This window comes from Taudactylus pleione, unplaced genomic scaffold, assembly GCF_031769625.1.
Source record: "Taudactylus pleione unplaced genomic scaffold, aTauple2 ptg000518l, whole genome shotgun sequence".
Taxonomy (NCBI): Eukaryota; Metazoa; Chordata; class Amphibia; order Anura; family Myobatrachidae; genus Taudactylus; species Taudactylus pleione.
This window is the reverse complement of record NW_028284920.1, coordinates 3,587,870-3,732,048: the sequence shown is the minus strand read 5'-3', so window position 1 is coordinate 3,732,048 and position 144,179 is coordinate 3,587,870. Positions and strand designations below refer to the sequence as shown.

Here is a 144,179-nt window from a genome sequence, read left to right as displayed (position 1 = left end):
GCACAAGGAATGATGCGGCCGAATAATGCTGACGCATGTCTAAAAACGTCACTGAAGGTCCAAATCGGTCTGCTACATTGAGAAAAAACAATGAGTACAGAGCAACCAAGTACTAGCCAACAGGCACCATGCAAGTGTTTTTATTTTTGATGGGAAAATGCATATGTTTAACATTACATTTTAAAACATTTTACTAAAAAATTTTTTTAACATTTTAAAAAAAAGGTGAGAAGGATGCCATGGAAGAGGCTGCTGGCCCTAGTAGTCAAACTAGGGCCAAAAAAAAAGGCAGCCACAATTCACAAGGAAGGAGATGGAGGTTTTGGTGCAAATGTGCAATGACAACCTAGCACAGGCACCAAGGAATATGGGTGCAACCCAGAGATGGAAACTGTGGGACGACATAGCCAGTGCTGTCAATGGTGTGGGTGAGTTTGAACGTTCAACCCGGGAGGTCAAACGCCTGTACGTAAAAACTACATTTTAGTAAAAAGTGTTTACAGGTCAAAATACTGCAGGAATAATGCCAAATTTTAAACCAACAGATGGAGCGACTTCAAATATCGGCTTAAACAAAAACTGGCTGATAGGGCTAGGCATGCAGGGGGGACAGGTGGGGGTCCCACCCCTGTGTCACTTGAGCTCACAGATTTGGAGGAGCTGGCCCAGGGGTTTGTGCAGGATGAGGAGGTGTTTGGCATGTCGAACATGGTTAACAACTCAGAAATGTGTTTTTGACAATATCTAGATTATAATTTTACTCTTTTCTCTTTTTTCTCACAGACACAGGCGGATGAGTCTGCTCCAGAGTTGAGCTTTGGCCGCAGAATTTCTTCTGGCTCTGCAGGGGAGGAAGCAGTAGATCCGGCTGGGGACCCTGTGGCAGACAGTCCAGGGCATTCCCCCTCGCAGGCAGTGGCCCTCCTCACTGATCTCAATGTTAAAACGGATCAGCAGACCGAGATTCTGCCGAGGATGGACGCCAATCTGCTACGGGTGGCGTACGCCCTGGAGCAAAGTGCTGCGGCCAACGTGACCATTGCTAAGGCCCTGGCAGAAAATACTGGGGCCAACATGCGAATAGCAAATGCCCTGGAGCAGCTCGTTCACCAGCACATGTTGGGGCCAGCCTCCCTTCCTGCCAGAACATCAGGAACCTCCACCTCTGGCACAACAACAGCCATCCCTCCAAATGTGCCTACCCCTATGCCTAGTCCAGAGGCCACAACATCTGCCTCTGGCCAGCCCAGCCGAAGAACTTCCCGGACCCGTTCAGGCTCCCTCCAACCCCCGGCCAAACGGCCTAAAAGGCGATGACAGCACTGGTTAATTTCCCCACAATCCATCTCTGTGTTTGCCCCATATTCTGGCATGCCAAAAATCTCCCTCTCCTTTCTTGTGAATTGTTTTTATTTGTTTTATTTGTGTTCAAATGCCACTTATTTTGTTGGGGTGTGGCCAAAATGATTTCTACATTTTGTTCCCTGAAAAAAAATATGTTTACTTTAAAAAAAACTTTAAACCCAGAAAATAAAAAAAAACATAAACGTTGGAACCAAATTTGCCAAATTCTATTGTTGATTTATTTACAAACTGGTTAAAAGATAATCCCTCTAACAAACTTGCAAACAATACAACGGAAATAGAAATATTTAATATTTTTTGGTCAAAAAAAGGGTTAAAAACAATTTATGAGTTTTTATTAACAATTATCCAAAAACAAAAGGACGATTGTTTTCTTGGTCAAAAAAAAAAATTGAAAAAAACCAAACATGCGTACAATATTGTTTGCATTAAAAATAAACACTTAAGCTGCATACACACACAACGATTTAGTTAATGAACAATTTTAGTAAATTATTTTCTCCCTTGAAAAAATGAAGTAAAATCGTTTACTACAGTTGTTCATTTACTAAATGTAATGAACGATTTTTTAGAACTACAAATGATTTTTGCATATTAACTTACTGAAAATCGTTCAGTTGACAAGTCTGACTGAACTACAAACTACAAACTACAAACTACAAATGTGAACGCGCATGAACGAAAATCGTTCATCGTTTGACTTAGAAAGTGAACGATTTTTACAAACGATTATCGTTAAACTATATCGTTTAACGATAATCGTTCAAAAAATCGTTGTGTGTGTATGCACCTTTACAAATATGCCAAAAGCACACAAAAAACAAAAAAAATTGTTAGCTAATTGATTGTATGCCCCAGAAATTAGCAGCTGAGTAGTTCACCTGCGTTCGGTTTTTAGCTACTAAAAAAGGTCTATTTGCTAAACACCTTACAAGCTGTTTAGCTATTTAAAGTTAATTGTTTTCGTTGCCTCACTTGATTAATCGCAACACCATCGATGAGTCCAGGGAAGAACGAGGAGACCATCGTCATTGCGGTAGACTATACCAGACCAGAAGCTGAGCGAGCAGTCTTAATGGAAATTGGATCACACAGTGACGTGTAGAAAATAGCGTCCATATTGGACGTTCGCACAAGATAATACATGTACGCCCAAAAAACGCCTTGCCACGCCTGCATTTTCTCATCTCCACCCCCGTATACCACCCATAAACGGAACATTCTGTCAATCAAATGACATAGGTCACTTCCTGTTCGCTGTGTATATGAGAGAACGAAAAATGCCCGCAATGATCCGGCCGCACATGCGCAATGAGAACCGGACGCATGCGTGGTTTAAAACAATCGAATGTTTACGAGCGAATGGCTGATAGCGTCCGGCTGTGAATGAGGTCCTCAGTTCTTCAGATCACATCTGACTGGACTATTGGAAGAGAGTATTGGTTATGCTGGCTGCTCCAAATTTGTCAGGCCCTTAGTGCGGGGCAGTACAGTATTCCTGAAACTGATTTATGTACACAATAAAACAAGAAAGACGGAAGTAAGATAAGATGTAAAATATGTGAGTGATGAGTCTTATTTGCAGGAAAAATATTCCTTTTCACACCACTTCTTCTTACAGCTTAGCTGTGATATATATCCTGTCATTGAGAGTGATGTGAGTATATGACAATAGGTGGACAGCCGTAGAACATGTAAAATGAATTCATACATCTCTTCAGCCTGATTTAGATAAAGTAATGGCCGATTCTCAACAGAACAAGAAAATAGATACAAGAAAAAAAACACTTGTTCAATGGCATTTATAAAGAAAGCTATGCAATTGCAGTGACAGCAAAGCCCTAGCATGATAAATGGAGCGACTTGTTATGTAAACCTATTGTAAGAAGTGAGCAGCTATTATACTCTTCTATTAAGAAGGAATATCTCTTTAGTCTAAAGGCCAGAGGGACATAAGTAAATGCATTTTGGACGATATAATTGACTCCTCTGCTACTGGTTTGCCATTATGCTGTATTGAAAGAGAACAGTTATTTTAAAATGAAAATGCTAAGAGAACGTTTTAATGTATATTTCATCTATAGGAATGGTATTTCATTATAATTGTTTTTATCCAGCATAAAATGCTTGGAATAATAATGTGTAAGTCAGAGCAATAAATATGCCTCTGCTCAGTGTTCGACTGGGGCATTACATATCCACTAGGGAAGCCAGTGATAGTGGTCCATGTGGTAGCTAAGCAGAGGCGTGCAGCTGGAAGGGACATGTTCAGTATACAGAGGAGGTGTGATGATCCAACACAGTACGAAACTGGAATTTAGGTAGTGGCGTTACACATACATTAAATACAGCTATAGATAACATATTTAAACAATATGATTTCATTTATTTCAATACAGATGGATATGAAATTACTGTGTACTGTAAAACAGTGGCATATCTAGGGGGGGGTCGATCAGGGCTCGTGCCCTGGGTGCCATCGGACCAGCAACGCAGGGGGGAAGGGGGCTGGTCAGTGTAGTACTGGTCAGTGTACTTCTCCGTTTTTTAACTTGCCCTGGGCTCCAGATACCCTAGTTATGCCACTGCTGTAAGCATGTATTCTGTGCATATTATTCAGCAAAGAAATTAAATTTAGTTGAAATATGGCATCTTTTTCAACTAGAGATGAGCGGGTTCGGTTCTCCGAGAACCGGACCCATCCGAACTTCATGATACGAGGCGAGATCCGAGTTCAGCTCGGGGTTTCCCGCATGATTTGGATATGAAAACGAGGCAAAATGCCATCCTTCCACTGTCGGATTCTCGCGGGTTTTGGATTCTATAAAGTGTGTGTGTGTGTGTGCTACGTTGTTACTAGTCAGTAACTAGTTATGCTATAATTGTTCGGTGACACTGCCGGCCAGACCGCAGTTTATCACATCCACATATTTGTGACTCTACGGATGGTCTGTCCGCACTCCGCTGCTCCGCAGGGGTGCTTTGTTCTCCATAAAGAGTTGCTGTGTTGTTCATCAAGAGGCTGCTGCCTCGTCCAGGGGTGCTTTTCCCCAGTGTAAAAAAATAAAAGTGAAAAAAATTATCATTCTTCAATGTGGGTTAGCAACTTAGCTGCGCTGTTATTGTTCGGTGACACTGCTTGCCAGACTGCAGTTTATCATCCACGTATTGTGACACTATAAGTTGTAGCGCAGTGTTATTCTTATTTATAAAAAATATTGTGACACAGTAAGTGGTAGCGCAGTGTTTTACTCAAAAAGTCTTGTGACACTATAAGTGGTAGAAAAGTGTAATATTCAACTTTTCACTTCTTTCCTCAATCGTGAATAAATGATTAATCTACACAGACCACAACAAAGTGTAAATAACATGTTTAATATATCAAACATAATGACATCACTAAGCAAAAACAAATGAATTACTGAGATATAGGCGCTAAATACCAAGGGATTATGGATATAAACAATGATAAGAATGATTATTTAACTTTTTTTTTTTTAAATAAAATTATACCAATCCTTCCTGTGGATAGTTCCATTAATGTCTCATTGGCGAGTCCTCATAGTGCCAGACGGAGGAGGATATGGTAGGAAAAAGAGGAAAATAAAAAAAAAGCAGTCCAGGAGGTAAAACGGGGTGAATCCTTCTACCAACGCGTTTCAACCCAAAGGTCTTTTTCAAGGCATCCCTTGAAAAAGAGATGGGATGCCTTGAATAAAACCTTTGGGTTGAAACGCGTTGGAGAAGGATTCACCCCCTGTTTTACCTCCTAGACTGCTTTTAACACTTCTAAGGACCAATAGGTTCTCTCTGACCAATCCGGAGTTATTGTTCCTGCTGTGTTTTTAAAGCCGGATGGGATGGTTTCCATTTTTATTTATTTTGTTGGAATAAATTGAATACTTTATATATCTACACCATGATGGTCTTGCCCTGGTTTTTCAAATATTCCTTTAAAAGAGGGATTATCGGATGGTCGATGTGAGTATGGTACGCAGATCCATAAAGATACCTTTATAAGAATTTCTCCACCTACTTTATTAGTAAGTAGGGTACGTCCCTTTTCAAGCTCTAAATGTGATATAGGAACCATATTCTCCTTATAATTATGAAAATTGGAAAGTGTATCACAGGAACTACACATTGTTCTTTTTTTTCTTTCCCTTTTTTTCCTACCATATCCTCCACCGTCTTGCACTATGAAGACTTGCCAATGAGACATTAATGGAACTATCCACAGGAAGGATTGGTATCATTTTATTTAAAAAAAATGTGTTAAACAATCATTGTTATCATTGTTTATATCAATTATCCATTGGTATTTAGTGCCTACATCTGAGTATTTCATTTGTTTTTGCTACATGGTCTCTGGTGTATGGTGACACCTGAAAGTGCTTGTTGAATTAGGCTGTTTTGAGTTGCGCTTGCTGTATGGATTTACTTAGTTTTATAATGACATCACTGTAAGTGGCAGCGCAGTGTGTTATTCTTTTCTTATTCATAAAAAATATTTTGGCACTGTAAGTGGTAGCGCAGTGTGTTATTCTTTTCTTATTCATAAAAAATCTTGTGACACTGTAAGTGGTAGCGAAGTGTGTTATTCTTTTCTTATTCATAAAAGATATTGTGACACTGTAAATCATTGATACTGCAGTGTAATATTTAAAATTGATGTGTGTGCTGTACCCCACTTCATTCGTCTTTATTGATTTGGAGAACGATCAGTTGTGAGGAGAGCAGGAACCACATACTAGTGCTGGAGCTGCTGCCAGTGCCACCAGTCATGATGACACTAGTCCATCTACATCATCTACTAAAGCCGATGCCCAAGGGCATACAGGGCTTAAATCAGGGCAACTAAAATCAATAACCAATCTTTAACAGTGGCAAAGAAAAAACATCAAAGGGAAAGTTAGCTGCAGAAAGACATTAAATTGGCAATATGCCTTTCACCACACAAAGTGGCAAGGAAAGGCTAAGGTCTTGGTCTTTATTTATAATTGGTGGTTCTGCCTCCTGTGATGATGTAAGCACAAGTGAACATGCTGACATAGAAATCGAGGATGCTTCTATGGTAGTGCACCAGGATGAGCAGGATATTTGTGTAGCTGACACTAATAAGGATTTTGATGATGAGGATGTTGTTTGTGTAAATCAGGCACCAGTGGATGAAACAGTTGTTGCCCATGATAAGGAAAAGCCCATTGTCATGCCTGAGCACAAGACAAAAATATCCACTTCTTATGTGTGGAATTATTTCTACCCAAATCCAGACAACAATTGTCAAGCCATTGTGTACCCTTTTCAATGTCAGAGTAAGTAGAGGTAGGAACCTTAACCATCTAGGATCCTCCTCCCTGTTACGTCATCTGCAGCGCATCCATCCAAAAAGTTTTTTCAAAATTCTGAACTATGGCTAAAATAGTACCAACAAGCAGTCCAGCATCAGCTAGCTCCCTTCTCTCTGCTAGATCCAAGCACCTGCCATCTTCACCACGAACACCTTCATCAACAATATCAATCATGAAGTGATTGGTTTGTTTGGGCCCCCACAAAACAAGCTACCAGTTGACAGCTCGCATTGCTGGCAATGATCTCTACATGCACAAATTGGCTTTACAGAGGCAAAATGTTGTCACCATCATCATCCAATTCCTCACCCTTATCAGTGTGTACATCATCTTCACACAATATTAATTCATCCCCACTGGAATCCACCATTACAGATACCTCTGTAATGTTTGGATGTAATTGGCATAGAATTTGGAGTTAATTTTGATGGACATTAACTTTTTCACACTTTGAGGAAGTAGCCTCCTACGCAGATTGCTGACAAGGTTCCTGGCTGTGCTAAAAACTCTTTCTGAGTACACACTGGAGTGTGGGCAGCTTGCAAAACCAGTTTGTGCAATGGCCTCCAAATTGCCCTTTTTTCCTGCCAGTAGTCAAACGTACTGTCTGACATGCCTATTTGGATGCTATTATTAAAAAATTTAAAATAGTCCTCAACCATTGGTGACTGTATCAGATGGAGTCATAGCAGAGGTCTCATTAATTGTAGGCAATTCTTTTAGGCCCGACTATATGTCAAGACTTGATTGTGTTGACTCATCTGCATCACCAGTGGGTCTTATGGGAAAGTTCATTTTTTTCTCGGCAGATACACTTGCTGGAGAAACTGAAGGAGAAGCCATCGCTGCATCACGTGCCACTTGAGCTGACAATCTGCTTACCAACAGCTCTTATCATCTTTTCAGATCTGTGTCCATTGGGAAGAAAGACACAACATATTACTTAAACCTTAAATCTTGTGTTTGCTCTGTTCAGCTTGTCCACATATCTGAATATTGGACGCACATCTAATACCAGCTTAGATGTTATGGCGTCAGTGATCGACTGTGCAAATGGGTGATTACTGTCATACTTGCTTCCCCTTGCAAAGGATTGTTTAACAGTCAATTGAGTACTGTTAGTAGTCTTCCTGGTCCCCTTCTGGGATGAAAATCCACTCCCAGAAGCAGCAGTTGGCATAGTGCTCAAGGATTCTTCTGGGGCAAGTACTGATGTAAATGGTTTAAATATTTGTGTAAATGCCTCCCCTCCTCCCTCATAAATTTTCTTTGAAATCAAAAAATGAAATTAAATTTACTACTAATCAAATCTTCCTTTCCCTGATTTCAACAACATACATACTCCAACCTCCCTCAGGCCTCTTGAATAATAAAAGCATTTGTTTCCTGAAGTGCCATGTTGAAAGTTGAACTGCCACAGCTGCTGCAATCTTTGACATGCGGTTACTGAAAGCAAAAAATGTCCAGAAAAGTTTATGGCCACAGACAGCATCTCCTGCATGCCCCTTTAATTTTAAAAAATATTCTGAACCACAAAGTTGATTTTGTGGGCAAAACATGGGACATATTGTTCAAGCAATGCAAAGGAAAGAACGCACGCACCCGTCCTCTGCAAGAATATGCTAATCAATGCATACGCACGGAGATAGCAGCACAAGATACTGACGCCCAGCCCTATATTAAGCCACCCATCTTCCTTTACTCAAAGCCTGATCAGTATGCAAGATAGTGTAAACATCGGTAACATCGAGAACCATTGACCACATTTGCATAATAGTGGTTAACCAGACCTTGCACAGGATCTTGGCAACTTCCTGTGTGCACTGAGTTTCATCACTGCGTCTGTCGCTGCACTGGCTTAATTACGGGTGCCCTTAAAATGGCATCCCAATGCACAGGCACGCCTGCGTTCACCAGACCATCCCCCATCACCACCCACAAACTGCACTTCCTGTCAATCAATATCAGAAGGGATCTGAGTGCACGCTGCGTGTAGTCTACGTACGCTTACCCGAACGCACTGGCTAGTTCAGCATAGTAACTAGCCTAGCATAATGTGTGTAGTGGTATCTGATAATAATTCCCATGTGCGGCATGAATGCAATGTGTACTGAACCTATTGTGCAAAACTTAATGCATTATTAGTTGTTGCATGAATTGCTGGATTGGTAGTCCCTACAATATGTCTGTATATGGGTGAAGTCTGACGTAGTCACTATTTGTGCGTGTTCAAGTCTGTACATAGGTCGGCCAAATGGAGCAAAGTTTGTGGCGTTTGATATGTATATTTGTTTTTTATCCTTGAATATTTTTCTTGTTTTATACCTACTGAATATTTGCAGTGGTGTGTGTATAGTACAGGGAATAGCAGGGTGCATTCACTAGGCTCAATCCTATTAGATGCAAGTAGGGTCCTGCGAGCTGTTTCTGTAGTCCTAGAGCGAGGTCCAGTGCACTGTAATGAAAAAGGTCCTTTGCCTATGCTAAACTACAACTCCGGGCAGCACGTAGGTAACCATCCTCCTCCTCCTCTCCTGGCACTGGTTGGGTAAAATGTCTGCACAGGGAGTCGCTTTTGGCTGTATGTCTTCCCAGAGCTTCCCGGTTAGCACTGTGTTAGTGTTGTGTCTGTGAGTGAGGAGACTGGGAGAGGGCAGTGATCAGGCCCGCCAAGAGCCGTGGCGGGCCTCAGTAATAGGGGGCGTGACCTAATAGCGGGAGGCGTGGCCACGCACCCTTGCCAAGAAAAAAAAAATATTTGCAGCGCCGCGAAGAGGCACTGTGCACTGGGGAGGGGGGACGCTCTGAGCCCCCTCAGCCCGGCGTAAAGCCAGGGGGGTGCGATCAGTGTGATCGCTCCCCCGCACAGGCATAGGAGACTGCAGGCATAGGAGACTGCAGCTCAGCACACACTGTGTGCTGGGCTGCTGTGAGGGGGGGCGGCGCCAGACCCGGGCCCCCGCCGGGCCCCTCAGAAAGCCCGGGCCAGGGTAATCTGTACCCGCTCCCCCCCCTTTCGGCGCCTCTGGCAGTGATGTCCGCACACATTGGCCAAACAACAAAGCAAAGACCCCTCAAGCTGTAATCAGGTATGTGGTGGGTTACTCCAGCGGCCTGTGAGGGTGTAATATTCAGTAATTTAGTGGTGCCAATATTTTATTATGTCTTGGTCCTCTCTGCCTAAAAACACTGTGGTGTCCCTGCCTGTGCTGGCGGGACTCTGATCTAGTTCTTGATTAATTAAATTATTCTATAGCATGTTATAGCTTATATTAAACTGCCATCCTGTCTGCCACTGCTGTGCCACTAAGTTTCATAGATGCGCTATATTCTTTTTTTAAACTGCCATGTGTTTGTGCCACTGCTCTGTCACTTAGTTTAGCCAGCCAGCTCGCTGCAGCCTTTGGCCAATATGGCTAAAAATTATATTGTAAGCTGTGAGGTGGTCAAAAGTGATTGGAAATTACTGGAAATGAATGTTTTTTATGTTAATAATATCCAAATGGAGAAATGCGGGGGATTTTAAAATGGGCACAAGTACCCCAGGAAGATACAACATGTTCAACATCCTTCTTGTATTTCGGCCACCAGGATCTGTCTTGTTTCCTTCTTTAATGTCAAACAACAGCTCATCAGTTCCAATAGCTCCCAGGAATTTTGACTTGGAGAGGATTGTCACTTCCTGCTCAACCTGAGATGAGTCTACAACATATGCTCTAGATAGGGCATCAGCTTTTCCACTCCGGGATCCAGGTCTATACCAGATGACAAAATCAAAACCATTTAGAAATAAACTCCATCTGGCTTGTCGAGGTGAGAGTTTCTTTGCAGACCAAACATACTCTATATTCAGGTGGTCAGTAAGCACTGTGATCGGATGTGCAGTACCTTCCAGCAAATAACTCCACTAAGTAAATTCAGCCAAAATGGCTAAAAGTTCCTTATTTCCTATATCATAATTATTTTCTGAAGTAATCATTTGTTGGGAGAAAAAGGCACATTGGTGCAACAGCATCTTTTCTCCTACTCTCTGTGAGAATATTGCCACTATTGCAAAATATGATGATACTGCATCAAGGATAAAAGGAAGTTCTGGATTGTAATATATTAATATAGGATCTGTAGTAAACTTTGTCTTAAGTTTTGAAAAAGATTTCTCAGCTTCTGGAGACCAATGGAAAGATGACCCTTTCTTGATTAATTGAGTGATTGGTGCCACAATCTTAGAGAAATCTTTAAAAAAATGTCTATAGAGATTGGCAAATCCAAAGAACCGTTGCACCTCGTTAACATTTATTGGAATTGGACAATCTACAATAGCCTGAACCTTACTAGTATCCATACTCAAACCCTGGGGTGAGATGACAGAGACCAGAAATTGAAGAGTTTGTTGAAATTCACATTTTTACAATTTAATGTATAAATGGAGTTTGCAAAGTCGGTCTAGTACTGTTCAAACATGTTGTTGAAGTTCTTCTTGTGAACTTGATAAAATTAATATGTTATCTAACTAGATAATAACAAATTAGTCAATTAAATTCCTAAAGACATTGTTCATGAAATTATGAAATGTAGCAGGTGCATTACTCAGTCCAAAAAACATCACCAAATACTGTAAAATGTTCATATTTGCTTTGAAAAGCAGTTTTCCACTCATCACTGGGTTGTACAAGGATTCAGTTCAATTCACCTTGAAGATCTAATTTGGTGAAGATCTAAGCTGACTGAAGCCTTTCCAGCAATCCAGAAATAAGTGGAAGAAGATGTTGATTCTTGATTGCAATTCTATTTAGTTCTCTATAATCAATGCATAATGAGTTATACATTTTCTTCACAAAAAAATAAAAGATGGATGTGTCTGCTGGAGATGTGGATGGACAAATACCTGTAAAGTCTTTGCTAAATTCATTCACATACAGTATTCCTTGAGAGCCTTTAATTCAGGTCCAGCTAGTGGATATTGTGGAGGTATTTTTTTCAACACTTTTGTAGAGGAATTATAAATCTCATTCACCTCTACTTGAAAGGATTCAGTATCAATCTCTGGAGCACAATTTTTATATATTCCCAGTTAGTTGATGGATTATTTGCAGCCAACCAAGGAATTCCCAATATGAGAGAAAACTGAGGGGAAGACATAAGAAGGAATGTTATAGTCTCAAGAGTTGGCTCGAACACTAGTTCCAGGGACTTGGTTTCATGTGTAACTGGTCCAAAGTTCATGGGGAACCTTCTACAGTTTCAATTAATATGGGAACCTGCTTTTCCTCTAAACTCAATTTGGTTCTTCTTAGCAAACATGATATCCATGTAATTACCATTCGCCCCAGAATCTATCATGATTGACATAGAAATCCAATATTAACTAAATTTCAATCAGATTGGAATTGAGAGGTGGTAATTGTTACTTGTCTTATTCTCAACAGTGACTGGAGAGGAAGCATGAGGGATTATTGCATTCAATTGCTGAGGAGTATCAGAAATCACACACTCCTGGTCAGATGAGTCAGCTAAGGTGGCTGTCTTCTGGGGCCTTCTGGGACAAGTTGATACCTACTGTAATGTCTAGGTTTGCCACAATAAAGACACAAGTTCTCTTGACATCTTTGCTCTTTTCTTTCACTGAGACTTTGTTTATGAAGTGTGTCAACTTGCATGGGTTCAATTTCAAATTCCATATTGGGTCTTACCTAAAATTCCCTATAATAATTTGAAGCTGTAGGTTCCCGATAATTGGAATACATCCAGGATCTCCTTTCCTGTTCAGTCTCAATTAACCAAGCATCAATGTGAATGAAGTGGTTTATAAAACTTCAAGTGCAGTAGATCCATCTGCTCAGGCCAGTTCATCTTTAATTATCTCAGACAATCCCTTTCAATAAACAGATAGCTGAGCCTCTGGATTCCATTCAGCGTCCAAGGCCCATCTTTGAACATCTGCAGTATATTCCGCTACGAAACATCTTCCCTGATATAATTTTCAGCTGTATTGCTACAATTATGGATCATCAAAGGTTTGTTGCATTGCTTTGAGAAAGTAATCAAAACTCTCTAATATAGGACTAAAAGATTCAATATAAGAAAGATGGCCATGCCAAACAACTTTAAGCAGCAAAATGATACATCAAATCTTTAATTTTTAGGGTTTTATTTATCAATCTTTTTTTTATAAAAAATATAGAATATATTTTTTTCTTACAAAACAAACAAAAGTGCCCACTGATAGCAACACACCGCGCGCTGGCCCTTGACCTACTGACTATTACTGACTGATATATCAGACACAATATCATGACCTGAAGTTACAGCACCAAATAATTTATTTTCTTTTTTTGTCACACACAACAATATTAATTATTAATTAAATGATGTTCATGCACTATAAAAAAAACCAATGATTTGCTGACTGCCTATCCACAAAACTAGCTCCGCCATTATTACCTAGGGGACTGTCACTGTAGTTGGCTTTGCCCTTCAAAGACAGTATCCCTAAACTTGACTCTCAAGCTGCATACACACATAAAGATTTTCTATCCAACCATCCAACTAGTTGATTGGTTGGAATGAAAATCTGGTAAGGTATGAAAGCAAATGACAATCAGCAATTTGCTCCCAAATGCCGGAAAATGGACAAAAACTGTTGTTTGAACAAATTGTTTAGATCAAATATTTAACAAACTTGTCTGACGACCATTTTCATCTGTTTTCTGGCATTTAGGAGCAAATTGCTGATCATCAGTTACTCCCATATGTTACCAGATTTTCATTCCAACCAATCAACTAGTTGGAAGGTTGGACAGAAAATCTTTACGTGTGTACCCAGCTTCACTGTCATTGTCACTACTAGGCTAACTGAGCTAAGCTAACTATCTAAACTAGTCTAGCCTACCCTCCTTCTCCTTAACCATGTCCTATGACTAATGACACTCACTGTGGGAGAACTTATATCTGATCCAAAATACGAGAGATCCGATGCCGGGAAGATGTTGTCGCACCTTGTTTTTGGATCCGAAAATGGTGCGAGATCTGAGCAGCAGCTCGGATCTCCTTGGATTAGGTAAGTTCGGACAGGTTCGGTTTCCAGGAAACCAAATTTGCTCATCTCTAAACAAAACAGTTAATGTTTTAAATCTGGTTTTAAATCCCAATTTGCTAGCATCTCCTACTATGTGTACATTTTAAGCTTGCCAGCAGGGCCCACTTGCTTTTTTGTCTGTCTCTCATTACCCAGTCTTGCTTTATTACTATTTTGTTCCCAATTGTAAAGCTTAACAGACTTTGCTGGCGCTATGTAAGTAACTGTTGATAAATATATACTAATATAATAAGAACGCTGCATTTGTCTGTGTGTTCCAAATTGGCACAAAAACGAAATAACTGATTTTTATGACAGCTGCATCATTTTGTAATGGAAACTCCTAGAAATAAGCTGCACTTTGTTTCATCTCAATCCATCAAGGTAAAACTGAGCAATAACAAAAACAACATTTATTGACATCATCAATGCAAGAGATAGGTGTGGCACCATGCGCGTGGGTGGGTGAATAGGATAGGCTACATAGCAGTCTGTGCACAGGGCACACAGTGACATTGGTGTGAGTGGTGGGTGAATAGGATAGGCTACATAGCAGTCTGTACACAGAGCACACAGTGACATTGGTGTGAGTGGTGGGTGAATAGGATAGGCTACATAGCAGTCTGTGCACAGGGCACACAGTGACATTGGTGTGAGTGGTGGGTGAAGGTGCAGCTATCACCAAGCTGTAAAGAGCTGCTAGTCACATGGGCCACTCCCATGACAGGGCCCCTAGGCAAAGCAATACAACTAGAACACCTCAAATAAAAAGAATGTTGGTATAAGCGATTTCATCGTGGGCATAGCAGCGGGCAAAAGCTAATAATAAACTAAATATCAAAAATTGTCCAACTGTTTAATCATTTGTACCAATTGTCATACAGATACATTTATATTTTATGTACAGTAAAATTAAAATAATGCATCCCCTAATCTAAACTGAGTACAGTCTATTAGAACTCGTAGATCCTTCTAAAGACTTGTCCAGAGTATGATGGCAGCAATAAATCGTTTATCAACTTGGTACTTTTTGTGAGTACTGGCACCTTTTTGCTCTCACAAAAAAAAAGCACTGGGAATGATTTATTAAATTAGAACTTCTGTCTGCGAAATTAATTAGATGTCCCTCTGCTGGAACTCCCACCATTACCTTTATACCACGGTGCCACCACTTGCATTCTTCAGTCTTCCAGCTGCTGAGGACCAGAGGGAGACCCTACCATTGAAGTGTCTGGGCGTAGGCACCCTGGAAGGTAGGGAGGGAGGTAGGTTGTCCCCCTGAGCAAAGTTCTTTTTTAAATTGATCAAATAAAGTATTACATATTTAAAGTTGTGAATTTATGAAAGCTCCCTTCATAAATAATTAGCTAGAAATTCTTGCACTGAATATACTTTTTTATAATATTATTCTGGGCAACCCTGGATTGCCACCTGTGAAAATGCCCTAACATACTATATACACTTTATACATTTCTGCACTTAATGCTGTTTTTAACCCAACTTTTTTTATTCTATCTTGCATCTTCATTTTTGCTTCTTTTTATGGTCAGGACAAAACAACCCAAAACTAGACAATTAATGATTAAAATCTTCAGTTAAGACTTCATAACAGTTTATATCATGACACCATTTCTGAATAAAGCCAGCTTGTAGAGCTTTTAGTTATTTGCTTTCCAGTTGCTGGAAATGACTGTTTAACACAACGGCTGGTTTGTTCCCATATTTTTGGCATAATTGTTATTTGAAACATGGCTTTAATCAAGGCAGGGTGTAGAAAAGGTAAATCAATGTCTACTTTATTTAACGCAGAATTCCTTCCTTTCTCATATGCTGTAATCTGTTTGCTTTCCAGGATGGGTGGCAAATGTTTTGCTATTTCCAGCTATCAATGTCCGAGTGGAAAATAATGTCGGAATTGTGGACTGTGAACGTTACAGCACCAACTGATTAAAATCCTTTTTGACAATGTGTTTACATCCTCCAGCACGTTTGAATGTGTTTAGTTTGTGTCATTATTTTCACTGTATGATTGGTTATATCTAGCCAACTGTAGACAACAATTAATGTGTGCGTATATAACATATAACTCTAAAAATCAAGTAGTGCTACAACAAAGAAAATTTTAAGAAACAGTCAACTGCAAAGTTTGTCCAAAATATAAAGTATTTATATCCAATAAACCTGGAGCAATAGTGAGAGTAGCCGGATACAGTATTATATTATTTCTATGCCCAACAAATATAAAAGGCAGTTGACATAAAATCAGTGTTATTGTAATTTCATACTGTATGAAACCAGCCATACAACATTGGCATAAACAATAATAATAAAAAAAAACTTAAATCTTTTCAGCTACTGGATATGGTTTTACTCATTCCCAAGTCAAAGCATTCAAGTCATGAAAGTGTACACCTCTAGCACTATAAATATAAACCAAAAAAAAGATATAAAACCATTAACAGTATAATTTATATTGCTGAAAAAAAAAAGTTAAACAGACAGGCATTTAGGGACCACGTAGAATTGAATGTATGTAAGTTTTGTGGACGTACATATCTTGCCTGTTTTTGTTCAGCACATGCTCTGAGTTCAGGCCCGCCAAGAGCCGCAGTGAACCCGGGTAATAGGGGGCATGGCCTAATCACGGGAGGCATGGCCATGCCCCCTTCGGGAAAAAAGAAAAAGATTTTCAGCGCCGCGAAGCGGTGCTGTGCGTTGGCGAGAGTGGTGCTCTGAGCCCCCTCAGCCTGGCGCAAAGCCAGGGCGGGCACAATTAGTGTGATCGCTCCCCCCCACAGGCATAGAAGAATGCTGTGGCTGCTGCACAGCAGCCACGACCAGTCTCTCACTATCTCACTGCAGCTCAGCACACGCTGTGTGTCGGGCTGCTGTGAAGGAGGGAGGGGTGGCGTTGTACCCGAGCCCCCGCCGGGCCCCTCAGGAAGCCCGGGCCCGGGTAATTTGTACCCGCTTCCCCCCCCCTCGGCGCCCCTGTCTGAGTTACCCAACTAGGGACACTGCAAAGTGAACCATAACTCAGTAGCATCTCCTCTTGCAGGAGAAAGAGCATACTGTAACTGAATGATAACAGGACGTTCTCATGTAGATGAAGTTTAGCGAGGCTCACGACAATGGCATGCCAATGAAAATGAAGGATATGCCCAGTAGAAATGTGCACAGCCCTCCGTGTTTTGGTTTCGGTTTTGGTTCTAATTCATCATCGTGTTTTGGTTTTTGTTTTGACAAAACCACCCTTGGGATTCGATTTTGGCTTTTTTTTTAATTTATAAAAACAGCTAAAATTTTGGAATTTGGACCTGTTTTTGTCCCTTTAGTATTATTCCAGTCATTTGTAGTCAATTTTGACCACCTCACAGCACCTAAAATCATGAGGGGTGGACTTAAATGCAATCTAAAACACGCCTGATCTGTTTTTTTTAAATATGAGTTTCAAATTGCAAAAAGACCCCGAGCCACTAGAAACCCCAGACTGATTCAGAACTGGGAATCGATTCAACGCAGAGCCCCTAAGTGTGGATGTGTTTGTAATTCACAAAAACCGAACTGCACATCTCTAAACCAGAGTTATGCATACACGTCAATATATCCGTTCTATATGGATGTTTTCCACCAGCATTCCTTCTGGTGCAACTGCGCACGGTTAGTGATGATGGCTATGGAAGCAAGTGTTTGGATAGGGGAGATCTGATACGATGCTATGCATGCAACTCTACTTACAGGTATATACTTATGTATTTATTTCCTTGTTTGCAAATGGCAGGGCCGGCTCCAGGGGGCAGAGCACCCTGTGCCGGCCCGTCATATGGCGCCCTCTCATCGCACGCCTAATTACCATAGACCACACCCCCTATGTGAAGTTATTTGGAGGCGTGCCCGCATGGCAAGCCTCCAAATAACGTCAGGCTGGGGGTAAAGCCCATGCAATCCATCACTCTTCCGTCAGTAAATCCGTCACTCTTCCATCAGCCCTCTTCCGTCAGTAAATGGATGCCGCATGCATGTGCGCGGCATCCATTCACACTCCGGGGGTCCGGCACCGCTGCACAGCTGTGGCGGTGGGGGTCCCCAACCTCCCAATTAGACCACCCGCGGGCCACTTCGGCCTGCAGATGGAGCAGCGGGACAGTAATATCCCGCTGAAATCGGGATGCTGGGGAAGGGTGCCGCCCTCTAGGGGTGGCGCCCTTGTGTGACCGCACTGGTTGAACACCCCTAGAGCCAGCCCTGGCAAAGGGCCATTATGGGGCAGCTATTTATTTTCTGTTCAACTCTGCACCAGCTCCAGGGTTTTTATATTATATCCTCTGCATAGGATGTCTACTTGTCCTTCTCTCTGTTCATTCTGTAAACCTTGTTTCAGATGCTGGTAACAAAATGTTATTTTTAAACCAATGCAAGATATGACTTTTGTGCTGAGCTGTACTATTGTCTTTCAAAAACTTGTCAGCCTTTAGTTTGGGATACAGTTGCTAGTTAGTGTAACTACCGCTTGTATCCTATAGTGTAATATCACAAATCTGTGCTGCATGCAGGATGGAAAATGCCTTCAACATGTACTGTGACATACTATGTAGAAGGTCATACATTACAATGTATAATAAAGTTACTATTTGCTATTCCGTCAATGCAAAAACATTTTAAAGGATAGTTTTAGGACAAATATGCTCTGATGCCAGTAAGTAGAATGAAGGGGCAGAAGCTGTAGATTGCAACTGGGGCCAGAGAGATAATGTGATCATCAGAAAGAAGTTCTAAGTAGCTCTTCAGGAGCTAAGGCAGTGGTGCACAACCTATGGTCCTGGGAGGGCGGAATACTGCAGAGATGGGAGGGGCTGAACAGAGGACCTGATTCAGACTTGCTCGCTAGATGCGTCCGCAAGGCAGGTGATCGCACAGCAAGGCATAAGCATGCCCACTATGTCTTGGCGTGCGATCGATCTGTGTATGCAGATGCCCACTAGCCTGTCTTAAGACGCCCACTTGCACACGTCATCTCCAGGAAGTGTATGCAACCATCGTTAACATCGAGTACCATCGGATGCATACGCATCGCTTGTGGTTGACCTCCACAAGCACGGCGAGCGGTTCAGTGTAAAATGAAGCCAAGTGACGTGTACTATGATGCTACCTCTTAATTATGCATGCCTCTGAAACGGCGTTAAGACATTCAGGCACGCATGCATTCACACCTCCACTCCCCCGTTTCTAACAGCCAGCCTCTGTCACCACCCACAAACGGCTTCTCCTGTCACTGATTCAGCCGGGCTGTCTATGCGCAGCGAGCGAACGCTTCCCGATCTCTCACACTGGTTTGTGCACGCGCACTGCGATGTGTACGCATGTGCACAATGCAAACATCGACAGTCTGCGTGTGAACACTTCATAGCGAGCGGGTCTGAATCAGGACCAGAGGGCCTGATTCAGAGCCGGACGCTATTTGCGCTCGCTCATTCAGAAAAAGGGGCGCTCGCTCTTTGCGGTCTGTAGACGCCTCTATGTCTGAGCGAGCGAATGAAACATGCGCTCACTATTTTGTAAAGACGCCCCCTGGCCGCTCGCATCCTACGTCATCTCCGCTATTTATTTGATTAATCTAGTACATCAAAAGGCGTCTGAACTGCTCGCTTGTGGTTGGATATTCCTACCACAATCATGCGAACAGTTCAGGCTAAGAAACAACCAAGTGACGTGGTCGATGACGCTGCTTTGTTAATTATGCACACCCTTAAAACGCCCGTTTTGACTATTTGGCACGCCTGCGTTCGGATCTCCACTCCCCGTTTTCAAGCACCTTCCCCTGTTACCACCCACAAATGCCTCATTCTGTCACTCAAATTGGCAGGCATTCGCTATTTTGCAAGCACCCAATTTCCGACCGCAATGACTGGTTCGCGCATGTGTATTACAACCCATATGCATGCGCAGTTGTGCGAACATCGCTCGGAGCGAATGAGCGGCCGCTTACAAGCGGCTCTGAATCAGGCCCTCAGCACACTATTACTGCTCATGCATATTTATACTGTACCTGCCCAGAAGATCATTAACTGCATGAAGACAAGTACAGTAAACCGGTAAATTTAAATAATATTATATTTCTGAAATACGCTGTAACATCTCCTAATTTGTGTGCTGAGTATATGTGGCTGTACATAGGGCCTGATTCAGAGATGGTTGGTCATGCAGCTGCGCTTGTAATAGCGGTTGTTGGAATATGCAAATGCTAATCTCAGCCTTCTCTTTGTGCTGGATGGAGTGAATTAGCGGCGAGACGCCCACTTTCAGGCTGTGTAGTCTGTGCATTTGCGATGGAGTTTATAAACACACCAACATCAATGCAACATCGGTCGCACCAGTAATACTTGCTGTAGCCTAGGGTCTACTCTAGCTACTCTTGTAACATACTCACCGAGTTGAAAGTTATTCCAGAGATGTCCACACTGATCTCTTCCGGCAGCGAGGTGAAGGATTGACACTAACACAGGCACGGACATGAGAAAATACTATGGGCCTGATTCAGACCCACTCGCGAGCGGCTGTCTGCTCGCAAGTGGGTCGATGTTATGGACTGAGCATGCGCACGACGGAGGGAGCTCCGTCGTGCGCATGCGCCAGACGCGACGAGCGAAGGAAAGTCCTTCGCTCGTTGTGTCCGATCAAAGGGGGCGTGCTGTCAATGTTGATTGACAGCACGCCCCCTTTGGTAGGCGTTCCGGGGGCGTGCCTCCCTGACGGGGGCGTTCCCACGGGAACGCCTCCCGTCAAAAGCCGGCCCACTGACATCACTAGTGATGTCAGTGGGAGTGATTTTGGCTCTGATAGAGCCAAAATCACTCCGGAGCTTGCGGTTGAAAACCTCAACCGCAGGCTCCGGCTCGCAATTTCAATGGTCGCGATGGTCACGACCATCGCGGCCATCAAAATGCACGCTCGTATAGCCTGTGGGTGGTGACCCATGGCTATACGAGCGTCCAGGAGGACGCTCCATTTTCATGGAGCCCGGCCCTCATTCAGAGCGTGCGCTCTGCTCAGAGCGTACGGCTCTGAATGAGGGCCTATATTCGCTAAGATTAGTTTATTTAGTTGCAATAAATTGCATAGAAAAGCAATAAATGTAAGCAATTAACTTTCCTGCTTATAACTCTGTTACAACTACAACAATAGTGATAACAACAGTTCACACATACATTCGCCAAAGCTTATTGATCAGTAACGCTTCTTTCTTGAGCTGTTAAATAAATGGGTTAACGAAATATCTTAATTCTTCTTTATGCAACAATTATAATGACTCTCATACCAGGTTGAATTAATATATAAGTCTCAGAATGTCCCTTAAGTCACTTAACCTCTGGGCAGTAACCCGTTACGTTGGTGCACAATATAAGCTAGGTAGGTTACTCACAATATCCTATTACTGAAGAAACAGTAACAACGTTCTCAATAATATTACTTCACTAAAGGATGCTATCTGCTAATGTTGTTGTGGACTTGTATGTTGCAAACCCGGGTTTGAGGATTTCTTTAGTAGTCTACAGCAGATGCTAATTATCTTTGTCTCAAAGTGGTGTCTGATGAAACTTCGGACATCAATATAATGTACTGACGGCCTGATTCAGACCTGCTCGCGAGCGCATGCCGAGACCCGGATAGCGATGGGCAAGCCATCGATATGGGTCTCGCTACAAAGGCGGCGTGCTGTCGGTGGTGAGTGCCGGGGACGTGGCTGACCAGACGGAGGTGTTCCCATGGGAACGCCTACCGTCTGGGGCCAGCCCCACTGACATCACAAGTGCCAAAAGCACTCCAGGGCTTGCAGCAATGAGACCCTACTACAAGGGTCTCGTCGCAAGCCCGATGGTCGCGATGTTCTTGACCATCGCGACCATCTTCCTGGCCGCTCGCTATAGCTGTGGGTGGTCACCCACAGCTATACGAGCAGCCAGGAGGCCTGAGTTCTATAGTATTTTTTATTGCTATAATGCAGCTTTAATATACCTTTCCTGTTTAGTAAATGGACGGGACCTGCACTCTGTTTCTAAGGTTATATGTAGTAATAGTACCTTCCCGCAGCAACAAGTTGTTTGACTATATTCACTGAAGTAGTCTGTGATGGAGCAAAAGCTATCCTGGGCTCTTATAGTAGCTGCTCTTAGATTTATGTCTCCTCAACAGAAGATACAGGACCCCCGGCCCTAACAGTTATATTTCAGTGAGGATTGGCCCTTGAGGGAAAGCTATTGGTTCTATATAACTGACAGCTTATGATTGAAGTAGTAGTGCTGGGTGGTGCTGGTTTTATTTACAGACCTCTCCTGTGGATCAGCTTAGCAGATTCAGCACCCTAGAGGATCCGGACAGCGATCCCTCCTGCAGGCTGGCCCCTGGCTGTCAGTCATCAGCTCTGGGCAGCTCCCTCCTGTATAGCTTTGGCTGCCTGTGTCCTGGCTGACACCTTCCAGCTGCAACGGGTCCACACAGCAGGCACCGGTAAGTCCCGCTCTCCGGTAAGCGCAGCACTATCCTTATGGCTGGCTTACCTCAGGCACCCTTCTCCCAGCAGCCTCTGTGGGTCCCTTATATATCAGCGGTCACTTGCGGGGACCTCTTCCCACCAACCGCACACGCCGCTCTCTCCACTGGCCCCCTCTGCTGCAGCAGCAATGTCCTGCTCCTGCGTGCCCACTGGATCCCTGTGTCCACAGTAGGCAGCGGGTTCCACTGTTTCTCCATGGGGGTGCAGTCCATATACACATCAGCTGGATATGTGTTTATAGGCACTGTATATATATACCTATCAAACAGCACATACATGTTAAACTTGTGTACATATATGAATCAACACTATATTAAAAGACAATGCATTCTATATGTCCATTACCATGTACTCCTATGAACTGGCCAATAAACTTTCAGAGGTATCACAACCTTCCACAAATCAAAAAGTAAACACAGCCTCTGAGGCATTGGACACGCCTGTAACACTCCCCTAACACGCCCAAGATGCGGCCCCTTTATGCGGTCACTCTAGGTCACCTCCCAGTTTCAACCATGATAGGTATAAGGTTTGCAAACCCAGTCCCAAGTGTTAGTGATCCGGAATGCAATGGCAAATGGCATAGGACAATTGGGACCGCACATGCACAGGAAGGGTTTCCTTGACTTTTTGTGCATGCATTGCTCACTTGCGGGAACATCGGAATACCATCCATCTCTGAACAAGACCCATAGGTCTCAGATGCTCACAATAAATAAAGTGGGCTTTGTTTACAAAGAAAAACTTATACCCCTTTTTCACCGCTGCTAGGTTAACCCAGGTCACGGCTCAGTGACCTGGGTTGGTTGAAGAAGGACCCGGGTTACAGGGCAGTGTGAACAGGTAATCCAGTTCATCCGACTTGGGTCCCATTCACTGCATAGGATGAGCCACATTCCCGGCACTTGGAGATGATGTCATCTCCAAGCGCCAGCAGAAGTACTGTAAGCCTTGGCAAAATCTCGGGTTCAGCCTGCGGTGTAAACGGGTTTCTAGCTCTTGTGACACAGCTTGAATCAGTGTCCCGGCTGGATCATGGATTTAGGTGTAAAACGGATATAAGTTACCTTCTTTTCTGTAATGCTTTTATCTTTTAAGCCAGTTCCTTAATATAATATTTTGCCTGTGTGATACAAAAATGTGGCAGATGGCCTGCAACGTATATACCTTACAAGAGGAGAATTTTTTTAAGAAATGTAGAACTAGCAATTCCAGCCCAAATATAAAAATATTTAAAAAAATCTTCATCAGGTAATTGTGATAATGCATATGCAAATAACTGCATTGCTGATTAGCATATCTGTGCCCTGAATCTGTGGGTGCGAAATCCAAAGTGAAAGTCAAAGTAAAAAATCAACACTGTTTTTTATATTCAATTGTAATTTATATTTATTTTTCTAAACAATTCTTGCCCACCTCTGAGCCATTCGGTGACCCAAGAGATATACCTTCACAATGTCAGAAAAGACCTTCTACAATTGTGAAAAGTTGGCCCAACAAAATATGAAATAAAAGAACTATAGGCCTGATTCAGACCCACTCGCGAGCGCATTGCGTTCCGGGGCTCACTACTAGACTGGGCAGCTGTCGATGCTGATTGACAGCTCACCCCGTTTTGTAGGCGGAGGGGGGGGTGGCTGCACAAACGCAGGCGTTGCCTTAGGAACGCCTGCCATTTGTGGGCGGCCCTACTGACATCATTACTGATGTCAGTAGTGGACTTCCTGCTCTATTAGAGCAGGAAGCCCACTCGGGCTTGCGGGAGCCGAGACCCTCCCGCAGGGTCTCTCCGCAAGCCCGATGGTCATGATAATTGCAACCATCGCCAGGCTGCTCGCACAAGTTGTGGGGGGTTACCCACAGCTGTGCGAGCGGCCTGGAGGCCGGAAAAAAAAATAAAAAGTACCCACTGATTCAGAGCGAGTACACACAAACAGTGTGCGCCTCTGAATCAGGCCCTATGTACGTATGAAATGTGAAGCGACCAGAAAGTGTAGCACCTTACTGTATGTATCAAGTGCAAGATACTTTTGAGTAAAATTATTTACCATAAAGACAGCTGTGTTTTGCATTGACAAAACACATGGCAGGGTGTGGACTGATTGTGTTGAATCTCTGGAGAAATTATTTATTACAGGGCAATCCAAAACTGAAATCTTTACAAGATGTTATGATGCAAAACATACCATTTATGCCCTTGTGTTTTGAAAAATTGTGAAACTTGTTTCAGAATTATTAGACTATAGAAGAAATAAATGTGATTTTTAAAACTGTTCTGCAAATTTTTGCCTCGTGCTTTTGTCTGCAAAATGTTATGTTTTATTTGTCTGATTTGGCTCTAAGAGGGAATATCCATTAATACAAAAGTTGCGGCGTTGAATACTATATTACTGGAGCAATTCAATACTGCTCTGTATGGTGACAACAACGGTGACAGTTACGCTGCTTATAGTAGTGGAGCGACTGTGGGTCTGATTCACTACAGAACGCAATTCGGCTTATACGCACACACCACAGTGGCTAATATGAGTGGTGCTATTTACGCAGCCTGACATAAGGACGCCCACTTCCCTGTACTGACATCTGTATACTAGGGCAACATAGCGAAACAATTGATAACATCGAGTAACATCGGACCCATACGTACAGTGGCCCTGATTCAGAGCCAGACGCTCAGACAGAGCGCTCGCTCTGAATCAGGGCGTCTTTTTTTTTTTTATGGAGCGGCCTCCAGGCCACTCACATTGCTGTGTGTTGCCCCCCACAGCTAATGCGAGCGGCCAGGATGATGGACCATCGGGCTTGTGACGAGACCCTTGTGGTAGGGTCTCGTGGCCGCAAGCCCCAGAGAGCATTCGGCTTAAACATTGCCGAAAGCTCTCCCACTGACATCACTTGTGATGTCAGTGGGGCCAACCCCAGATGGTAGGCGTTCTCATGGGAAAACCTCCGTCTGCCCAGCCACCCCCTCGGCCCGCCCACCAAAAGGGGGCGTGCTGTCACTCAACATCGACAGCACGCCCCCTTTGGTGCGAGACCCGGAGCGACGGATTGCCCGGGTCTGAATCAGGCCCAGAAGCCCAGACCTCACTCAGAAATTGCTAACTTTTGTGCACGCTATGAGACCTCAGGAGGCGTCTGGTATCGCAGTGGCTAAATTATACACACCCATGGCATTAAAACGCACTGCCACCCACAAACGGCACTTCCTGTCAATCACTGTCATAAGTCTGCATAGCCTCTGCGTACGCAGTTCTGACTGCAGCATCTGGCTCATGCACTGCGATGCATACGCGTGCGCAGTGCGAATTAATCGACCAATTGCGTGCGTATTAGCAACTACATTCCTTGCTGAATCAGGACCTGTATACTGCTGGTTCTGTAGCTTGTAACACCCAATCAAAATGCAGGGAGCCTGATTCAGCAAGGATCACTATTGCGATAGCGGCAGCAAGTGCTTACAAAGTTCTTCTTGCAAATGACTGCAATCGCAATGCCGCAGCAACACAACATAAAGACGCCCATTTTCCTTTACTAACATCCGTAATACCTTGCAAGTCTGCGAAAACATTGGTACCATCGAGTACCATCAGAGCCTCACACACAATTAAGACAGGTCAAACCTCACTCACAAGCTGCTAAACTTCCTGTCGGTATCTAGAGCTCAGGCTGCTTATGCCGTCATAGGGGCTTAATTATGCATGCCCTTGTAATGGCATTCAAATGTACTTGCACGCCTGCATTTCGCCAACCAGCCCCCCGTCATCACACCCAAATGGTACCTCCTGTCAATCACTCTGTGATGGGTCTGCATAGTCACAGCAATCACAGTCCCGATCGCAGTGGCTGTTTCGCGCATGCGCACTGTGATGCATACGAATGCGTAAAATGCAACAATCGACTGGGTGCATGGGTTTTTGCACTTGCGATCCTTGCTGAATCAGGCCCATAGCTATAGCGAGCATCCATGATGATGGTCACGATGGTCTTGACCATCGCGACCATCGGGCTTGCGACGGAGATCCTGCGGTAGGGTCTCGCTGCCGCAAGCCCTGGAGTGATTTTGGCTCTATCAGAGCCAAAATCACTCCCACTGACATCACTAGTGATGTCAGTGGGGCCGGCTTGAGACGGTAGGCGTTCCCATGGCAGGCACGCCCCCGGCAATCAACATCAACAGCACGCCCCCTTTGGTGCGAGACCCGGAGCGATGGTGAGCCCGTCGCTTGCCGGGTCTCGCGCATGCGCACGACGGAGCTCTCTCCGTAGTGCGCATGCGCAGTGGGGAACATCGACCCGCTTGCGAGCGTCCTGCCGCTCGCGAGCGGGTCTGAATGACCCTCTGAGTCATGTTTACCCTGCACCTCAGCAATGGTAAATCACATGTAATAGTAATCTAATACAGTGCAAACTGGCATACCAGCCAGCAGGGCCGTAGCTAGGGTAGTGCGGCCGGTGCCATCGCACAGGGCACCACAGGTCAGGGGGCGCTGTTTGGGCCTGTCAAATTTCTGTTTATTATCATTCTTTGTTGTAGCTTCCTCTTATTTCATCCGCAGCATCTCCTGGCCTCTCCTATCTCTTCCCTGGCCCTTCCCCATGAAGCCATGGCCCTTTTTTGGGTGCATTATGTCCCTTTGAAAAATGAGGGGGGCCCCAATGCTCTTTCTGGCACAGGGCACCAAAAAGTCTAGTTACGGCTCTGCCAGCCAGCATTACAGTAGGTCACTATTATACAGTAAGTAAATTATTGTTGCTGAGGTGTGGATGATTATAGTACAGCAACCCAAATATGGTAGCATAATTTTCACACAGTGTTGTGACAAGGGCCATTTTTCTGGAAGTGTGGATGGAGCCACTGGGGGTGGAGCTATAGAAAAACAATTATAAATATGATTATATATACACATATGTATATTATATAAACATAGATATAGTATTTAGAAAAGAAGGCACTCAAAAGGGTCTTTAAAATAAATTCAAATTCAAAATTTGAATTTCAAATTAAATTTTTTTTATTATTGTCACTACAACATTAAAAAATGCATAAGTGAAATTACAATGCAATACACTCACAGCACACGTAAAAGTTTAAAATAAACAGTATTAAGGGTTTAAACTAACAATTACAGAAGGAAAAAAACACCTATAACATTTCTTGGAGGGCAACAATGACAAAAGCGAGTAACATGGATAACTAGGATCAGAGATGATTTTATTGGCCTTTGCCATACTTCTCCTAGAAAAAATGTCATCCAACTTATGGAGCATACACACAGTCAGATTTGTCAGATTTGTCAGATCTGTCAGATGAATGATTGAACGATTTGAACGATTTTACCAAAGATTTGAACGATTGAACGATTTTTGACTGCATTAAAATGAATGGAATCGTCCAAGTCTGACCGCAAACACATCAGATGTCAGATATCGTTATCTGACCATCGGGAACACGCATCGTTGAAATCGTTCATCTGACAGATCTGACAGATATGTCAGATTTTCCTTCAGATATGAACGATTGAACGATTTTTTAAATGCACCATAAGGCAAGGATTGGCCGATGATTCTCTCAACAACTTTAACTACTCTATCTAGAGAGCTGCGATCAGAACACTTGGAATTCCCATACCACACCGTAACAGCATAAGTCAAAAGACTCTCGATTACATAGCGGAAAAAATTCACAAGCGTGAGCTTCATTAAACCCACTGCTCGAAGTCTTGGTAGGAAGAAAAAGCATTGCTGTGCCTTTCCAACCACAGCTAAAATGTGAGAAAACCATGATAAATCCTCAGTAAAATTAACTCCTAGAAACTTAGGAGCTCATTCAGACCCGCTAGCTAGCAAGCGGCCGCTCGTTGCAGACGATGTTCGCTAATATGCGTATGTGTGTAGTTCGCAGTGCGCGTGCGCAAACTAGTACAAGCGATCGGACTTTGCTCACTCACCCTGCAAAGACAGCCCAGTGGACTGAGTGACAGGAGAGGCCGTTTGTGGGTGGTAACAGGGGCAGGGCAGTTGGAACGGGGGAATGGAGTTGGGAACACAGGCGTGCCAGAGTGTTTTCACGCCGTTTCTGGGGCATGCATGATTAACAGGCAGTGTCATAGTACATGTCACCTGCTTGAAAAATATGCTGAAGTGCTCGCAGTGCTTGTGGTAGGGTATAGTCAACCGCAAGCGCTGCGATCAGGTCCGATGTAACCCGATGGTTGAATATACTTCCTGGAGATGACATACGCAAGTGGGCGGCTAAAGACAGGCTGGTGGGCGTCTATAAACACAAAGTGCTCGCTCGCCAAGACATATTGGGCGTGCTTATGCCTTGCCAAGCGAGCGGCTGCCTTGACGTCACTTTGCAAAATTTAAATACACTGGGAGCGAGCGGCCGCTACTAGCGAGCCTGTCTGAATAAGCTCCTTAATCCCACTAAACATCTCTACCTTCTCGCCTATCAAAAACAATGGCTGTGGGGTGGTTTTTCTAGATCTTCTGAAATCTATCACCATCTCCATAGTTTTCTTACTATTTAACAACAAATCATTATTCTCTGCCCTTGGTGTTGACATACTGTATAATTAGTGTGAATCAGTCAATATAAAGCTGTTCGCTCTCTATTAATAAACAGGAGGCTTTGTTATAAAAAAATACCATTTAATGGCTGAAAAATCAAAACACACACAAGTAATATGATGGAATATAAAAACAATTTGATACATATAAATAGCAGCATATATATATATATATATATATATATATACAATTTAGAAACAAAAATATCAATGTGATCAATTTGGGTTTTAAGCCAGATGAAAATGGCATAAGTTGGACATTGAGACTATTTGGTTACATTATTTACAGTCAGTTACCAATGCAAATTGGTTTATTTATCTGCTTTATTGGTTATAAGCCTGCCAATTGCTTATTGATCATATTGCCATGTATGTGTGTCAATTTAATTATTCTTGAACTGCAGTTCATATTACATGTTCAATAAATAATTTTTTGTATTTACGTATATTAGATTTGTGGCTTGTATAATAACACCAGCGCAGACACCTTCTCTCTCTTGTCTATTTTTGTGTGAGGGATGATTGCAGGTATCCCTCTGGTGTCAGCTGCAGGTGTTTACATTAGACAGTAATTGAACAGTTAGCGCACCATATTTTTTCTTTGATATACACAAGTCAGCACTGGAGATTATCTTGTATTGTATATCCACGAATACCACCCAGCTGTGCCAGTGGCCACAACTTAGAGCACCTGATTCTGAGTTAAATGCAAGCGGGGCTGCAGATGGATCTCGCAGATTTCAGCATGCTGCGTATGTGCCGTAGAAAGAAACCAGCAAGTGCACATGAGCTGGATCAGGCATACAAACATGGATGGAGATTGCAAGTGTGGACAGATTGATCAGACAACTCATACAGTGAAATGGGCATTTCCGGGTTGTAACTGGGTGGTTACCATGACAATGCAGGCAACTGTTCCATCTCAAGGGAGTGTCACTTCTGGGCTCAATCAATGCATTGCAAACGGTTATGGGGCGCCTGTTTCAGGCAGATCTTCTGCACCCAGCATGGGGTGGGTGCAAGTCCAGATGTTAATTTTCATGATAGATGGATAAACAGTGGGCATAATAGGCATCAACATGCAGACGCATGGATTTTCAACATACACGAGCAAATTCTCGTATTAGCATAAAGAAGTGTAACACCCACCTACGGCTTCATTGTCTCTACGCGGGGGTGATTCTATAGTTTCAGCTCACCAAAGTATCTCACCAATTGGTATTCAGTAAGCATCAATATTTATTAACAGTTAAGCTCGGTCACCAGTATAATCGGTGGTTATAGTTACAACAAATACTGTGTTACATCAATGCAATAAACAGTTGGTAGTGCACTACATGTAAATGACACCGTAAAGTATGTTTTATTTCTCTGGAACCAGGAACAGAGGGATTATCGGCTATCTGTTAAAGGAACCTGGTTAACTATTGCATAATAATAACAGTTACATATACAATAACCTTAGCGAACGTTCATCTATAGAATTTCTATATAGATTGGGACCACTAACCCACAACAACTAGATTAGAGGACCCAACCTTGGCTACAATATCATTTAGAATACCTGCTGGCCAGCTACTCATAAATCGTTGGTGCACAATTTATCTCCTTGCAAGTTATTTGTTATCTCTCTAGGGAGGTTAGCTCGGGTTGATTACTGGCAAGAAGCCTACTATCGTCTCTGCAGCCCGTGCCTATCCTTTCCTAACAGTTGGTTGGTGTAGCAAACCGCGGGTCCCTTTCAATACACTGTGTTAATTCAGACACCGTATACACTCCGGTGTTCGCTTGTCCACTCTGTGGCCAAATGTCTCTCCACGGGTTATTTATCCTTTCTTTCCTAGTAGCAGGATGGGGTGCGTGGCTATATTGAAGTATCTTAACTTCTGCGGCACCGTAATGTGTAGTGGGTTAGGGGAGCCCAATAGGGGTTTCTAGAAGTTACGGAGCGGGGAGTCCAGGGTAACAACCCCTATGCGATATCAGTCTGAGACCTATATTGTTCCCCAACTCAATATGCTCCTGGGAGGGGTTTGTAGCGTCAACTGTGCCTGATAGCTTTACTTTAACTGCAGCGCTAAACCGGTGGTCTATTGAGTGGGGCTGCAAATCAGTGCTGAGGTAAAGTGATACTTAGAGTCTGCACTTGTGGCTATTTGTAGCAAACTGTCCTCCTGCCCAGCCAAGGCTGCCTCTCACTGTATGTTTAGGGGAAATAGTGAACTACAGGTACTCTTCCACTGAGGCTGGGTATGGGTCTGTGGTCTGTCTGCTGGGTATGGGTGCATCAACACAGGGGTGAGTGATTTGTACTTTTTATTACAGACCTCTCCAGCCGGACCGCATCAGCAACTGAGAGCCTCCCCTCCTGGCACCTCCTCCTATCCTCAGCTCCGGCAACCGCCCACTGCCCGCCTCCTTGACTGGGCAAGCCCGCCTCCTGTTCCAACGTCCCCGGCGCTAGTAGCTGGCAGTAGCGGGATTAAGTACAGCCTGCCACCCACGCCTCTGCTCTGCTGCTGTCCCGATTTCGTCTGCCGCCCACCGATCTCTGCTCCAGGTAAGTGCGCAGGTCCTCCTCCCTCTCCTGTTACCCCAGTCAGCCGCTCAACCGTCATCCTCGCAGCCCCCTTTTTATATCCTCCATCCGGGCCACCACCATGCGCTGACTCCCTTCACGCTGGTCCCTCGTGGGTGAGCCGGGCGCGAGGGTGCATGAGGCTTCCCTATCTGGTACGATGGGGCTGTCAGTGCCTCGTGCATGGCCATTAGTTCCCTTTCTACATGGGGAAACCATCCACATTCCCTGGGAAATAAATTGTCCTTGGGGCGAATGCAGAGCATACACATGCCCATTTATCAGGCCCTAGTATATTCAGGCCGGTCACTGTGACCAGGCCCAGCAGTCCCAAAGCATTCCCATTATTCTACCATAACACACATAAACTATATACATGAGTACTGTCACCCCGCCAGGGCTCAACAGTGGTACTCCTGGAGCTAGGGGCACCACATTCTCCCCCACTAAATTATGTGTGTCCTCACGCAGGATATACTATACATCTGAAACTCTATTATTGATTATTATTACACAATTTCATACGGGTTCGAATACCAATTGGGCGATTACTGTTGGTAGCGTAGGGGTGGGTTCCCTCTTGTACTACGAGTGGATCGCCTGGGTTCGAATGGGGCGACGTCAGTAGGAGGTGCAGAGGTCAGATTCCCCTCAGTTCGCATGGAAGTCGCTTCCTCACGGCTGTCTTGGGCCTCCTGGCCCTGTGTCTGGAAGAGGTCATGACTGCCACAGTGAACGGGCCAAAACATGCTCATCAGCAAAGTCGTAGGAAATTCTTGTTCTTTCGCACCCGAGGTCACGGACACTTCGGTGTTTGGATCAGGTAAGTCTGTAGAGGTAACTATTAAAGGCTGATATTTTTTAAGTTGATCGTGATGGACCAGGTGACAGTTGCCCCCATTCTTTTTTTGAATCCTATACACAACTCCATTTTCCTTGGGTTTCCCAACCACTATGTATAGAACTGTTTCCCACTGATGATCTAGTTTACTTGTGCGCTGATGCTTTCTTTTCCAAACATAACACCCACTTTCAAGGGGTTCAGCCTGGGCCGAGAGGTTATAGTTCTGCTCTTGTCTTCATTGAGCCAATTGGGTTTGTTTCTTCACCAGCTCTTGAGCTGTGGTTAATCGTGTTTTATGTTCTTTGACCCATTCCTGCAGTGGCTCAGCATCTAACTGTTTTTCCAGTGAGATTTCCCACTGCACATCTGCAGGTAGTTGACCTTGTCTCCCGAATAGAAGATAGTATTGTGTAAACCCGGTGGATTGGTGAACAGTGTTGTTATAGATATATATTACTTCGGCCAGAAGGACAGGCCATTCAGCTCACTGCGGCAGCGGGATAGCACGGAGCAAATTTATGAGGGTTCGGTTCATCCTTTCGCATACTCCGTTTCCTTGAGGGTGGTAAGCGGTAGTTCATAGTTTTTCACAGCCATATAATGTGCACAGTTCTTTGAATAGGTGTGACTCAAATGCGGATCCTTGATCCGTTAGGACCTTCTCCGGGTATCCAAATGGTCGGACAAATGCCCTCCAAAAGATCTCGGCTGTAGTTTTGGCCGTAATGTCACGTACCGGTAGGACGACCGCATATTTAGTAAAGTGGTCCACCATTGTCAATGCGTATTGATAGCCGGTACGGCTCCTCTCCAACTTTACATGGTCTAGAGTGACAATCTCTAGGGGACGGCATGTCCGTATAGGGTTCAGTGGGGCTTTCTCCGAGCCCATTGGGGCTTTCTTTAGAGTGCAGGGAATGCATTGGGCACACCACAATTCAATGTCTCTACGCATGTTGGTCCAATAGAATCGCTTTCGGATGTTGTCCTCTGTTTTTTTGCATCCAAAGTGACCAGAGTCATTATGGTAGGCCTTTAGAATTGAAGCTGTAGCAGTACTAGGACTGGGTACAACGATCTGAGTGAGCTTGAAGTGGGTTTTCGAGTCGATGCTATGGCGAACTAAGAGGTGGTTTTGTATGGATAATCTTTTGCGTTGTTTCCATAGCTTTAGGAGTTCCGGTGAGGCTACTTGTCTTTCTCCTGCAGTCAGTTGATGATGACCTTCAATCAACCGCCTCAGCTGTCGAATGTGGGGGTCGTTTTTTTGCCATTCCAGCCAAGGAGCACTGGGGTGGTCATCATGGATAACCAAGTCTCTAGTTTGAATGACATTCTGTTGACTTAGACTCTGCTGGGGTGGGAATAGAGGCATCTCTACGGATTCCTCAAGATCCTCTATTTCTGCTTGCTCTCGTTGGCGTGGGATTCTGGATAAGGCATCGGTGTTGATGTTTGACTTTCCGCTTCGATATTGAATGTTAATTTGGAAATTGGCTAACCGGGAAACCCAGCGTTGTTCGAGAGCGCCCAATTGAGCCGTGGACAGATGGGCCAATGGACTACAATCAGTGTAAGCAATGAAGGGAGTAGCCAGTAAATAATTCTTACATTTTTCGGTGACTGCCCAGACCAATGCCAACAATTCTAACTTGAAAGCGCTATAGTTGGCGTCATTTCTCTCTGTACTCTTCAAGCTTCTACTGGCATAGGCAATTACTTGTTCTTTCCCTCCCTGTTTCTGGGAGAGTACCGCTCCAAGTCCGTGACTACTGGCATCTGTATACAATCAAAAGGGGTTACTATAGTCGGGGTAGGCTAGTAACGGTGCTTCAGTGAGAATGGTTTTCAACTGGTCGAAGGCTTCTTGACATGGGGGAGTCCACCTCACCGGAAGGGGACCGGTGCGGCCAGAGTTGGGCACCCCTCTCAATAATTCGTGGATCCAGGTGGCAATACTTGCGAAGTGTTTTATAAAACGCCTGTAATATCCCACGAACCCTAGGAACTGCCGCACTTCTCTGATGGTGCGGGGAGCCGGCCATTCATGTACAGCCTGAATCTTGTCAGGGTCAGGAGCAATCCCGTCCGCACTTACTATGTGTCCCAGGTACGACACCTTTGGTTTAAGGAGATGGCATTTGGAGGGATTAATTTTCAGGCCATATTTGACAAGTTGTTCAAGGACTTCTCTAAAGCTGGCCACACACTAGAACAACTTACATCCAACCAGCCAACTTGTTGATTGGTTGGAATGAAATTCTGGTAAGGAATGGGAGTAAATGATGATCAGAAATTTACTCCTAAATGCCAGAAAACAGATGAAAATGGTTGTCAGACAAGTTTGTTAAATGTTTGATTTAAACTATTTGTTTATACAACAGTTTTGGTCCATTTTTCAGTGTCTGGGAGAAAGTTGCTGATTGTATTCCTTACCAGATTTTCATGCCAACCTATCTACTAGTTGGCTGGTTGGACAGATAATCTTTAGATGTGTGGCCAGCTTAAGGTGGTTAAGATGATCCCCATACGTGCGGGAGAACACAATCACATCGTCCAAATAGAGTAGGACCATTTCGAAGTTCCGATGGCCTAAACAATGTTCCATCAACCTCTGAAACGTTCCCGGGGCATTACAGAGCCCGAATGGCATCCGTAGGAATTCAAAGAGTCCCATCGGCGTGGTGAAGGCGGTTTTTTCTTGATCTTCCGGCGCTACTGGCACCTGCCAGTAACCGCTCGTTAAGTCTAATGTGGAGAAATACTTAGCTGTCTTGAGAGCTGCTAATGACTCTTCGATCCGTGGGAGTGGGTAGGCGTCTTTATGAGTGATGTTGTTGAGCTTTCGGTAATCGACGCAAAATCGTAACTGCCCATCCTTTTTCTTCACAAGGACCATGGGGGCCGCCCATGGACTGTGGCTTTCTCTTATGACCCCGCACGTTTTCATGTCCTGCAACATTTTTCTCACGGGCTGGTACAGCACTGGGGCTAGTGGATGATGCCTTTCCTTGATTGGTGCATGGGTGCCTGTTGGAATCTGATGCCATACACAATCTACTCTTCCAAAATTTGACGGGTTAGCACTAAAGGCACGAGGAATGTCCTGTACTAGACGGAGAACACCAGATTTTTCTTCTTCCGATGTTTCTTCATCCCCAATTTGTATGGCTTTCCACCACGCTTCTTCCTTCATTTCTGGTGAACTTTCAGCGGTCACACTACACTGTTCCACAGCCAAACCTGGATGGATAATATCCTGGAATGTAACTTGGGATAATTTAGCAACTGGATGGTGGCAAAATAAACGGATGTGGTGGTTATAGGGATTTAATATTCGTATGGGTACTCGACCACCCGTGACCTTCACCAATGATCTAGCGACAACAATGTCTTCTTGGCCTGTGCTAACATTTGGTTCAAGAAAGGCCTCATAGTTGGTTCCTTGTGGTCCACACCGGGCTTTCGTCCATATCACCGTTTCTGAGTTGGGCTGCAGAACCACTGGACGCGAGTCAGCTATTTGGGCTTTTCCAATTTCTCCATCGAGCGAAGCGAATCTTTGATGTCCCTGAATAATTTTTATAGTGTGTTGCAACACTTGTCTTTCTGATGAATTTTTCCGGCACAGCTCATCTTTGAGAGCTGATATAAGCTCTTCTGGACAATTTTGGAGAATGTTCATTCCAATAATTACAGGTATGGCATTGTTGTCCTCTACGTTGGTGATGATACATCCTTGTTTGGGTAACACCGCCTTCCCGACTTTTACGTCCACCTCCCAATATCCCTGACAAGAAATTCCCAACCCATTATTGGCGATCAGTTGTAGCCAGGTCGGGGGTGGGAGAAGTTGTTGAGGCTCCCAATATTTTTGATATGTCTTGAATTGCATGGTGATCACCTGGGATCCTGTGTCGAGCATAGCCAACATTTCCACTCCGCTTAAAGTGATAGGGACCACGGGACATCTCCCCACGAATTGGGGCCACCACCGCTTAGGGGAGGGATCTAATCTGCTTGGGTTCCCCGAGGATTGTCTTCCATCCTCGGGGTGTTGAAGTTTAAAGGGTTTGCCTGGCTACAGTTGCGCTCAATGTGCCCACTTCTGTTACATCGACGGCAAATCAGCCACCCCAATGAGTCAAATTGATCCGTTGGCCGGTGCCCATTGGGGTGAGGCGGACTCCACCAATCCGACGTTGCCCTCCTCCTTTCTGGGCACCACGGAGTTTCCTTAGGTTCCGCATGGTGTCGTTGAGTAAGTTTTTTCATCTCTTGACACATTTCTGTCATTCCAGAAGCCAGCTTCTCCATCTGGCTGGTCAGATTTTGTAGGTGGTTAGGTGTAGATGATTGAGCACTTTGTACCGCCTTTTCTTTGATTCTAGTTGGGACCCCCATAGATACTTCTTGACTTATCTCCTGAAAGTCTGGCACTTCTGGAAGGATGATTTCTTCATCCCATGCCTGCCCTACGACTTTAATGACTGCTTCTTTAAGATCCAGGAATGCTTCCCTAGGCATTTGTAATCATAGAAGGCGTAGTTGGGTCCTGGTACTTTCTCCCCGGGCACCCTCAATGAATTGGTTAGTTAGAGTTTCATCTGGATTCCTCACTTCATTACCGTCCATGGACTGTATGCGTCGTAAAGCTTCCTGAAGTCCTAAAGCAAAGTTCCGAAGGGTTTCACCAACCTGCTGCTTTCGACCATAAAATTTCATTTTTAATTCTGATACAGTTTGCAGATCAAAAGTATCCATTAGTCTCTGTATGATTTGATCAATGCTTTGTCTTTCTTCATGGGGCCATGAATTGTTACAATTGGCGTCACGAACAGGAGTAGGAGGTGCAGAGGTCAGATTCCCCTCAGTTCGCATGGAAGTCGCTTCCTCATGGCTGTCTTGGGCCTCCTGGCCCTGTGTCTGGAAGAGGTCATGACAAATCCAATGGGGTGTCCCCGCACAGGTTCGAATCCTGTTCGTGACGCCAATTGTAACACCCACCTAGGGCTTCGTTGTCTCTGCGCGGGGGTGATTCTGTAGTTTCTCTGGTTCACACTGTCAACTCACCAAAGTATCACACCAATTGGTATTCAGTAAGCATCAATATTTATTAACAGTTAAGCTCAGTCACCAGTATAATCGGTGGTTATAGTTACAACAAATACTGTGTTACATCAATGCAATAAACAGTTGCTAGTGCACTACATGTAAATGACACCGTAAAGTATGTTTTATTTCTCTGGAACCAGGAACAGAGGGATTATCGGCTATCTGTTAGAGGAACCTGGTTAACTATTGCATAATAATAACAGTTACATATACAATAACCTTAGCGAACGTTCATCTATAGAATTTCTATATAGATTGGGACCACTAACCCACAACAACTAGATTAGAGGACCCAACCTTGGCTACAATATCATTTAGAATACCTGCTGGCCAGCTACTCATAAATCGTTGGTGCACAATTTATCTCCTTGCAAGTTATTTGTTATCTCTGTAGGGAGGTTAGCTCGGGTTGATTACTGGCAAGAAGCCTACTATCGTCTCTGCAGCCCGTGCCTATCCTTTCCTAACAGTTGGTTGGTGTAGCAAACCGCGGGTCCCTTTCAATACACTGTGTTAATTGAGACACCGTATACACTCCGGTGTTCGCTTGTCCACTCTGTGGCCAAATGTCTCTCCACAGGTTATTTATCCTTTCTTTCCTAGTAGCAGGATGGGGTGCGTGGCTATATTGAAGTATCTTAACTTCTGCGGCACCGTAATGTGTATGGGTTAGGGGAGCCCAATAGGGGTTTCTAGAAGTTACGGAGCAGGGAGTCCAGGGTAACAACCCCTATGCGATATCAGTCTGAGACCTTCATTGTTCCCCAACTCAATATGCTCCTGGGAGGGGTTTGCAGCATCAACTGTGCCTGATAGCTTTACTTTAACTGCAGCGCTAAACCGGTGGTCTATTGAGTGGGGCTGCAAATCAGTGCTGAGGTAAAGTGATACTTAGAGTCTGCACTTGTGGCTATTTGTAGCAAACTGTCCTCCTGCCCAGCCAAGGCTGCCTGTCACTGTATGTTTAGGGGAAATAGTGAACTACAGGTACTCTTCCGCTGAGGCTGGGTATGGGTCTGTGGTCTGTCTGCTGGGTATGGGTGCATCAACACAGGGATGAGTGATTTGTACTTTTTATTACAGACCTCTTCAGCTGGACTGCATCAGCAGCTGAGAGCCTCCCCTCCTGGCACCTCCTCCTATCCTCAGCTCCGGCAACTGCCCACTGCCCGCCTCCTCGACTGGGCAAGCTGCCTCCTGTTCCAACATCCCCGGCGCTAGTAGCTGGCAGTAGCGGGATTAAGTACAGCCTGCCACCCACGCCTCTGCTCCGCTGCTGTCCCGATTTCGTCTGCCGCCCACCGATCTCTGCTCCAGGTAAGTGCGCAGGTCCTCCTCCCTCTCCTGTTACTCCAGTCAGCCGCTCAACCGTCGTCCTCGCAGCCCCCTTTTTATATCTTCCATCCGGGCCACCACCATGCGCTGACTCCCTTCACGCTGGTCCCTCGTGGGTGAGCCGGGCGCGAGGGTGCATGAGGCTTCCCTATCTGGTACGATGGGACTGTCAGTGCCTCGTGCATGGCCATTAGTTCCCTTTCTACACGGGGAAACCATCCACATTCCCTGGGGAATAAATTGTCCTTGGGGTGAATGCAGAGCATACACATGCCCATTTATCAGGCCCTAGTATATTCAGGCCGGTCACTGTGACCAGGCCCAGCAGTCCCAAAGCATTCCCATTCTTCTACCATAACACACATAAACTATATACATGAGTACTGTCACCCCGCCAGGGCTCAACAGTGGTACTCCTGCAGCTAGGGGCACCACAGAAGCAGCTGTGCGGTAAATCCTCTTTAGATGCGTCTGACTCATCAAACCCACGGTATTTGATGCCACAGAGGTTTGTACCAGCTAACGCTCTTGTGGTCACTAATTTCTAAAACTGAGTAAGGTGTGGCCCCTGCTTGCAGTGCCAACATGTGAAACTCCATAATATTAATTCTAGATAATGCATCCGGGAAATCATAAACCCCTGGAATGTACCTTGCTTGCAAATGTTGGGATCCCTCCATCCCCTCCGGCTCTGCGCCCCCCTCCGTCATTGCATATGCATGAACTCAGTTCATGCACGCACAGTAACACTGCTGGGTCATACCCAGCAGTGTAAACTTTTGCTGCTTGTAATTAGCAGTGAAATTGTTAGTGGTAGAGCCATGCTCGGACTGGTCTGCCAGGGACCCGGGTAAATCCCCAGTGGGCTCCTGCTTTGCAGCTCCGTCCACTCCCATTGGGGGACGGGGCCCATGCAGGTACAGGCTTGGTCCATATTAGACTGATTTTGGTGGGACCAGTGATGTAACGAAGGGGATGTGTGTGTGGGACACCTTGCCTTGGGCGCCATCTAAAAAAATAGCCACCGGCTAAACAATTGAATCACCCCCTATATTTGGATTTTATGCTGTTTATGATATACTCTTATGACTATGCTGACTTTTGGCTTCTGCAAGATACATGTATTACTTACATTATATATGTATCGCTGCAGTAACTATTTGTCATGCATAGTCGTGCCTTACTGTTTATTACTATGTGTGCCTTACTGTTTATTACTATGTGGTGCCTTACTGTTTATTATTATGTGTTTTCTATTACTTGTAATGTTGGTTGTCATACCAGGTTCATAAAATATATGCATCATGCAATGTGTGTGTGGAGGGCCTTTGTATATATTTGTGGGAGTTTAGTATATGTATTGTAGATATTGATGTGCTGTTCACTGTTTCCATGGTGACCATGTTACTCTAAGTGATGATTAACTTCCGATTTTGCCGAAAGTAGATGCCACAGCCGGGTGCAGTCCGTCAACTACATGCTGGGTTTCACTATGGCTTTCACTATAAGGTGAGTGCGTTATATAGGGCCTGATCAGAGATTTACGTAAATCTGATATCTATGCAATTCTATGATGTTTAATGATCTATGCATGCACATGTGGGGATCTTGTCCTGTGACATCGCTCGCAGTGCTCCTAAAGCCACAGTATAAGTGACATGCTGCTGGCGTTTGGGGGCGGTGACAGGGAGCATTCCTAAAAACAGCGTCGTCTGAGCCCTGCTTTTTGGGCATGCTGAAGCCAGTGGCTGCGTCCTTGGATGCAGCTTCACTGGCTGCGGCAGCGTGATTTTGACGAGCATCCAGAGTAACTTGAAGTTTAATCAGATGTCCTACTGTATGTTCATGCAGTTGGTCCGATGCTGCGTTTAACATTGTTACACAATTTGTATGGTCACATCCCTACAGCCGGCTTCTGCCATTGCACTTCCCTGGTGGCCCCTTAATGCCCCAATCCAACACTGGGTAGAGCTCAGGAGACATCTGCTTTTCGGAGCAGCTATCTTGACACCAGAGCAATAAAGATTTGCTTTGGAAGTTTGGTATCCACTGCTGCAACTCATGCCAATTAGGATAACAATGTAACAGGGGGCAGATGGTGCATAATGATGCCTGCTACACCTATGTTATAGCATTTGATTTTAAGGGCTGTGAGGTCCTGATGCAGAAGTTACAGTAATTCGCTAACTAACTGCAGTGATTTATGACTTCATATGCCATTTGTGTTCCCCAAAGTGCCATTCAACAGGCTTTCTAGTGAATTAAATACACAAATGCTCTAAAGGGATCTTCTCTCAGCACTAACATTCAAGTCCCCTTCTGCAGGATTGGACCTCTGCAATCAGAGGGGGCTGATGTGTGATCCTCATCCCCGCCAGAGTGCAGAGCACAGCATCGTAGCGCAGTAAGGAAGAATTGATCTGTCCTCTGAACAGGATATTAAGCTCCCTTACATTGGGAGATATAAGTTGTGACAAGTTTAGAGGTGGATGCAGTGTGGATGTTTGCTCAGTTAAGCAATTATTTGCTACTGCTAATGCATGAAACCGCTATGGTGCATGCATACCACTGAGTGTACGCAGGGACCATTGTTGAAAACAGAGACTGGCAGGAGACACTGCGTCTGCCATAGTGTGTCACAAATGTTGATGGTGATCTCAATGGTGCGCCGATGGAAGAGTGTTTGTATCCACTGACCATGAACATTGAAAGTGGGCATCACTCTCAGGGCTTGTAATGTCCGATGTTCGCAGGTACACAAGGGGAAGGCTGAGACTAGCATTTCATGCATTAGCCTTCACCTCTGAATCAGGCCCATTGTTACCTTTTTGCCTTGCATTAAGCACAAAAAGGTTTAGAACATAGATATTATAACTCTCCCTGACTCCCTGTAGAGTCTAGCAATCTCCGTCACTGCACCTTACCCCCTGTCACAATCCGGTGAAAGTGATCCTCTGTGGAGGACGGTGAGCCGGGGGGTTCAGGTGACTATCGGAGCGACTGAGGCTAGGTCTCCTATTTGCAGCCGAACCCAGGTTTGGCAAGATCTGGCCAGAGGCGCGGAGTTTGACTCACTTGGTGGTTTTCTCCAGTGACCCCTCTAATTGGGATTTAATTTTCCGCTGCACCAAGTGAGCAGGTCGCGGCCCTCTGGACAGGTACCTGGGAATGGCAGAAGACCGGAAACTATATTAAGTTATTGCTAGAACACTGGAGATACACTGGAACACAATTAGAAATCCTGATCACCGGCTTGCATGAGATAACTGAGAAAGTACTGAGAATCACTAAGAAATCCAGGAGCTGACTAGCTCAGCAGCTCAGGGAGATGTGGACACAGGCAGGTACTGGAGTTTGCTAAATATGCAGGAAAGCACAAACATTTACTGGGGATAGCACATACAAGAGTAGACTGGACTCAAGGAATATATTGGGAATGCTAGAAATGTGGTACTGGACAAAGGCCAAATACTGGGAGAGCTAGAAATGCTGGTACTGGGCAAAATACTGGGAATAATTATATATGCAGGTGCAGATTGCACAGACAAGACATATAGAGAAGATAGGCATACACTGGGAGAGTGCTAACTGCAAGTGCAGATTTGCACTGACAAGACACAGAGCAGATTGACACAGACATGTGCTGGGAGGACCAGCTGTGAGCTAATTAATACCAGCATGTAATCTGACACTTCAGTGATACAGGGTAATAGCCACAGGAAAGCTGCAATAGAATTAGCAGCACATATACAAAGACACACAGGGAAGGGACATGAAACACTGAAGTACTTGTGAGAAAGCTAAAGTCTCAGAGTAAGGTTTAGCATGGAAGCTAATACAGGAAACTGGGAAACTGTGAGCAGGCTGAAGCAACAGTGGGAGTAACACAGGCACTTGGAATAACGAAGTTGAACAGCAACTTCCTGGAGTTCTGGAGGCAGATTTATACCCAGGGGTAGCAGATTACTGGAGCACAGCATCAGCTGACTGAAATCATGCTACCATAGGTTAGGAGTACTGTCACATGAGAGGAACTGTCATGGCGGCGCCCATGATGGGAACTCCAATCCCCAGCACACACAGCCGACCATGGAAGCTTGCAAAAAGCATCTAAGGCAGAATACTCAGCCCACATCCATCACTGCACCAGACATCTGACCGCAAGGAAGTCAGGGGAAGCCGGCAATGAGGTGAGAGAGGCCGATCCTAGGCTGAACCCTGACACCCCCATTATGTAGCTGTTATACAATTTAAAAAAAAAGAAATCAGAGATATATACATTAAATGGTATAATGAGTGCCATTCCCCTGCATTGGTCATAAGGCACACTAATTAGAGGTTTATTTATCAAGCAGTGAAAAACTTAGTGAAGTGAACCAGTGGAGAAGTTGCCCATGGCAGCCAATCAGCTCCTACCTATTATTTTATAGACTGTACTTAAGAAATGTTAATTCAAAGCTGATTGGTTGCCATGGGCAACTTCTCCACTGGTCCGCTTCACTAAGTTTTCACTGTTTGATAAATAAACCCTTAAGTGGGGCAGATGTATGAAGCTCTGAGAAGTGATAAAGTGGAGAGTGATAAACAACCAACCAATCAGCTCCCAACTGTCATTTTTCAAACTCAGCCTGTAACTTTGCAGAGCTTCATACATCTGGCCCAAAATGATCTCTATGGCTACATGCATTTTCATATAAGGTTTCTCTTGGCCACTTATATGTAACCACCTGTAAAACACAATATATGGGCAAGCCCTGAAAAGTATCAGTGTGTTTTCATCAACAAATAGATCTTACTAACTGTTTTGGGGCTTATTTGGGGCCTACCTGGGGTGTCGGAAAGAGCAACACCCCAGGCAGGAAATAGGAACTGAATAGGCTGTGACAGGAGCAGGGTGCTAGAATTAACACTATGGGCGGGATGCATGATGCATCGCACTCGCGATGCATTCCGCCAGTCATCGCATGCATGCCACCGTTGGTAATACCGGTATGCATGAAGATCCCCGCAAAGGACCGCTCTGTCAGTAAGAGCGGCCCTTTGCGATCGAGGGACATCCGGGTCTATGACCCAGAAGCCCTGCCAGCATTCTTCTGCGCATGTGCAGAAGGACGCGCGTGTAGCAGGAGGTGCTGGGAGTGATCCGATTGGATCCCTCTATCAGCACTCCATGGAAAGAAGCCCATAGGTTTCTATGGGTAATGCCATCTGGAAGATAGCGTTACCCACCACAACAGTCCCAGAGTGCATCGCATTCCGGAGCTTAGTGCATAGGATAAATGTGGTCAAACCCGCATTTTCGTGGTCTGACCACATTTCTCCCCTTCCTGCCCTTCCTGCCCTATGTGAGGGAGGGGGACAGTGTGATCTCTAAGGGGGGTGCTGTGTGAGGAGGACTGTGTGTTAGAGCAGTGTGATCTGTGAGGGGGGCAGCATGTGTGCGAGGTTATGGGAGAAGCATGTGTGTGAGGTTATGGACGCAGCATGTGTGAGGTTATGAGGGCAGCATGCATGTGAGACTGTGGGGTCAGTGAGGGGGGTGCCCAAATAAATTTTTGCCCTGGGCTTTACTTGGTCTAGAACCAGTCCTGCTCACAGTGGCTACAACATTTGCATATTTTCGCATAACAGATTTATATACAAACTCAGATAAGCTGCGTCCGCAGGTCGCAGCACCAATCCATAGTGTATCCACCTCTGAATCATCCCCACAGTCTTGTAATAAAAATAATGCATAAACATATCTTTGTTAAAGTTAAATCAGTTAACAGTCTGGATTTCTGAATTTGATAAATCAATTAAATGCTGTGTCCAATGGTCACCTAAAAGGCATGAAAAAATGAAAGTTAAGCAACTCAACAATTAATAGAGATGTGTGCAGACCCCCTGTTTTGGTTTTGGATCTAGAGTCATCTTCTTGTTTTGGTTTTGCAAAACCATCCTCATGTGTATTGGTTTTGGTTTTAGATCTGTATTTTTTTTTAAATAAAATGTATAAAAACAGCTAAACTCATGTAATGTGGGCCTGTTTTTGTTCCTACAGTATATTAACCTCAACAACATTAATTTCCACTTATTTCCAGTAAATTTTAACCATCTCACAGTTCACAATATTGTTCAATATTATCCAAGGCTGTCTGGGTGACTAAACTAAGCAACAGAACAGCGACACAAACACACGGCAGTTTAAAAGACTAAAGCACATTGCCACACAGCAGTAGTAGACAGGATGGCAGTTTAATAAACTATATGACCCCATATAAACCAAGCATGTTTTCATTATATAAGAACTAGAACAAAGGCCTGAGAGCAGTACAAGGAAATGGAGGTGAAGTATGCATGTAGTGGAAGGCAGGTAAAGGAAGGAAGAATTGATTAGTTAGTTACTGTAATTTTTCTATCATTTAAAAAAAATACAGATCCAAAACCAAAACATGTGAGAGTAGTTTTGCAAAACCAAAACATGAAGATGAATCAAAGCCAAAACCAAACCTTGGGGGTCCGCAAACATCTCGAATTAATACCCATATATGTTCAGATACACAGACTCAGCATTTACTTTTCTCCACAGATATACAGTATTATTGCACACTTAAGGGGCCTATCCATTAGATGACTTTTTGAACGATCCGACCAAAACCAGGAGGTTTTGGTCGGAACGTTCAGAAAGCCATCTAATGGATAGTTGGCAAGGACTAGCGATGCGCGTGCACGCTGGGTCCTTGCTGACCCCGACCATCTATGGAACACGAGCGTCAGGTTCCACATGTTCACAGATAAGAGGTCGGTCTCCTGCACTGAATGGCGTTCAGTGAAAGACGTTCAGTGTGGACACTGCACCCGGCGACCTGAAGGACTAAACGCTAGACGTTCAGATTTTCAGGTCGTCTAATGGGTAGGCCCCTTTACAGTAATGGCCTCATATTTGCCATTCTTTTCAATTGGTTTATTTAGCCCTTTATATCCAGGAAGCTTATCCTTATTTAATGCACCATGAGAATAATTAGGCTCATATGATTTACCAATCGAAATTCTGATATCTCTTAATTCAAAAGTCCATTGAATAAAGCATAATAAAGCTTTTTTGTATTTAAATTTTGTAGTAGGGGATCAATTGTCAGGTAAGTTCTGTAATTGGTAGCAACTCTTATCTGGTAACTGACATGTTAACTCACTAATATAATAATCCTCCTGAAGGAGGCTAACATTAGCCATTAATTGCTACAGTATTTATCAATTTATTAAGGCCTAGCATTTTGTAAAGGCAAGATTAGTTAGTGGGATAGACTCAAGCTTATTTCCAATAATATCCATTAGCATAAATAGATTTATATTTAAAGATAATGGAGAGGTTTTTATTTGTGATTTAGGTAATTTTTACCAATAATTATAATTTGTTACAACATATCGCAGCCATAAGAAATTAAGTATCATCATAATCTATCATAAATCATATGCAGGTATTGATAAAATACTGTCCATTTGGTGTGTAAACAGTAAAGAATTCAATAATGTGAACAACTTTACTTCTGGGTTCAGACCCAGACCACATCACTGCGCATATGCATGTGGAGATTACTGGGAAGGGATCCTTCAGATCCCTCCCAAAACACTTTTTGTACAGCAGCAGCTGATATACTGTAGGGAATATCTGCTGAAGTGCCTCCTTCTTAAATTCTGGATATACTGACATTTTTCAGGTATACCCCAGCTGTTTTTGGGAGATTACCTGCCAAGGTCATTTAATAAATTAGAGGGGTCTTTTAAAAAAAAAAAGTTACCTAACTGTTGGTTTTTCTACTGTCATACTCATTCCATGGACCAGCTTTGTACACTTCTGTCTTTTCCAAATGAAATCCGAATTTGATAATTGTGAGGACTGAGTGCCTGATTCAGCAAGGATTGCAACTGCGATTATGCACGCAATCGGCCGATCTGTGCATTTGTATGCATCGCAGTGTGTGTGCGTGAACTAGCCACTGCGATCAGGACTGCGATTGCAGTGACTACACAGATCCATCGCAGAGTGGCTGACAGGAAGTGTCGTTTGTGGGTGGTGACTGGGGGGGTGGTCGGCAAAATGCAGGCGTGCCGGTGCGTTCGAACGCCGTTACAGGGGTGTGCATAAATTATCCACTGCGATGCCATACACAGCTTGAGTACTCATAGCGTGAGATGAAGTTAGCAATTCCCGAGTAAGGGCAGAGCTTGTGCAAGTGTGCATGAAGCTGCGATGGTACTCGATGTTACTCACGGATGTGAGTAAAGGGAAGTGGCTGTCCTTATGTTTTGCTAAAACGTGCGGGAAATCCTCAGGTGAGGGAAAAATCCAGGGGGATGGCAAGGGAACAACTAGGTGAGTGCCAATGACTAGGTCTCACATTTGCGGCCAAACCCAGGTTTGGCTAGACCTGCCCAGAGGCACGGAGTCTAACCCACTTGGTGGTATTCACCAGTCACCCCTCCAGTCGGGATTTGGGTTTTGCTGCATCAAGTGGGCAGATCGCGGCCCTCTGGACAGGTAGACTGGAACTATCAGACCCTTTGTTTCTTTATCCGCTTGTGAAAGTACAGTAGCACACATCACTATCTGTGTGGGCTTGTTAAATCCTATCCTTGGTGCAGGAGATCCAACTGAAAATACATGGATTTCTGCACACTTGCACCTATAAATTGCCTACAATTCTGTCTACACACCAATGTAATAATCATCCATCCAATTAGCGCTCAGACACACACTGTATACAGTAGGGGTGTGCACCGGCCACTTTTCGTGTTTTCTGTTTTGGTTTTGGATCTGGATCTTTCTTCGTGTTTTGGATCTGGATTGGTTTTGCCAAAACCACCCTTCCGTGTTTTGGGTTCTGGGTTTTGTGTTTTGGATCTGTATTTTTTTTTTAAAAAAGCATAAAAACAGCTACAATCACAGAATGTGTTGATTTTTCTGCTCCTATGCTATTATTAACCTCAAAAACCTTAATTTCCACTCATGTCCAGTCTATTCTGAACACCTCACACCTCACAATAGTGTTTTTATGTCCAAAAGGTTGTACCGAGGTAGATGGATGACTATGCTAAGCGACACAAACACGTGGCCCATCTAGGAGTGATACTGTAGTGGCAGACAGGATGGCAGTTTGAAAAACTAGGCCGCAAACAGAACATAATGCAAAGAAAAAAAAGAGGCGCAAGATGGAATTGTCCTTGGGCCCTCCCACCCACCCTTATGTTGTATAAACAGGACATGCACACTTTAACAAACCAATCATTTCAGCGCCAGGGTCTGCCACACGGCTGTGGCTGAAATGATTGGTTCGTTTGGGCCCCCACAAAACAAGCTGGCAATTAATCTGTCCCTGTACAAACTGGCTCTACGGAGGCAAGATGTCGTCCTCATCCTCATCCACCGATTCCTCACCCTCTTCAGTGTTGTGTACATCCTCATCCTCACAGAGTATTAACTCGTCCCCGCTGGAATCCACCACCACAGGTCCCTCTGTATGTTCTGGAGGCTGGTCTCCCTGGAAGAGTTGATAATTCATTTTGATGAACATCATCTTCTCCACATTTTGTGGAAGCAACCTCCTACGCCTTTCGCTGACAAGGTTCCCGGCTGCACTAAACACTCTTTCGGAGTACACACTGGAGGGGGGGCAACTCAGGTAAAATAGAGCCAGTTTGTACAGGGGCCTCCAAATTGCCTCTTTTTCCTGCCAGTACAGGTACGGACTGTCTGACAAGCCTACTTGGATGCTGTCACCGATGTAATCCTTTAACAGACAGACGCACGCTTGTCGCTGCTGCTTTGAGGATGCAAGTGCGGCTACAGCCCACACAATTCACAAAGACAGAAAAAAAAAGAAGAATATTTTTATTGTTTGTGGAGCGCACTTTGAGGGTTACACCACCCTTTAACAGACAGACGCACGCTTGACGCTGCTGCTTTGAGGATGCAAGTGCGGCTACAGCCCACACAATTCACAAAGACAGAAAAAAAAGGATTTTTTTTATTGTTTGTGGAGCGCACTTTGAGGGTTACACCACCCATTAACAGACAGACGCACGCTTGTCGCTGCTGCTTTGAGGATGCAAGTGCAGCTACAGCCCACACAATTCACAAAGACAGAAAAAAAAAGAAGAATTTTTTATTTTGTTTGGAGTGCACTTTGGGGGTTACAGCACCCTTTAACGGACAAGCCAGCCAGCCCTTTACTTATGACACAGGCGCACGCAGTCGCTGAATGGCGAAAGTGGACAGAAATTTTTCGGGCCACCCAAAGCGTCTCCTGCACGCATTGTCAGATATCACAAATCCCCAGGAGAGTCTAAGTGGGGTAAGCCACTGGGCGATGATTTCCCTCAGTTTCTCTAAGAGGTTGTCGGTGGTGTGCCTCTTACTGAAACCGGTGATACACAGCGTAGCCTGCCTTGGAACGAGCTGGCGTTTCTGAGATGCTGCTACTGGTGACGCTGCTGTTGTTGCTGCGTAAGGTGATACATTTACCCAGTGGGCTGTCACAGTCATATAGTCCTTAGTCTGCCCTGTTCCACTTGTCCACATGTCCGTGGTTAAGTGGACATTGGGTACTACCGCATTTTTCAGGACACTGAGGACACTTTTTCTGACGTTTCTGTACAGTCTCGGTATTGCCTGCCTAGTGAAGTGGAATCTAGATGGGATATGGAACCGGGGACACACTACCTCCATAAATTGTCTAAATCCCACTGCACTAATGGTGGATACCGGATGCACATCTAACACCAACATAGCAGTCAAGGCCTCAGTTATACGTTTTGCTTCAGGATGACTGCTGTCGTACTTCATACTCCTCGCTAAGGACTGTTGGAGGGTCAATTGTTTAGTAAAAGTAGTGGTGTTCCTACTTCCTCTCTGGGATGACGAACAACTCCGCAGCAGCAGCAACAGCACTAGGAGGAAGTGGTTCTTGATCCTTCCCTATTTTATTTTTATCGGAGAAAGTTTGGTCCTCCATTTATGTTATATTGATATATACGTGCGGATAAGGCGCACACAAACACAATTATTTTTTACTTTTACTAGTGCACTTTGTGGGTTACACCACCCTTTAAGAAATGAGCCAGCCGGCTCTTTACTTATGGGAAATAGGCACACGCTTGGCGCTGCTCCTTTGTTGATGCACGTGCAGCTACATCCCACACAATTCACAAAGACAGAAAAAAAATAATTTTTTATTCTTTGTGGAGCGCACTTTGAGGGTTACACCACCCTTTAACAGACAGACACACGCTTGTCGCTGCTGCTTTGAGGATGCACGTACAGTGCAGACAATTCACAAACACAGAAAAAAATGTTTTATTTTTGTTGGAGTGCACTTTGGGGGTTACACCACCCTTTAACAGACAGACGCACGCTTGGCGCTGCTGCTTTGAGGATGCATGTACAGTGCAGTCAATTCACAAACACAGAAGAAAATATTTTATTTTTGTTGGAGTGCACTTTGGGGGTTACACCACCCTTTATCAAACAGATGCACACTTGGCGCTGCTGCTTTGAGGATGCAGGTGCAGCTACAGCCCACACAATTCACAAACACAGAAAATATTTTTTTATTTGGTGTGGAGTGCACTTTGGGGGTTACAGCACCCTTTAATGGTCAAGCCAGCCACCCCTTTACCTATGACACAGGCGCACGCTTGGCGCTACTTTGTTGATGCACGTGCGGCTACTGCGCACACACTTCACAAACACAGAAAAATATATTTTTTTTTGCACTTGGGGGGAGCACCCCTGATGGACAGAGCACCCCCTGGACAACACTACAGCACCCCTTTAGGACTGGGACACTGCACAGGACTTTGGAGCACCCCCTATGGACAACTGACTGCACAACACAGTCCACCCAGCCCCTATGGACTTTGGAGAAGTGGACACAGCCCCTATGGACAACAGCAGCACAGCACAACACAGCCAGCCCCTATGGACTTTGGAGGAGTGGACACAGCCCCTATGGACAACTGACTGCACAACACAGTCCAGCCAGCCCCTATGGACTTTGGAGGAGTGGACACAGCCCCTATGGACAACAGCAGCACAGCACAATACAGCCAGCCCCTATGGACTTTGGAGGAGTGGACACAGCCCCTATGGACAACAGAACCACAGCACAACACAGCCAGCCCCTATGGACTTTGGAGGAGTGGACACAGCCCCTATGGACAACAGCAGCACAGCGCAGCACAGCACAACACTACACTGCACTACACTACACTACACAGCCCAGCCAGCCCTAACTCCCACCCTCCCTCTTCACTGTCCACAGCCGAGTGAGAAAATGGCGACGACGCGGGTACCTTATATAGGATCCAAAACCCACGAGACCCAGAAGGCGTGATGATGACGATTTCAGATCCGAGTCAGGCGGGAAAAGTCGAGCCTGACTCGGATCGGCGTCGGATCGGGGGGGCTCGGGGGGTTCGGATTTCAGAAATCCAAACCCGCTCACCCCTAATATATATACATATATATTTGCCAAGAAACAAAACTTCCAGTATAGAGGGTCACTAATTAAAATGTAATATTGGTGTTGTCAGGATCCCTTGACTTATACATTAATATGGGTACAGAAATGAAATATTGCCTGTCATACTTCCTAATAGCAATATAATGAATTCTCACCATATTGTAATCTGGCAGACACCTGCTATTTTCCTGGGGGGTTCGGATTTCAGAAATCCGAACCCGCTCACCCCTAGTATACAGGCTACGATACATGTGCAGATAGTAAACATTCAATTTCTCTAGGATTTTAGAGCACTAGCGCTACAGTGTTCCCATTCAAGTATCAGGAGCTCCTGGGCACACGAGTTGTCCAGACTCGTGAGGTAAATCTTATAATTACAATTGGGTTTTGTTTCCAGCGCTAACCTGAGATGTAGATAGATGTGTATTACTCTGAGATTGTGGGTGATAAAAATAAACAAGGAGTTATACCGTAGATGTTAAAAAACATATTTAATACTAATGCTTATAATGTAAAGAAATGTTCCTGTACGGTTTACTCCTTATCCAAAAAATGAAATTAAAAATTAATAATCATAAAGCAAAAACAAATACAAAAAGAGTGTGCTCTTTAAATGGCCCAAATAAATAGTCAGTGTCCTTGTTGCACCTTGGTTGCAGGTAACATAAGTAGACTCCTTTAGAGTGTCTCTTTCTGTAAAGCATTTAGGACCTCATTCAGAGTCGGTCGTTGCGGCCGCTCGGTCGTAAGGGAAAAGGGGCCAGATATGCAAATGAAGTGCTCGCAAGTTGCGTCATTAAGATGGGATCGTTAGCTGGACGAGCGAGGGGAGGATGCGGCCGTAAGACTAAAAACACGCCCCCTTCTCGTTCGCAATTCACGTCATCTCCGGGCATATAAGGATTAATTGAGACCATCGGGAACCATCGGAGCTGGTCGTAGAGCTTAAGGTTGACCATACCCTCTCTTAAGCACTACGATCAAGTCAGTGTAAAAACCTCCCATGTCACATGTGCCATGACACTACTTAGTTAATTATGCACTCCCATAAAACGCTGTTTGCATAGTCAGGCACGCCTGCGTTCGGATCTCCACTCCCCCGTTCACAAGCACCTTCCCCTGTTACCACCCACAAACGCCTCATCCTGTCACTCAAACTAACGACCTGGCCAAGTTGAAGGACAGAGAAATTTCCGATCGCAACAGCTAGTTTGCGTACGCGCATTGCGAAACTTACACATGCGCTGTTTTGCGAACATCGCTGGGTATGACCGAGCGGCCACTTACGACCGACTCTGAATGAGGTCCTTAGTGCCTACGTAAGATAGTAAACATTGCAAGACCTGTTGTAGAATGTACTTGCATAGAACCCTGAATCAGGCCCATGTTGTCAGAAAACTATATTTGTGCTGTGTTTCTGCATTTTTGAAGTTCTGTAAATGAATCTGATGAATTTAAATAATTAATCATAACCTTTTAGGATGAGATGTGCTGTGTGTACTGTAACACCGCTCATCCAATGCGTTTCTATAAGACATTGTCTGCTGTTCTGCCACAAATACATCTAGTAGTCTTATAATGGTTCTAACGTAATTTCTCTAACACCGCAGATGGTGCTCTTACTACACTCAAAGATCACAATGTTATCCTCTTAGTACTCAGATTTACAATTAAAAATAGCAGAAAGAGTGTTTTATAACATCCTTCTGAGATTTATTTTATTAGTATTGGTGAGATTATTGTTTGTTACAATGAATTATTCACCATACAAACACATTAATGTGGGAAAATTACTTATTTGCACCTTTAAATCACCTATCTAGCTCTAATACATCACAGCGGATACAATGCTAAGAATTTGGGAAATGGGCCTCTACAGAGCTGTTAAAAATTCCTTGGACAAAGTAATCTGGGAATATACTGAGGGGTCTATTTACTAAGCAGTGTTAGGAGAAGTGAAAAGAAGAGGCGTGACCATGGTTCGGGGATGTCCCAGCAAGCTCAGCATGGCCACGTCTCCCAAGGCTGTAGAGAGTTGACGGACCATTGAACTTTTGGGGTTGTGGTCTAATGTAAGGAGGTGTGGCAGCAGTCTCCCTGGTCCCAAAGCAGCCAAACACACAGCAGCATGTGAGACACAGGATGCTGCTGCTGACTGGTAAGAGAGGGGGTGGGGGGCTGCCCAGGGTCCCTCCATCAAGCCTAGGGCCAGGTAATTAATACCTGCTCCCCTCTCGAAACCCCTGACGCCTCCACCCAACAAGTGAGGACTGGAGAGATGTGCCTGCAGCAGGGGCAACTTTAGAGAGGAGGGGGCCCATGTGCATTTCACGTCTGGGGCCCCCTCCGACTAACGCGGCTGGCCAGTCACCGAAGCATTAATAGACTCTGGGCACTAGAGTGTGCCCGGAGTCTACAGCACAAGCGCAAAACGCCCCAAAAATGGCAGCGGCGTCCATTTCTCTGGCTTTTTGTACAGCGCTGACACCCGGCGCGGGACCTCAGAGAGGTAAGTTTTAAGTAATATGGTTGAAGGGTGTGCGGTGCGGGCTTCCCCTGGACCTGGGGGCCCGAGTGCACCGCGCACCCTGCACCCATTATAGATACGCCCCTGCCCTGCAGCAGCATACTACGAAGAAAGAATAAGTCATCCATGGGCTTCAGGAGGTGACCTTCTGCCCTGCACTTAGTAGTTCACGGAACAGGGAGCCTGAAAAATTTTGTATTGGGCCCCCCTAGGTCTAGTTATGGAGACCTCGGAATGCCAGCTAAGGAGTTATGACAGGCGTCAAGATACCAATGTCTGTCATAATCCCAATGCCGGAATACAGAACACCGCGGGCCCGAGGTAAGTACGAGCGCCTGTTCTCTTAGCCGCAGAGGGTGAAGGTTTAGGGCACCTTGTGGGGACTTAGGGTTAGGCACCACCCAGGGAGGGTTAGGTGTAGGGAGCGGGGAGGGGGGGTTTGGTTTAGGCACTAACAGAGGGAGGTTAGGGTTAGGCACTAGGGGGGGAGGTTAGGGTTAGGCACCCCTAAAGGTGGGTTAGGATTAGGGGGGGAGCGGTTAGGGTTAGAGTACTTACCTCAGCCTGTCAGGATTTCAGCCTGTAGGACTCTCCTTGTCGGGATTTGAACTGGAGGCTAAACAGCAGCCGGTAAACAATCTCATTGCGTAGTTATGCCCCTGCTAGTATATTACATATGTATTAAACAAGAAATACAAGAAAAGGTACCACATACATACAGTAACAATAAAATTAAGAAACAAGAAAAGGTACCACATAAATAATACAATTTTAAATTATACTAAATTTAAAAAAAAACAACATATTAAAATACACAATTCTTATCTACATAACAATACTGGCAAGAAATGTCTTACAACTAAAATAGAATAAAGGTAACCTTTTTACAAATAGAAACACTGGGCCAAATGTAATAGGGTGAGAAGTTAGAAAATGTGAGAGAGCAAACTTTTTATTTTCCAGACTCAAATAAATCTCACGATTTAGAATCTCATTCAGATGTTTCCCCATTTTGAAGATAAAACTCGACCAAATGTGAGAGATTACTGTCACTGTCCCACTGTCTCAACTGAAAATATTTTGTTCAAGTTGGTAGTCTTCATGTTAAGGAACGGTTAGTAACAGTAGCTGGTAGAGGTTCCAACTAAAAGGATATTGATTGGTAGTGTAGAAGCACTAGATATACATTTAAAATAATATCCATTATTATAACCCCATACCGTAACTTGCTAAGAAGAATAGATGCAATCAGCATATTCAGCCATACTCTGAGTGATTTCTTTAGAAGATAAATAAAGTGCAGCTTTCGCTGAGAACAGTTAGAAGCAGATTGGTTGGTATTTTATCTCTCTCCACTATGTTTCCCTCCAAGGTTTGATACATCTCCCCTCGAGAGTGATGAGAACTATCCAGTTGCCAGCCCATAAAGTAAAATAAGGCAAAAGGGAATCAGAGAGGGGGCATTGTCTGTATGTATGTCTGTCTGTATTTAGGTGTGTGACTATGTAATTGTATACAGTATATGAATGATTTCATGTATGGATGTGTATAAGAGTGTAACTGTACAGTATGTATGTATGTATGTCTGTATGTAGGTGTGTGACTATGTAGGTGTATATATGAATGATTTCATGTATGGATGTGTATAAGAGTGTAACTGTACTGTATGTATGTATGTCTGTATGTAGGTGTGTGACTATGTAGGTGTATATATGAATGATTGCATGTATGGATGTGTATAAGAGTGTAACTGTACTGTATGTATGTATGTCTGTATGTAGGTGTGTGACTATGTAGGTGTATATATGAATGATTTCATGTATGGATGTGTATAAGAGTGTAACTGTACTGTATGTATGTATGTCTGTATGTAGGTGTGTGACTATGTAGGTGTATATATGAATGATTGCATGTATGGATGTGTATAAGAGTGTAACTGTACAGTATGTATGTATGTCTGTCTGTATTTAGGTGTGTGACTATGTAATTGTATACAGTATATGAATGATTTCATGTATGGATGTGTATAAGAGTGTAACTGTACAGTATGTATGTATGTATGTCTGTATGTAGGTGTGTGACTATGTAGGTGTATATATGAATGATTTCATGTATGGATGTGTATAAGAGTGTAACTGTACTGTATGTATGTATGTCTGTATGTAGGTGTGTGACTATGTAGGTGTATATATGAATGATTGCATGTATGGATGTGTATAAGAGTGTGACTGTACTGTATGTATGTATGTGACTATGTAGGTGTATATATGAATGATTGCATGTATGGATGTGTATAAGAGTGTGACTGTACTGTATGTATGTATGTATGGATGTGGGACTGTATGTAGGTGTCTAGATGAATGATTGCATGTATGGATGTGTATAAGAGTGTGACTGTACTATATGTATGTATGGATGTGTGACTGTATGTAGGTGTGGGACTATGTAGGTGTATATATGAATGATTGCATGTACTGTATGGATGTGTATAAGAGTGTGACTGTACTGTATCTATGTATGTATGTATGTATGCATGTGTGTGACTATGTGTATATGTGTGTAACAGTATATTTCAGTGCTTCTCAAACTCGGTCCTCAGAACCCCATTCAGTTTACATTTTCCATGTCACCTAGCAGGTGCACAGGTGTATTCATTACTGACAAATTTGAAAAGATCCACAGGTGGAGCTAGTTGCGCTGCGGAATATGTGTGCTGGTAATAAAAACAAATAAATAATTATTTCACCTGTGGTATATTTGTATGTGAATGACTGTGTGTGACAGTATGAAAATTTATTGGTGCATAACTGTATGTACAGTATGTGTATAGGTGTGTGACTGTATGCATGTATATATGTGTGTGACTGTATGTATGTATGTGTATATATGACTATGTATGCATGCATACACCACAACAATCCTGATTTTCAGGCACTGTCCCACCCATGGGCTCTAGTGTCTTGTGGGGAGGAAACGTAGGGAGGGAACGTTCTCACCTGCTGTGCGCTGGAGGCAGACCAGCTGCTGGGGAAGCGATGTACAAGTCCCCTGCATGACATGAAATGGGGGCATTAAGTGTGACCACGCCCCCTTTTCATGTACACCTCGAAGGCTTGGGCACAAAGATCTGATTCCAGTGTCCCAAATGTTCCAATATAGCCCCCTTCAGTCTTAAGTGCCTGTGGGTTAAATGTTATAGGGTGAGAGTTTAGAAATGTGAGAGTTTAGCAACAAACTCACATTGGTCGAGTTTTATCTTCAAAATGAGAAAACATCTGAATGAGAATTTAAATCGTGAGAGTTTTGAGTCTAAAAACGTGAGTTTGCATGATCTCAGATATTGGCAGAGTTTTAAAAGTGTGAGAAAACTCACATTTTCTAAACTCTCACCCTATTACATTTGGCCCTGTGTGTTTGAGTGTAAAAAGCACACGCTAGTCTGCCCGGCGTGTTTTTGTTTTTCTGACAAAACACGATTCTGAGTAAATCTCCCCCCTGATACCCACCAATCATAAGGGACATGAGGAACCTAAGGATTGCAGGAAAGAGCAAGTTACTGTACAGATTGAGTCTCCGATATCCAAAATGCTTGAGACCAGGGGTATTTTGGATAATGGAATATTCTGTATTTTGGAATATTTGCATATCATAATGAAATATCTTGGGAATGGGACCCAAATATACACACAGAGGGCCTGATTCAGACCCGGTCGCGAGCGCTGAGTGCTCGCAACCGGGTCGATGGTGGCCCACAGCACATGCGCATAACGGAGACGGCTCCTTCGTGCGCAAGACCCAGTTAGCGATGGGCACTCCGTCGCTCCGGGTCTCGCAACAAAGGGGGCGAACTGTCGATGTTGAGTCCCATGAGAACGCCTGTCGTTTGGGGGCGGCCCCACTGACATCACAAGTGATGTCAGTGGAGAGCTTCCGGGTCTGTTAGAGCCGAAAGCTCTCTGGGGCTCTCGTCGCAAGCCCGATGGTCTTGACCATCGCGACCATCATCATGGCCGCTCTTTGTAGCTGTGGGTGGTCACCCACAGCTATGCGAGCGGCCAGGAGGCCGTTCTAAAAAAAAAAAAAGCCTGGCCCTGATTCAGAGCGAGCTCTCTGTCAGATCGAGCGGCTCTGAATCAGGCCCAGAATGCATTTATGTTTTATATACACCTTATACACACAGCCTGCAAGTAATTTAATACAATATTTTCAATAATTTTGTGACTCAAACAAAGTTTGTGTACAGAAATGAAATTCAGTTATGTTCTTATACACCTTATACACACAGCCTTAAGGTAATTTTATACAATATTTTTTATCATTTTGCGCCTTAGACAAAAAGTTTGTGTACATTGGCCCTGATTCAGAGCTGGATGCTCTTTCAGAGAGCTCACCCTGAATCAGGGCGGCATTTTTTTTATGTGAGCCGGCCTCCTGGCTGCTCGCTAAGCTATGGGTGACCACCCACAGCTTTTGCAGGCGGCCAGGTGATGGTCGCGATGGTCAACCATCGGGCTTGCGACGAGACCCTTGTGGTAGGGTCTCATCGATCGCAAGCCCCAGTGAGCTTCCGGCTCTAATAGAGCTGGAAGCTCACTACTGAGGCCGCCCCAAAACGGCAGGTGTTCCTTCGGGAATGCCTCCGTTTGGCCAGCCACCCCCCCTGCCCACCTCCAAAACGGGGCAAGCTGTCAATCAAAATCGACAGCCGCCCCCTTTTGGGTGAGACCCGTAGCGACGGAGCACCCGTCGCTGGCCGGGCCTTGTGCGTGTGCACACCGGAGCCGGCTCTGGCGTGCACATGTGCAGTGAGGGACCATCGACCCGCTTGCGAGCGCTGTGCACTCGGGAGCAGGTCTGAATCAGGCCCATTGAACCATCAAAAATCAAAGGTTTCATTATCTCAGTCAAGCCAAAAAAAATTCTGTATTTCAGAATATTTGGATATGGGAGACTCAACCTGTATAAACAGACTTTTTATCACTGTAAAAAGTGGCAATATAAAATGTTACATAGCACTAAAAAGGGGTTCTTTATAATAAATAGGTATTTAAACCTTTCACCTGGACTTCTTTCTTTTAACAGAAATAAAATCAAATTACCCCCTGGCCATCTAGATAATGTGAGTTTAGACAAGCGACTATCAAAATGACATTGCAATAAAAACACAAATACAGATGTGTCCTCCATCATTGTTGTTGCAGTAGCATTAAGCAATCCTTCTAGTCGCGCCTTGTCCCGTGCGAGTTTACTCATGCAGACCGTCTTTTCGTATGTCTTTTTTGCCGCACAAGCAGGCTTTGCGGAGTAAAATGATATGCGTCATGTGTATGTTCTGTGTGCCTGCAGCTGTATAGGAAACGCTACGTTAGTGTCAGCGGCGATTTTCCACAACACGTTCCATTGTGATGATTTTACAGACTCGGCTGCACACAGAACATACACATGCCACATATCATATGTATCTGCAAAGTCTGCTTGTGCGCCTTATTCGCATCACATTGTGAATGAGACATGAAAAAGACGCCCAGCGCCGTCTGAGTCACACGGGGGCCAGCAACTCCCTATGTAACAAGACTCATAACACACAGAGGATAGACAAGGAAGGACATATCTGTAATCAATGAATACTTTTTTTAAAGTATTTTTTTGGGACGGTTTTTTATAAAATAGGGATGTACTCATAGGGGTAAATTTACTAAGAATCGAGTCTTGGAGAGTTTGCAATCTCTGGAGAGTTTGGGCTTTTTTTCCACTCTCAAATTTACTAATGTCAAATTCGGGAGAGAGATCTCCTTTGCTACCGGAAAATACTGGAGAGTTAGAAAACTCTCTTCAATTCACCATCGGCAAAACTCGAGAACCTTTTCACTAGTGATGATAGGATTCTGGAATTTACCAAGCAGAGAGTTTCTAAACTCTCATGAGATGGTAAAACTCTCCTGTAAAATAAATTCACCTGCCTGTGATCTGCGAGTTTGGCAGAAACATACACAGAGATCACTGTGATCCATATATGTTTCTGCCTGTAAATTGTGAAAAAAAGGTTAAAAGTAAAAAAAATAAAAAATTACATAGGGCCCCCCTCCTATAGACTAACCAGCCCCTCACTTGCCAGCCAGTCCTGGTTCTTAAAATTACGGGGAACAAAACGAGTAGGGTTCCACCATAATTTAAGAACCAGCACCAGGCAGCAGGGCTAGACCTGGTTTTAAATATAGGGTGACAAATTTTGTGCGAGGTACTCCCTATATTAAAACCAGCTCTGGGCCCTTTCTAGTGGGGGCGTGATGCCACAGCCAGGGGAGCCCTGTCACCGAGCAAGTCCGGGGCTGGTTAGTCTTTTGGGGGAGAGCCATATGTCATTTTGTTTTAAAACTTTTAACCGTTTTTTTTACAGGCTAGAACACAAGCAGCTTACACATATCTCACTGATATGTGCAGGCTGCTTGCTCTGGAGAATTTTGCAGAGAGAAGACACTGCAATCTCGGGTGCGTCATCTCCTGCAAAACCTGCTACTCGGGGGAGAAATCTCCTGCAAAACCTGCTACTTGGGAAAGAAATCTCGTTCTGCTTCACCATCGGCCATATCACTCTCAGCTAAACTCCCTTCTTGGTGAATTTGAGAGTCTCAGGAGCCTCAAATCACCCGAGTTTGGGTGAAGCTAATCGAGTTTAAAAAAAAGCAAACTCTCCCAGACTCGATTCTTAGAAATTTACCCCATAATGTTGACATTTACAATGTCGACATCACAATGTTGACAGTCATGAAATCGACATTGACAATGTCAATGTGTTCAAAATGTCCACATATGTAATGTCAACTTTCTGATCGGACCGCAGGGGGATGGTTAGCTGACATGGCAATAGCAATGACAGTTGAACTCTCTGGGTCCAGCAGCTGATCTGAGATGTCTTCCAGCAGATCTTCCAAACAACCCTGTCCTTGATGTGACGACATTCCTTAGCATTACCTTGTAAATAACTGTTGTACATTTGTGAGAACTACAGTAAGATGATTAAGTGGGAGGTAGGGCACGCAGCAGATCTAAAGCACAGCCCGCTATAGCTGCCATCCACATGCCACCTTCATATAAACATGTTCCAATGAAACATTGTAGCGACATGAAAAATAAACACCGTTGTGGAATGAATCATTTTTTTCTTCTCCAAACTGTTCTGAGACACTGTGCAGCTAAGGACGGGTTCTGTGGAAGCAGCAGTTCAGGAAGTCGGAGGAGGGGCGATTTAAGAGCAGCTATAGGCTTCTTTGTTGTAGAAGAGGAAAAAGCATCCACACAGATACACTCATCACATCCCAGGAGCAACTTTCCTGTCCTGTCTGAAAACTTCATCGAAAGAGAAGCTAAACCGTCTGTGCTGAGCTGTTTCCCAGGAATTACACAGAGAACCAGCCTGAACAATCATGGGACTGAAAGTATTCCTCAATTCAGTATTGACTAGGCTCCTTTTCATCCTTCATTCTGTCGTTGGAGTTTGGAGAGTTACTATTATAAAAAATGACAATATGTACTGGTTACTGGCTCTTATTAACATTCTGTCGTGCACTGAGATGGTGCTGACACTTAAACTTAAGAAAGGAAGAGGTCTTAAATGGTAAGCATATGCAGTCCTTCATGCATGATACTATTTGACATGAGAGCTGATGTATTTTTCATCTGATTTCTGCTTAAGTATTAAATGCAACTTTAAAAATACTTGTCACCACATCCACGTGGATCTGCGATGCATTATTTAGCAGTATGCCCTAGCCGCTGTCACCTGTTAAGGTTAAAGTATGAATTTAGCAGAGCTAGGGGCTTAGGTACAGATGTGTCGTCTTGTATCTTTGCCGCTGATGCAGCAAATTGCGCCACATATGCCACGAGACGGGTATGCACGCTGCATTTGCATCTGCGATCCATAGGAATGCATGGTGGGAACGCTGCTACAGCCTGGCGTACTGCTGCTCAAGTGCGCGGTAAGTTGCATGGTGCGATGTCGTCAAAGCGGCAAAGATGGAAGAGGACACATCTGTAATAGGTTACAAGCGGTAGCCACTGCGGGAACTCCTGTGAGTTTCCCGTATTTTTAAAGTGGCAATCATTTTAAAGGCAAATCAAGCTAGGTTTGCCCTTAAAATGATTGCTGCTTTAAAAATACGGGAAGACTCGCAGGAGCTTCAGCAGCGGCTGCAGCTCGCAAACTATTACATAATCCCCCTTTGCTATTGTTTTTTTACTGTGAAGCATGTAATAATGATTAAAGTACACAGTATTATAGCCCCTCCCCCCACCCCAAAAAAAAAGTATTGCTAGATTTATCTAATTGATTATTCAACTTTTGATGTTTGTCTGTCTGTCTGTTTTGTTTTGTTAGAATATACAGTATATGTGCAGGTAGAATAGCAAAGGTCAGTGTTTATGCCTAGAGAACAATTGGAAAATTGCAATGTCAATATAAAAACTGTGGGTCTGATTCATTATATATTGCAATTACGCATGGAGATGGGCAATTGTTGCTTAAAGCACAAGCGTATGCATCGCAGTGAGCATGTGCGAAGGATCCACTGCGACAGCACTGTGATCGCAAAGACCACGCAGACCCATCACAGAATGATTGACAGGAAGTGAGCATTTGGGGGTTGGTAACGGGGGAATGGTAGGAGGAACGCAGGCGTGCCTGTCTGTTTGAACGCCGCTACAGGGGTGTGCATAAATTAGCCACTGCGATGGCATACGCAGCTTGAGCACTCATTGCGTGCGACGGGGTTAGCAAATTCTGAGTAAGGTCTGACCTTGTGTAATTGTGCGTGAGCCTCCGATGTTACTTGTTGGTACCGATGTTTTTGCATTACGGATGTAAGGAGAAGAGGGCGTCTTTATGTTGAGCTGCGATGGCATTAGCTTATTTTCGCTGGGGGGGCTGCGTGCATAATCTCAGCTGCGATCGCAATAGCGATCTGTAACAAATCAGGCCCTGTATTAGCAATGGAGATAGCAATATAACACATTTTGCAGTCTCTATGAACCATGCTTCCGTCGACAATATTTCCCCAATATGCCTATTAAACAGAAACATTCCGAACTGTTCCAGGTGTTTTAATTAATTCTATTTCAAATGAAATAGTGTCATTTTCAACCATCCAGAAAATAAAACCTATTACTTCACTAGAAACCAGTAACATCAATGGGGGGCATTCATTAAGGAAGCTAAGAACCAGTAACATTAGTGGGGTGGGCATTCATTAAAGAAATGAATAAGATCTGAAAGTAACTATTGTAAATGCTTAGAGAATTTAATAATGTTTACTGAATGAGGAGTAAAAAGTGTTCTCCAATAGAAGTGGGAGTGTGATGTGATATGTTGTTCAATATTTATACAGATTGAGGGCCTGATTCAGAAAGGATTGCAACTGCGATTAAGCACACAATCGAATGATTTTTGCGATCAGCGCATACATCGCAGTGCGTGAACTGGCCACTGCGATCAGAATTGCAAAATATATAAATAGATATATTCTCTGTTATAAATTTTAATAACATATCTGCCAGAACCTGCACTTGTTTTAGCATCCTATTACATTCACTTGTCTGCAAGTATTGTATGCCACTTAGGAGACATATGCTAATATAAACACATTCATTAACCCCCAATACACAAAATTATGTTTGTTAAATCTTTATCTTTCTTTCAACTTTCCTTCAACTTCCCAAAGGAAACTAAAATATTTTTCTTTCATTCCACAAGTCACATAGAATTACCGCAGAAGGTGAGTCATGTGCTATCACCTAAATCACTTCTACACATCTCCACATTTGGTTAGACCACTACCTAATCAGAGGGAATAAAGATGCTTGGGATGGTAACACATTATCTTTTGTAATGAAACCTGTGAAATGTGTTGTTTTAATCAAAGTTACCATGTTACCATGTTCTTCTGTACTGCAGGCTATTTTATTTTTACACCTAGCCATGTGCGTTTTTTATATTGAGACCTGCATATAAAATAGAACATAAAAGTTTCAAAATTTTTGCCAAAAGGCACAACGATTGGATACATTTCACCTTGCCATACCATGCACTCTAATGTCTTCTTTATGAAATATTTTAAGAGCACATATACAGCTAAGGGGGATTTTTATGCAAAGTTACTGATATATTGTACATGAATTGAGTCAGTCATTGCAGTGTAAAACATTGTTATCCTAATTAGATTACTGCTTTCTAATGTACTGCAGATATTATTTCAGCAATGGTCTTTGATTGTTCTAATGCAGACATGGCCAAACTGTGGCTCTCCAGCTGTTGTGAAACTACGTCCCAGCATACCCTCTCACTGATCAGCTGGTAAAGCATGTTGGGACTTGTAGTTTCACAACAGCTGGAGAGCCACAGGTTGGCCAGGCCTGTTCTAGTGGATTACTCTCCCAGAATGGTCGGGAGGCTCCCGAAAATCAGGTGGCGCTTTCGGCAAGTTTCCCGGGCCAGGCTTGTGTAGAGCGGGGGCCACAATGACACGATCGCGCGATCACATCCCCGTTTTGCCCATAATGCCGTGTAATGTCCCCGGCCACACCCCCTATGCAGCATCCCGCCCCAGCTATGCCAGCCTGGCTACCCCCTACTGGAGCGGGCAGCCAAAATGTCAGAGAGTATGCTCTATAGGCCTACTGTATATTAGAAAATGAAAACCCCTTTTTTACGGGATAAATGCTACTATATTCCTGGCCATTTCAGACAGTTGTCCAAAGTGACACAAAAAACTCCCTTCATACATTGCTTCTTAAATCATACCTCCCAACATCGGGTGTGCCTGAATGGAGACCGGGGATGTTTGGCCATGTAACAAGTGGGCATGTCTGCAAATGTCATAAATGCCTACTTTTCCAGAACACCCGGGAGGCTCCTGAAAATCGGATAGCGAACCCAGTAGCCCAAAAAAGTTGCCAAGTCTCCCTGCCAGCCGCCTACCCCCGGACTCTCCAACCACACCCCCGCAGTTGGTGGGGGTGATAATGCTGTTCACAGTGAATTGCGTCATTATGGCCCTACCCCCCTGCTTCACAATGCTGGTAATCTCGGGGGCGGGGCCATGACAATGCAGCCACGCAACCATGCCCCACACTCTACCCATAGTGCTGGATAATGTCCTCGGCCATGCCCCCTATGACACGTCCCCCTCTCCCACTATGCCGACCTGGTTGTAGCTGCCGTGGAATAAGGGGCAAATGCACAATTTCTATAGGGGGGTTCCCATAGCATGCCACCAGAGTGAGCAGGACCAGCATGCAAGGGCAGGGACACTGAGAGGATGTGTGTGCGTGTGCGTGTGTGGGGGTGGGTGCACTAATTGCATGGGCCCGACTAATATCAATAATAATTATGTAGTTGGAAATGATGAAATGCTGAAACTCTAATCCAAAAATTTCACAAAGCTAATTTGAGCCAATAGCGTACGAAATGTAGAATTCTTCTAAGGAAGTTACATATTGTTTCTGTGTGCACAACATAAGCATGACATACTGTATCTGAGTACATTAATAAACCATAACACACTAGTGACAGTAAACTGCCTACATCTTTGGCCTGTTAATGAAGTCTACATGTTTGTAGGATGGATTATGTTGAAATTATAAACACTGTAGGCTATAAGTGACTCAGATGATATGTCAGACTTCCAATCGCCAGTAATATCATGCAATGAGGACACAAAACTGTAATAAAATAAAAGACCAAATGTGTAGTCTGTTTACTACAAAATTTAAACTTACCTGAGAACATCACCTCCAGGAAAATAGCATGTGTCTGTCAGATTACAATATGGTGAGAATTTATTATATTGCTATTAGGAAGTATAACAGGCAATATTTCATTTCTATACCCATATTAATGTATAAGTCAAGGGATCCTGACAACACCAATATTACATTTCAATTAGTGACCCTCTATACTGGAAGTTTTGTTTCTTGGCAAATATATATATATATATATATATAATATATATATATATATATAATCACCATAGGTCCGGCTCTCCCTGGGTATTAGATGGCTTGGCCCGGTGCCCGCGAGAAATGGATAAGTACTCGGCATGAAGTCGCGGCACTCAGGGTACTTGAAATAAAGTTTAATATGACATCTCAATAGTGCAACGTTTCTGTGCCAACAACCGGCACTGTCCTCAAGCTAAAGAACACTGGGAGTCATCTTACCTTAAGTAGCACCCGTGCAGCATGCAGACGCCCAAGCCGGAAGCAGGACCTCAAGCGCCGCCGGTCCGGGTGAGCGGTCCCGCTTCCAGCTTGGGCGTCTGCATGCTGCACGGGTGCTACTTAAGGTAAGATGACTCCCAGTGTTCTTTAGCCTGAGGACAGTGCCGGTTGTTGGCACAAAAACGTTGCACTATTGAGGTGTCATATTAAACTTTTTTTCAAGTACCCTGAGTGCCGCGACTTCATGCCCAGTATTTATATATAAATAAATATATATATATATATATATACAGTCAGGTCCATAAATATTGGGACATTGACAGAATTTTCATATTTTGGCCTCTATTCACCACCACAATGGCTTTGAAATGAAACAAACAAGTTGTGCTTTAACTGCAGACTTTCAGATTTAATTTGAGGGTAATTACATCCAAATCAGGTGAACTGTGTAGGAATTACAACGGTTTCTATATGTGCCTCCCACTTTTTAAGGGGCCAAAAGTAATGGGACAAACTAAACAATCCTAAATCTAACTTTCACTTTTTAATACTTTGTTGCAAATCCTTTGCAGGCAATAACAGCCTGAAGTCTGGAATGCATAGACATCACCAGACGCTGGGTTTCATCCCTGGTGATGCTCTGCCAGGCCTCTACTGCAAATGTCTTCAGTTTCTGCTTGTTCTTGGGGCATTTTCCCTTCAGTTTTGTCTTCATCAAGTGAAATGCATGCTCAATCGTATTCTGGTCAGGGGATTGACTTGGCCATTGCATAACATTCCACTTTTTAGCCTTAAAAAACTCTTTGGTTGCTTTTGCAGTATGCTCCGGGTCATTGTCCATCTGACTGTGAAGTGCCGTCCAATGAGTTCTGAAGCATTTGACTGAATATGAGCATATAATATTGTACGAAACACTTCAGAATTCATTCTGCTGCTTTTGTTATCAGTCACATCATCAATAAATACAAGGGAACCAGTTCCATTGGCAGCCATACATGCCCATGCCATGACACTACCACCACCATGCTTCACTGATGAGGTGGTATGTTTTGGATCATGAGCAGTTCCTTTCCTTCTCCATACTCTTCTCTTCCCAGCACTCTGGTACAAGTTGATCTTTGTCTCATCTGTCCATAGGATGTTGTTCCAGAGCTGCAATGGCTTTTTTAGATGTTGTTTGGCAAACTCTAATCTGGTCTTCCTGTTATTGAGGCTCACCAATGGTTTACATCTTGTGGTGAACCCTCTATATTCACTCTTGTGAAGTCTTCTCTTGATTGTTGAACTTTGACACATATACACCTACCTCCTGGAGAGTGTTCTTGATTTGGCCAACTGTTGTGAAGGGGTTTTTCTTCACCAGGGAAATAATTCCTCTGTCATCCACCACAGTTGTTTTCCGTGGTCTTCCGGGTCTTTTGGTTTTGCTGAGCTCTCCGGTGCATTCTTTCTTTTTAAGAATGTTCCAAACAGTTGATTTGGCCACACCTAATGTTTTTGCTAGCTCTCTGATGGGTTTGTTTTGATTTTCCAGCCAAATGATGGCTTGCTTCACTGATAGTGACAGCTCTTTGGATCTCATATTGAGAGTCGACAGCAACTGATTCCAAATGCAAATGTCACACCTTGAATCAGCTCCAGACCTTTTACCTGCTTAATTGATAATAAAATAACGAGGGAATAGCCCACACCTGTCCATGAAATAGCTTTTGAGTTGATAGTCCCATTACTTTTGGCCCCTTAAAAAGTGGGAGGCACATATAGAAAGCATTGTAATTCCTACACCGTTCACCTGATTTGGAAGTAATTGCCCTCAAATTAATCTGAAAGTCTGCAGTTAAAGCACATCTTGTTTGTTTCATTTCAAAGCCATTGTGGTGGTGAATGGAGGCCAAAATATGAAAATTCTGTCAATGTCCCAACATTTATGCACCTTATTGTATATATATATATATATATATATATTTATATATATATATATATATATATATATATATACATACACTAACCTTTCTCATCCATATCACTGTAATCTTAGTTGTGATATACTGTAGATGTAGAGCTACAAAATATTGTGTGCAGGTGGAGTAGTATTTGTTTGCAGCGAATTTTGGTCCATGGCTAATGAGCAATTTGAGAATATCTGCTATTTTGTGCCAGATCAACATATTCAAAATTTTAGTTTAGAAAATGTTAACAAAGAAAATAAAAAATTCTCCAACAAACTTGACTCCATCTGTACTTTATAGCATTTGCCTTACTCATAAATATACAGCACTAAAATGGGATTCTGGCTAAGACAAAAATTCCACACAGACTTATGCTGCCCATACATGGTGCGATATGCACCTTGTGACGTGACGGCCGATCCGATGGGCGACATATTGGGGGGTCCCCACACACAGAGCGATCCGCTGCCCGACCACCCGATATGCCAGCAACCCCCACTCGCATAGCGCTGCATGGGATCGTACATCGCATCCCCAGATCAAGTGAACATGCATCTGGGGATGCTATGTACGACCCCACAGGCTGATATCATGCCCACACACGGTACAATATAGCAGCGATATCGTACCAATCCATCGGATCGGCTTCTATATCGCACCATGTATGGGCAACTTTACAGACATATGGATTTGGAAGCAAAGACTGAGAAACTCTTCCACCTGTGTATCTTTATTCCATGAAAACAGCAATAAAACAATTTACAGTGCAAAATGGTAGCCACACGTCTTCTGGATGTACATGTGACTGGATACATCTAGGACTCTACACATATTATTTCCAAAACTACAGTATGGATCGTTCTGCATAACCTCTGTGAAATGGGGTTTGGCAGAGATGAGTAAAAGGCAGGTCTGGTTTGAAGGAATTAATTAGAAACAGAAGTTAACTGTCTCTTGTCTGGAAGGTGATGTTTTATATCTGAAATACTGTTTGCAGAAGTTGGAGACATGGGAGTAACAACCATAGGTGCAATGGGTGCAGCTGCTATGGGGCCCAGAGCTAGGGGGGCCCATCTTCCTTGTCAAAGTTACATGTGTTTTTTCACCACTGGGTGGTACATTGAGGGAATCGATACGATATACCGCTGGATGGGATGCCGGCAGTCAGAAGACCGACAGCGGCATCCCGATCTTCAAAATCTGGACAGAGCCTGGTAAGTACCCTCCCCCTCCCCCCCTAACCCTAACCATCCTTCAGTGGTGCATAACCCTAATCTCCCCCCGCTGGTGCCTAACCTCCCCCCTTCCCGCACCCTAAACCTAACCCTCCTGGAGTAGTGCCTAACCCTAACCTCTTTCCGGTGGTGCCTAACCCTAACCCCTCTACCAGTAGCATAACCCAAATCCTCCCCTAACCCTAACCCATCCTGGGGGGTCCCTAATCCAAACCCCCTCTATCTTCGGGCTAATGCTAGTATACTTAGGCAGTTTTGCAATTGCGCCCTTGCTATTATGCAAATGCAGCAGGAGGTGTGTGACACCCCCTGCTGCATGTGTGATCCCAGCACTGCGACGGAGGTTGCAGGCTGGGATCACCATCGCGACCATCGGTGGTCGATGGTCGCGATGGTGGACGGCACCGAGCCACCAGCCAGCTGAGTAAGGCTTGTGAGCCCAGGACATTGCGTCGACACAATCCCTGGTCTTGCCACTCCCGAAAAACGGGGAGGACACTCCCACGTTTCTAGGAACACCGGCCGCCCCCACCCCGCAGTGCCCCTTAAATGCCTCAGCCTGTCAATCAGCCTGTTCCTGTTCTTTGGGTCTGATTCAGCTTGGATCGCAGTTGCTAATACGCACGCAATCAGATGTTTGTTGTGTTCTGCACATGCATACGCATCGCAGTGCACGTGCACTAGCTGGCCACTGTGATCGGGACCGTTATCACAGAGGTTACGCAGACCCTTCGCAGAGTGATTGATGGGAAATGCCATTTGAGGGTGGTGACGGGGGGGTTAGGGAAGCGCAGACATGCCAATGCGTTCGCACGCCATTTCAGGGTCGTGCATAAAGTAACCACTGCCTGAGGTCTCATAGCATGCGTGACTGTTAGCAATTTCAGAGTAAGGTCAGGGCTTGTGCGTGTGTGCATATGGGTCTGATGGTACCGATTGTACCGATGGTTTCGTTATTCTGCTGAGTATTACGGATGTGCGTATGGTGAAGTGGGTGTCCTCATGAAGTGCTGAGTTTTGCATTGCGATCGCAGTGGTTTGGCTTGCTATCGCAATATTGCGAACTGTAGTGAATCAGGCCCTTTGTCATGTGTTTTAGGATATTTGAAAGTCTGCTGATGTGTGTATAAGAGTACTGGAAAGAAAGACAAAGAGAAACCTTTATCATAATAAGCACCTGGTACATATGGGTTCAGTATAATTGTATGTTCAACTACAGCATGTCGACAGGTACTTTATGTCAACATAATGGTAACATGCACTATGTGGACTTAGAACACGCTGACACTCCCATAAAGTTGACATGTTGAAATGTTGACAGCTAACTCTAAATCTTACATTGTCAATATTTTAGCCATGTAGACATGTCACATGTCAACATTTTAGCTATGTCGACAATGTAAAATGTGAAATTCTGGAGGTAGACATAATGGCTGCCTACATTGTAAGTGTAGGTATGCTCACAACATCCCCTGCATACACACAATGTAGGTAGACACATTCAATCAATAGTCATGACAATGCAGTAATGTTTAAGGAGCCAATGTCCCATACACATTGATCATTTAGGGGTAGATGTACTAAGCCTTATAGAGAGATAAAGTGGACATAGATAAAGTGCCAACCAATCGGCTCCTTTCATTTTTCAAACACAGCCTATAAAGTGACAGTTAAGCTTGGTTGGTTGATTGGCTGATTGGTTGGTGCTTTATCTCCATCCACTTTATCTCTCTCCAAGGCTTAGAACATAGGGCCCGATTCAGACCCACTCGCTAGATGCGTTTGCATGCAGCCAAAGTATGCAAATCCCACAATCGCACAGCAAGACATTAGCACGTCCACTATGTCTGGGCGTGCGATCACAGTGTGTAATTAGAATCCCACCAGCCTGTCTTAAGATGCCCAATTATACACGTCATCTCCAGGGTGTGTATGCAACAATCTGTAACATCGAGTACCATCGGTAGCATACGCAGCACTTGTGGCTTTTCTATGCCCATTCAATGGTTGACAAGCTTGTATGCAACTGCGGACAAATGGAAGTGGTGTCCACAGCTCCAATTGTTTGCTCATGTGCAAAGCTCTGACTGCTTCTGCCCATGCACACATAGCAACCATTGATGTTTTTGATGCAATGGCCAGTAGTTATCGCATCACTTGATTTGATGTCAGAAATCCGGCAACCATTTGCTGCTGGTCTACTTTGATGGCTCAGGGCAGCAATATATTGTTTTTCTTGCTGTCACAGGGAGAACGAGCTTAGCACCACCCCCTGAGGTTCCTCTAAGCCCACATCTGATTGGCCTATTTAGGTTCTTTTAACCCAAAGAAGCATGCATAGATCATAGTGATCTATACATGTTTCTTCCAGTCACGACGGCCTCAGACAGATCTATTGTTTGGGTGCTTTCAAAGTTGGTTTTGTAGTAAATTTTGAATCTATTTTCAATCCAACTGTTAGTAAATGAAGGGATCCTGTATTTGTCTATTAATTTGGTAGCAGACTTTGGGCGTTATTCATTACAGATCGCAATATTGCGTACGCACACAGTTCAACTGCCATAGTATGCTAATCCATTGTGATCCCAATGCAAACTCAGCACTACATAAGGATGCCCACTTTACAATGCACACATCCATAATACTTAGCAGAATAGCGAAACCATCAGTACAATCGAGTACCATCGCAGCCTCACGCACACTTGCACAAGCTCTGACCTTACTACTAACAACCATGCACGCTATGAGGCCACAGACTGCGTATGGCATCGCAGTGGCTAATTTATGCACGCCCCTGCAACGGCACGCCTGCGTTTCCCCGACCACCCCCCCTATCACCACCCACAAATGGTGCTTCCTGTCAATCAAGCTGTGAAGGGTCTGCATAGCCTCTGTGATCACAGTCCCGATCGCAATAGCTAGTTTGCGCATGCGCACTGTGATGCATACGCAAGCGCAGAACGCAACAATCGGCCAATTGGGAACAGAGGGCAGTGTCCGGAATGCCATTCTGATATAGCTGTCACCATACGGAGAATGTTCTGACCTCCTGCCGGTATAATGGAACATATTATATGCGGTGACGGAGAAGAGTCAATCCGGGATCACAGCTAATGTGGAGCCGCCCGGTGGAAGTCTTAGAACTGGTCCGTGCTACGTCCTGTAAGCAACGGTACCTGGTCGTGGCCACTATTCTCGGCAGTTGGAGCTCCATGAAGGGGAGAGCCGGGAAGGACAGTACTCCAGGTATCAGCTGGTGAGCGGCCGTTGAGAGGGAGCCGTACTTAAAGCTCCAGCCTCCTTAAGTTAGTCAGCGGTAAATGGTTCAAGGCCACCGTGGTGGTTGGTGAAATGGATCCGTGCAATAAATGTGAAAATTAAGCTGGCTAACGCGTTTCTCAGCCCTCGTACGTCTGGCCGTTTCCTCAGAGACACCGGGCGGCTCCACATTAGCGGTGACCCCGGATGGACTCTTCTCCGTCACCGCATTTAATATATTCCATTATACTGGCAGGAGGTCAGAACATTCTCCGTATAGTGACAGCTATATCAGAGTGACATTCCGGACACTGCCCTCTGTTCCCAAGTGAAGTTCTAACCTGGGAGTCGCATCTTACAGGTCAGCTTGTATTGTGCACAATACCACCGTTTATTAACTCATTAGTGCAACTTGCATAGTGATCAAGTTATTCACTAGTCCTTTCACCTCCATCAATTGTTAGAGGTGTATGGACATATATTCCTTGGAGCTCTATTTAGATCATTCCAATACAATTCCTTTCAAATATACTATTCAGTTTTGTTTATGTTTATGTTTTTATTGATGTCAGCAATGTCTATTACATAATATATACAGTTTATGCAATAATACAGATTCCTATGCTTTATGTTTTAAGTTTATACATTGTGACATATATGTTATACTTTTATTCCATTATTCAATATATACTAATTACCATTAAATATCAATTTGGTACATCCCATTGTGCTTTCATCTATTACTGATTTTTTTCTTGGTCTTTCCACTAGAGTGGCTAGTCACCACTCAGAGAGCAGTAGACGGATTATCAATACAATTGTTTTTCATTGTAACAACCACAGCGCCTTTCATTGTTTGTATATATTTTTTAGGATCAGGGTAAGGCTGTGGAAGGGAATGGTTAGGGTTTGGCACTAATGTAAGGATTAGGCACTAGGGGGAGGGGTTAGGGTTAGGCACTAGGGGAAGAGTTAAAGTAGGATTAGGGTTAAAAAAAAGTGTTCATCTTCACTGTGTCGACCATTTGCATGTCGACCTTTGACCCTTTCGACCTAAGTCTCTATAGACAATTTGCCTGTCGACATTTTAACCCTCTGGGAACAAAATTAGCATAACCTAATAAAGAAAGTGATTCCTTTATGGGGGCACCCTATTTTTGCTGCAAATGTATGTGGTGTTATTGTTTAGTTATAAAATTTACATTTCTTTTGCCTTTATTATAGGTTTGGGATTTTTCAGACTCATGACAATGGTTAGTCTGACAAAATAAATACATATACAAACATGAACAATAATACAGTCAACAATTTCTATTAAAGACTGCCCTTATATAAGGTACATAATATTAATGACATTACTTGTCTAGTGGTGAAAATTTTATATCAATTGTTAACTCTAATTAGGTCAGAGATCGTAGAGACAGTGGGTCTCATTCAGACCCGGTCGCAAGCGCTGAGCGCTGGCAACTGGGTCAATGTTAAGGCCCTGTGTACGCGCAGCGGCCGCACTGCGAGTGCGCAAGCCCCGGAGCGAGAGAGAAATTCTCTCGCTCCGAAGCTCACTACAAAAGCGGAGGCTGTCGATGTTGATCGACAGCTCGCCCCAACCTTAGGGTCTCGTCGCAAGCCCCGATGGTCGCGATGGTCTTGACCATCGCGACCATCAACCTGGTTGGTCGCTAAAGCTGTGGGTGGTAACCCATAGCTTAGCTAGCGACCAGGAGGCCGCACTTAAAAAAAGAAGCGGCCGCCCTCATTCAGAACGAGCGCTCGCTTCTTGCGAGTGCCTCTGAATGAGAGCCAGTATCTCTTCAATTTTCTTGGACTGAATAAAATATAGATTTAAAGTCTATGTAGTCCAAGTAATAGTTAGGTACCGTGATAAAGAAATGAAACAAAATGTCAGGTGTACAAATACATTGCGTAAATAGACAGATCTGATGTCTGTTATATAAAATGTACTGAGTGATTGGGTTTACCCCTTCCAATGTCCATCCACATCTGCTTTAGACTGTTCTTGCTAGAAGGATTCTTTTTCAGTCCAGAGACCACATTTTTTATGCATTTCTTATGTCATCTTAAATTTGCTCCATCTTCCCAATGACCAGTCCTGTCCCTGAACCTGTGGTCACCTGTGTGCTGTCAGCCAATTCTAGGTTAGCCCACTTGAGGCGGCTATTTAAGTGGCTTCTGTACCTGGACTTCATTTAACCTACTTGGCCAGGTCTCCGGCTCCTGGTTACTGGCAGCATTGTATTCCATTGTTCTTGCGACTCCCTCTGGAACCCTCCTGGCAGTCTCTTGCACTCCTATGCAGTCATCAGTTTCTGGCTTTAAAAGCTCCAGATTCTTCTGGGTCTCCTCCTCTTCTTCTGTATCCCTGTGTATTGGCTGCAGCCTGTACAGTACATTGTCTCACACTGCTCCTGCAGTTCTGCAGCTACACCTGTGCTTCAACTTCTACACGGCTCCAGCAGACCTGCAATATTTCCAGTGCAAAGTCTCTCACACTGCTCCTGCAGTCCTGCAGCTACAGTACATCTATGCTTTAAATTCTGCACTGCTCCCACAGACATGCAATATCACCAGTGCACAGCCTCACACTGCTACTTCAGTCCAACATCTATAACTGTGCTTTGTAACTTTCTCTGCTTCTGCAGTTCTCCAGTACATCATCTATCCCACTACTCCAACAGTCCTGCAACATCTCCTGTGCATTACCTGTCACCAGAGCCGCCTCTGAGGAGGGGACTGCCGGGACTCCAGTCCCGGGCCCAGACAGAGAGGGGGCCCAGGTGGCAGCAGTGAGGAATACACAAGCAGCAGGCACTGGCAGGGAGAAGGAGCATCGGCACACCATGTGCAGCGCTGCATTAGAAATATGGAGCCGGTCATCAGCCAATCACAGTTTGCTGAATGGCAGCCAATCAGGAGCAGCTGCCATTCTGCTAGCTGTGATTGGCTCGCGACTGACTCCATATTTCAAATTCCGCTGCCGCGCTGTGCCACCGCTGCTCCTACTCCATGCCAGTGCCTGCCGCCAGTGTACTCCTGGCCACTGCCACCCGGGCCCCTCTCTCAAAAAATTCATTTTTAAGAAAAAAAAAGGTATGCTGACCCTGTCCTGTGCCGCCCCCTCTAGTCCAGCCAGTCTTTTTCTGCACCCCCCAGCCCAGCCAACCTTCTCCTGCCTGTACCCTCCCCCAGTCTAGCCAGCCTTCTAGTACAGCAAGTCTGCCTTCCCTGCCCCTCCCCCAATCCAGCCAGCCTTCCCTGCACCCTGCCCCAGTCCAGCCAGCCTTCCTTGTGCCCAACCCTTAGTCCAGCTAGCCTTCCCTGTGCCTCCCTAGTCCAGTCAGCCAACCTTCCATGCAGCCCCCCAGTCCAGCCAGCCTTGTCCTGCCTGTTCCCTCCCCCAGTCCAGCCAGCCTTCTAGTACAGCAAGCCTGCCTTCCCTGCCCATCCCCCAATCCAGCCAGCCTTCCCTGCGACCTGCCCCAGTCCAGCCAGCCTTCCTTGTGCCCAACCCTTAGTCCAGCTAGCCTTCCCTGTGCCTCCCCAGTCCAGTCAGCCAACCTTCCATGCAGCCCCCCAGTCCAGCCAGCCTTCCCTGCACCCTGCCCCTAGTCCAACAAGCCTGTCTTCCCTTCCGTGCTCCAGTTCAGCCAGCCTGTCTTCCCTGCCCTGCCCCAGTCTAGCCAGCCTTCCCTGCACCACCCCTAGTCCAGCTTGCCTGCCCTGCCACTTGCCCAGTCCAGCCAGCATTCCCTGTGCCCCCCTAGTCCAGCTTGCTTACCCTGCCCCTCATCCAGTCCAGCTGGCCTTCCCTGCCCTTTGCTCCCCCTAGTCCAACCAGCCTTCCATAACAACTGCCCCTACAGCCCAAACTTTTAGAATTTTTACACTGGTTTATGCACCAATTGATGCTCCACCCCCGAAATAGTTTCCACAGCTCTGCCCACCTCTGCCGCATACCACCGGTGCTGAGGAGGGATCCTACCTATTTTGTCAGTACCACGCCCCACAATATCTGATGGCATCGGGACTTAGACGGAGTTCATTAGACAGTTGCCGGGACTAGACAGTCGGCATCCCGACTGCATCCCCTATTTTATGCCAGTATAACATTTGCTACTTGCTCTAGATAGTGATCGTAACTACCTCCCTCACTAGTTCAGTCTGGATGGATGTGTCCTACGAGATAAATGCCATGAAGTGTATCCCGTCTTGCAGCGAAACATGGTGAACACCAGGTGGTTTGCTATGCACCACAACTCCAGATTAGCAGAACTATATAGGATTTATATATATATATATATATATATATATATATATATTGGGATATTTCATTAGAAATCCCAGTGTCTTGATATCTAACAATGTTCCCTCTTCTCAATTTTTAAGTAAATTCAATAATCTCACTCCCCAAAATGAAACTTTTTTTACATTGCTTTGAAAAACGATACAAGTGCATCCACTCTGTAATTGTGGAGAAACACCTATGCATCGCTCAACTTTTCTCATCGGTCAGTGCACAGATCAGCAAACACTGCCACAGACTGTATTTTCTTTTTCAAGACATCTTCACATTCTCTCCCTCATGTTTTTTGTTTTTCTTTAAAAATGGGTGGCAGGAGTGAACGCCAGATCAGAGATGAGCCAAACTGAAAAATGATATACTCCTTCAGAAGGGTATTGGCTGATGTAGCATGTACAGTAACTGGCTGTCAGTGGCTTTACTCTGTGGGTTGGGTCATCCATTAGGAGTGACAAGAAGGAGTAGGCGGAAACCATTGTGGGCACCTTAAGGAATCCTAGAACACACTGCTGTATTTGCATGTCCTCATAATCCGATCTGCTTACTTTTCTCCTTGCCACCATACTAGGACTAGTTACAGTATAAATGTTATAAATACAATTAATGACCAAGATTAACATAATTATTTTAGAGTGTAAGATTTGTTACGCCCTGTCTTGTAGTACACAGCTGGCATATAACGTTAAAGAGTTTATCAAATCCAACCTAAAGTAATTGCTTATAGATTTTTTTGGAGCACGAATGAAAAGGCATTACAATTTAGAAAAAATACTTACGGTAAGTGTATAAACAGAAAACAATAATATATATTATTTCTTCCTAGAGGCATGTTATAATTTTAGTTTTAATGATTTGTAAGAACTGTCAGAAAATATTTCAAAGACATGCTTTATGAGTAACAAATGTATGTACCTTTATATAAAAAAGCTGTGTTTGTGGACATTTAACAGAATAATTTGCTATAGAAGGATGATTAGTTTGATTAGTTTCTTAATTAGATGATTAGTATGGTTAGTTTCTATAATATAATGTACCAGTCATCAATTAAATTGAGAGGCAGACATTTATTTTACTAATAAACAGTGTCACTTTTTTATTTTGTGCCACAGTTATAGTTTAAATACAGTATCAAATTTACTGCATAATATACTTCCTTGTTTTAGTATCAAACATACATGTAAATATTCTGTGATACATTTTACTGTGACCAGTACATGTAAACTGTATAACCTGGAGGATTAACAAACAGATTATAGAATAGGGTACACAATCATATCAAGAGAGCCTACACGGTGATGACTTTCGGTGCATCACCACCTACTGTCCCTCCAGTATACTGTAGCTTCTCAAGTAATGCTTAGCCTATTGCTGTTGTTATACTCCAACACCACTTCTCAACCACTAAGACTTAGAGGGAGATATGCTAATGCTTTTGAAAATGAATATTGGAGGTGTTTCCATAGCAACCAATCAGATTCTTGCTCTCATTTTCTTGAATGCATTAGACAAATGATATCTATAATCTGTTTGGTTGCTATGAGCAACACCTCCACATTTACTTTTTAGAAACTTTAGTAAATCTACCCTATAATCCGCTGTTCGTATATTCTCCCTGTGATTGCATGGGTCCCTTCGAGTACTTCGGTGTCCTCCCACACTCCAAAAAATATACTGGTATGTTAATTGGCTCCCAACTAAATTAACCCTAGTGTGTATGTGTGTGAGCATGTGATAGGTAATATAGACTGTAAGCTCCACTGGGGCAGGGACTGATGTGAATGGCCAAATATTCTCTGTAAAGCGCTGAAGAATATGTGTGCGCTACCTAAATAACTGGTAATAAAATAAATAAATCTTTTTTATCTCGATAGCTTGTCGTGTCTTTCTCCAGGTAGAGGCGTTGTAAAGATGTCAGCAATCGTGTCCTCTTTTGGACAGTACTGTAAGTCACGAAGGCTTTGTTTTTGTAGATTTGTCAAGAAATAATGTTCCACAGCAATAATGGTTCTCTGGCTAATCCTTGGTTATCGTCAAAGAATTGTGTTGGTTCTGCCTTCTATTCTCCCAGTTCGGCTAACTGCTGTCTAAACCATATCACCACTTCACAGGTGTATGTTGCTGCAACTTATCCTGTGTATGTTGAAGAAAGTGTTATAGACAGTTGCTTTCTGCTAATCAAACTGATTGATCCATCACTGAGTAAAAAAAAAAAGGTGCTAATGCTGGACTTTCAATCATTAGAGTATCTAGACTAATCAGCATCAAATGCATCTGTTCTAGTTGCATTTTTTTTCAATTGCAGAAAATCTTAGTGGAATGTTCATAGTGCCTGATTTAACAATGCACGCAAGTGCACTGTTTATCGCAGATTCCTGCTAATCGGGTATCTGCGCGTGTGCAGGACCCATTCTGCGAGTATGCAGAATTGGTCCTGCATAGTCGCACGCAGACTCTTGAATGCCTCTGCCTGTTTGACGGGCTGTGCGGGGGCAGCCAGCCTTCCAGGAAACGGGGGCATGTCCACCCCGTTTTCCGGGAGTGGCCAGCCCAGTATCTGCGTTGATCAACGAAGTGTTCTGGGCTCACAAACTGGCCACTCTGAGTAAGACGAGGCTTACTCAGCTGGCCGGAGGCGACCTCCGTCGCAGTTCTGGGATCGCAACTGCGATCCTTGATGAATTAGGCCCATATTTTCCTTTATATTGCATATAAATCTGTTCACAATATTCCAATCCATTTGACTTTGATTTGAAACTCTTCTACAAAGGATTCTCACGGCTGTTTTAGGCTGTCAGGCTTAGTGTCAGTGGCCATGTAGAGTAACTTGCGTACTGCATTTCTGTATTGATGATTATCTGCTAGTGAAATACCTAAGCGAATCTTAGATTCCATGTGAGCACTTATTGGTTTTTGTATCTCGCATTCCAAGCTCCATTTGTGGCTGCTACTGTGCTTGACTACTGGAGTAAACTTCTCATAATATTTGTCTCCATACGTTTGTGAATACCCCTTGGCCATTAACCTACATTTCTACTGATCAACTTCGTCATCTGTGTTACTCTTAACTTTTAATGTCCATTTGCAGCCTATGGCAATTCTCCGTGCTGGCAATTCAGTGAGTTCCAGGTTTGGTTGTTTTGCAAAGACTTTATTTACTCTTCAGCAGCTTTTGACCATATGTGTATTTCCCTTTCTGAAATTTTAGCTATGTCTTCTCAAAATGTGGGCTCATGTATACTAATTGCACTTGCTTTGTATGAGAGGCATACATGGGGTTTACCATTGTTTTCCCTTGATGAATGCCTTACTTCGTTCTCTGTTCTTGGCTGAGTGCCCTTATCCATGGTGCCCAACCATACAATGAAAATAATCATTTGTTTAGAGGATGTATTGGTGGTCTGTTTAGTGTTGTACTTCTCCTCTCTACCTAAGTCTAAGCTTTCAGCAACTGTCATGTCATAGCTGATGGTCCCCATATCTGCTCTTGGGTTTAGGGTTATGTATCCTTTGGAACTCTCACTGTACTTAACAAGAATCCCTTCCACTGCTCAATCTAAATAAGCAAATACTTTGCACCCTAAAACTCTGTGTTTTATGCTAGGTTTCTTAACATTCCAAAGTCCACATGGAATATGTTTTTCATGTAAATAGCTGCCATTCCTGTTTCACCCCAACACTTTTCAGATAATAAATAATAAATTATTTTGCCAGAGTTCTTTAAAAAAAAAGTTTCACACGACTATGCTTTAAAAATACACAAATCCCACCTTCCCTTATACTCTAGGCCGTATTATTAGATCTGTCCTTAGCAGTAAAGCATTTGATCAAGGTACTATGAGTGTGGACTGGAGACTGTATAAATCCCTAAACTGGGACAGGACCCCACCTGCAACTGCTGCTTTAGATCCATCTCTTTACTGAATGATGACCTTAAGCTGTTTTCTAAAATGTAGGCTAATAGATTAACAAACAAATCATGACTTTTTTGCACCCGAAGCAGGTGGGGTCCATTCCTTATAGACAAGCCTCAAATAACACTAGGAGGTCTATTTACTAAGCAGTGTTAGGAGACAAAGTGAAATGAGATAAGGTGCCAGCCAATCAGCTCCTAACTGCCATGTCACAGGCTGTGTTTGAAAAATGACAGTTGGGAGCTGATTGGCTGGTACCTTATCTCATTTCACTTTGTCTCCTAACACTGCTTAGTAAATAGACCCCTAGATGTGCAACTGATCTCATACATACAGTATGTCTAATAAATTCAAACTCCCTTCTATGACGGTCACCTTAGATTTCAGAGGTCACTGGCATTATATGTGTAACACCATGGCAACTGAGGACTTGGGGGGCACCTTCCTCATTTGCCAATAGTTTTAAGCCTTCACCCTTTTCAATACACAGCAACACTAGAAATCCTGGGATTTTTGTTATAGAACTACTAGCTATCAGACTGTCAGCTGTCTAACATACTGTATCTGGTGTTATAACTGGCCCCTCATTGCAGATATCCTTATATGAAGATAACATTTTAATGTCTCTAGCTAACCTGCATTTCTCACTTACTAATCTTCTCAGAGAACTGCTCACATTTGGTGAAATCTCTGATTATCATGTCAACCTCAGATTTTAGATCTTAAGCATTCTCTGATCGCTTAGACTGCTTGAAAACAGCTTTTTACTTTAACTTCAAAAACCTAAATATCTTGATATCTATTTAACAAGAATCTTTAAACAACTATTTGTAGCAAACCTCCCCCCTCTACCAGAGACAATAGAATTAGATCTTGGAATGTAGAATAACCTACTAATAACTTGGGTAGGTAGATTTGCATCTTTGAAAATGGTGCACCCACTACTCCCATCACAAATCCAGCTAAAACCTTCATGATGCTACAGGAATTAGCTTCCAAACTTATAATAATCCACATAGACATCCTTCCAGGAAGGAGGACTCAAGCCTTCATTCAGAGGCGGCCGTACGGTTTATGACCGCACGGCCGCCTCGATGTTTGTCAAGTGCGCATGCGCACGAGGGAGCCGGCTCCTTCGTGCGCATACGTGAGACCCGCTACGACCGACAGCGCCGGTCGTAGAGGGTCACTTTCCAAAGGGGGCGAGCTGTCGATGTTGATTGAACGCCTACCGTCCATGGGAACGCCTACCGTTTGGGGGAGGCCCCACTGACATCACTAGTGATGTCTGTGGAGAGCTTCCGGCTCTGACAGAGCCAGAAGCTCTCCGGGGCTTACGACAAGTGAGACCCTACCCTAGGGTCTCGTCGTAAGCCCCGATGGTCGCGATGGTCTCTGACCATCGCGACCATCACCCTAGTGGTCGTTAGAGCTGTGGGTGTAAACCCACAGCCTAATGACCGAAACAGAGGCGGGCGGGCGGTCAGGATGCAAGCAACCGCCCAGTTTCTGAGCGATCGCCTCTGAATGAGGCCCTCAGTGCTTCCAACTTTCTTAAAGACTGTAGAGTGACGCACCTCACTTACAGTAAGAACTGATTCTGAGTCTAATGGTGCATACACACGGTCAGAAATGTCAAATGAACGATTGAACGATTTTTAAAATCATTCAGATCTGAAGAAAAATCTGACCATGTGTATGCACCATAACAGATCTCGCACATAGCATACAGCGCAAAAGTACATTTATGCTGATTCTCTCTTTGCATGAAATTAGCATCCAGGATGGAAACTGGGTATTGATAATTTATGGACTGGAACTCTTCTGTCTAACGAGAGTGTCATGTGCGTGCTACTCTGAGTCATGTGTATGGGGTCGGGAAGTCTGTTTAAGTCTGATCTCGTGCACTGAGCATGGGGCTGGTGCAGGTGCCTATACTGTGCATCTCTGTGACATGGGGGATGTGGGAGCAGGCTGGAATCAGTATGATAGATTGTTCCTAGGTCGCTACTCCCTACTGTATCCGTTGCATCTGCATTATCTGGTGTTGCATTCCATATATGACAATTCCAGCTTTGGGGAATAATAGTCCTGTAACTACAACTTCGGTAAGTTTTTTTTTTTTTCTCTTTGTCTACAACAATCACTGTATATTTCATCATATGGGAAAGAAAAAGATACAAAGCTGGAAATAAAACAAGCTTACTGTACATTGATGGAAATGTTATGCTTACAGTTAGCACTGTAAAGATGTGTCCCAGTAATGAACATGAAATGTCTCAGTAAGTACAGATGTGACCGCTGCCAATGGACAGGATAGCTTATCAGTGTGTAACAGATTTTCCACAGTGCACAGTAATATGGAGTATACATCCAGCAAGACGGCCTCTTCTTGCCACATCTGTATGATATTACCACTAATCACATCCAGGTGGGAAACACAGCACATATAAACTGTACAGCAATAATGAAAAAAGAATGGTGGTCCAACATATTCTTATACAGTATACTATGTCAAAAACAATTGCCCTCTCGTCATGTTATTAAAAAATTAATATATGTTTTGTTACATTTTTGGTGTAACAATCATAACTTCTTAACGGGCTAAAAGAAATCATCTCGGTATCAATATCACTCTCCCCTCTCAAATGCTCACTGTGGGGTCAATGCAGAGTGGAAGATAAGCGTGCACAGAGAAAAGTACAGATATTCACAAGTGGAGAGCGCAGAATTGTACGCATCTGTGCAACCGCACACATCCTATCCATATACTTGGTTTCCTAGTCATCATCATTGTCAGTGTACACTTGAACCAGCCCTATCTGTGGTGCAATAGATCCATCCGAAAGCTCAGCCTACGCACAACTCTGCCGAACCCGCACCCCCATGAAATATCCAGTTACAACTTAGTTACACCCCTTTGGATGGAAGGAAAGATGCGAGTGTGTCGTATACAACTGCACTGTCTGTAGATGAGTGCGCTCAGCACTCATTTGCCTGTAAAACTGACTTCAACTCTGCAACAACCCTATATTTCTTTGTAAGAAATTCTAATATAGATATTTTACATTTGTATTGTGTGATGAATTAAATAATAAGGGGTGACTGTCTACAAATATTGTAATCGGCCTGTGAGAGATGAAAAGAAATTGTGTATATGTTGCTTAAAAGATGTGTACTCGGGATCGGTATGAAATACCGCCAGACCTATGTCCGGTGGTTCAAATCCCGGCGCCGCAAGCCCGGCACCAGTTAAGATCCCGACTACACTAAAGGTAAGTACTAACTAACCTAACCTCCCTACCCTAACCCTAACCCGCCTTTAGGGGTACCTAACCCTAACCTCCCTCCCTAGTGCCTAACCCTAACCCAACTCTAAGTGCCTAAACATAACCCCCTTCCCCGCTGCCTAAACCTATCCCTCCTGGGGGGTGCCTAACCCTAACCTCCCCCAGGGGTGCCTAACCCTAACCCCCCCATCCCCCTAGCCGAACCCTAACCATCCCGGGGGGTGCCTAACCCTAAGTCCCCCCTTGGGAGCCCCTAACCTAACCCTCCCCCCACGGCTGTCCGCGCCCGGCTTACCTTCGATTGGTATGCCGGGCGTCGGGCTCCCAGCATAGGTAAAATGACAGGTGTCTGTCATTAGACCCCTGCCGGGATAGACAATCGGGAAGCTGGCGGTCGACATTTCAACCGTCGGCTTCCTGCTGCATCCCGTGTACTCATACTGTATGGAAAATTTCATATGAGATGGCAGTATGATTGGTGCCTTTAATTTACCCAGGTGGTCCCACGTTTTAGTTCATTACTGTATACTGAGAATTTGTGCTGGGCACAACTAAACAAATCAGTAGTTGCTCACCAGATATTCAAGTTACTCTTCGTTTTCTCTTTTTCTGTAAGTGAGTAGCAATGATTTTGACTATAAGGTTGTGTAACCTTGGTTGGTACAAGTACTGTAGATACCTCTAATTGATTTAGATCAAGTTAAAGTTACAAATACACAAAAAGTGTAACATTGAAGGACAGGCAGCCAGCTGAAAGGTGGCCTTGTTGCATCTCGAGTATAACTCACACAATGTATAACATGTTATAGCGGGAAAATGCACTTTAATGATTATTAACAGGCATTAACTCTCCACATGCTTCTTCTAGCAGCTGATTGCTTCTGAGGGATTGTCACAGATTGATCTATTTTGAGGTATTTTATACTCCCCTGATTTTTTATTATAATAACTTGTTTAAAACATTTGCACTCACAATAAAGTGTGAATATTTAAGGAGGAGATATTTGTAAAAGTGTCATTAAGACAAATAATCTATGTTTCACTAATTACTGTATGTGTTTCTCTCTGTGATTCGCCCTCCAAACAGTAGGAAACACAAAAGATGTAAACGTAACACTAACAGGTCATGGTCAAATGCAGGAGTGAAAAGGACTGCACAATAGTGTGACTGATAGATCAAAAAAAAAATAGAATAAAGAATAAAGAAATATATTTTTAATTTTCAACACCAATTCCCCAGTGCAGATCTGTAAAAAACATACCTTGGCTCATGTTGGGTTCAGGAGAATTACAGTGGCTGAGCTGGGTGGCCCTTCCAGCCCCCTCCCCCTCCCTCGGGGTACGTTGTATGATGCCTGAGCAGAGTAACTTCTGGGTCATAAACCCTTATTGGGAAAGCTGTTGTTTGAGGTTGGATATGGGATCCCGATGGTCAGAATGCCTACAGCGGCAACCTGACAGTTTTTTGTAAGTATAATAACCCTTACACTAACCCTCACCCTACCGTCCCGCAGCCTAATCCTATCCCTCCCATCCTGCAGCCTAACCCTATCCCTCCTGTCCCGCAGCCTAACCCTATCCCTCCCATCCCGCAGCCTAACCCTATCCCTCCCATCCCGCAGCCTAACCCTATCCCTCACGTCCCGCCGCCTAACCCTATCCCTCCCATCCTGCAGCCTAAGTCTATCCCTCCCGTCCCACAGCCTAACCCTATCCCTCCTGTCCCGCAGCCTAACCCTATCCCTCCCGTCCCGCAGCCTAACCCTATCCCTCCTGTCCCGCAGCCTAACCCTATCCCTCCCATCCCGCAGCCTAACCCTATCCCTCCCATCCTGCAGCCTAACCCTATCCATCCCGTCCCGCAGCCTAATCCTATCCCTCCCGTCCCGCAGCCTAACCCTATCCCTCCTGTCCCGCAGCCTAACACTATCCTTCCCATCCCGCAGTCAAAAGGATATGTCCAAAGTCACAGGGTCTAATTCAAAGGTGGATGCAGTGTGTGTGTCAGATAAAAGTGACCATTTTTTTTCAGTCTGTGCATGTATTTAGAGTCCCACTGCCCATGCGTCCCGATGGTTACCACCGAGTGATGCAGAACAAATTTGAGAGAGAGGCATGTTCAGATGGACATACTGCACCACCATAGGGCTGGTGCAATGTTTAATGGTGCAACTGATGTGCTACCGATGGTGCATCTTAATACACAAAGCAGCAGATTAACACTACAGCCGGTGGCAGTGACATCACCATAAAGGTGCAATCGTGCTGTGTAAAACATCTCAGCCGCATATGCATTAGCGTCCACCTCTGAATCATACCCATGGTGAGTAAAATGTGGATTTTAAACCATGGCATCCAGCAATGCTAATAGTGTCATTGTTATACACTCAGTGTTAGATGTACTATGCCTTGGAGAGAGATAAAGTGGAAAGAGATAAAGTACCAACCAATCAGCTCCTGTCATTTTTGAAACACAGCCTGTAAAGTGGCAGTTAGGAGCTGATTGGTTGGTACTTTATCTCTCTCCACTTTAACACTCTCCAAGGCTTAGTACATAGAACCCCATTTGCTTTAATGGGTTAATTTATCATTTTGGGTGTATATCAGAATTCTATTTCTCAGATATTGGATCATGGCAAAGAGTGAAAAGCAAAATGATAGCTTATGCTATGACTTTACTGTGGGTTCAGAGCTAACTTACCCAACTTACAGTATGTACAGCGCATGTGTGTGTATACAGTAGGCTACTAGGGAGGGATACCAAGATCTCTCCCCAGTGAAATAAATTGTGAAAACATAGCATATTGGCTAAATGGCGTCAAGTTTCAAAGCCCATTGGGGAGGGATAAGAGGATGACTAATGGAGACAAGCTGCCAAAGCTTGCTTTAAATAGCCCTATAGCGCAGTCCTTATAGAAGAGTATGGAGGTGGCTTCTGAAAGTGCTGTTCCAAAAAACCCTGCTCAATAGACTTGCTAATTAGCAGTGACACTTAATTCTGCCATTTCTGCATGTTTTAAGGACTGAGTTACTGTGGGAAATAAGCCAAACAAAGCTTAATGATTATTATTAGCTTAAGGCATATTCACATACTGTATCAGTAGAATACTCCATGGTGCTTTACAATTACAAAGAAATGCAGCAATAAAACTAAATAAATAAAGACTAGTTATTACCATACAAAAAGATAAGATATCCATGCACGCACTCTAATAGCCACAATTAATATACAGTAATGAAATCTTGACAATATAGGCAATTATAAATACCTTATATCCTGAAGCAGATAAAGAACTTCAGTATATTATACCATCTAAATCAAGTTAGTCATAAACTGGGAATACACATTTTTTTTTATTAAATTTGAAAAAGGAATAATACAAACCTTTTATAATATCAAACTAAACCAGTAAGAGTGGTCGACAGGAACGTCTTAAGTACATTTATCTCAGATATCATTTCCATACCTTGCATTTGGGTGCCGAATCTGCCTTGAACCACAGTAACCAATCAGACTCTTGGTTTCATTGTCTAGCTTGCAGTAGACAGATAAAAGGTGTCTGCTGAATGGTGTCTGAAATTCAGAGCTAATTTTGTGGAGTTGTGGCCACACCACACTATGGAATTTGAGGTTCCCTCCATACATGCTGTGCCACCATGAAATATCGGTGCACCGCTGAATAGGGTGTGGCTACGCCACTTTGAGGGCATGACTGCAGGTCTTTGACAGTCCTGGGCTCTCTCCTCCTTCTTGACGCCTCCTAGTGGAATACAATATCTTATTCTTTACACTCCTCAACTCCAATGCCTGCTCCCCATTGTCTGGAGTGTCCCTGTCCCCACCTGTAGAAAACCAGTGAGGCTTAGACTCTGCAACTACAAGCCAGTGGGGAGCCAATGAGAGCTGTTATGCGGGGTGCCTTGGTGGAGAGAGAGTGTATGTCACTGGAAAAATGTACTCTAACTTATAGCAAGTATTTTAGTATAAGCTTTGGTTAGTTTAGATTAATGAAAAAAAATATATTATTGCTATGGGTTACATTATTTTGTTTTATTTTTACCATGTACAATGTTTAAATGTTCATAGAAGGTCAACTTAATCCATAAATGATATCTGGTGAAACAAGTGTAGAAACCCCCCAGTCACTACTTGTACTGTTAAATTGTTGCAATGCTGTTTTTTACAGTAGCCGATGAGGAGCTTCTCCACAGTCAGACTCTCGTGAGATGGTGACGTTATCATCCCACGACACATTGACTGTGAGGCTGAGCTGAGGCTGCTGCGACGCAGAGAACAAGCTGAGTGAGAAGAACAATGCGCCATTTAACTCACTCAGTTCCTCGGCGGCTGTCTAAAAAGAGTCAGTGAAAGACTGACAGTGTTTGTATTCCCCTTTGGTGCAGAGAATGAGCTGAGTTAAAGATTCTACAGTACAGCCATGGCCAAAAGTTTTGAGAATGACAAAAGTATTAGTTTTCACAAAGTTTCCTGCTTCAGTGTTTTTACACCTTTTTGTCAGATGTTACTATAGTATACTGAAGTAAAATTACAAGCATTTCATAAGTGTTAAATGCTTTTATTGATAATCACATTACGTTTATGCAAAGAGTCAACATTTGCAGTGTTGACCCTTCTTTTTCAAGACCTCTGAAAATCACCCTGGCATGCTGTCAATCAAATTCTGGGCCACATACTGACTGATGGCCGCCCATTCTTGCCTACTTAATGCTTGGAGTTTGTCAGAATTTGTGGGTTTTTATTTGTCCACCCACCTCTTGAGGATTGACCACAAGTTCTCAATGGGATTAAGGTTTGGGGAGTTTCCTGGCCATCGACCCAAATCTCAAATTTTTGTTCCCCGAGCCACTCACCTTTCACTTTTGCCTGATGACAAGGTGCTCCATCATGCTGGAAAAGGCATTGTTCATCACCAAACTGTTCTTGAATGGTTGGGAGAAGTTGCTCTTGGAGGATGTATTGGTACCATTATTTATGGCTGTGTTCTTAGGCAAAATTGCGAGTGAACCTACTCCCTTGGCTGAGAAGCAATCCCACACACGAATGGTCTCAGGATGCTTTACTGTTGGCATGACACAGAACTGATGGTACAACCATTTTTCCAGATGCCACCACCTCCACCCACAAACGGGTCGTCATGTCACTTATTCTAGCGAGAGGTCTGTGCACAAGGGGCAATCGTTTTGTGATTGCAGTGACTGGACGCACTGCGCCTTATAGGCATGCGCAGATTGCAAATATCAGCAGGCTACGTGCGAACACATCCTAGCGAGAGGGTCTGAATCAGGCCCTAAGTTCCTGCTGAAAAATAGCACTGGATATATATATATATATATATATATATATAGAGAGAGAGAGAGAGAGAGAGAGAGAGAGAGAGAGAGAGAGAGAGAGAGAGAGAGAGAGAGAGAGAAACCTTACTTAATATTTTAAAGGGATGGATACTAAATCTATGTCAGAAAATTCCATCTTACTACGGGGGGGGTGTTGGGGGGCGACAAATTACTGCCCTGCCCCGGGTGACAAAATTCCTAGTTTTGGCTCAGATCATAAGAATAATATTAATCAAACCCTCTAAAGTGAACAACTAGAGGTGTTACCCATAGTATCCAATCAGATTATAGCTGCCATTTTATAGAGTTAACTGGATAAATGATCGCTAGAATTTGGTTGCTATGGGCAACACTTCCACTTGTCCTCTTTAGAAGGTTTGATAAATCTCCCTCTAATATCTAATACACAATAGGGTCTTCTCAGTACTTGTGTTTTCTTCTTTTTTTGTATTCTGTATACATTATATGCAAAACCTAAGCAAGCAAAGACTTTGCAGACATACTGTAACACATTGGGGGAGATGTACAGTACTAAGCTCTGGAAAAGTCATAAATTGGAGAATGATAAACTATCAGCCGCTCAGCTCCTAACCGTCATCTTACAGGTTGTGTTTGAGAAATGACAGTTAGGAACTAATTGGTTGATAGTTTATCACTTTCCAATTTATCACTTTCCAGAGCTTAGTACATCTGCCCCATTATGTTTGGTCACAACCTGCACAAAGAGAAAACAGAGAACTATAATTATAATTTATTTATATGGCGCCACCAAGTGTCCGCAGCATTGGACAGGGTAAAAAAATGACAGTGGAACATAACCAATTAAAAGACGCTGCCTTTTACCCTGTGTAAAAGCCCCCATACATCAGAGATTGCAATTTGCAATTGATTGTGTATAAAAATCTTACCCTTTTTCAATCGATTGTGGCAATTCTGCAATCGATTGAAAAAGGGATTAAACACAATCGATTGCAAATTGCACGATTGCTGCAATCAATCTCTGATGTATGGGGGCCTTTAGGGCCAAATAATCAAAGTAGGGGTGAGCGGGTTCGGATTTCTGAAATCCGAACCCCCACGAGCCCCCCCGATCCGAGTCCGATCCGAATCAGGCTCGACTTTTCCGCCTGACTCGGATCTGAAATCGAGGCAAAACGTCATCATCCCGCCTTCCGAGTCTCGCGGGTTTTGGATCCTATATAAGGTACCCACGTCGGCGCCATTTTCTCACTCGGCTGTGGACAGTGAAGAGGGAGGGTGGGAGTTAGGGCTGTGTAGTGTAGTGTAGTGTAGTGCTGCTGTTGTCCACTACTTCAAAGTCCATAGGGGCTGGCTGTGTTGTGCTGTGCTGCTGTTGTTAATAGGGGCTGTGTCCACTACTTCAAAGTCCATAGGGGCTGGCTGGACTGTGTTGTGCAGTCAGTTCTCCATAGGGGCTGTGTCCACTCCAAAGTCCTGTGCAGTGTCCCAGTCCTAAAGAGGTGCTGTAGTGTTGTCCAGGGGGTGCTCTGTCCATCAGGGGTGCTCCCCCCAAGTGCTAAAAAAATAATATATTTTCTGTGTTTGTGAATTGTGTGCGCAGTAGCCGCACGTGCATCAACAAAGTAGTGCCAAGCGTGCGCCTGTGTCATAAGTAAAGGGCCGGCTGGCTTGACCGTTAAAGGGTGCTGTAACCCCCGAAAGTACACTCCAGTCCAAACCAAAAAAAAATTATTTTCTGTGTTTGTGAATTGTGTGCGCAGTAGCCGCACGTGCATCAACAAAGTAGTGCCAAGCGTGCGCCTGTGTCATAAGTAAAGGGCCGGCTGGCTTGACCGTTAAGGGTGCTGTAACCCCCGAAAGTACACTCCAGTCCAAACCAAAAAAAAAATTATTTTCTGTGTTTGTGAATTGTGTGCGCAGTAGCCGCACTTGCATCAACAAAGTAGTGCCAAGCGTGCGCCTGTGTCATAAGTAAAGGGCCGGCTGGCTTGACCGTTAAGGGTGCTGTAACCCCCGAAAGTACACTCCAGTCCAAACCAAAAAAAAAATTATTTTCTGTGTTTGTGAATTGTGTGCGCAGTAGCCGCACGTGCATCAACAAAGTAGTGCCAAGCGTGCGCCTGTGTCATAAGTAAAGGGCCGGCTGGCTTGACCGTTAAGGGTGCTGTAACCCCCGAAAGTACACTCCAGTCCAAACCAAAAAAAAAATTATTTTCTGTGTTTGTGAATTGTGTGCGCAGTAGCCGCACGTGCATCAACAAAGTAGTGCCAAGCGTGCGCCTGTGTCATAAGTAAAGGGCCGGCTGGCTTGACCGTTAAAGGGTGCTGTAACCCCCAAAGTACACTCCAGTCCAAACCAAAAAAAAAATTATTTTCTGTGTTTGTGAATTGTGTGCGCAGTAGCCACATGTGCATCAACAAAGTAGTGCCAAGCGTGCGCCTGTGTCATAAGTAAAGGGCCAGCTGGCTTGACCGTTAAAGGGTGCTGTAACCCCCAAAGTACACTCCAGTCCAAACCAAAAAAAAATTTATTTTCTGTGTTTGTGAATTGTGTGCGCAGTAGCCGCACGTGCATCAACAAAGTAGTGCCAAGCGTGCGCCTGTGTCATAAGTAAAGGGCCGGCTGGCTTGACCGTTAAAGGGTGCTGTAACCCCCGAAAGTACACTCCAGTCCAAACCAAAAAAAAATTATTTTCTGTGTTTGTGAATTGTGTGCGCAGTAGCCGCACGTGCATCAACAAAGTAGTGCCAAGCGTGCGCCTGTGTCATAAGTAAAGGGCCGGCTGGCTTGACCGTTAAGGGTGCTGTAACCCCTGAAAGTACACTCCAGTCCAAACCAAAAAAAAAATATTTTCTGTGTTTGTGAATTGTGTGCGCAGTAGCCGCACGTGCATCAACAAAGTAGTGCCAAGCGTGCGCCTGTGTCATAAGTAAAGGGCCGGCTGGCTTGACCGTTAAGGGTGCTGTAACCCCCGAAAGTACACTCCAGTCCAAACCAAAAAAAAAAATATTTTCTGTGTTTGTGAATTGTGTGCGCAGTAGCCGCACGTGCATCAACAAAGTAGTGCCAAGCGTGCGCCTGTGTCATAAGTAAAGGGCCGGCTGGCTTGACCGTTAAGGGTGCTGTAACCCCCGAAAGTACACTCCAGTCCAAACCAAAAAAAAAATTATTTTCTGTGTTTGTGAATTGTGTGCACAGTAGCCGCACGTGCATCAACAAAGTAGTGCCAAGTGTGCGCCTGTGTCATAAGTAAAGGGCCGGCTGGCTTGACCGTTAAAGGGTGCTGTAACCCCCAAAGTACACTCCAGTCCAAACCAAAAAAAAAATTATTTTCTGTGTTTGTGAATTGTGTGCGCAGTAGCCGCATGTGCATCAACAAAGTAGTGCCAAGCGTGCGCCTGTGTCATAAGTAAAGGGCCAGCTGGCTTGACCGTTAAAGGGTGCTGTAACCCCCAAAGTACACTCCAGTCCAAACCAAAAAAAAATTTATTTTCTGTGTTTGTGAATTGTGTGCGCAGTAGCCGCACGTGCATCAACAAAGTAGTGCCAAGCGTGCGCCTGTGTCATAAGTAAAGGGCCGGCTGGCTTGACCGTTAAAGGGTGCTGTAACCCCCAAAGTACACTCCAGTCCAAACCGAAAAAAAATTATTTTCTGTGTTTGTGAATTGTGTGCGCAGTAGCCGCACGTGCATCAACAAAGTAGTGCCAAGTGTGCGCCTGTGTCATAAGTAAAGGGCCGGCTGGCTTGACCGTTAAAGGGTGCTGTAACCCCCGAAAGTACACTCCAGTCCAAACCAAAAAAAAAATTATTTTCTGTGTTTGTGAATTGTGTGCGCAGTAGCCGCACGTGCATCAACAAAGTAGTGCCAAGCGTGCGCCTGTGTCATGAGTAAAGAGCCGGCTGGCTTGACCGTTAAAGGGTTCTGTAACCCCCAAAGTACACTCCAAACCAAAAAAATATATATTTTCTGTGTTTGTGACTTGTGTGCACTGTGGCTGCACGTGCATCAACAAAGGAGCAGCGCCAAGCGTGCGCCTGTGTCCCATAAGTAAAGAGCCGGCTGGCTCATTTCTTAAAGGGTGGTGTAACCCACAAAGTGCACTACTCTCCAGCAAAAATAAAAAAATATTTTCTGTGTTTGTGTGCGCTTTAGCCGCACGTATATATATCAATATAACATAAATGGAGGACCAAACTTTCTCTGATAAAAATAAAATAGGGAAAGATCAAGAACCACTTCCTACTAGTGCTGTTGCTGCTGCTGGGAGTTGTTCATCATCCCAGAGAGGAAGTAGGAACATCACTACTTTTACTAAACAATTGACCCTCCATCAGTCCCTAGCGATGAGGATGAAGTACGACAGCAGTCATCCTGAAGCAAAACGTATAACTGAGGCCTTGACTGCTATGTTGGTGTTAGACGTGCGTCCGGTATCCGACATTAGTGCAGTGGGATTTAGACAATTGATGGAGGTAGTGTGTCCTCGGTTCCAAATCCCGTCTAGATTCCACCTGCATCCTCAAAGCAGCAGCGACAAGCGTGCGTCTGTCTGTTAAAGGGTGGTGACACCCTCAAAGTGTGCTACACAAACAATTAAAATATTGTTCTTTTTTTTTCTGTCTTTGTGAAATGTGTGGGCTGTAGCCGCACCTGCATCCTTAAAGCAGCAGCGACAAGCGTGCGTCTGTCTGTTAAAGGGTGGTGACACCCTCAAAGTGTGCTACACAAACAATTAAAATATTGTTCTTTTTTTTTCTGTCTTTGTGAATTGTGTGGGCTGTAGCCGCACTTGCATCCTCAAAGCAGCAGCGACAAGCGTGCGTCTGTCTGTTAAAGGGTGTTGTAACTCTCAAAGTGCTCCAAAAAATCAAACAATTTTTTTAATGTGTTTGTGACTTGTGTGCGATGTAGCCACACTTGCATCCTCAAAGCAGCAGCGACAAGCGTGCGTCTGTCTGTTAAAGGGTGGTGACACCCTCAAAGTGTGCTACACAAACAATAAAAATATTCTTCTTCTTTTTTCTGTCTTTGTGAATTGTGTGGGCTGTAGCCGCACCTGCATCCTTAAAGCAGCAGCGACAAGCGTGCGTCTGTCTGTTAAAGGGTGGTGTAACTCACGAAGTGCTCCAAAAAATAAAAAACTATTTTTTTAATGTGTTTGTGACTTGTGTGCGATGTAGCCGCACTTGCATCCTCAAAGCAGCAGCGACAAGCGTGCGTCTGTCTGTTAAAGGGTGGTGACACCCTCAAAGTGTGCTACACAAACAATAAAAATATTCTTCTTTTTTCTGTCTTTGTGAATTGTGTGGGCTGTAGCCGCACCTGCATCCTTAAAGCAGCAGCGACAAGCGTGCGTCTGTCTGTTAAAGGGTGGTGACACCCTCAAAGTGTGCTACATAAACAATTAAAATATTGTTCTTTTTTCTGTCTTTGTGAATTGTGTGGGCTGTAGCCGCACCTGCATCCTTAAAGCAGCTGCGACAAGCGTGCGTCTGTCTGTTAAAGGGTGGTGACACCCTCAAAGTGTGCTACACAAACAATAAAAATATTCTTCTTCTTTTATCTGTCTATGTGAATTGTGTGGGCTGTAGCCGCACCTGCATCCTTAAAGCAGCAGCGACAAGCGTGCGTCTGTCTGTTAAAGGGTGGTGACACCCTCAAAGTGTTCTACACAAACAATTAAAATATTGTTCTTTTTTTTCGGTCTTTGTGAAATGTGTGGGCTGTAGCCGCACCTGCATCCTTAAAGCAGCAGCGACAAGCGTGCGTCTGTCTGTTAAAGGGTGGTGTAACTCTCAAAGTGCTCCAAAAAATAAAAACTATTTTTTTTATGTGTTTGTGACTTGTGTGCGATGTAGCCGCACTTGCATCCTCAAAGCAGCAGCGACAAGCGTGCGTCTGTCTGTTAAAGGGTGGTGACACCCTCAAAGTGTGCTACACAAAGAATAAAAATATTCTTCTTCTTTTTTCTGTCTTTGTGAATTGTGTGGGCTGTAGCCGCACTTGCATCCTCAAAGCAGCAGCGACAAGCGTGCGTCTGTCTGTTAGAGGGTGGTGTAACCCTCAAAGTGTGCTCCACAAACAATAAAAATATTCTTTTTTTTTTTCTGTCTTTGTGAATTGTGTGGGCTGTAGCCGCACTTGAATCCTCAAAGCAGCAGCGACAAGCGTGCGTCTGTCTGTTAAAGGATTACATCGGTGACAGCATCCAAGTAGGCATGTCAGACAGTCCGTACCTGTACTGGCAGGAAAAAGAAGCAATTTGGAGGTCCCTGTACAAACTGGCTCTATTTTACCTGAGTTGCCCCCCCTCCAGTGTGTACTCCGAAAGAGTGTTTAGTGCAGGCGGGAACCTTGTTAGCGAAAGGCGTAGGAGGTTGCTTCCACAAAATGTGGAGAAGATGATGTTCATAAAATGAATGATCAACTCTTCCAGGGAGACCAGCCTCCAGAACGTACAGAGGGACCTGTGGTTCCAGCAGGGACGAATTAATACTCTGTGAGGATGAGGATGTACATAACACTGAAGAGGGTGAGGAATCTGTGGATGAGGAGGATGAGGACGACTTCTTGCCTCCGTAGAGCCAGTTTGTGCAGGGACAGATTAATTGCCAGCTTGTTTTGTGGGGGCCCAAACGAACCAATCATTTCAGCCACAGTTGTGTGGCAGACCCTGGCGCTGAAATGATTGGTTTGTTAAAGTGTCCATGTCCTGTTTATACAACATAAGGGTGGGTGGGAGGGCCCAAGGACAATTCCATCTTGCACCTCTTTTTTTTCTTTGCATTATGTACAGTTTGGGGCCTAGTTTTTCAATGCCATCCTGTCTGCCACTGCAGTTTCACGCCTAGATGGGTCACGTGTTTGTGCCGCCCACTCGTGTCGCTTAGCATAGTCATCCAGCTACCTCGGTGCAACCTTTTGGACATAAAAACACTATTGTGAGGTGTGAGGTATTCAGAATAGACTGGAAATGAGTGGAAATTAAGGTTATTGAGGTTAATAATAGCATAGGAGCAGAAAAACCTACAAATTCTGTGATTTTAGCTGTTTTTATGCTTTTTTTCAAAAAAATACAGATCCAAAACACAAAACCCAGAACCCAAAACACGGAAGGGTGGTTTTGGCAAAACCAATCCAGATCCAAAACACGAAGAAAGATCCAGATCCAAAACCAAAACACAAAACACGAAAAGTGGCCGGTGCACACCCCTAAATCAAAGGGAATTTATTTCAGGTTATTGTCTCTTTAATTGACAAGTATAAAGTAGATATAGAGATGGCATGAGAAGCACACCTAATACATGTATCCTGCCTGTTTATTCCGATAAAGTCGCATTAAACTCTATTTATGTTTCCACAGGTTCTCGCCTCCCATATTCTGCTATTTGATAAGCATAGTGCCGTCTCTTTGGCTTCTTGAAATAAACTATAAACCTGAGGTAAGAAGTCTGTACTGTATGAACCCAAACTGTGAGGCCTTCTACCACAATCAGAGCCTGATTCTTAGTCGCAGGCAATGTTCATGGAGTTGAGCAATTGTTTTCTACTGTGCATGTGCGAAAATCCCTAAAAACTCCTACGTACAAAGGTTAATACATGCAGTATCAGAAATGTCTTGGAAAAATTCTGGGTGTTCCTGAGATGGTCCATCTTATGGGTGTGTTATGGGAGATCACGGGTGTGTCTTTGGAGGCCATACTCACATGGTAAATCTGTACCTGCAAAGAGCTGGTGCAAGTTTTAATGGTGTGTCTTATAGTGGCGTCTAATTACGCACCAGGCATTGTTACAGCATCTATAGACACTCAAAGTTGGCGTCTCATGGATGTACACAACAGAAGGGCTTTGTAGTTCCATTTGCATAAAGTCACAGATGCACAACCACCAATAGTTTCAGCTGCATAGGACTTAGAACCACAGAACACTGAGGGACTGAGTCTATGTGCTGACCTCACATACTCTGACTGGTCTCTGAAATTAGACAAAGGTTGACTGGACTCTTTGGTGTTATCATTACCATCATGCATTATTCCGGTCTTTGCCAAAAAATTGAGCTAGATGTTTTTTACATTATTATTATTATTATTATTATTATTATTATTATTATTATTATCCTTTATTTATATGGCGCCACAAAGGTTCCGCAGCACCTTACACAGTACATAAATGGGCACACAAGAAAAACAGTTATTAGCCGTACAATACAATGCAGGACAAGGACATGGTTTAGAAACATAGCTGCATAACACAAGCAGCAGGACATGAGCAACCAGGTGTTAGGTGCTGTTGTGGGGAGTTAGGAGTACATGATACTATACGTAGGGGGACGAGAAGCACACGAGGGATGAGGGCCCTGCTCGTGAGAGCTTACATTCTAAAGGGGAGGGGTAGACAGACAGGGGCGACACAGATGGGGTAGATAGTGAGGAAGGAGCATGGAGCAGTGGGTTAGGATGTGTGTATATAAGATGACCTGATGTTATGTCAAACTTAAGTCCTTCATTCATATATCTCTATGTCAACAAATAGATTTTGATTATGTGTTATTTACATGAGAGATGTACAGAATAAAGTTGTAGCACCTTAATTATTGTTTGTTACATTGTAGCATCTAAATACAGTACATCCAGATAAAAATGCATATATTATGGGACTGTCCAGCCATCCTAATACAGTAGTGACTACTTTAGTCACAGTTGCTGGGTGCTATGCCATGCTCCTGTGAGTAGGTGCATCTCACATGCTAGACCCACCCACAAATGGGTGCAGCCATGCCCAACATGTTGTGGTCCCACAGGTTGTTGTTGTACCCGGGCCCAGAATTTGTCTTGGCAGTCCTGGAGGTGACAGGCAGAACCAGGAGGGCATAGGGCTTAGTGGTGGGGTAGCAAGGCCATGGAGGGAGGGAGGTGGTTGAGAGTGGAGGAACAGGAAAGGCCGGGGAAAGACGTAGAGAGTTGGAAAGCAGACTGATGAGAGAGAAAAGGGGGAACAGCAAGTGGAGGAGACAAGGGGGAGGATAGGGATGGATAAAGTAGAGGATTATGTGGGCACTGAATGAGGGGGTTGTTTGAAGTAAGGGTGTTCATGCTGTGGACGAGGTAATAAGTGAAATGAAAACTGGAGTTAAATGTTCAGAAATACAGGTAAACGAACAGTGCTGCTAATGTATGAGCACAGCTCCAAAAGTGATATATAAAGAGAGGTGTGCGAGTAGTGGGTGCAGGAATTAGTTATTAAAAGAATGATTAAGGTGAACATATGTGACGCAAAGGAAAAAGGCAATACAACAAGTTTTTTTGTAGTATGAAGGGAAAAATTACAATGTATAGAGCCAATCCAGTCAGAAATGTTATGAACAACAAAGATCAATCAATAGGAGCAGCACGCAGATAGGGGGTACTGGCAATGTCCAAGCAGCGAGTGCAGCAAGGAGTGTCCTGGGTATTCATACAACGGCAGATGGTGAGTTTGGTAACTCACATAAATATGTTGCTTGATGTCGTTCAGAAGGTGTTCTAGCTCTGAGGATGTTTTCCCTCGGTTTTCCTCCAGCTTATCTCCAGCGTAACTGCTTGTTAGTTATTAAATTGTAATTACACTTATAATCTAGCACTTTGAATCTAATGCAGCCTACGTCATTGCAGCCTTACTGATCACTAATAACTAAAGTTTCAAAGGTGTGTCTGTGTGCTCACTGATTGGGACCCCACCCCAGAGCTCAACACACACTAAATTGGGATGCAATAAAAGGCCCCCATACATCAGAGATTGATTGCAGCAATCGTGCAATTTGCAATCAATTATGTATAACAATCTTTTCCTTTGTCAATCGATTGCAGATTGCAGAATTGCCACAATCGATTGAAAAAGGGAAAGATCTTTAACCACAATTGATTGCAAATTGCACGATTGCTACAATCAATCTCTGATGTGTGGGGGCCTACAGTCTAAGATAAAGAGTTTGTGAGAAGGCAGTGGACCATCACAGATTCACAAAAAATTCCTAACTTCCTCTATAGAAATTGCTCCTAATATAGCAGTAGTGATAATTTATCTAGAATAAATCTTTAAAGCTGTGCAATAGCAATCAAGGTAACAGCATCTGATGAGAACTGTAGTAACAGTTAATATATTTATATTCATTTGTATGGCTTAATTCATTGCAAACCATTACTGATCAACCTGCTTTATTACTGAATGTCTGTAAAGTCACTGCTAGTTTGCCAACCATGGTCGTGGAAAATACCAGTCTACCAGGCAGTCAATGTCAATGCTGATTCTGAGTTGGGAGCAAAGCAACAAAACCAGGTGTAAATTTAAAGTTACTAAGGAGTAAAAGAGTAAAGTACATTTACTAAGTGCTGGTTTTAGTTTGTTCTGCAATTTTCCATCTGATTTGCACATCTCAGATTTAGTAAAGGCAAATCCGACGAAATTTGCAGAAAAAAACAGACTGTAGATGGCAATAGACAATCGGATGGGCCATCGCTTATTTAACACAGACAACAGTACAAACCTCAGTTTTACTTACCAACAGTTTTGTAAATCTGATAGAACAGAAAATTCATAGAACATATGTCAAAAAACAGACTACCATTTTGAGAGACGAGTTTGAATCTAAAAAGAGACTCTATTCATCCTAAGCTTCATCATGATGCCTATGAAAAGAGATAGAACCACCTGCAACTATAGCCCGTATTCAATTAGAAGCGAAAAAGTATCGGCGTTGCTACTTTTTGCCTGTCGGAAAAGTATTGCCGTATTCAATGCCATCCACTTATCGCGTACGCGGATAGTCAAAGCAATTTAATAGGTGATAAAGATTTGCCTCTGAATAGGTGGAGAAAAGAAGTGCAAAATCGCTATTTTGGGGTGCAAAGTTTGGGAAACCACTCAGCACCCTTGGGACAGACCCCCAAAGGATAACTGCATTAAAAAAAAAAAAAAAAAAAAGTGAGGAACACCCCAAAAAAACACTTTGAGAATGTGGACGAAAATGTGCAAAGTGGGGGTACAACCTTAAAAACTAGTGAAATAGACCTTTGGGGGGTCTGCAAGTAAGGGTGAGGTGTTTTTTGTATTGCAGGTGCTTGCTTCAGGTGCGGTTTTTACGTATTTATAAACCTTACTTTAGCGACTTTAAACCATGCTTGCACCCATTTTCAAGCACCCCAAATTTGACAGGACTACTTACTTTCACCAAAACAATGCTTAATGCCATCCTTCACCACTTGTGCAAAGACGCAAATTAGAAGATATTAACAGCTACTTGGGATACCTTAAGGTATCCCAAGTAGCTTTATTAGGGCTATTCGGGGGCATGTACATTGATCCCAAATGTTAGTGCATCTTTTAGGGGGTGTCAAGCTGATTTCCCCAAATTCTGACAGTACTTTTCGCCTGGTTTGCATGCCCCGGGTAGGCTTTTTCGCGTCTTTTGGAAATCAATAGGGCGAATAGCAGGGGCTCGCACGATAAGTTTCCGCGGCTAAAATACGCGATGTAGGCGAAAAGTCCGGCATGCGTAAAAAGTGTTGCGGGTGCAAAACTAATTGATTACAGCTGTAAGATATATGGCAGCAGGATGTTTGCAAACAAGTTTTCACACCAAAAGACTCATCCACACGCACTCTATCTCCTCTCCTAAACCAACCACCAGCCACCTCAAGACACTCTCAATGCTTTGGCGCATTTTCAAAATACCATGTGCTTGTTTAAACCAATAGAAAAGCGATAGGAAGAGTTAATTGGATTATGTTAGTTTTCGTCAGATTAACACTTTTATTTGACTGTGGACTTTTTTCAAAATAGATATATATGATGGGGTTTTATACAGAAATCCTCGCCATCAGGGTTCTATTGACGCTCAAATCCAATGGTTAGTAAATACTTCATTTATAGACAGCAATCTGAGGGTAATGTCCAGATGATTGCTAAACCAAATTTTAGTAAATCTACCTCTAACTTTGCACCTGAACAAACCATAGTGCAATACAAGCAGTCAGGGGTGGTTTAAAAGAGGAGAAGGCCCGTATACACTGGAACGAGTTTCGTCCTTCATTAACTTACCTTACATCGCTCCAGTGTATACCCAGCTTAAGTGTCGTTTGTTGCTGCTTGTAGTATTTGACAGCGTAGGCGGCATCTGGAATGTCCTGTGTAAGACAGTTAATGTCACTGGGTTGTACAACCCATTTGTAGATTTGTTTATGGAAATTTTTGTGCCAGCAAATGTCTCTTATGTTTCAATACTGACCTAAATAGCTATGGGGGAAGTTAATGAGAAGAGGCAGGGAGTTAAGATACTGAGGGGGACGTCATGGTCTCACCATTGATGCCATTCTTCCTTGCTGCAAAACTGTCTTTACCCTACTGTAATTTGTGAGTGACAGTAGAGGAAAAGTTTTCTTCAGTCCATGCAGCTGAACTGGAAATTTTCATACTACAGTTAAGTAATCTCACAGCAGAACAATAAAGAACGATGATTGATTTGAACTAGGTGTGTGCACCGGCCACTTTTCGTGTTTTGTGTTTTGGTTTTGGATCTGGATCTTTCTTCGTGTTTTGGATCTGGATTGGTTTTGCCAAAACCACCCTTCCGTGTTTTGGGTTCTGGGTTTTGTGTTTTGGATCTGTATTTTTTTGAAAAAAAGCATAAAAACAGCTAAAATCACAGAATTTGTGGGTTTTTCTGCTCCTATGCTATTATTAACCTCAATAACCTTAATTTCCACTCATTTCCAGTCTATTCTGAACACCTCACACCTCACAATAGTGTTTTTATGTCCAAAATGTTGCACCGAGGTAGCTGGATGACTATGCTAAGAGATACGAGTGGGCGGCACAAACACGTAGTTCATCTAGGAGTGGCACTGCAGTGGCAGACAGGATGGCAGTTTGAAAAACTAGGCCCCAAACTATACATAATGCAAAGAAAAAAAAGAGGTGCAAGATGGAATTGTCCTTGGGCCCTCCCTCCCACCCTTATGTTGTATAAACAGGACATGCACACTTTAACAAACCAAACATTTCAGCGCCAGGGTCTGCCACACGACTGTGGCTGAAATGATTGGTTCGTTTGAGCCCCCACAAAACAAGCTGGCAATTAATCTGACCCTGCACAAACTGGCTCTACGGAGGCAAGATGTCGTCCTCATCCTCCTCATCCACCGATTCCTCACCCTCTTCAGTGTTGTGTACATCCTCATCCTCACAGAGTATTAATTCGTCCCCGCTGGAATCCACAACCACAGGTCCCTCTGTACGTTCTGGAGGCTGGTCTCCCTGGAATAGTTGATAATTCATTTTATGAACATCATCTTCTCCACATTTTGTGGAAGCAACCTCCTATGCCTTTCGCTGACAAGGTTCCCGGCTGCACTAAACACTCTTTCGGAGTACACACTGGAGGGGGGGCAACTCAGGTAAAATAGAGCCAGTTTGTACAGGGACCTCCAAATTGCTTCTTTTTCCTGCCAGTACAGGTACGGACTGTCTGACATGCCTACTTGGATGCTGTCACCGATGTAATCCTTTAACAGACAGACGTACGTTTGTCGCTGCTGCTTTGAGGATGCAAGTGCGGCTACAGCCCACACAATTCACAAAGACAGAAAAAAAAAGAAGAATATTTTTATTGTTTGTGGAGCGCACTTTGAGGGTTACACCACCCTTTAACAGACAGACGCACGCTTGTCGCTGCTGCTTTGAGGATGCAAGTGCGGCTACAGCCCACACAATTCACAAAGACAGAAAAAAGAAGAAGAATATTTTTATTGTTTGTGTAGCACACTTTGAGGGTGTCACCACCCTTTAACAGACAGACGCACGCTTGTCGCTGCTGCTTTGAGGATGCAAGTGCAGCTACAGCCCACACAATTCACAAAGACAGAAAAAAAAAGAAGAATATTTTTATTGTTTGTGTAGCACACTTTCAGGGTGTCACCACCTTTTAACAGACAGACGTGCACTTGTCGCTGCTGCTTTGAGGATGCAAGTGCGGCTACAGCCCACACAATTCACAAAGACTGAAAAAAGAAGAAGAATATTTTTATTGTTTGTGTAGCACACTTTGAGGGTGTCACCACCCTTTAACAGACAGACGCACGCTTGTCGCTGCTGCTTTGAGGATGCAAGTGCGGCTACAGCCCACACAATTCACAAAGACAGAAAAAAAAGAACAATATTTTAATTGTTTGTGTAGCACACTTTGAGGGTGTCACCACCCTTTAACAGACAGACGCACGCTTGTCGCTGCTGCTTTAAGGATGCAGGTGGAATCTAGACGGGATTTGGAACCGGGGACACACTACCTCCATCAATTGTCTAAATCCCACTGCACTAATGGCGGATACCGGATGCACGTCTAACACCAACATAGCAGTCAAGGCCTCAGTTATACGTTTTGCTTCAGGATGACTGCTGTCGTACTTCATCCTCATCACAAGGGACTGTTGGAGGGTCAATTGTTTAGTAAAAGTAGTGATGTTCCTACTTCCTCTCTGGGATGATGAACAACTCCCAGCAGCAGCAAAAGCACTAGGAGGAAGTGGTTCTTGATCTTTCCCTATTTTATTTTTATCGGAGAAAGTTTGGTCCTCCATTTATGTTATATTGATATATACGTGCGGCTAAAGCGCACACAAACACAGAAAATATTTTTTTATTTTTGCAGGAGAGTAGTGCACTTTGTGGGTTACACCACCCTTTAAGAAATGAGCCAGCCGGCTCTTTACTTATGGGACACAGGCGCACGCTTGGCGTTGCTCCTTTGTTGATGCACGTGCAGCCACAGCGCACACAATTCACAAACACAGAAAATAATTTTTTTTTTGGTTTGGACTGGAGTGTACTTTGGGGGTTACAGCACCCTTTAACGGTCAAGCCAGCCGGCCCTTTACTTATGACACAGGCGCACGCTTGGCACTACTTTGTTGATGCACGTGCGGCTACTGCGCACACAATTCACAAACACAGAAAAAATATTTTGTTATTTGGTTTGGAGTGTACTTTGGGGGTTACAGCACCCTTTAACGGTCAAGCCAGCCGGCCCTTTACTTATGACACAGGCGCACGCTTGGCACTACTTTGTTGATGCACGTGCGGCTACTGCGCACACAATTCACAAACACAGAAAATATTTTTTTTTTGGGTTTGGACTGGAGTGTACTTTGGGAGTTACAGCACCCTTTAACGGTCAAGCCAGCCAGCCCTTTACTTATGACACTGGCGCACGCTTGGCACTACTTTGTTGATGCACGTGCGGCTACTGCGCACACAATTCACAAACACAGAAAATAATTTTTTTTTTGGTTTGGACTGGAGTGTACTTTGGGGGTTACAGCACCCTTCAACGGTCAAGCCAGCCGGCCCTTTACTTATGACACAGGCGCACGCTTGGCACTACTTTGTTGATGCACGTGCGGCTACTGCGCACACAATTCACAAACACAGAAAATATATTTTTTTTTGGTTTGGACTGGAGTGTACTTTGGGGGTTACAGCACCCTTTAACGGTCAAGCCAGCCGGCCCTTTACTTATGACACAGGCGCACGCTTGGCACTACTTTGTTGATGCATGTGCGGCTACTGTGCACACAATTCACAAACACAGAAAATATATATTTTTTTGGTTTGGAGTTTACTTTGGGGGTTACAGCACCCTTTAACGGTCAAGCCAGCCGGCCCTTTACTTATGACACAGGCGCACGCTTGGCACTACTTTGTTGATGCACGTGCGGCTACTGCGCACACAATTCACAAACACAGAAAACATTTTTTTGGGGGGTTTGGACTGGAGTGTACTTTGGGGGTTACAGCACCCTTTAACGGTCAAGCCAGCCGGCCCTTTACTTATGACACAGGCGCACGCTTGGCACTACTTTGTTGATGCACGTGCGGCTACTGCGCACACAATTCACAAACACACAAAAAATATTATTTTTTTAGCACTTGGGGGGAGCACCCCTGATGGACAGAGCACCCCCTGGACAACACTACAGCACCCCTTTAGGACTGGGACACTGCACAGGACTTTGGAGTGGACACAGCCCCTATGGACAACTGACTGCACAACACAGTCCAGTCAGCCCCTATGGACTTTGAAGTAGTGGACACAGCCCCTATTAACAACAGCAGCACAGCACAACACAGCCAGCCCCTATGGACTTTGAAGTAGTGGACAACAGCAGCACAGCGCAGTACAGCACAGCACAACACTACTCTGCACTACACTACACTACACTACACAGCCCAGCCAGCCCTAACTCCCACCCTCCCTCTTCACTGTCCACAGCCGAGTGAGAAAATGGCGCCGACGCGGGTACCTTATATAGGTTCCAAAACCCGCGAGACTCGGAAGGCGGGATGATGACGTTTTGCCTCGATTTCAGATCCGAGTCAGGCAGGAAAAGTCGAGCCTGACTCGGATCTGCCTCGGATCGGGGGGGCTCGGGGGGGTTCGGCTCACCCCTAATTTGAACCTAGCAATGAAGTCATTAACAGTCCAGACGAGACTTTTTCTTCCACTATTTGATTTATTCATAAAAAGGATCATTAAGGCTTTTAGCAACTTCATTTCATATTGGAGCTTATCCTGTGTTGATACAATTATTATTATTTTTTTTTATTTATTTTTTTTTGGGGGGGGGAGTTGCAAGATAGTATACTAAAAAGCATCATCCAATAGGAATGAAAGTTTAGTGAGCTAATTAATTATGATGTTTGAGTTGGCTGAAAGTTGAGTTTGGTGGCGGGGAGTTTTTTCTTGTACACTATAAACAACATAAATGTTTCTGGCCATTCTGCTGCATGAAGAGGCAATTGAAATTATGCACTTCTCATCCTGTACGAAGGCTCCCAACAACATTTGTATATAAAATATACAAAATAAATACAAAATGACAAAGTAAATACCGATATTTACATAATTGTTTTTATGAATTCTCATTGTTATCTGAAAAAGTAAAACCTTTAGCTGCCTTATAACCATGAACAATAGTTTGCCTTCAACTGCAATACAAATTTAAATTCTACATCGAACATTTAAGTCACAAAAATGGGCATTAGCAAGCCCCAACTTTATATAAACAGCAGTAGGACAACGTAGGATGTCAAGAATTTGGACATAAAAAACAAATTAATATCACATAAAATGATAGGATAAGTACATCCAGACTAATTTATACAATTCATCGCAAAATCCGTGATAGAACAATACCTCATGTCACAGATACGTTAGTTGTTCACAGGCCCCTATACCCTCTACCAACCAAAATTTCCTTGACCAAATTTCCTCAAAATCATATACTGTTGTAGTCACACTCATAGAGTCTGTACACCATGTCAATGATTTGAGTCTCCACCTATCACTGTCTCTTCTCATTCCAACAGCACCAACCCAACAGTAGTCACACAAAAATGACAGTCACCAATGATGGTTTATTATTGGTGGCTGATAATTCTGCTGCCTTACAATGACCACACATAAGGCCCCCATACACCTACACGATTTCTAAATGATCACACGATTTTCGACTCGACGTACGCTCAGTCTTGTTGAAATCGTGCGTTTCTTCATCCGATGCGCGCTCCCGTGGGTCCTTCAATCATATCTTATGATCATATGTGCAGCGCATATGATCCATCTTATCGTGTTCAGAACGTGGCATTTTTTTTTTCATGCGATCTATCGTGTGGTAATTCAAGTAATTTCAATGATGGTTTGTTCCTATTCCCTAATGAGCGCGTGAGGTACAGGATCGATCTTACGACAGATCCTGTGCTAAGTAAAAACAGAAATGGTGACGACAGGACTGCAGGGTAATCCGATGTGAATCGTATCGGATGCTGATCGCGTAGGTGTATGGGCCACAATACTTTCCCCTCCAGCAGCTACAATAGTTGTTCCGCTACCTGATGTACTTTGCCGATTATTTACAAATAGCTCTTATATTGTAAGATCATATGGGCAAGGTCATCTTCATCCACTGTTTCATATCATTGAATGATATTTTTTTTTGTATCATGAATGATCCCTGCAATGTACAGCGCTGTGTAATAATGTAAATAAAACATAATTATATGATTACTAACATCATGAAAATTGAGGGTATATTTACTAAAGTGCAGGTTTTTAGAAGTGGACATGTTTCCCATAGCAACCAATCAGATTATAATTACCATTTATCTAGCACTTTCTAGAAGATAATAGGTAGAATCATATTGGTTGCTATGGGCAACATCTCCGCTTCTAAAAACTCTCACTTTAGTAAATATACCCCTGGGATCTGGAATGATTCAGAGATGGTTGATGGAAACTCACTGTGTGGGAAAGGATGTGCCATGTTTTATTTTGTCTCAAAAAATGATCAAGACAATTCGCCTGCTGAGTGACAGAAGTGAGAGAAAGACAAACCAGACTGTCCAATGTATACAATGGATTGAACATTTCTATTAACAAGAAATCAATCACAGAGTCAAATAATCACATTATCAATGCAGCATCTGTTTAGCCAGTGATTTTCTGATAGAACCTATTCTCAAAACTGCAGCAGTTACATTTAAGTGTTGTCTTTAATAAAGTGCATAAAAATACATTGAAGGGGCACATTTTGTACTGGAAATCAATCCCACTTCCTATTTCAACAAGGTGCTTTGTTTCGGCAGGCCCATATAGAGCCTGTCAAGGCCTCAGTACTTTTCAGGGGCGTGTAGCCTAATCTCGCTAGGCCTGGCCACACCCAACTTAGAAAATAAATAGATCAAAAAGTATTTGCAGCGCCGTGAACTGGCACGTTGAACGGGGGGGCACTGTGTGCCTCTCAGCAAGGGGTAAATACAGGGGGTGCGATCAGTGTGATTGCTCCCAGTCACAACCGTACAGGCAGAGGAGGATTAGTACCCTCATCTGCCCCCGTCTCACCACCCCTGTGCTTCGGCAGCTCCCTAATAGCATTAATAAATTACTGAATACATTCTCATTGCCATACAGATCCTCTGCTGTTGTGTGCTATATACAGTGGCTTGCCAAAGTATTCAACCCTCTATAACGTCAACAGATTTCTGTGCATTACAAATGACACTTACTGTATACAGAATGTTCCAGACAGTATTGTTATTGCGAACAGCCAAGCCCTCAAAGTAAAGCTGGCTACACACTTAGCGATATTTTGAACGCTTCGCTCGGTACCCACTAATTCGGGCAGTGTATACACCCATGGGGTCGTCAGACACATCGTCAGGTTGGCCCATGACGATGCGGCTGATGACCCCATGCAGCGGGATGCAGTATGAGCCAATGTATCAAGCAGTAGACTGATAGTCTAATGTGTACCGGTCGCCCGACATGTCAGGTCACCATTCGGATCGCTGGGTACACATATCATTTAGTGTGTACCCAGCTTAAATCTTCAAACTCATAATGCATTATTTGTCTGCAAATTTTAAAAAATAGAATGAAAAATGTAAAAATGCAGACTCTCACTTGGTAAAATGACTTTTTTACTGCAATGGCAGTTTTAGATCTATTGGGGTAAGTTTCTACTAGGTGTGCACTCAGTTTGGGAATGATTTTTACCAATCTATCCTTGCAGATTTGCTCCAGGCTGTTCAGGATTGTTGGAGGACAATTGTGGACTGCAATTTTCAAACACTGCCACAGATTCTCATCTGATTTGAGATCTGGACTTTCACTCATTGTTGAACAATTTCCTATTGGTGTTCAATCACACCAGTGTTGCTTTGGTCTTGTGCTTGGGATAATTGTCATGCACAAAGGTGAACTGTTTCCCAAGCTTTAGTTTTAGACTGAAGCAGGGTCTCTTGCAGTATTTCCTTGTATTTCCATTGGTCCTTCACTTTTAACAAGATGCCCAGTGCCCGCTGAGGAAAAAAGTCCCCATAACCCCCCTATGTCACATTTGGGATAATGTTTGCTGAGGGATGAGTAGTCTTAGGCTTGCACTAGGGATGTGTGCCTATCCCGTGTTTTTGTTTTGGATCTGTATCTCCTCGTGTTTTGGATCTGGACTTGGTTTTGCCAAAACCGCCCTTGCGTGTTTTGGTTTTGGATCTGTATTTTTTTCTAAAAAAATCATCAAAACAGCTAATATCACATAATTTTGGCCTGTTTTTGTTCCTACAGTATTATTAACCTCAAAGACAATTATTTCCAGTAATTTCCAGTCAATGTTGACCACCTTACAGCTCACAATATTGATTTCATCTAGTTTAGGCCAAAAGAATGCATCCAGCTAGCAGTCTAAGAAAGCCGACAGCTGTGGGCGACACTAACATGTGGCAATTCAGCTTCCAACAGCACAAAGTGGCATTGCAGTGGTAGACAGGATGGCAGTTTAATAAACTATACGACCCCTAGGAAGTTTAAAAAACAAGAATGTTTTTCTTAACTAGGTCAGAGGCTTGACGGAGTTGAAATATATGTTTATGGACTGAAAACAGGGAAAGGACAGAAGGATTGATTAGTTTTTAATTTATTTGTTTACATTTTTTTATTCTTAAAAAATGTATGAGGGAAGATCAATCTAGGATCAAGTTCTTCAGTTCCTAAAAGACATCTTAGATCTGGAGGAGGTTTTTCATTTTTTATACATCAAGATCTAATAAAAAGAATTAGGTGGCCTTGCTTGTGGAGGTGCTGCTAGAACATACTGTAAACAGATGTTTACTAGTTTGTACTCAGGGAGGTTGTTAGGGATAATGGGACCAAGACTTGCTGTTTACATCAGAGGAAAGCAGCCTGTAGTTCTCCGGCTGAACTAGAACTCCCAGCTACTGTGATGTTTGCGGAGCCTACTGGAACCTATTTGTCAGGTTGGCGTGCATCAGGTTACCTCAGCCTGCTTTACGCACTGTATGTACCATGTAAATATGTATATATGTGACCAAAATACACAACTAATTTTTGTATTAAATGTATTTGCACTTTATTGCACACATCCTGCTGCTCATATTTGCCCACCCCATCAACTTGGTGGTTCAGAATTTTTATTTTTTAAATTAAAGGGGCATACAGAATATGTCTGTGGCCATTACAATTTCTGGACATTCATAAACTATAAAATTAAAAATGTCAGATGGCAATGCCCAAAACAGCACATAATGCAAAGAAAAGAGGCCAAGCCCTTATCCTTTCCTTGCGACTTCATGTAGTAAATGGCATATTGCCAATTTTTGTTTCTCTGCAGCTAACTTAGCTTTCAATTGTTTTCTTTGACACTGTAAAACATTGCTTGTTTATTATTTAAATGTCCTTACTTAAGCCCTTGGGCATCAGCCTTCGTAGATGATGTTGATGGCCTTGCATAGTCATCATGACTGCTGGCAGCAGCTGCAAGACTGGTATGTGGTTCCTGCTCTACTCTCGTTTGTTTGTCCTCCATATCAACAAACTTACACTGCGGTCTGACCGGCAGTGTCACCAAACAATATTTTTTTTTGACACTGGTGAAGAGCAGCCCTTGATGAACAAAACAGACAGCACCCCTTATTGATGCACAACAAAGCACCCCAACAAATTGCGGACAGACCACCTGCAGTGCAGAGTCACAAATACGTGGACGATAAACTGCTGTCTGGGCGGCAGTGTCACCAAACAATAATAGCGCAGCTAAGTTGCCAATGCACACACAAAAAAAAACACTTTTATTTTTTTATACTGGGGAAGAGCACTCCTGAATGAGGCAGCAGCCCCTTGATGAACAACACAGACAGCACCCCTTTTTTATGGACAACAAAGCACCCCTGCCAAATGCGGACAGACCACCTGTCGAGTCACAAATACGTGGATGACAAAACTGCGGTCTAGCTGGCAGTGTCACCAAACAATAATAGCGCAGCTGAGTTGCTAACGCACACACACACACACAAAAAAATATTTTTTGATTTTTTTGTGGATTGATAATATTAGGGGTCTATTTACTAAGCAGTGTTAGGAGACAGAGTGAAAAGTGATGAGAAAGTTATAAGGTGCCAGACAATCAGCTCCCAACTGTCATCTCACAGGCTGTGTTTGAAAAATGACAGTTGGGAGCTGATTGGCTGGCACCTTATCACTTTCTTATCACTTTTCACTCTGTCTCCTAACACTGCTTAGTAAATAGACCCCTCAATTTTATTTAACTTCTATTTTTTTTACACTGGGGAAGGGCACCCCTGAACAAGGCAGCAGCCCCGATGAACAACACAGACAGCACCCCTTCTTTATGGACAATAAAGCAACCCTACTGAGTGCGGACAGACCACCTGCAGTGCAGAGTCACAAATACGTGGACGATAAACTGCGGTCTGGCCGGCATTGTCACCAAACAATAATAGCGCAGCTAGTGTAAGTTGCTAATGCACACACACAAAAAAAAGCACTTTTATTTTTTTTTACACTGGGAAGAGCACCCCTGATTGACAGAACACCCCCCCTAGACAACACAGCACCCCTTTATGGACTGCAGCCCTAGCCCCTTGATGGACCGGACAACAACACAGCAGCAGCCCTTATATATAACACAGCAGCAGCCCCTTGATTGACAGGACAAGTGACACAGCAGCTGCAGCACCCACTGAAGCTCCCCTTTATATACTGCAGCCCAAGCCCCTTTATGAACAACACAGCAGCAGACTTCAGTCCCAGACCCCGACAGGACAAGTTGGACAACACCCTGACACAGACAGTGACAGCAACATGTCTCTTCAGTTCACCAGCCACATCCATAGTGAAAATGGCGCCGATCACCAGGACCTTTATAGAATCCAAAACCTGCGAGAATCCGACAGCGTGAGTATGATGTTTTGCCTGGTTTTGAGATCTAAGTCAGGTGAGAAAAACCCAACCCGAGCTTGTTTCTCGCCTCGGATCTGGAAGTTCGGGTGGGTCCGGGTCTCTGAGAACCGGACCCACTCATGCCTAGTTAGCACCACACATAGCATTTTGAATTGGGGCTAAAAATCTGAATTTCGGGTTTTGGATTGCAAGAATTATATGATTTTACCTATTTTTAAAAACTTTTTGTCATTTGGAAAAAAAATCGAGAACCAAAACACGGGGGTCAGCGGACGTCTCTACTCAGAATTGATTCAGTAGTGATGATGGGGACATCCAAGCACATGGACATTATTATGTCACCTTTTCCGATCCTGCGCATGTTCATAGCTTTACCTCTAATTTTCTTAGAATGTTCTTTTGTCTTCATTTTCTCAGCTTTCCTTCTGATTTACCATATGACTAATGTTATTTGGGGGTCTTTTATCCATAAAATCTGACTTTTGTAAATGATTTACATGTAGAGGCTAATTGAAAGCCAAATGTTAGAGCAAAAGCTCATCTGTGTAAACTTGGAGCTTTGAACACTTATGGAGCAACATTCTTCAGTTTTATTTTATTTAGAAAATCTGCAGATAACTAATTATGAATTGTGAGTGTGAAATTTTACTTTAAGAGCCTACTAACTCACAATAAAAATACTGCCTGGAACAATCTACACAAATATATTTTGTTATACAGACAAATCTATCGACTTGTATTGGGGTTGAATACTTTGACAAGCCACTGTAGATGCTCTGGCAGATACAATCAGTTTATGGACTGATTAGTGATCCTTAAGAAATGTGTAGATCAATGGAATAAAAGAAAATACAGCAGAGAGTAATACACAGTAATTCTACAGTATTTGTACTATCACGTTGAAAAGCATATTGGAGAAAAGAATGTAAATGTTTCTGAAACAATGATGTTGAATGATGAGAAATATGACAATTAGTGTTATTATCTTGCAGGTGAATTAACAATTGTGATCTATAATCTGCATGCCTTTTAAACGCAATAGCCTTGTCCTGTATATAGAGTGGCTTGTGATATCAGAGCCTTTTCCAACAAAAATAGAAAACCTCACTCTCGATCTGAGTTCAGTGGTGATGTCCAGTTAATTCAGATGAAATTAAATTGTTCACATAAACTGTCCACACCACAGTGATATTTCTGAAAATAGTTAAACAAAACAGTCCACAATATTTACAGAACCAAAGTGGCATTAATTGTAATGTGCAAATAAGTGCATATTAATTGGCTACTAGAGAGCAAATAAAAGCAAACATTTCACCATTACAAACAATCAAAATGTTTTACTTGATCTTAAGTTATGCTAATAGTTTTCATCCACTTGTTTTTCAGGCATTATTTGCTGATAATAAGACCAAAGAGAACTTCAAATTGGTAAATGTCAGTTCCTCAGATGGTACCTTCCTAAACATAGTAAGTATTAAGCAGCATAACATTTTCCTCATGAACATACAGTATATTGGTTTAAAATAACCAAATTGGCAAATTGGCTGCTCCTGCACTAAAGATTAACTCCAGAATGTGAGTGGATCATCTGAATATAAGTGGTACATTGTGAAAGTCTGTGAGTTGATCATTTGGTGTATTCTGCCTGGGAGTGTGTCACTTGGTACATTAGCACTACCATGAGATCCCAAGATCTTGCTTCTGATGAAGGATAAAAAATATAGGATCCAAGTCTGCTCAATTCAAATGAAGTTTAGATATCTTGTCGCTTTCCATCTACCTTCTCTACTGCATCACCTCTATAATCTATAGATTCATAAATCAGGTTATCTCTTGATAATTTGCTCATCCAAACCATAATTAAAATCTGCTTAAACTGCGCTCTCTCTCTCTCTCTCACTCTCTCTCTCTCTCTCACTCACTCTCTCTCTCTCTCTCTCTCTCTCTCTCTCACTCTCTCTCTCTCTTACTCTCTCTGCAAGCATGCAGTGATTAGCGTACTTCTGAAGAAACTAAATTCTGTCCCAAATTCTCTATCAAATTAACATCTCATCTCTCAGCTCCCTTGCCCCTCCAAGTCTCTTTAGCAGCTTGCCTATACTCACCTCACACCCGTTCTCTCCTCACACAATCTATCGGACCATCTTCAGTCAGGATTTCATTCCCAACACTCCACAGACACTGGACTGACAAAGGCGGTTATTGAGTTGGTTTACTGCTAAATTTAAAGACCATTACTCACTTCTAATTCTCCTGGCCTTTTCTGCTCCATTTAATAGATCTTTTGGACATTGTCCTCTCCTGGTTCTCATTTATACTTATGAAATTGCTCTGTTAATATTAATTCCTCTGAATCTACCTCCTCTCACTTCCTTTACAATCTGAATTAACATGAGGCTCAAAGTTAGGTCCTCTGCTCTTCATTATTTATACCACTTCTGTAATAAGTTGTAATAATCATCTCTATGGATATGATACCAAAATTAACTTAACCTCCGGATGTCTAACCGTCCATGTTGGCTTTGTTGCTGAATGTTTTTGCCATTTTCATCTTAGTTTTCATCTCAAAACAATCTTCTATTCTGTCATTCCCTGCATTATATTTTACTGAATCCAACATAAATACCATTATAAAAAACTTCTACATACAGTACTACTCCCTAATCTATAGAAGACCCTCCCTTCCTCAACAATACCTTCCTCTAGCCTCCAAACCTCTAAACATTCCCTAAGAACTCACATCTTCAGGCAAACTTACCACATTCCTGAACCACCCACTTAACCCCCCTAAGCAATTCTAATGGACTAGCGTCCCTTTTTACAGTCCGAACAAAACTTAAATGTGTTCTCTTTCTATACTCAATCAACCCTCTGACCTCAGACCACATTGCTGAGTAACTATATCACATAGACCACCTAGTACTTTTTAGCATTGCTTATTTTCTAAGCCAATATGCAATATGTAGCACTTAACCTCATATGCCAAGCTCCTATGTCTCTATAGATTGAATGCTCGCAAACAGGGCCCTCTTACCTCTTTGTCTATTGGTTAATATCCATTAATGTTTTGTTGCTGTGGTTGTTCTGGAATTTGATAGTGATATATAAACAAATGTTAATAAATAAATAATAAATGTAAGTGTATGTGAGTTAACCATTTGGTATAGTGCAAGTTTATATGAGTGGATCATTTGGTACATTGCGAGTGGAAGTGAGTAAATCATTTGAAAGTTTGCAGACCTCCTGCTATGACCTGTAATATCCTCTGTTTTCAGTCTGTTCAGTAACTGTCTCTGTACTGTTTGGGTGGTCCAATATATTTAATTATTTATTTAGTTAATTGAACTGGGAAGTTGGACATGAATGATGTATGAAAAATACCTCCGCACAAAGCAGATAGATAGGAAATTGCCCTATTATTACAGTACATTAAGGAATTAAATCCAAAAATGAAAACACTTACTTTTCCACTTATCCTCTTTAGAAAGTTTGAGACATGTACTCCTGTGTATTTCAATGGGCACAGATAGCCCATAAAAATGTATTGGAAATTGAAATGAATGTAAAAATGCTCCATGAAGTAAATAAATGTTTATTTATAAAAAGTTACAAAAATATTATTATGGGACTACAAGTCCCAACAAGCCTTGGCATGTATTGACATATTTGACAGTCTGGGCATGTTGGAACAGCTCCACTGTAGTATATACTTGCTCTGCCACCAGCCCCATTTATTTCAATTAGTCTGTAGGGCAATTCCTGCTCAGCCAATTACAAACTGTGAGTAGACATTGCTTGTGACTAGTTGAACTTTTCCCATTCACTTCTATTGCAAGTGCATGCCAATGACTTTCTACTCCTACTAAAAAAAACATTGTTTGTTCAAATAATCAAGAAAAAACAGCAATTTTGTTCAGAAGAGTAAAATCATCCAAAATCGTCCAAATTCATTTATTTTTAATAAATTGGACAGTTTAAGGGATAAATAATGTATTTTTAGTGATTTTAGGTTAATTTAACTACTGAGCAAAATCAAACTTTATCAGCTCTTTCTCATTATGGGCTGTATTTATTAGCATTATGTTTATTAAAATAAAGTGAAAAAGGGTGTTTTCACACCCTTTTCACATTATTTTAGTATCACTTATAGTTATTACAGGGCAATTGGAGTAGAATTCGTAAAATTCTACTCCAACCCCTAAGTATCACTTATTTTTAGTAATCAGATCGCATTTCCCGTAATTGTAATGGGAAATGTGATCCGACCAAAGTTACTAAGAATAAATGGTAAAAAAATATCGGGGAAAGCCCTGTGATAATAACGCCACCTGGAGGTGACATTATCCAGGGTCTCCCCCGGTTACCGGACTCCTGCTCTGCTCTAACGGGGAGAGCAGAGTCGGGAGTCGGTCCCAGTAATCAGCTGTGTGATCTAAACAGACCGCAAGCTGATTACTGTAAAAAAAGGAAAAAAAAATTGTCAAAATTTTTTTTTACTTACCTGACTCCAGGAACTGGTGATTGGGCCTCCGGTGATGTCTCCCCTCCGGTCAGTTAGTCTCCTATAGTGCACTGCAGACTGGTCATCAGGTGATCAGGTCCCAGTGCAGTATGGGAGATCACCTGATCGGAGGCATGGAGGACATCACCAGAGGCCCGGATCATGCAGGTAAGTGTAATTAACCAAGAGGGGGGGTCGCAGTTGGGGGGTCATGGGGGATCCGCATTCACGGGGGCGGGGCTTAGTGTCAGGGGCGGAGCTTAGCACCTAGGGGGGTAGCAGCGGTGGACGGTCGGCGCATGCGCGGGCACTTTGTCATGGTATTTTTTGAGAAAATACCGTGACTAGTGTGCAGAGGGGATTCGCAGGGACAGAGCTTTATCGCAAGCTCTGTCCCTGCAAGGGATTTGTGGTAAATCCCTGTGATATTGCCTGAATTCGCAATGCGAATTCAGTCGATAATATCACACTGCAATCTGCTTTCAATATGCGGATTGTAGTAAATAGAGCCCTATATCTTAACTGCAAAATATCAAATACTATGATAAATTGCATTATATTCAGGGACAATGGGCCTATTTCATATTTGTACATAAACCCAATGGATTATGCACATATACGATGATGGGGGGTCTGCGCAGGCTCAAGAACGGCATTTGTGATATTGCTCGCAGCCCCCTGTCACCCGCAGCATGAATGACATGCTGCGGCATTTGCGGGATGGCACCCGGCACCATTCTTTAATACGGTGAGCGTGGTTCCTCCGTTTTGAAGGGCTGATGGGTGCAGGGTCTACGTCATCGGAGGAAGACTTCCTGGACCCAGGTGTCCGGATCCCATGGCCAGCCACCAGCCTGATTAATGGTTGCGATGGTTATTTGAGGCTGCTTCCTTACATGCAGCACTCGGGTCTTGCAAATGCTAACAGGAAGCGTCTATCTCCTACAGACGCCTCCTGCTCCATTTGAATTTTAATATCAGAGAGTTGTACTGCGGCTTCCTTGCTGCTGGGCAATTCCTTGCAAACATGAATCAGGCCCAATATTTGCATTTGCACATTGTGTAGCTCTCATTAATATTGGGTCTGGTATGAAATGTTATTCTCAACATTTTGTACCATATTGACATTGTGATTGCTGACATTTTGTACCTGTCATCACTGTGATTGTCAACATTTCAGCTGTGTAGACATTTTAAATGTTGACATCGTGTAACGTTGTCAACATTTTGACTGTCAACATTTTTATTGTTAATATTATGACTGCATACCCTCATACCCTAATATATGTCCATTGTGCTTCCACCGGGAGCTGTGTCTCCTTATTGTGATGTAAAATTTGTGCTATGTCAGTGGCAGCATTATTTACAACGTAGGGGCCATAAACACTGTAATGTGTTCTTATATACCTGTATGATGTCTTGACTAACCTGTCTGTATCAATATTTTTTATTAAATACAGCCTAAAGTTATTGCATCATTGAATGAAATTTCTCAATCTATATGGACGCTGGGACTCCACCAGACGTTTCTGCTGCTTCTGATAATTGGAAAGTGGCTTCTTCCAATTGGTGTTGGAATAACACGTGACCAGCTCTCTCAGCTTCTTCTCATGTTCGTGGGAACTGCAGCAGACATTTTAGAATTCACTAGCGAGACTATAGAAGGAGCTGAAGTAAGGTACAGTGTGTATAATTCTGCAACATATATTTGTTTACACACACATATGGATGTACATAAACATCTGTTGATTTCATTATTGCCAATATTATTGCCAATATTTAGGTTCCAGGAATGATTCATAACCTAAAGCTGGCCACACATTAGACCAACTTGCATCCAACCAGCCAACTTGTTGATTGGTTGGAATGAATATCTGGTAACGTATGGGAGTAACTGGTGATCAGCAATTTGCTCCTAAATGACAGAAAACAGATGAAAATGGTCGGTCAGACAAGTTTGTTAAATGTTTGATCTAAACAATTTGTTCAAACAACAGTTTTTGTCCATCTTCCAGCGTTTGGGAGCAAATTGCTGGTTGTATTCCTTACCAGATTTTCATTCCAACCAATCAACTAGTTGGCTGGTTGAACAGATAATCTTTACATGTGTGGCCAGCTTAAGAAGTGTCTCCAAGATATATTTTTAGATTAACTCTTTTTGATGAGTATACAGTAGCTTTCTTTCTGATTAGTATACAGAAGCTTTCTTTCTGATTAGTATACAGTAGCTTTCTTTCTGATTAGTATACAGTAGCTTTCTTTCTGATTAGTATACAGTAGCTTTCTTTCTGATTAGTATACAGAAGCTTTCTTTCTGATGAGTATACAGTAGCTTTCTTTCTGATTAGTATACAGAAGCTTTCTTTCTGATTAGTATACAGTAGCTTTCTTTCTGATTAGTATACAGAAGCTTTCTTTCTGATTAGTATACAGTAGCTTTCCTTCTGATTAGTATACAGTAGCTTTCTTTCTGATTAGTATACAGAAGCTTTCTTTCTGATGAGTATACAGTAGCTTTCTTTCTGATTAGTATAGCTTTCTTTCTGATTAGTATACAGAAGCTTTCTTTCTGATGAGTATACAGTAGCTTTCTTTCTGATTAGTATATAGTAGCTTTCTTTCTGATTAGTATACAGTAGCTTTCTTTCTGATTAGTATACAGTAGCTTTCTTTCTGATTAGTATACAGTAGCTTTCTTTCTGATTAGTATACAGTAGCTTTCTTTCTGATGAGTATACAGTAGCTTTCTTTCTGATTAGTATACAATAGCTTTCTTTCTGATTAGTATAGCTTTCTTTCTGATGAGTATACAGTAGCTTTCTTTCTGATTAGTATAGCTTTCTTTCTGATTAGTATACAGTAGCTTTCTTTCTGATTAGTATACAGAAGCTTTCTTTCTGATGAGTATACAGTAGCTTTCTTTCTGATTAGTATACAATAGCTTTCTTTCTGATTGGTATACAGTAGCTTTCTTTCTGATTAGTATACAGTAGCTTTCTTTCTGATTAGTATACAGTAGCTTTCTTTCTGATGAGTATACAGTAGCTTTCTTTCTGATGAGTATACAGTAGCTTTCTTTCTGATTAGTATAGCTTTCTTTCTGATTAGTATACAGTAGCTTTCTTTCTGATTAGTATAGCTTTCTTTCTGATTAGTATACAGAAGCTTTCTTTCTGATGAGTATACAGTAGCTTTCTTTCTGATTAGTATACAATAGCTTTCTTTCTGATTGGTATACAGTAGCTTTCTTTCTGATTAGTATACAGTAGCTTTCTTTCTGATTAGTATACAGTAGCTTTCTTTCTGATTAGTATACAGTAGCTTTCTTTCTGATTAGTATAGCTTTCTTTCTGATTAGTATAGCTTTCTTTCTGATTAGTATACAGTAGCTTTCTTTCTGATTAGTATAGCTTTCTTTCTGATTAGTATAGCTTTCTTTCTGATGAGTATACAGTAGCTTTCTTTCTGATGAGTATACAATAGCTTTCTTTCTGATGAGTATACAGTAGCTTTCTTTCTGATTAGTATACAGAAGCTTTCTTTCTGATTAGTATACAGTAGCTTTCTTTCTGATTAGTATACAGTAGCTTTCTTTCTGATTAGTATACATAAGCTTTCTTTCTGATGAGTATACAGTAGCTTTCTTTCTGATTAGTATAGCTTTCTTTATGATTAGTATACAGAAGCTTTCTTTCTGATGAGTATACAGTAGCTTTCTTTCTGATTAGTATATAGTAGCTTTCTTTCTGATTAGTATACAGTAGCTTTCTTTCTGATTAGTATACAGTAGCTTTCTTTCTGATTAGTATACAGTAGCTTTCTTTCTGATTAGTATACAGTAGCTTTCTTTCTGATTAGTATACAATAGCTTTCTTTCTGATTAGTATACAGTAGCTTTCTTTCTGATTAGTATACAGTAGCTTTCTTTCTGATTAGTATACAGTAGCTTTCTTTCTGATTAGTATACAGTAGCTTTCTTTCTGATTAGTATAGCTTTCTTTCTGATGAGTATACAGTAGCTTTCTTTCTGATTAGTATAGCTTTCTTTCTGATTAGTATACAGTAGCTTTCTTTCTGATTAGTATAGCTTTCTTTCTGATTAGTATACAGAAGCTTTCTTTCTGATGAGTATACAGTAGCTTTCTTTCTGATTAGTATACAATAGCTTTCTTTCTGATTGGTATACAGTAGCTTTCTTTCTGATTAGTATACAGTAGCTTTCTTTCTGATTAGTATACAGTAGCTTTCTTTCTGATTAGTATACAGTAGCTTTCTTTCTGATTAGTATAGCTTTCTTTCTGATGAGTATACAGTAGCTTTCTTTCTGATTAGTATACAGTAGCTTTCTTTCTGATGAGTATACAGTAGCTTTCTTTCTGATTAGTATACAGTAGCTTTCTTTCTGATTAGTATAGCTTTCTTTCTGATTAGTATACAGTAGCTTTCTTTCTGATTAGTATACAATAGCTTTCTTTCTGATGAGTATACAGTAGCTTTCTTTCTGATTAGTATACAGTAGCTTTCTTTCTGATGAGTATACAGTAGCTTTCTTTCTGATTAGTATAGCTTTCTTTCTGATTAGTATACAGTAGCTTTCTTTCTGATTAGTATACAATAGCTTTCTTTCTGATGAGTATACAGTAGCTTTCTTTCTGATTAGTATACAGTAGCTTTCTTTCTGATTAGTATACAGTAGCTTTCTTTCTGATTAGTATAGCTTTCTTTCTGATTAGTATACAGTAGCTTTCTTTCTGATTAGTATACAGTAGCTTTCTTTCTGATTAGTATACAGAAGCTTTCTTTCTGATGAGTATACAGTAGCTTTCTTTCTGATTAGTATACAATAGCTTTCTTTCTGATTGGTATACAGTAGCTTTCTTTCTGATTAGTATACAGTAGCTTTCTTTCTGATTAGTATACAGTAGCTTTCTTTCTGATTAGTATACAGTAGCTTTCTTTCTGATTAGTATACAGTAGCTTTCTTTCTGATTAGTATAGCTTTCTTTCTGATTAGTATAGCTTTCTTTCTGATGAGTATACAGTAGCTTTCTTTCTGATTAGTATACAGTAGCTTTCTTTCTGATGAGTATACAGTAGCTTTCTTTCTGATTAGTATAGCTTTCTTTCTGATTAGTATACAGTAGCTTTCTTTCTGATTAGTATAGCTTTCTTTCTGATTAGTATAGCTTTCTTTCTGATTAGTATACAGTAGCTTTCTTTCTGATTAGTATACAGTAGCTTTCTTTCTGATTAGTATACAGTAGCTTTCTTTCTGATTAGTATAGCTTTCTTTCTGATTAGTATACAGTAGCTTTCTTTCTGATTAGTATAGCTTTCTTTCTGATTAGTATAGCTTTCCACAGTGAGCTGTTTGTAATACTCCTGTTTCCAGTGATCTGGCATGTTCCCTCGAGCTGTTTCCAGAAAAATAACTCACATTTGGTGACCTGGGTTAGTTAGGGACCTGGGCTATTTAAAACAGGATATATTGCACATATCAACTGTGTCAAAACCCATGTGCTGCTAAAATCTATGCCCTTATAGTTGTATGGGATGCAGGTCTTCTCCAATTTAACATGCTACAAAAAAAAGTTTAGCATATTAGAACTTGTATCCCCTAGCTAATGCTATGTTTAGATGACACTAGCAGCTCTTTCCTATGCAGGATGATAAGTGACCTCTTCAGATACCTCTGCTCTTTCTGAATCTGAATCCTAGAATCCCCTGACCCTCTCTACCTCTGTACCATTAAAAAATAGGGGTCGGGGGGGCACTTTTCCTAGTACTACTAAACTCTATCACTACCTCCTTGGTTTTCTTATTATTCAACAGCAGCTTATTATCCTCACCCCACTTAATGAGTTGATCCAACTCCGCCCTTTAACTGTCCTCATCCCCATCACTGATCAAACCACTATCGTGGTGTCATCAGCAAATTTTACGATAGAATTAGATGCTGAACTAGACACACAATCCGATGTGTACACAGAGTACAGAAAAAAAAAACATGCTTAGGGACTTTAATCATCTTGTTATTATATTCCAATTAGCCAAATTAGGTCCTCCAAGTCAGGCAAAAAATTTTAATTGCTCAAGACTACCACTGTCAAAAGTAATGAGTAGCATGCCTTGAGTAGGATGGACAAGGTAGACATGACCAGCAAAATGACAACAAAGCAGATAGAACGCACAATGCCATAAAAAACAAACAACACTAAAAGTTCTTATAACTGGTCAATTTCCATCAGCCTAAGGATTAAAGTTAAGAAACAGTCAAACCAGTGGCTGCCTCAGATGTATTTGCATTGCTTCATAATGAATGAGTGCCAACATCTCAGGGCGAGAGGCCCATACTGGAGACATCATGTTTCAAGACCCAGCAAAGCTGGTACTTAGTTAAAGGCATTTCATCCATGTGAATTAACCAAGGATCGGAAACATTCAGTCAAATGGTGATAAAATGATAAGCAAGGGCCACAGGGTAGATATGAATGTCTGTACAGGGAGTTAATGAAATCCATTTACCCCTAACCATCTGATCAGTTTTGGAGCTTCACACCCTACACAGCACCATCTTGTCCCCAACAAGAACTTCCACCCTTTTGGAAGAAGCAACCAGTTCCAAAATCCAAAAGGCCTCATGAAAGGCCATAGCAAAGGTGAGCTGAAATTAGCTAATTTTTAAAACAGAAAGTGCCACATTGATGGAGGCCATGATGATGGAAGGAATCTGATTCAATTTAATTTGGTACCTTTTATCAGTTTTCATCAAGCAAACATGAGCCCAACATTTTAAAGCCCTCATTATAAGAAAGGAAGGCCATTCAACTGATGGAAATCCATGCCAGGAGTTGAGAAACAGAAGCCCTGGATCTGCCTGGGACATAGGGATTTATAGCCTTGACCGTGGCAAAGAGCTTCCCACTCTTCCCAAGTGCATCAGAAAGTGCACAGAGTGTCTGGTGCTAGAGACCGTACAGCTAAACCCTCAATGCCTGCTCAATCACCTACCAAACATAAGAACAGCAGAGCTCACAGATCTTGGCAGCCTCAGATCTAAATGTAGTCCACTGGAGCAGACACAACACATCAGCTACTTCATTTTCCACCCCAGGAACAAGATAAGTGGCACAAGCAAGTGAAAATTTAGCAGAAGCATAATGTACTGCCAATTCAAGGCATGTACCACACCAAGGTCATCATACGTTAGTATAATACTTTGACTGTGCAATCAACTGAGGTAAGAACTGAACGCCATAGATCCTGCTGTGTGAAATAACAGCTGCAACTGGAAATTAATAGCTGAAACTGGAAATGATACACAACTAGTGCTAAAAACACTTTGAAAACCACAATAAACTAACCTCATATAGACAGATCACATTGAGATGATTGATGGAGAGTGATTTATGCACATCTATGCATGCAGCAATGGCAACGTAGAGTTTATCCACCTTATCCTGAGGAAGGCTGCAAGACCCAATGCAGATGTTAATCTTGATACTCAGAAATTACAAATAATTTAAAGGGAAGACTAGATGGGCCAAGTGGTTCTTATCTGCCGTCAAATTCTATGTTTTTATTTTTTATGTTAATAAATTGGGCCCTCTGTATTTTCATCAGGAACAGGAACCACAAAATTAACAAATAGAGTTAGTAAGGAAAACAAAAGAAGGTCACAGTGATCTAAGTTGTCAGGACCAACCACAAAGAAAGTCATCAATTTAGTGAGCTATCCCATGGTCACGGCTGCTAGGCTTCATGCACAAATGAAGAAAATTGCTAAACCTTTCAAAAACTGCATAAAACATTGAGCATCCCAATATCCGTCATCAAGGTGAATCATATGAACCTGAAAGAATCATGATGCAAGGGATGCAAGCAAAAGGACGATTCCACATCGGTCTTAGCCAAGAGGGTGCCAGGGCCAGAGACCCTAACAATATCCCAAGCATCATCAAATGACTGATACAACACCAAACAAAACTCAGCATGCACAGATGTGTCCTCATACATCTGACCTCAATATTCCATGCAGCGTGATTTGGCAGGCGCAAATGAGCTGCCTGGTCCCATGTTACTCTGCTAGCATTGGGGAGCTTTTTTCGTCAAAAATGCGTCGTAAGTTGCAAATGATGCGACTAGGATACACCAGCAGACTGCACTGATTAATTTCATATGCGACCCCGGAAGTGAGGTTGGTGGGTGAGTACACAGCTCAAAGAGGACAGGGCATTGCTGCGAAGGCCACAAACAAGAATAAAGGGGGGCCCCAATGCCGCAATGGGAAAGTTGGGGAGGAAGCCTATAGGAGTGGATCAGGAAGGCAGCAGGAGCTGGGCCCAAGAGGACAACCACCAGCCCCTGCGTGTCTCGGTGTGTATCATGTGACGTGTCAGTGGGCGGGGCTTTGGCTGGATGGCTGCTGTAACAACACAGCACAGCAGGCATTTAAAAATGTTCAATAGGTGCTGCTGCCCCGTTAATCATCAGGAACCCTCTGATCCACGGGGCCCGGTATGGGTGTCCCCTTTGTCCCCCCCTGTCGCCGGGCCTGCAGACCCCTAAACTACCATAGGACACCCACGGTCACAAAGGAACCCAAGGTAAACTCTAAGCAACTGAAAGCCTTTCTCACATTAGCTGATGTTAATGTGTAACACAATAATAGGAGTGGGGCATCCTAGAGGAGTGGAGTCCTAATATAACAGAAAGTCAGTACACCCAGTGACACATTTCGATGGTCTGATTGGCTAACACACTGTGCATCTCAGATGATCAGATGAAGACTGAATATAATCACGTGCTCTGACCTTAGAGAAATATATCTTGAAAAAAGAGTGATAGTTTCTGAAAAATGTGCTGAAATATCTAAAACAACTATAGTATTTGTTTGGTAGGACTTAGAGAGAATTACATAGGGTTAAATTGTTTACTTATTACATGCTGTGAGAAGTAGGCCATTTAGTAATAAAGTATCTAATCTGTTCTTGCAATTTGTCTACATTTTACGTTCTCTACTTTGAAGTTGGTAATAAGGGGATAAAAGCCTGGGGAGAACCATGTATATATATATATAAATAACATCCACAAAAATAGAGACCTCACCGCTGTTTATATATCATACAAAACAAACTATTACAGACAGTAAGGACTGTAATCCAAATATATTCTACCAATAAGTCATCAATATTATAGTGGGTTAAATTCAACTAAACATAGAAAATAAAACAACAAAACAAAATCAATGAACTGAGAATTCAACAAGAGAAAGTATTTTGAAAAATTAGAGGTTAAGTTACAAGTATTGCTTGATGTTAAGCAAATTGGCTGTTTTTCATCATTCGCTGAAGGGTTTATGTATGAATAAATTTTGTTCTTTGGAAAGAATCAATACACAAACCAGTAGACCCAAATAAAACTTGAATATTTGGAAATTGGTCAAAATGTTCATATGCTGTTTTTCAGATTAAACTCCTGAAAGCATTTTTAAGATCAGTTATCTTTCTTGAAAATCTTATTTGCAAGAGAACTTGCAACATAAATTCTTGCATTAAGTTGTGATCTCTAAAGCTAGAGACAGGCTGAGCCATTATATTTGCCATGGGTACCTCAAGTCTAAGAGGGCCCTTTGGCATATCCAACATGGAAAGAAACATGACTACTGTAATATGTTCTGGATATGTATATGACCGCTACAATTAGGTCAACTTGTGTTCATAACACTGCCAGTCAACATGAACGAGAGACTTTGGACTAGCCTGTCCTGGTGTTCTTATGCAGTCAAAAAGATACTGCCATGTAACAGTGCTTCCAATGATGAAATGAGTGAGTACATTCATATTTAGCAATATGATATCAAAAACAGGTTTGTTTATTTTTTAGAACCAACACCATTCTGGTTTATACTATCCTCGCTGTCTGGACATGGAGCATGTTACAGTTCCCACTTGACCTGGCTGGTAAGTTTCATTTCCATATAATGGAGGAGCTTAAATTATGGGAAAATATTGATAGTGAGAAACCTTTTTTGGGGTTGGAAAGGGGAATTTCCTGCCCTGGGGTGAGCCCTACACATGATGCAATCAGTCATGTGCATTATGCTGCACTCACACATCCTTTGTGTGCTGTTAATATTCTGATTGTCATCTCTTCAGTGCATGAATAAAGCTTAATGTTTATTTGAGCTATAGTTTAACCTGCTGATTTTGTTATTGCTAGGTTTGCTAGTTACCGTAACTATTGCAGTGTAACTTATTTTTTACCTATGATTCAATCATGTCTCTAACTTGTTGAATGTATTGTACCTGGTTATGAATAACTGTGTATCTACATTATACCCTGCCTGGTCCACAGATATAACATGGCAGTCAGAAAGTCACTAGTAAAATATAATAAAGTGGCCTTACCCCCCCCTCCCCTGAAAGCCCCACATGGAGCCCCCCCCCCCTCCTCCAAGCCACATGAAGCCAGGGGCAAATGCAGGATTTTCTGGGGGAGGGGGCTCTACATATAAATATATATGTATTTTTATTTATATATATATATATATATATATATATATATATATATGTATTAAATATAACATACACACTTACACATACATATAAACAGTGTACACATATATACACATATACATAGTAACACATGCACATTAACACATATATACACACTAACACCTACATACACACACATACACAGTATACACACATTAACACATATACACAATTACAGATACACATATATACACAGAAACATATACATACAGTACATATACTCACACACTAAAACAGTACACATACATACTTACACGTGATGCAGAAGCTGCTGTAGGTATAGGTAGCAAAAGGGTCCGGGCACCCTGATTCATTAGGCCCCCCTCACGATTCATGGGGTTATGGGAGCGGTGCTTACTGTATTTGCCCCACCACCCAAGCCTCCTCGCCGCTGAAGACTCACCTGATGTCCAGAAAGAGCTGCTCCTGAGTCCCCTCCTAAGCATCACGGACATGTGTCATGTGATGCTGATGAGGGGACTCGGGAGCCACTCTGCACTGCATACAGTAGAACAGCCACAGCTGTGTGTGGGGGCCCCGGGGTGACCACCCCTGTAGCCTCCCATTAATCCGGCCCTGGCCTTAGGTCTCTGTTGGGTTCACTGGAGAGCCTGGGATCCTAGATAGTCAAATTGCCATTACAGTGTGTGTGACTTTGTGGAACTATTTACTACTAATTACTTTTCTGTGATATCATAAGCTGCCATCTTATTTTCTCAGATACTATACAGCTCACATAGGGACAATTACCCACAGGCCATTCTGGTTTTATGAATGAGCACTAGTATTCAGAGATTTATAGGGCTACGTATTGCAAATTTTACCGGGAGAGGGATCCGTAACCCCCAAATCATAGAAGAGAATGAACAACATGAAACTATTACCATAACATGATTGTCTGTGTGAAAGACAGGGATAAATAGTCCAAACACATGTGCAGCAATCACACACTGAGAAGATAAGGTATTAAGTCTTGGGGGCATATTTACTAAAGTGCAGGTTTTTAGAAGTGGAGATGTTGCCAATAACACCCAATGAGATTCTATTTAACATTTATCTAGTACCTTCTAGAATCTGGTTGCTATGGGCAACATCTCCACTTCTAAAAACCTGCATTTAGTAAATATACCCCCTAGTGTGTATGTTCAAGTTTTAAAACATAGGAAAGTTGGACCAGATTTATAAGAGCTATCATGCAAGTTACCATTCATTCTAAGCCTTTATTACCAACTACCTTCACATTCTAGTCCACAATAGTCTAATATTTTAAACATGGAGGTGATGCTACACAAGTTACCAGTTGTCCCTGAATACAAGGTTAAAACTAATAGTTCAAGAGAAACTGATCTTCTCACAATGTTTTTGTTGTTTTGTATTTGCTGTCTCCCTCTGGATTGTCAAAACAGTGTATTGGGTGCAGTATCCTAAACTAAAAAAAAATATATATATATAGGACATATTTAAATGTAACTGCTTGGTGACTTCTAATATCATTATAGTACACAGGAGTGGGTGCATAATCCTATTTTTATCTCATAACATTTTGATCACTAATTTTCTTTCTATCTGCTTGTAGTAAAAAATATTGGGTGCCAGCAAGGATCATCAGCCAAAAGACATCTGTGTTTACTGGTCTGCAGATACAGTGCAGATCTTTGGAACATTGGCATAAGTCTACTGATTCAAGATGGTCCATTCCTTATATGCCGAATTATACTCATGGCCCACTTCGGTGTGATTAACCAAATGTTGGTCTTTTTTGCTGCAAAGAATACTCTTGTTGTGATGCTGCAGCTTTACCGATTTGTGGTATTGCTGATAGACTTCCATGCCTCTTTGGAAAAACAGGAAGAAAAAAATGCAGAAGAAGGATGCTGTCCATGTGAGTCCAATAATAGTCCAGCAATACCATTTATCGATGCTGATACTGAAACAAAGAGCACAGAAAACATCAGAGCAGCCATCGTGCTTTCCGAATCTCTATCAGAAGGTTTTTGAATGCTGTACTGTTCGTTAGGATGTACTTCCATCTTGTGTCTATTAAACGCCTCGATGTTCCAATGCTAACGAAGGGATGATGGAGAATGTTTGTGCATTGGCACGTGTTCTCCCTTTAAGTGACATTTACTGTATAAATTAAATATGATGAGAGACAGGTAACAATCAGTGCAATCCAAAACCAAGCCACATTGTTATTTAATTATTCAGACATTTATATGTTTAATACAAAACACTGTGACAACTGGAGCACTGTGCAGAGTTTGAAATTAAAACATTTGAACTGTAATTTATGTGTTTGTGTTTCTGTTACAGACAGCAGGATAATAAAGCGCAGACCAGTAGATAACATTATATAATTACGTATAAAATGAAATACACATTTAGCAACTCTTAAACTATCTTTTAGTGCAATCTGGAAAAGTATTGTGTTTTGTTTGGCATTGTACAGACACAACAGTGTCAAGTTGTGATGCCAAGAGTTGGACTGAGGTTTTGCAAGAGCTACAAAGCTAAAACTTTAACTTGTTAACATTTTAGGGTTCAAATCACCTTATCGTTGGGCATTTGGACTCATCAACAAGAGGAGTCATACAGATTATCCAAAATGCACTACAACAAAGAAAAGTATTTTATTATTATTATTATTATTATTATTATTATTATATGTTCTAAATAACTTTCTTGAAAGGTTTGCCTTGGATATATTTGTTGCCACTAATATATCTAGGATGTTTTTAAGTCCAGCGTCTGTACACATGACCATAGTCATGGATTTACAGTATGTAACATTTTCAAATTTCAGTGAGGAAATTACTCATTAAAATAATTAGAAGAGTTCATCCCGAATGCTATTTCCCTTCTGTAGTGGCTTATGTTCTTTGAGAAATCACAAATATTGTTTAAACCCCCCACGGGGAAACTTCTTCCTTTTTCACTGGAGTGCACTTCCCGTACACTTTCAAAATAACTTCCTGCTTAGAAAGTGCTTAAGTATACAATAGAACAGAAAATAAAATAGGCTTTTAAATGGCTAAAGCTAACATGGTAATATATATACACAGCACATAGAGCAGTTTTAGTCTACAATGAACTTGTAGTTTACATTAAACAGATATTGTCAAATTACATTAGTTAAAATATTCAACATGGGAGGTAGAGAAAAAAAATCTTGGCAGGAAAGTCTGATGTTAACTCAGCCAAAACATAACCGTTCTCCGTTGTTAGGTTTAATTTGAGTCATTGTTTCTTTATAAAACTGTTTTATAAGAGGAGAAAGTCAGCAGTACAAAATACAAGAATAAGATAATTTACCAAAATTATCCTTTTAATTAATGCATTTTAACTATTCTCACCGCTGAATTGTTTAGGCCATATTATACTGTGAGAGCAGGTTTTGTTATCAACAATGTTCTATTGTATGTTTATTCTTGCTAGTGTAGTTGAGAATAATGCCTCCATTTGTGCTACTATGAGTAATCAGATGGCAGTTTTTCAGTTGACGATAAACCCCTTTACTAATGTTTATTGATTACACCGGTCTTTCCAACTTCATACGTAATTTTACATTAAGCTACTTTTGTCCTAGAAAATATTATGACATATGAATGTTAACAGGCTTGCTGAAAAGAAATGATGTTGCCTATATTGGAATACTCATATTTAGTATGATTACAATTAAAATGCAAACAGTTTAATTCCTTGTCATAGTTTTAGAGGGTGTTGCCAGACATTCTCCTCTGGGCAGATTCGATGTAAGTGTGAAGTCCATCATCAGTGTTGTTCTGCACATATCTCTGGATATTTTTGGATATTAAAGCACAGACACCTTCACTTTTTTTAATTGCTTATTTCAAAAATAAGCAATGTATAGTACCAGTACCATCTCTCAGTTACACAATGTGCAAAGTCCAATAGGGACCTGTGTGTGATTAATGTGTCCCCCCAAATGTGAATCACACAAATCAACACTGGAGTCAATTTTATTAATTAAGTAAGATGTAAACATGTGTTTACCCAAATTGTTCATCTCATGAGGTTTGCAGGAATAAATTCCACAAAATATTGCAGAAATTTATGAGAACTGATGCACAAGAAAAGAACTTGTGATCTATAGCAACCAATCAAACAATTTTATTTATAGACTTCATTAGAAAAATGACAGTTAGAAATAATTTTGTTGCTATTCTGGCATTTTCATTCATGTCCCTCTGTGTGTTTTAATGAATACAAATACTTATTATAGATGATGTCTGTCGTGTTATTGAATCATAACTACAAGCATATTTATTGTGTGTAAGCTTTACATGAAGTTTTGCAAATAACAGAAAAAATAATATTGAATAAAAATGGCCAGAGGAAGATGGCAAAAGGCCTGCGGCAGATGTACTAAGCTCTGGAAAGTGATAAACGACCAACCAATTAGCTCCTGTCGTTTTTCAAACACAGCCTGTAAAATGAAAGTTAGGAGCTGAGTGGCTGGTTGTTTATCACTCCGCAATTTAGCACTTACCAGAGTTTAGTACATCTCTAGTTATATGGAAAGTGCCAGTATACTTAACATTGAGAATATTAAGAATTTTATTGGTAAGTGTTAATGTCAAGTTCAGCATTGACATATTTACAGAAAATATCTGCAAATCAGAATGTTAATAACAGGATTTGTGCATAAAAGTTTCTTGCCAATGCTTTTAATATGCCAGCAACCCGCATCTAAAATGCTTCCTCATAGACCTCTGTGGGAATTAAAATGAAAACTCTCCTACTTCATGGATGTGTTTTACTCTTAATTGATTTTAATATGTTCATTGTCTTGTATAACGTTGAGTTACTTTTTATTTGTGAGACAAACGGGTCAAGTATTACATATTTGACACCAATAAACTTATTTATTTGTGCTACTCCCAACTCCGCTTATCTTCCCTTGCGCACTTAATTTGCAACCTACATGATTAACATAACATATATACAAAAGATGCTTATAATTTGTAAGTCATGATTATTCATTTACACATATATTTACTGCTCTTAACTAATAGGGTAGTGTGTGTAAATAATAATAGTAATAATAAGAATAATAAATTAACTTACAAATATATAAACACAGGTGAGCAAACACAAAAATGTACATTGGGCATAATACAGTGAAGGTGCCCCAATAATTTATATTTGTAACTATATATGAAATATTTTGCCTACTATATGCAACTGTACTGTGATGTCTGTACCTCCTCATCGCATCAAGCATCACATTGCAGATGCAGTCTAAAAAATGGCTGTTAATCTCCTCTATCAAGAAAAGTAGGGCACTACAGTTCACACATTGCATGTCCATAGAGCCCAAAAAGTAGCATTGTGGCAAATATGTCATGTCCAATGCAAGTAGTGTATTTTTTTTATATTGTTATACATGCTTTGAATTGCACACTCTGGGCGGCCTCTAAGGGTTCCACCATGTTGACGTCCTCGAGGCCAGTCTCTAGGCATATTTGGTGTAAACAATGTGAGGTGAAATTAATAATGAAATAATGCAACAGTTAGTGATTGAGGTCCCCGCAAGACACATTGAGATATTTGGCTGTAAATAACTGTCCCAGTTTCGAGAGCACCCAGCAGGTCACATGTTTCAAGGCACCCAGCAGGTGCATAGGGAGAGATCACCAACTGTCACATTTTCCAGAGCACAATGGTAATGCATTGTAAATGGTGGGTGGCTGTTTTGCCACATAACTCTTGAATGAAGCTGTTACTAATCCCTGGGTAGATTCACTGTGTAAGAATGGTTTAAGTAATCAGAAAGAGGAACAGAAAAGAGCTGAAGAAGACTGGGTAGGAAAGTTGCAAACAAAGAGTATGGTGGTCGCTCACATCAACTTAATGACATTGTACAGGTGCTTGTAATGGGCGGGGTTTACACTGAGCTATGGAAAAAAAAGGATTTTCCCTTCAGCACACTGCAGCAAAATCAACAAAAATACTTGAATCCTACATAATAATAGAAATTCAGTGGCCTTGACATTGGCACAGCGCTTATTCATATATTTGCAAATGTATGTAACCAATACCTCTGAATTTCTATTATTATGTAGGATTCAAGTATTTTTGTTGATTTTGCTGCTGTGTGCTGTAGGGAAAATCCCTTTTTTTCTGTCATTAAGTTGATGTGAGCGACCACCATACTCTTTGTTTGCAGTTTTGTGAGGCATGAAAGGAGCCAGCATTGGGAGGATGTGCTGGTCTGAATATTGCCATTAGGAGGTTTCTGGGGTTCCTTCTAGGTGAGTCTGCTCTCAGCTATACATGTACGGTTATTATGCAGTATATTATATTGTAATTATATGACCCAGAGTGGGTGCTACTATTAGGTAGCAACAATTATTTTGGGGTGAGCGTTTGGGCGTGGGGCCCCCGGAGTTGTTCTGGCTGGGTCTTTTTTCAGGGCATCACCATTTAGTTCACATAGATATTTTTTTATCACCTTTCTATTTGTTTGTCTATTATTTATGTAATTTTAACCCCTTACCATTATAATAACACATTGATTTATCTTTACACAACTATACTTTACACTTCACTTTCACCTTTTTTCCCTTTTTCGTGTGATGCCCTGGGGATAGTCCTTGGCTGGATTCTTTTGGGGTTCCCTGCGTCTCGGACGTGAAACCCATAATGTTAGCGACGCTGGTATAGAGGAGCCTTGACGTTGGCCCAGCGCTTATCCATATATTTGCAAATATATGTAACCAATAACCTCTGAATTTCTATTATTCTGTAGGATTCAAGTATTTTTGTTGATTTTGCTCCAGTGTGCTGCAGGAAAAACCCCTTTTTGGGTAGGAAAGTTGCCTAAAGGCCTGCAGTAGTTAGAAAGGTCTGGTAATGACAAAGTAGGAGATGCGGACCTAAGACCAAGTTGCAACCTTGAGGGCTGATATGTACTTCGCTGGGATGCGGCCTTGAGGTCGAGTTGCATTCTTGAGGGCTGAAATGTACTTGACTGGGATGTAGCCTTGTGACCAAGTTGCAGCCTTGAGGGCTGATGTGTACTTGGCTGAGGTTCGGCCTTGTGGCCAAGTTGCAGCCTGAATGGCCGATGTGTACTTGGCTGGGATGTGGCCTTATGGTCAAGTTGCAGCCTTGAGGGCTGGTGTTTACTTTGCTGGGATGTGGTCTTGTGGCCAAGTTGCAGCCTTGAAGGCTGATGTGTACTTGGCTGAGGTGTGGTCTTGTGGCCGAGGCAGTCGTGAGAGTCTTGCTGAGCTGTGGCCTAATGGGTGTGATGTGGCTGAGACAGCCGGGATGAAGTAACAAAAGTCCACTCAGATGCAGCAGTGCGGCTAAGACTGCCATGAGATTGATAACTCAAAGTCCACTCAGATACAGCAGTGCAGCTGAGACTGCCTTGAGGTTTATAACTAAAAGTCCACTCAAATGCAGCAGTGCGGCTGAGACTGCTAAGAGGTTGATAACTAAAAGTCCACTCAGATGCAACAGTGCGGCTGAGACTGCTGTGAGGTAAATAACACAAAGTCCACTCAGACACCACAGTACGGCTGAGGTTGTAAAGATACACACTGGACAGGAGGTACTGGAACACACCATGAGAATGATCTCCACACACGGAACCGGGAGACACGTGCTGAACGCTATAGCCAGCATCTGAGCAGAGAATCAGCAGAGGTGAAAAAGGAGAGGGATCCAGTCAGGACAGGGCAGAGATGATGGAGCAGCCAGGTAGGAGAACCTCACGGAGTAGCAGCCCGGCGTCCTGGTCTCTTAGCAACGGGCCTGAGAGGCCCACCTGAAGCATTGTTGTCAAACAAGATGCAGCGGCAACTTCTTACAGAATTACAATGCCCGAGACCTTTAATTGGTATATGATGTGCCCTGCTCAGACAATGGCATCATAGAAATATGTCACTCAAAAGTAGTCCTTCTGCTATTACATATAGATTTCAAAATAGGAACATATTTAGGGGATTCCAGTTGTCCAGTAATCACCCTCAGAATATCGTGGTCACTGGATGGACAGACTGATTCCTTCCCAAAGCCAGTAATCTTATTACTTACGGACATGGGTCATACTAATCTGTCCCTCGGAAAATGCAATTTATAAAGACAGCGCTTTTTGACAAAAGATTTAATACATAATAATACCCTTACATACAAATACTAAGACATTATAATAGACAGAAAGTATTATCTACAAAAAAACGGCCGGTGTAGACACTCATCAATCAGCTAATAAGACCATAAAAAATGTCATATGGTATTAAGGATACACCTTGATTGGTGTTATATAAAGACAATTTTTTGCAGGCATGAAAAAATCAGTAGCATGAGACTTTATCTGCTTAGAAAAACAGATTGATTTATTCCCAAGATGAGGGTGTTAGTCGATATTAATTGTAGATGAATCCATGCAATAATTTATTTTGCAATTAATACATGCATGCTTCCAAGTTTTCAGCTCTATAGATGTTAGTCTTTATGCCCCAATTGTTAGTAAATACTTATGCCAAGAATGTTAGTAGGCAAAAGGACAATAAGAATAGGCAGTGAAAACGGTTTTCAAATCCCTTATTCATGCAAGCCGGAGTTTAGGGAAATTAACTCCTTTTAGGAACTCAGGAGCGTAACTTGATCAGCTTGTTGCTCCCGTACTCACAGTTCACCCGGGTGATGTGAGGATGTTTAAAACCAGCTGGTTCGGATTAACAGACCCTTTACGCGTTTCTCCGCCTCCGTCTATGCTCAGCGGCTTCCTCAGAAGCTGTGATGTCTGTTCTAAGTCTTCCGGTTTTTATCCCGGAGACCGGAGGTTGGCGCATGTGCCTTATGTCATAAACCAAGCCTCGTTTTCAGGATGGATCACGTGATCGAGACTCGGCAGCTGAATGTCTCTGTTTGTGTCTCATATTAATGTAGGTAATAGCCTTCATGCGTTCCTGCTAGATATTATTTATATATTAGCGGGCAGTATATATTGTATACTCATGATGGCTCAGCTTGCTTATTATAATTTCAAAGCGTAATCCCCAAACTTGGAGGAGAGAGAGATCGGATGATTTTTAATGCTCTTAAGGTCATCTGCCCATATATTGTTAAAAACAATGGCATACATACAAAAAAATAAAAAAACGAGGATAAAAAAATTTATATACATGTATATAAATATATATTAACAATAAAAAAAAAATTATATAAAAAATAATCATTTACATAAAAAAACATATATATAAATATCAGACCCCATTATCAGGTCACTCTAAGTTTATTCAGAGAGATACATTTGCAGCCTCAATTAAATTAATCTAGAGAGTACCCAATAGGGCTGCTAGGTGTACCTCAAGAAATCCTAACGTATATTAAAGGCACAAGGGAATTGATACATAATCTTAGAATATCACCTTGAACACTTAATTAGTGCATACAATATCCGAGATAAATGATATACATTAAACTGACATGTTGGTTGCCCTATACGTAAAAAAGGAAGGTCGACAAGAATAACCCCCAAAAAATTAATAATATAAATAAAATAAATTAAATATTTAGATAAAGACTTATAGGTTCCTATGTACACTCCTAAGATATACAGGATAATAGATCCTGTTTTATATAACACTCAGATCTTACAGTATATACAGAATATGAAAAATATTAGAAGGTAAGTGACATGTACAAGCATGGCCTAACATGGTGGGCTTATTGCCCTAGTCCAAAGGGACCTTTGGTAACCTGGACAGAATACCCAACATAAATTAACCCATTTGAAACCTAGCCCAAGGGGAGATAACTCTATTAAAACGTTAAATTCATGAGGATTCCATTTAGGGTAACTACAGATTTATATATCAAATTTAACCCTATAAAAAGAGGAGGGGGTTAGAGGAATAACCCAGAGAGATGAATTGGATTCAACATTTCTTGAAGGACTCATCGATTCCTATATACATTCCCAAAGCACATAGGATAATAAGCCTTATTTAATATAATACTCAGAAATTACAGCAATACAGAATATCAGAAGATAGTTAGCATGTATCAACATGACTTATCGTGGTGGGCCTAATGCCCTGGTCCAAAGGGACCTTTGGTAACCTAGACATAATACCCAGCATATATTAACCCATTTGAAACCTAGCTCAAGAGGAAAATACTCTATTGAATCTTTATTTTCATAATTATTCCATTAAAGGTAACTTTGGATTTATACAACAAGATCACAAGTAGTCATTATTCAGACATTATTTAATTCTACCGTGTCATTAAGACCGCCCGGTGTTAATGTACCAAGCCTATATATCCAATATGCTTCCCTTTTACATAGTGTTTTGTACCCTCCGCGACATGTGGCCTTAATTTGTTCTATCACTTTTATCCTTCGGTCTTTTGAATTTCGACACTGAGTAGCATGTTTTGACAAGGGGTGTGTCTTAATTCCTTTCAAAATGTTTCTGCGATGTTCCATAAAGCGGGTATGTAATGACCTTGTTGTTCTGCCAACATATTGGATACCGCAACCACATGTAATGAGGTAAATCACAAAGGAGGAGGAACAGTCCAAAAACTCTTTAATTTTGAAACACTCCTTATTCACACTTGAAATAAAGTCTAGACTTTTTTTCTCTGATTGTAAACATGTACCGCATGTGGTTTTACCACATCTGTGGAACCCAATTGGTCTCATAGGGAGCCATGTATTACTACTTATTTTAGTTTTAGTCTCACCCTTGAAATGACTTGATACCAGTATAGATTTAAGATTTTCTGAAAATCACCCATCCTGTTGGATTGATTTCCTTTTTTAAAAAATCATCCAACAGGAGCAATGGGGTATTATTTTTTATAATTTTTTTAATTTCCCAAGCGTGATTATTAAATTGCATAAGGAAGGACATCGAATGTGCTTGTGTTGCAACAATTTCATTATCTTCATTAATATTTTTATTTTTATTGTTACCTTCTATAAGTAAAAGCTTCCTATCCATAGTGCTAACCTCTTGGTATGCCGAACTCTTAGGAGTGTACATGGGAACCTATAAGTCTTTATATAAATATTTAATTTATTTTATTTATATTATTAATTTTTTGGGGGTTATTCTTGTCGACCTTCCTTTTTTACGTATAGGGCAACCAACATGTCAGTTTAATGTATATCATTTATCTCGGATATTGTATGCACTAATTAAGTGTTCAAGGTGATATTCTGAGATTATGTATCAATTCCCTTGTGCCTTTAATATACGTTAGGATTTCTTGAGGTACACCTAGAAGCCCTATTGGGTAGTCTCTAGATTAATTTAATTGAGGCTGCAAATGTATCTCTCTGAATAAACTTAGAGTGACCTGATAATGGGGTCTGATATTAATATATATGTTTTTTTATGTAAATTATTATTTTTTATATAAAAAATTTTTTATTGTTTATATATATTTATATACATGTATATTATTATTTTTTTCTCCTCGTTTTTTTATTTATATGTATGTATGCCATTGTTTTTAACAATATATGGCCAAATGACCTTAAGAGCATTAAAAATCATCCGATCTCTCTCTCCTCCAAGTTTGGGGATTACGCTTTGAAATTATAATAAGCAAGCTGAGCCATCATGAGTATACAATATATACTGCCCGCTGATATATAAATAATATCTAGCTGGAATGCATGATGGCTATTACCTACATTAATATGAGACATAAACAGAGACATTCAGCTGCCGAGTCTCGATCACGTGATCCATCCTGAAAACGAGGCTTGGTTTATGACATAAGGCACATGCGCCAACCTCTGGTCTCCGGGATAAAAACCGGAAGACTTAGAACAGACATCACAGCTTCTGAGGAAGCCGCTGAGCATAGACGGAGGCGGAGAAATGCGTCACATCACTCGGGTGAACTGTGAGTACGGGAGCAACAAGCTGATCAAGTTACGCTCCTGAGTTCCTAAAAGGAGTTAATTTCCCTAAACTCCGGCTTGCATGAAAAGGGATTTGAAAACCATTTTCACTGCCTATTCTTACTGTCCTTTTGCCTACTAACATTCTTGGCATAAGTATTTACTAACAATTGGGGCATAAAGACTAACATCTATAGAGCTGAAAACTTGGATGCATGCATGTATTAATTTCAAAATAAATTATTGCATGGATTCATCTACAATTAATATCGACTAACACCCTCATCTTGGGAATAAATCAATCTGTTTTTCTAAGCAGATAAAGTCTCATGCTACTGATTTTTTCATGCTTGCAAAAAATTGTCTCTATATAACACCAATCAAGGTGTATCCTTAATACCATATGACATTTTTTATGGTTTTATTAGCTGATTGATGAGTGCCTACACTGACCGGTTTTTTGTAGATAATACTTTTTGTCTAATGTAATGTAATGTCTTAGTATTTGTATGTAAAGTTATTATTATGTATTAAATCTTTTGTCAAAAAGCGCTGTCTTTATAAATTGCATTTTCCTTGGGATCTTCTTTGTGGGTAGTGGCATCTACCTATTCTTTGACAGCAGCTGAACAAAGATTAAACTCATTTTAATTTTAATAATTGTGTTATAATTGGCTGGTGAGAGAGCGCCTGGTTCTCTTTTTTCTTTTATTGTATAATCTGTCATCCGTAGTGAAAGTGGGCGGTCCAGGGGAAGTGGGGGGGGGGCGATGATGCAATTTGAGCTGACTCATGTAACTGTAGCCCCGCCCCCTGCTTTGCAATGATGGTAATCTCGGCATTGTATAGAGGGGGCGGGGTCATGATCATGTGATGTCATGCTATATACTGCAGCTACTGCTGAAGTTATACATTTAGATAACACTATTTCCATAAGAAAAGAAAGATAAAAAAATGTATAATCCAATGTACATTACCACTGTATTAACATTTCCTAGTAGTAGAATTACATTTATTTCCATTAATGCTTGTATCTTTTTATATATTTTGCATTATTCTTCACTATCAGCATAATCGCTGTATATTATTGTTAGAACATTTGCATGAATGTATTTAAATTGCCTGCATTTTTGGAAAACCCACTGTTAAAATATTGTGTTACCCAAAAATAATGTAAACTACCATATTGACATTCAGTATTTATTTAATAATGGGCAACAGAGGAAAACAAAGTAACTTTCCTTAATTATTTTGAGCTACGTTCCTCTGACCCATCACGCGAATCTCAAGTAACCAATGGCCAGTCTAAGGTTTGCTGTAATGGTTCTCTCACACTGTTACATTTTAACAGTTTAATGCTGCAATTGTTTCCAGTGAATACAGCAGGGTTTGTGTGCTTAGGCGAGATTTCACCCTTATATATTTCTTGGAACATGGATGCATGCTAGCTATTTCCGTTTAATATGTAATAAGATGTGTGGGAAAGCAAATAAAGCACATGCAGTAAACAGCAAACGCTTATTACTACAGGCTCTGATTCCCTTACAGTACACAAGCATTAGCTATTTTCTATAGAATAATGATGATCATTTTAGATCACTATTTAAAAATACAAATTGCTGTTTCAGATAGAAACAAATACCTAGAATTTAATTTATGTTTCTTTTAAACATGCTTATTAATAGCAATTGTGTAATCTTCTGCAATGAATGGAAGCTGCAAGCGGGATTAAACAAAACTAAAAGAGGCAGAAAAGGACACAGCAGTCCATACTGTATGTGGTTTTAGATATCATGGCTAGCATTACTGCCTCAGCATGTGAGTCATGGGTTCGATCCCAACCAGGACTCGATATATGTGGGGTTTGTATCTCCTTCTTATTTTTGTGTGAGTTTCCTCTGATTGCTCCTTTTTCATCCCACACTCCAAAGACATACTGGTAGGTTAACTGGCTTCTGATGAAAATAAGCCTATTGTGTGTCTGTGTGGTACTATATTCATACTGTAAGCTTCACTGGGGCAATAACTAATTACATATTCTCTTTATAAATTGTAGGTACTGTCAGTGGTGCCATGAAAAATATCTGGCCACGGTACTTTAGGGGCAGAGCCAATCATGTCGGGTCGTGATCAAACCCTGCTGTGAAAATAAAGTTCCTGCATTACTGTAACACTGGAGGCGCCTTTCCAGGGATGCAGCAGTGCAGGATCTACATATCCACAGTGGTCACTGTATAAATAACTGTTAACAAATAATTATTAAATGTGCCCATATCTCACATAACCCAGAGTACACCACATTATGGGCCTGATTCAGAGGTGGGGGAACTGCCGATGTCAGATCTAGTGGAGCAATTTTTTGCTACTGTGAATGTGTCTAATGCGTGCATGCGTACCAATGGTGTCCATACAGGATGGCAGTTGCGCTGAGAAGTGTATTTTAGTGGGCAGGTACTGGGAGGTGGCTTAGCACATGCACGGAGATGGTCCATCTTATGGGTATGTTATGAGAGTGTTTGAGGCGTGTCAGTGAAAGTGTTTGCCTACACAAATGCACAGCCACTCACATAGGAGGCCATATTTGGGTGGAGAAACTGCACCTGCCATAGGGCTGGTGCAAGTTTTGATGTTGCAACTTATGGTGTATCTAAAGACCCGCCCGGTTTTGATGATGTGACCGATGGAGTATCCAAAGACTCACCCGGTTTCGATGATGTGACTGATGATGTGTCCAAAGACCCACCCGGTTCGATGATGTGACTGATGGTGTGTCCAAAGACCCACCTGGCGCTATTACAGGATGTATGGATGCTGAAAGTGGAAGTCTCTGTCTTGCACATTCGGACACAAGGATGTACACCAGGGAAGGACATTGCATCATAATTTGCATAAAGTCACAGACAGGCAGCCACCAATAGGCACAGCCACGGCTGCTTCTGCGTCCACCTCTGAATAAGCCCCTATGGGTTTTGGAACTGCCCCTATGGGATGTGTCTGCATCTGTTTGGGGGAGTTTGTGTCCAGCTTGAGATGCCCATGATAGACAGTGTCAAAACATCGCTTTAATGTTCAGCCTCCTATCACTTTATACATTGTAACTTATCCATTCTTCTCCTACAATTAGCTCATTTTAGTTTTATATTTCTAGTATTTTGTAAGAAAAGAACCTAAAAATGTCTGCTATAAAGTGCATCTAGAAGATTCAAGAAGTTCCACTGAATGATGTCCACCCCAACGTAACGAAAAAAAATGTCACCCTAATGCACTTTCTCCATCCCATTAATCTCATTTGAGCAATATCATTAAGAAGAATTAATTTTCCATGTGTTTTCATAGCTGGATGCATTCAGACGTCTAGGCTGCACTCATAGGAACACACCAATCCACCTCCTGTCAGGAGATGCAAGGCGTTGTACCCTCACATGTCACCATAATTGCCTGCTTACTTTGTATAAACAGATGCAATCTCCTTAGATTCTAAGGACAAGTCAGCTGATAAACACAGACAGCGGACAGGTGATTAGGGGCCTGATTCAGCTTGGATAGCAGTTGCTAATATGCATGCAATCGGCCGATTGTTGCGTCCTGCGCATGTGTACGCTTCGCAGTGCGCGTTATTGAACAGGCCACTGCGATCGCAGAGGCTAAGCAAACCCATCGCAGAATGATTGACAGGAAGTGCCGTTTGTGGGCGGTGAAGGGGGGATGTTCGGCCAAACGCAGATGTGCCACTGCGTTTGCACGCTGTTTCAGGGATGTGCATAAATTATCCACTGCATAGCCATACGCAGTGTGAGGTCTCATAGGCTGTTAGCAATTTCTGAGTAAGGTCAGGGCTTGTGCAAGTGTGCGTATGGGTCCGATGGTACTCGATTGTACCGATGGTCTCGCTATTCTGCTTAGTCTTACTAATGTGCGTATGGTAAAGTGGGCGTCCTTATGTGGTGCCGAGTTTGCATTTCGATCGCTGTGGTATGGCTTGCTATCGCAGTTGAACTGTGTGCGTATGCAATTTTGCGATCCGTAGTGAATCAGGCCCTAGGTTAGAATCCTCAGCTATACTGACTGGTTAGCATGTGACTCAAGGTACCATGGCTAAACAAGGATATGACTTTTATTGTCACAATAAACACCTTGCAGGATATAAAGCCCGCAAGATCCAATTAGAAATGGCGATTTGCAGGACTTACGGCGAGGTTATGCCACTTTTCCATGAAAAGTGACCTGGGAGCAGGCCCGCCAAGAGCCGCGGCGGGCCAGGGTAACAGGTGGTGTGGCCTAATTGTGGGAGGCGTGCCCATGCCCCCTTCCCCAGCTCATGTGGCCATGCCCCCCTCCCAAGCGCTTCCCCTCCCCAGCTGCACGCTGGGGAGGGGGGGTGCTCTGAGCCCCCTCAGCCCTGCTCAAAGCCAGGGGGGGCGCGATCAGTGTGATCGCTCCCCCCCACAGGCATAGGAGACTCAGCAGCCATGAGCAGTCTCCCACTGCAGCTCAGCACACGCTGTGTGCTGGGCTGCTGTGAGGGAGGGGGGGCGGCGCCGGGCCCCCTCAGGAAGCAATTTTCTGTCAGATATCTGTCCAATCTGGCTGGTTGGAATGAAAACCTGGTAATGTATGGGAGCAAATGACAGTCGATCATATGGTTTTAAACACTGAAAAAGGACAAAATAAATTGTTCAAATTGATTACATTTGTGTGTTTTACCCAAGTTGTCTGAACAACCATTTTTGGCTATTTTCCAGTGTTTGAGAGCAAATGGCCGATTGTCATTTACTCCCATACATTACCAGGTTTTCATTCCAACCATATGTTTGCAAAAAAAGGGGAAAGGATTTGGGGATGACGTCGCAGAAATTATGTATTGAAATGGTATATATATCATATTCCCTTACTAAAAAATCTATAAGGGGGAGGTAAAGAGTGGGTATAATAGGAAGTGGCGGTGATCACTAGAGTTCAATTAGGCATTAGGAAAAAGGGGAAAACCTCTATTTGGTGAGCACTCTGTATGCATAATTAATGGAAATTTTATAAAATATAACTTTTAATTATTCTAGATATAAAATAAATACCCCCATGATAACGGACA

General features: G+C 42.6%; 1 protein-coding gene across 1 annotated transcript; it reads left to right on the top strand.

Moving 5' to 3' along the window:
• The first annotated feature begins 61,110 nt into the window (after positions 1-61,110).
• TMEM26 (transmembrane protein 26) lies at positions 61,111-129,389 on the top strand. The gene is made up of 6 exons (XM_088450389.1): positions 61,111-61,434; positions 96,694-96,772; positions 113,518-113,598; positions 118,093-118,310; positions 126,518-126,594; positions 128,765-129,389. The coding sequence occupies exons 1-6, from the start codon at positions 61,244-61,246 to the stop codon at positions 129,184-129,186; spliced, it is 1,068 nt and encodes a 355-aa protein (XP_088306515.1). The 5' UTR covers positions 61,111-61,243; the 3' UTR covers positions 129,187-129,389.
• Positions 129,390-144,179: the final 14,790 nt, after the last annotated feature.

Excerpts from the sequence above, each read along its gene's own strand:
- TMEM26 (XM_088450389.1), top strand. The coding sequence starts at position 61,244 with ATGGGACTGAAAGTATTCCTCAATTCAGTATTGACTAGGCTCCTTTTC. Across the intron at positions 61,435-96,693 it reads AAAGGAAGAGGTCTTAAATG|GTTCTCGCCTCCCATATTCT; the intron begins GTAAGCATATGC and ends ATGTTTCCACAG. Across the intron at positions 113,599-118,092 it reads ATGGTACCTTCCTAAACATA|CCTAAAGTTATTGCATCATT; the intron begins GTAAGTATTAAG and ends TATTAAATACAG.